This window comes from Bos grunniens, chromosome 21 (genome assembly GCF_055505025.1).
Source record: "Bos grunniens cultivar Pamir isolate PY7600 chromosome 21, Bosgru_T2T1.0, whole genome shotgun sequence".
NCBI lineage: Eukaryota > Metazoa > Chordata > Mammalia > Artiodactyla > Bovidae > Bos > Bos grunniens.
The window spans coordinates 23,830,522-23,974,700 of NC_141185.1; the positions used below are offsets into that span (position 1 = coordinate 23,830,522).

The window sequence follows — 144,179 nt, forward strand, 5'->3', positions numbered from 1 at the left end:
GAAGGAAACGGCAACCCACTCCAGTATTCTTGCCTAGAAAATCCCATGGACAGAGGAGCTTGGTGCAGGCTACTGTCCATGGGGTCACAAAGAGTCGGGCACAACTGAGCGACTTCACTTCATTTCACTTCACTTAGGTCATGAGGGTGGAGCCCTCATGAATAGGATTAGTGCCCTTATGAGTAACCAGAGAACCTATTTCCTCTCTCTCTGCCATGTGAGATTTTGCTAAGAAGATGGCCATCTGCAGACCAGGAAGCAGACTTCACCAGACACCAGGTCTGTCAGCACTTTGATGTTGGATGCTGCAGGCTCCAGAACTGAGGCTGAGAAGCAATTATTTAAGCCACCCAGTCTATGGTGTGTTGGTTATAGAACCCTGAACTAAGACAGCTGCTGAGTGGGAGTCCTAGGGTCAGCAGATCCAAGATCCCCAGGGTTCACAGCCATTGAGACAAAGTTGCTGCCAATACCAAATTTGGGCTACATAGTGAAAGAAAAGTGAAGTCGCTCAGTCGTGTCCGACTCTTTGCGACCCCATAGACTGTAGCTTACCAGGCTTCTCTGTCCCTGGGATTTTCCAGGCAATAGTACTGGAGTGGATTGCCATTTCCTTCTCCAGGGCATCTTCCCAACCCAGGGCTCGAACCCGGGTCTCCTGCATTGTAGACAGATGCTTTGCTGTCTGAGCCACCAGGGAAGTCCTAAATCCTTATGGCTACATAAGCAGTCCCTAAACATATATTATTTGTCTGGCTGCAGAAATTGAAAGAAAAGCAGTAGAGGAAGGCCAAATATGAAGAATAATGACAGCTGCCATTGTTGGCCATCACTATGCACCAGGCAGTGTGCTGAGTGCTTTACGCACATTCAGTTAATCCGCCCAGTTCTATTTCTAAATTAGAAGTAGAGAAACTAAGGCTCAGAGAACTTAAATAACCTGCCCAAGGTTTCACAGCTGTAAACTAATCTCTGTATATATAGTGTTAAAAAGATATCATCCCTGGGACTTCCCTGATAGTCCAGTGGTTAAGAATCCACCTGCCAATGCACAGGACACAGATTCAGTCCCTGGTTTGGGAAGTAAGATCACACATGCCACAGGGCAACTAAGTCTGTGCACCCTAGATCCGTGCTCCACAATAAGAGAGTTGCCCCTGTTTACCCCAACTAGAGAAATTCTGCATGTAGCAACCAAGACCCAGCATGGTCAATAATTTAAATAAACAAATTAAAAAAAAGAAGATATCAAAAACCTCATTGAGTAAAGAACCCCAGAAAATCATTACTACTTACTCATTTTGGAATTCACTAGTTGTATACAATTGAAACTAGTATTATCATCAATGAGGTATTTGTTTTCTTCATATGTGCCTGTGCTGTTCCAAATTGCTAAGTCTCTTCCCCCAGAGTATAAAAATGCACATTAGAGCTTTAACCCGTAACAAAGGGAAGTATGTCATATTACAACTTAGTTTAAACTAACCCCTGAAGTGCTGCGATTTGTCCATGTTGGATCAAAGGTTCTTCCCAAGCAGTCCGATTTTATGAATTTTACTGAGCTCTGTTAAATAGCATCCCATTAGCATCATCATGAATGAGGAGCGAGGGGTGGGCTCGGCACAAAAGCATGACCTCTTATTAGTTGCTATTCTGATACTTTATTTGTCAGCACTGATTCAATGGCAGGCAGAGAAGGCTCATAGGAGATTATGTAGAAAGACTGTGCTACACTTTTCAGCCTTTCTCAAACCATCAGGGTAAAGAATTGACTGCTACTTACATCCATAATTATATGTGGCAGTTTGGCTCTGTAATTAAATTCAAAATAAATCACATGCAGCAATTTGTTAAATTTAAATAATGTTACAAAAAAATAAAAAGATGAGTGAATGAAATGAGCTTCTGAACTTAGGGATATGATTTGAGGAAAGACTGTCATTCAAACTAGCAGGGTTTGTGGCTGCAAAAATAAACTCAGTGACACTTAACTATGCTGAATCTAGGATGTGATGAGGCCATTAAAATCTCTGCCATTGGACTGGGTTACAAAGGAGACAACTGCAATAAACCCTTATGCATAGGAAATTCAAAATAAGTAATGTTCATAAACTGGTTTCAGTTTATTTTCCAAATGATTGAGAATTATGCATAATATTTATTAAAATCTAGTAAGATTTTTCCCAGTCCTTTAGAAGAGGCTGAGGTACAAAAAAAGAGATTTATCCAAATCAGTATCAGAACTAGGATAAATTAAAATAACTATGTCTAACAATAACAGCACTACATGCTTGCTGAATTTTTTTTTTTATTAGAAAGCACTTTCGTATACATTAAATAGGTACATATATCCCGAGAGAGTCCAGAAAAAGATTTGGTTTATGGTCCCTTTAAGCTCCTCACTGCTAGGGGAGACAGACAGGGTGGGACAGGGTAAATGGGTTGACCTAGGGCTAGACTGGAGAAGGCAATGGCAGTCCACTCCAGTGTTCTTGCCTGGAGAATCCCAGGGACGGGGGAGCCTGGTGGGCTGCCGTCTATGGGGTCGCACAGAGTCGGACACGACTGAAGCGACTTAGCAGCAGCAGCAGCAGCAACAGCAGGGCTAGATTAGCCCAACAGAGGTGATGGACAGTAGAACAAAGGTTGATAAGGGGATTTTCCCTGGTGTCCTCATAGAAGGAACTTCAAGGCCTGGAACCTAGACATTAGGCGTGGATGGTGTAGCTGAGTTATCACTCTTTGCGATAGAACATAGTATGCTAGTGGCTAGAGATATAAAGGTCCACGCTTCTCTAGTTGGGTGGAATACCTGACTCTGGGCAGGCTGACAAGAGGTATTAAGCTTTAGTGTGCCTCCCAGAGATGCGAGGGAGACAGTGGAAAACAACATCTATCTACTTGCATCTCTATCCCATGCATAAACTTCGTACGCTTATTGATTGCTTTAGGAGTAAAGTAGTAAGCAACTTTGAACCAAGTCTAAATTACTGTTCTTGCCCATCCTTGAACTTGAACCAGATTTTGGGGGTCTGTCAAATGCAGTGTAGTCAGGCTTCCATGACCAAAACCAGTTCTCCAATAATCTGAATTATGAGTTAGGCAGTCTGTTCTAAGGTTTTACTTAGAATATAAGGAAATAATTCTCCAACTTGGTGAGGGAACAATCCACCAAACATAGGCAGCTTCTGCAGTCAGACTTTTAAAAAATTAACAGTTTTATCTAGGAAAAGTTGATAATATTTAATTTACATATTTTTTGTTACAAAAGGGCTGATTCTAATTTTCCTGAACCGAAAGCAGCCTGTTCTATGGTAGATATCTACTGTATCGTATCTGCCATATTCTCTCCCTTAGACCAAGTAACTCAGTCCAGCTAACACTCATGATAAGAAGGTATACAAGGGAAAGAATATCAGAAGGCGGAGATCACTGGAGACCACCTTATAGGCTGCCTACCACAATCCAACCTCACTAATAATCAAACACACAGTAACAAAGTACCATTTACATTGTTTTTAATTATTAAAGTTTTGAAATGATAACATCTAGCAATTGCCAAGATATGATAAAACATGCTTTGTTAGGAGCAAACATGAATTGATACAATGTTTTGGAAAGCAATCTATATATATGCATTGCTGCTGCTAAGTGGCTTCAGTTGTGTCCGACTCTGTGCAACCCCATAGATGGCAGCCCACCATGCATTCAGTTCAGTTCAGTCGCTCAGTCGTGTCCGACTCTTTGCGACCCCATGAACCGCAGCACGCCAGGCCTCCCTGTCTATCACCAACTCCCGGAGTTCACTCAGACTCACATCCATCGACTCAGTGATCCCATCCAGCCATCTCATCCTCTGTGGTCCCCTTCTCCTCCTGCCCCCAGTCCCTCCCAGCATCAGAGTCTTTTCCAATGAGTCAACTCTTTGCATGAGGTGGCCAAAGTCCTAGAGTTTCAGCTTTAGCATCAGTCCTTCCAAAGAAATCCCAGGGCTGATCTCCTTCAGAATGGACTGGTTGGATCTCCTTGCAGTCCAAGGGACTCTCAAGAGTCTTCTCCAACACCACAGTTCAAAAGCATCAATTCTTCTGTGCTCGGCTTTCTTCACAGTCCAACTCTCACATCCATACATGACCACAGGAAAAACCATAGCCTTAACTAGACGGACCTTTGTTGGCAAAGTAATGTCTCTGCTTTTCAATATGCTATCTAGGTTGGTCATAACTTTCCTTCCAAGGAGTAAGCCTCTTTTAATTTCATGGCTGCAGTCACCATCTGCAGTGATTTTGGAGCCCAAAAAATAAAGTCTGACACTGTTTACCAATCTATTTCCCATGAAGTGATGGGACTAGATGCCATGATCTTCGTTTTCTGAATGTTGAGTTTTAAGCCAACTTTTTTACTCTAGTCTTTCACCTTCGTCAAGAGGCTTTTTAGTTCCTCTTCACTTTCTGCCATAAAGGTGGTGTCATCTGCACATCTGAGGTGATTGATACTTCTCCTGGCAATCTTGATTCCAGCTTGTGCTTCTTCCAGCCCAGGGTTTCTCATGATGTACTCTGCATAGAAGTTAAATAAGTAGGGTGACAATATACAGCCTTGACGTACTCTTTTTCCTATTTGGAACCAGTCTGTTGTTCCATGTCCAGTTCTAACTGTTGCTTCTTGATCTGCATACAAATTTCTCAAGAGGCAGGTCAGGTGGTCTGGTATTCCCATCTCTTTCAGAATTTTCCACAGTTGATTGTGATCCACACAGTCAAAGGCTTTGGCATAGTCAATAAAGCAGAAATAGATGTTTTTCTGGAACTCTCTTGCTTTTTCGATGATCCAGCAGATGTTGGCAATTTGGTCTCTGGTTCCTCTGCCTTTTCTAAAACCAGCTTGAACAACTGGAAGTTCATGGTTCAGGTATTGCTGAAGCCTGGCTTGGAGAATTTTGAGCATTACTTTACTAGCGTGTGAGATGAGTGCAATTGTGGACTCATGCATTAGGATCCACTAAAATACTAAAATCCTTTGAAGTTAGTAATCCTGCTCCTAAGAATCTATCCTAAGGGAAAAATTATAAAAAACAAAAAACAAAATCTATAGGCTTGGATGTGATTATTACAGCACTTTTTATAATAGTAAAAAATTGAAGGGAATGGTAGAATAATATCCAGAAAAGAATGACTACAAAGATGTTTACTTACTTAACAGGATATTGTATAGTCATTTTTTTTTAATATCATGAAATAACACTGTGAAATGCTTATGATTTAATGTAAATTGAAAAGATAAAGATATATAATTTTTTGTAAATTATATGTACTATCAAGTAAAATAATTTGTAAGAATAAAAGACTAAGAAATTTACTCTGAAATGCTATTAATAATTGAATTTGAATAATGGACTTTTAGATAATTTTTATTGTCTATTAACTAATTTTAACCTTTTTTATTGTAATTATTAAAATAAATATGTGGGAATTTATACATACACACACACACACACATATATATATATAGCTGTGATTATGCAGGTCAGGAAGCAACAGTTAGAACTGGACATGGAACAACAGACTGGTTCCAAATAGGAAAAGGAGTATGTCAAGGCTGTATAATGTCACCCTGCTTATTTAACTTATATGCAGAGTACATCATGAGAAACACTGGACTGGAAGAAACACAAGCTGGAATCAAGATTGCTGGGAGAAATATTAATAACCTCAGATATGCAGATGACAACACCCTTATGGCAGAAAGTGAAGAGGAAGTAAAAAGCCTCTTGATGAAAGTGAAAGAGGAGAGTGAAAATTGGCTTAAAACTCAACATTCAGAAAATGAAGATCATGGCATCTGGTCCCATTACTTCATGGCAAATAGATGGGGAAACAGTGGAAACAGTGTCAGACTTTATTTTTTTGGGCTCCAAAATCACTGCAGATGGTGATTGCAACCATGAAATTAAAAGACACTTACTCGTTGGAAGGAAAGTTATGATCAACCTAGACAGGATATTGAAAAGCAAAGACATTACTTTGCCAACAAAGGTCCGTCTAGTCAAGGCTATGGTTTTTCCAGTGGTTATGTATAGATGTGAGAGTTGGACTGTGAAGAAAGCTGAGCGCAGAAGAATTGATGCTTTTGAGCTGTGGTGTTGGAGAAGACTCTTGAGAGTCCCTTGGATTGCAAGGAGATCCAACCAGTCCATCCTAAAGGAGATCAGTCCTGGGTGTTCATTGGAAGGACTGATGTTGAAGCTGAAACTCCAATACTTTGGCCACCTCATGTGAAGAGTTGACTCATTGCAAAAGACCCTGATGCTGGGAAGGATTGGGAGCAGGAGGAGAAGGGGATGACAGAGGATGAGATGGCTGGATGGCATCACCGACTCGATGGACATGAGTTTGGGTAGACTCTGGGAGTTGGTGATGGACAGGGGGGCCTGGCATGCTGCGATTCATGGGGTCGCAAAGAGTTGGGCATGACTGAGTGACTGAACTGAACTGAACTGATAGCTGTGATTATAGGAAACTAAACCCCTCAGAAAAATTGTGGACTTTGGCTGAATTATATTTTCTGTTAATTTCAGTATCAAACCTATTTCACTCAATTATGTACCTTAAAAATATCGCCATATATCTATACATACTTATATAGTGCTTTAGTAATTTTCAAACCATTTTACCACTGCTCTTTACTTTTATTGCCACTATATTCTTTTATTATTCTTCCTACTGCAAAGATTAGAAACTGAGGTTTGAACAGTTGCTGGTGAAGTTATAGAGGAAATGGGACTCTTACATGCTGATGATAGGAATCCAAGATGGTACAGACACTGGAAAACAACTTGGCAATTTCTGACAGAGTTAAACATAAACCTATCATATGACAAAGTGGCAGACTTTATTTTTTTTGGCTCCAAAATCACTGCAGATGGTGATTGCAACCATGAAATTAAAAGACACTTACTCGTTGGAAGGAAAGTTATGACCAACCTAGATAGCATATTCAAAAGCAGAGACATTACTTTGCCAACAAAGGTCCGTCTAGTCAAGGCTATGGTTTTTCCAGTGATCATGTATGGATGTGAGAGTTGGACTGTGAAGAAAGCTGAGCACAGAAGAATTGATGCTTTTGAACTGTGGTGTTGGAGAAGACTCTTGAGAGTCCCTTGGACTGCAAGGAAATCCAACCAGTCCATCCTAAAGGAGATCAGTCCTGAATGTTCATTGGAAGGACTGATGTTGAAGCTGAAACTCCAATACTTTGGCGACCTGTGGGAAGAGCTGACTCAGATGCTGGGAAAGATTGAAGGCAGGAGAAGGGGATGACAGAGGATGAGATGGTTGGATGGCATCACTGACTCAATGGTCACGAGTTTGGGTAAACTCCGGGAGCTGGTGATGGACAAGGCCTGGCGTGCTGCAGTCCATGGGGTCACAAAGAGTTGGACACAACTAAGCAAATGAACTGAACTGATCATATGACCCAGCTTGCAATCTCATGCCTAGAAATCTACCTAAGAGAAATGAACACCAGTGTTCATAAACAAAAAATCTACTTGCATGCATTTAGTAGCTTTAATCCTAATTACAAAGACAAAAGCCCCCAAACTGAAAACAACTCACATGCTCTTCATCTAGTGAATGAATAAACAAATTATGATACATCCATATAAATGGATTACTCCTCAACAATAAAAAGGACCTACTGATACATGCAACAAAACTGATGAATTTAAGACACCCTGTGCTAAATAAATGAAACCACATTCAAAAGGCTGTATATTATATGATTTCATTTATATGGAATTCTGGAAAAGGTAAAGTTATAGGGACAGAAAACAGATACTTGGTTGCCAGGGGCTTAGGAGTGACAAGGGTTGACTATAAAAGAGCAGCATTGGGGAATTTTTGAGATGATGAAACTGTACTGCATCTTGGTTCTAATGGTGGTTACAAGACTATATGTAACTTTGGTAAAAATTATAGACCTGTGTGCTAAAAAGAGTGGGTTTTACTCTACGTGACAAGATTAAGTGACTTTCCCAAGGTCTTTAGACTAGTCTGCATTGTTTTCCATATCGAGTAGTTCTGTCTCTACCTCTTTCTACCTTAGACTCTGTAAAGATATTTCAGGCACCAACAAGCCAGTTCAATTCAGTTCGGATACATTTTGTTGAGTCATGGTTCCCACATGACTAGAGGAAAGAATGACCCTGAACAACAATGGTTTAGTGGGTTTAGAGTGCCTGGAGGAATTGATTTGGAGGTCGTTTAAATGGTGTCTTCTCCCTCTCAAGGATCTCTTAACGGAAGACAATAGGCCCTAGCTGCTGCTGCGTTAGGATTTCTCCTGTAAGGAAGAAAAGGAAAACTAACTTTTTAATGAATTCTAACTATGGTACCTGAAGAAATACAAGAATAAGAAATTTTACATATATTGTCTCATTTTCTCATCACAACAGTTTTCCAAACCAAGATATTATTATTCCCATTTTATACACAAGAAAACTGAGGCTCAAAGTGATTAAAAATCCACTGAGAATGAACTCAAAACCCTCTGTACTTAACTGGATCCCAACTTATTTGAACACAGTTGACTCATAGACTTATTATTACCTTTTCTTTCCCGTTGTAGAGTCACAGGAATTTTCTATACCCTGAATATGAAGCTACATCTATTTTGAAGGAGGAAGTAAGTGTCTTTTTCTAATTTGCGCAGAAGTGCTTATGGGGTTGCAAGAGTCGGACATGACTAAAATGCGCATGCCACCTCGCTGTATGGGCAAGTAGTGGATCTGGAGTATTTTCTTGGTGCTGATTGCCCTCACATGTAAGTGATCATGGTGCCTCTCTCTATAAACCACCCTCATCTCCTACTTTCCTTCTAGCTTCATGGATGAGAATTTCAGCTGGTGTATCTGGGAGACAGATTCTCTGGAGTCTGGGGAGGCAGAATGAGTAAGCCAGGAGGGAAGAAGCAAAGGATAAAAAACTTAAGGAAATGATAAGGGTAAGGGCAATGAAATAAAACAATGAACCACCAGGAAACTCTCATTGTTTGTCTTATGCATTCATTGTGTTAAAATTTCAGAGTTTGATTCCCATGGTTAATCAATTTGGTGAATTAACATCCAGGCCACAGTTATCCTCTCTAACCTATTTTATCCCCATTTTTATTCCTGGAGAAAAGTAGGAGTCAAATTGATGATAAACTTTGTGACTGAATGTTTTTGTCTGCCATGTGAAGATCTGAGTTGCTTTTAGCTACAGTCTTCCAGGCAACTCTACCAGGGTTCCATCAGTCTCTATTATTGACCTGCCCCCGATGGGGTAGAACTGGACCTGAATGAAATAAGAGCAATGTTTAAGTTGAGGTTCTATCCCAAAGCCTGGAAGAAAGAATGTCTGTGGTAGTATTAGTGTGTGTGTTTGTGCTCCATAGCTCAGTTGTGTCCGACTCTTTGTGACCCCACAGACTGTAGCCCACCAGGCTTCTCTGTTTGTGGAATTTTACAGGCAAGAATATTGGAGTGGGTTGCCATGCCCTTCTCCAGGGGGTTTTCTTGACCCAGGGATCGAACCCGTGTTCTTACGTCTCCTGCATTGGCAGGCAGATTCTTTACCACTGTGCCACCTGGGAAGCCTATAATAATTAATGTTGTTCACCAAATATTTCCACACCTCTTGAAATATGTTAGGAATGTCCATCCTCCCCTCTGTGGTTTGGTTTGGTCTGGTCACGTGTCTAGTCCTGGCTTATGAATTGTGAGCTGAAATTAATTGTGGCACTTCTTGACCCAGTATTGAATTGTCCTCTGGCAAGGAGATGGGCCGTATCAGAGACAAGCCTGCTTACAGCCTGGATCCCTGAGTGATGACCTTGAGCAGAGCCCCCTGATGATCATGAGGGGCAAGCTGTTTTAAGCCACTGAGATATGGGGCTTTCTTGTTAACCAGTGCATAATCTATTTTGAGTGATATAATTCTTTTATGGTTTTGTATAATATTTTCAGTTTTTGATGCTTTTGCAAGTTAAGAATTAATAATTGATGACCTATATTCTGATTAAACAAGGAATGTTCTCACAGAGTTACATACCACTATGATACAAAATTTCATAAAACAAAAATATGGCACCGTGTTTGAAACTTTCTAAAAATAAACTGTCAAGAATTAACTTGATAAAATATTATTAAAGTAGGAAGACAATGAAATTGTTTATCCATCAGATTAAGAAACCATCAGATTAATTAAGCTTTTATATGTCTCTAAGGAAATGGCAATCCACTCCAGCACTCTTGCCTGGAAAATCCCATGGATGGAGGAGCCTGATAGGCTACAGTCCATGGGGTTGCAAAGAGTCAGACAGGACTGAGCGACTTCACTTTCACTTTCAATACAATGTTCCTTTAAGAAAAAATTATGTTCCTTAAAAAAAAAAGAAAGAAAACAATATTCCTTTAAGAAAAAGAAATTTGGGGTTACAAAAAAACCTTTTATATTGACTAAAACAAGTTTTCTTAACTTTATTAATCTTGATATTAACTATCACTGTATCACTTATAATCTGTTTGGTGTGTTGGAGACATTCTAAAAATGAAAACAGATAAATTAAAATTTTTATTTATTTATTTTAATTGGAGGATAATTACAATATTGTGGTGGGTTTTGCCATACATCAGCATGAATCGGCCATGGGTGTACATGTGTCCCCTCCATCCTGAGCCCTCGTCCCACCTCCCTCCTCACCCTGTCCCTCCAGGTTGCCACAGAGCACTGGCTCTGGGTGCCCTGCTTCATGAGTCAAACTCGCCCTGATTATCTGTTTTACATATGGTAATATTTATGTAATACCATATTCACATATGGTAATATTTCAATGCTATTCTCTCAGATTATCCCACCCTCTCCTTCCCCTACTGAGTCCAAAAATCTGCTCTTTACGTCTGTTTCCTTTGCTGCCCTGCACACAGGATTGTCAGTACCATCTTTCTAGATTCCATGTATGTGCATCAATATATGGTATGTGTCTTTCTCTTTCTGACTGACTTCACTCAGTATAATAGGCTCTAGGTTCATCCACCTCATTAGAACTGACTCAAACGTGTTCTTTTTTATACCTGAGTAATATTCCATTGTGTATATGTACCACAACTTCCTTAATCCATTCATCTACTGGTGGACATCTAGGTTGCCTCCATATCCTAGCTATTGTAAATAGTACTGCAATGAACATTGGGATACATGTATCTTTTTCAATTCTGGTTTCCTTAGGGTCGTGGGATTGCTGAGCTGTATGGTGGTTTTATTCCTAGTTTTTTAAGGAATCTCCACACTGTTCTCCATAGTGGTTGTATCAGTTTGCATTCCCACCAACAGTGTAAGCGGGTTCCCTTTTCTCCACACTCTCTCCAGCATTGATTGTTCGTAGACACTTTGATGATGGCCATTCTGACTGGTGTGAGATGATACCTCATTGTAGTTTTGATTTGCATTTCTCTGGTAATGAATGATGTTGAGCATCTTTCCATGTGTTTATTAGACATCACAGATAGATTCTTAAATGTACAAAAGAAAAGCAAAATATTAAAATAATTAGAGCTGTGAGATTCTGTTTCCATCTTTTAAAAATAAGACTAGGTTTTTAGGGAAGATATATTCACAGTGAGACTTCTTTTTAATTTTCTTTAACTTTAAATCTTGCCAGCATGTACAGTACTACTTTGAAGCTGTTCATCATTCTTAAAGAATACATTTTTATTTTTTACCTTATACGTCCTTAAGTAAACTAGGGTATGTATGTTTCTCTTAGACAACAAGAATATCCTGATGTTCACATTAAAAGACCCCACGGAGAAAGTCCTTAAACATTTACTCATATTCTCAGAGCTGCGTAGATCCTGCTTTTCACAGACTTGCTGTATTTCATTGATTCTAAGATACTTCTTAAAATTTTTATTTTAACATTTACTATTTTCCACTAAATTGTTGGAACTATCATTCTGATATTTAATATTTTATATCTTGGATTAACATAATTTTTATTTCCTTAAAGGCAACTTAATTCTTCTACCTAAATACTTCTAGAATTTTTATGTTTTATATTTAGCAAATATTTGTATTGTCTTCTCTTATTATTTATTTTTGGCTGCACTGCGTCTTTGTTGCTGTTCATGGGCTTTGTCTAGTTGTCACGAGGAGGGCTACTTTTGGTTGCAGTATTCAGGCTTCCTCTTGTGGTGGCTTCTCCTGTTGCAGAGCACAGGCACCAGCGCATGCAGGCTTCAGTAGCTGTGGCCCAAAGGCTCATTAGCTGGGGCTCACAGGGCCTAAAGCTCATGGGCTCAGTAGCTGTGGTGCATGGACTTTGTTGTTCCACGGCATGTGGAATCTTCCCGGACCAGGGATCGAAACCGTGTCCCTTGCATTGGCAGGCAGGTTCTTATCCACTGTGCCACCAAGGAAGTCCAATATTTAGCAAATATTTAATATTTAGCAAAACACTCCAAAATATAGTAGCTTAAAGATGCAATGAATTATTATTTGTCATGATCCACGGGGCAGGTAGACAGTTTCTTTGCTGGTTTCTTGTGGCATTGTTGCACAACTGCAATCAACTGGTTGGTCAGCTGGACTGAAAGATGCACAATGACCTTACTGGGGTATCTAGCAGTTGGTCCTGGCTGTAAGCTGTGGAGTCTCAGTTTTCTTCCATGCGGCCTCTTATTCTCCTATTAGATTAGACTGAATTATTTTCATAGCTGGGTTTCCTCTTAAGGACTAGGGTCCAGAACTCACAAAGCATCACTTCCATCATGTTCTGTTGGTCATTATAAGACACACCCAGATTGAAAGGGGAGGGAAATTGTTGAGACAATTGAAGAAATATGAATATGGTCTGGATATTAGATGTACTCCAGTTCAATTCAGTTGTTCAGTTGTGTCCGACTCTTTGCGACCCCATGAATCGCAGCACGCCAGGCCTCCCCGTCCATCACCAACTCCCAGAGTTCACTCAGACTCACGTCCATCCCATCCAGCCATCTCATCCTCTGTCGTCCCCTTCTCCTCCTGCCCCCAATCCATCCCAGCATCAGAGTCTTTTCCAATGAGTCAACTCTTCACATGAGGTGGTCAAAGTACTGGAGTTTCAGCTTTAGCATCATTCCTTCCAAAGAAATCCCAGGGCTGATCTCCTTCAGAATGGACTGGTTGGATCTCCTTGCAGTCCAAGGGACTCTCAGGAGTCTTCTCCAACACCACAGTTCAAAAGCATCAATTCTTCTGCGCTCAGCTTTCTTCACAGTCCAACTCTCACATCCATACATGACCTCTGGAAAAACCATAGCCTTGACTAGATGGACCTTTGTTGGCAAAGTAATATCTCTGCTTTTCAATGTGCTATCTAGGTAGGTCATAACTTTTCTTCCAAGGAGTAAGCGTCTTTTAATTTCATGGCTGCAATCACCATCTGCAGTGATTTTGTAGTATTAATCTTATTAAATGTGATGATGGAATTGTGGTCACCTTTTTTAAACAAAGAAGAAGAAAAGAGTATCAGATATACTCACTCAAGTAGGAGACTTCCCATTAAAATTAATGCAAAGCGGAAGGCAATGGAATAACATCTTTTAAATGCTGAGAGGAAAGAAATTGTTTCATTAAATTGTATGCATTAAATATGTACAGTTTTTTTGTAGTGATAATTATAGTGCAATAAAGTAGTTTAGAAAGAGATTATCAACCTGTAATTCGATATAAAAAATATTCTTCAAAAAAAAAAAGCAAAATAAAACATTTTCAAACCAATTAAAAAAAATGACAGACTCCATTGCCAGTAGACTTACACTCCAAGGAATGTTAAAACAAGTTCTTCACACTGAAGGAAAATAATACCAGATGGAAAATAGGATCTACACGAGAGTAGAGACTGCTATAGATGGTAATGATAAGAGTATATATAAAAGATAATTTCCCTGGTTTAAAATGTTATTTTTAAATAATAGACTATTTATTTATAATATATAGAAGTAAAATGTATGACAATAGCAGAAATAGCATAAAGAAAAATTGAATTATATTATTGCTAGTTCTTTACATTATGTATGACATAATATTTGAAAGTAAACTATGGTAAGTTAAGTTAAACATGCATTATAAATGATTATTTATAAGTTATAAACTTTAGGGAAACCATTTATAAAGAATTAAAGTAGATGAAACAATGTGATTTTAAAATGAAATACTTAAAAATACTCAACTACCGAAAGAAGGCTAAAAAAAGGGGGAAAAAAAGAACATAGAATAGAGAGAACGAATATTAGATTAATAGCAGTCTTGTAAAATTAAACCAAGTATGTTAAAAACTTACTTCAAATAGATATGGTCTAAACATCCCTGGTGGCTCAGTTGGTAAAGAATCTGCCTACCATTCAGGAGGCTTGGGTTCAATCCCTGGGTCAGGAAGATGCCCTGGAGAAGGAAATGGCAACCCACTCCAGTATTCCTGCCTGAAAAATCCCATGGACAGAGGAATCTGGCAGGCTATCGTCATGAAGTTGCGAGAGTGAGACATGACTTAGAGACTAAACAAGAAGACAACACCCCCATAAGAAGGCAGAAGTCATCAGGCCAGATGAAGAAGCAAGATCTAACTACATGCTATCTATAAGAAAAAGGTTTATATAAATCACAAATAGATCAGAGGTAAAAAAAATAAAAATGGGGCTCTGCCTCTTGTCATGGCAAAGTAGTTTCTATTTAACCAATCTTCCGCAGATAGCTATAAATTCTAGACAAAATATAAAAACAACTACCTAAGCATCCCAGAGAGTAACAAAAGCAGGCAGAATCTAGAAGGGAGCCAACATTTGGAAGAAGAGAACATCATTGGAGGAGTTTCAGACTTTTATGTTTTTTTTTCTTAAAGAGAGGCCACAGTGGAGAATAAAGCTCAGAAGCCCACAGAGCTTTTGCAAGGAATCATTCACGGTGAATGAAATCCAACATTACCATGTAGAAAAAAGAAAATGAGACTCATACACAAAAGATAAGCAGTGGATACTAACCCTAGGATGACCCAAATGTTGAAATTAGCAGACAAAAATTTTAAAGCAACTTTTATAACTATGCTCAGGGATGTATGCTTATAATGTATGAATATGCTTGTAATAAATGAGTATGCCTGTAACAAATGAACAAGTAGAAACTTCAAATAAGAGCCAAACAGCAAGGCAGCAGCTTGAGCACATGGTAAGGTTGTGGGGCTTATGGACAAAGTGAGCTGGAAAGCCCAGGAGCAGAGGGAGTCCAGGCCAAGTGTTAAGTTTAGCTCCTGATGCTTATTGTTAGAATCAATAATTTGCAATTGCAGGTTCACCTGATGCAGTCCTGTCCTCTTCATCCAATTTCTTAAGACTCCTCTCTGCTGTGAACCTCTCAAAAACATTAATATCCTAAGATCTAATTATTAAACCTTATGGGATAAATTGAGTCATTATTACAGAAATGTCAAGTTAACGCTGCTGCTGTTTCAAGGTCGAACAGTGGGTCTCTTTTCCACTAAAAGGTGTGATGATAACTAGAATACCAGGACTGTGCTTCTAAGGCCTGTGCCTTTAACTCTTACGTATAGTCACACTGATTGTGACAAGAGAAGGATCTATGAGCTTGGCTATAAAATGTCTGAGATTATTTTCTTCGGCTACAGGCACCAGTATGATAATGTTCAATAGTTGACCAACCCAATGCCTAGTGAAGTTAAGCAACTTATGTTGGATATTTTGCAGCCTCAGCAGCTTGGAAAATGCCGACTAAATAGGTATCAAATTGATTTCGTCTTTGAATAGAACTTTCCCTGGGTTCTCTGACCAAGCATTGCATGCCCTGCAAAAAACACTGAATGGTATCATTGCACCTAAGCATTTACCATAGCAACCAATCTGCCAGATATGATCATGTATGAGAGGAACTTCTTTCTCCTTCTTGAAGACATGTTGGAAAATAGCAGCTTAGCTGAAGAACAGAGGGACCATCATGGAGTTATTAATGGCTATACTCATTGTGTTGAAAGAAATCTTCAGCCTGACTTCCAAGACAAAAGGTAAATCTAGACAAACTAGTAAAAGAAGCATTTTGCTGATTTCAAAACTATGAGATTCAACTAAAGGATATCAGAAAAAAAGATGATATGATTTCCTTTTACAGCACTCTCCCTAATCCCCTGGAACAATGAGGAAGATATTATAAGCTATTTAACAAAGTGAAAATCTTTCGGTCATGTCCGACTCTGCAATCGCATGGACTGTAGCCATCCAGGCTCCTCTGTCCATGGGATTTCCCAGGCAAGAATACCAGAGTGGGTTGCCATTTCCTTCTCCAGGGGACCTTCCCAATCCAGGGATTGAACCCAGGTCTCCTGCATTGCAGGCAGATTCTTTACCATCTGAACCAGGCTTCCCAGGTTCTGCTGGAGGGAGAAGTCAAGCCAAACAATAGTGACCTGTGTTTGGTTAGCTAGTGAGATGGGTAGAAGAAACTCTGTTGAGACAGTTTGTCAAGAAGTATGTTATTTTGTTGAAACTTAATCAAGGCATCTGTAAATTAATGGACTGATTATGCTGGTAAGGTGTTTGCCACTCTGTTGTCAGAGTGGTTGGACCTCTTGAATGCTATATCCAATCTAATGGTAAGAAACAACATTATTCAAGAGGAAACATTTTGATAGTCATGCCAGAAGCAATAATAATCTTCACTGAATGACAGAAAAAAATTTAAAATGAAAAGTTCACTGCTGCTTGTTTCAAGATATAATAGAGCATGAAAACAAATCTTTGTGTTATTTGCTCACTTATTGTCTCACAGGTCACTGATGCTCTGCTTTAAAAAAAAAAAAAAGATCTTTTTGTCTCTGCTTTTCAGATTGTATAATTTCTATTGATCTGTTTTCAAGTTCTTTGTCCCTTTCTTCTTCTGTCTCCAATCTTCTCTTCAGCTCATCCAGTGACTATTTTTCTCATTACATATATTGTAGCTCTTTAGTTTCAGGATTTACATTTGACTTATAAAATAGCTTTCATTTCCCTAAAGTTCCCTGTTTTGTTTAGTTATTATTAAAATATTTTAATTTGTCTTTGAATATATACATATGTATTATTATATATATTTACCTTTTTAAATGTACTTTTCTGCAAACTCCAACATCTTGGTCATATAGAATTCTATCAACTGCTTTCTCTTTTGCCTTGAAAACTATCTTCTATGTCTTCACATACCTAGTAGTTTTCTATTACAATCTGGCTATTATGAATAATACATCTTAGAGTTTCTTTGTCTTTCTGCTAATCTTCCTTGAAGAGTATTAGTTTTTGTTCTACCAGGAAGTTAAGTTACTAGCTGATCCCCTCGAACTTGTTGAGGATTGGTTTACACTTTATAGGCATATTTATTTGCCCCTTTCTTTACAAAGATGGAGAAGCTCTATACAGTTAGCAAAAATAAGACCTGGAGCTGACTGTGGCTCAGATCATGAACTCCTTATTGCCAAATTCAGACTGAAATTGAAGAAAGTAGGGAAAACAACTAGACCATTCAGGTATGACCTAAATCAAATACAGTGGAGGTGACAAATAGATTCAAGGGATTAGATCTGATAGACAGAGTACCTGAAGAACTATGGACAGAGATTCTTGACATTGTACAGGAGGCAGTGATCAAGACCATCCCCAAGAAAAAGAAATACAAAAAGGCAAAATGGTTGTCTGAGAAGGCCTTACAAATAGCTGAGAAAAGAAGAGAAGCAAAAGGCAAAGGAGAAAAGGAGAGATATATCCATCTGAATGCAGAGTTCCAAAGAATAGCAAGGAGAGATAAGAAAGCCTTCCTAAGTCATCCATGCAAAGAAATAGAGGAAAACAATAGAATGGGAAAGACGAGAGATCTTTTCAAGATAATTAGAGATACCAAGGGAACATTTCATGCAAAGATGGGCACAATCAAAGACAGAAACAGAAGCAGAAGGTATTAAGAAGATGTGGCAAGAATACACAGAACTATACAAAAAAGATCTTCATGACCCAGATAACTACGATGGTGTGCTCACTCACCTAGAGCCAGACATCCTGGAATGCAACGTCAAGTGGGCCTTAGGAAGCATCACTATGAACAAAGCTAGTGGAGGTGATAGAATTCCAATTGAGCTATTTCAAATCCTAAAAGATGATGCTGTGAAAGTGCTGCACTCAATATGCCAGCAAATTTGGAAAACTCAGCAGTGGCCATAGGACTGGAAAAGGTCAGTTTTCATTCCAATCCCAAAGAAGGGCAAATGCCAAAGAATGTTCAAACTACTGCACAATTGCACTCATCTCACATGCTAGTAAAGTAATACTCAAAATTCTCCAAGCCAGGCTTCAACAGTACGTGAACCACGAACTTCCAGATGTTCAAGCTGGATTTAGAAAAGGCAGAGGAACCAGAGATCTAATTGCCAACATCCATTGGATCATAGAAAAAGCAAGAGAATTCCAGAAAAAGATCTACTCCTGCTTATTGATTATGCCAAAGCCTTTGACTGTGTAGATCACAACAAACTGGAAAATTCTGAAAGAGATGGGAATACCAGACCACCTGACCTGCCTCCTGAGAAATCTGTACACAGGTCAAGAAGCAACAGTTAGAATCCAACATGGAACAGACTGGTTCCAAATTGGGAAAGGAGTACATCAAGGCTGTATATTGTCACCCTGCTTATTTAACTTCTATGCAGAGTACATCATGAGAAACACTGGACTGGATGAAGCACAAGCTGGAATCAAGATTACTGGGAGAAATATCAGTAACCTCAGATATGCAGCCGACACCACACTTATGGCAGAAAGTGAAGAGGAACTGAAGAGCCTCTTGATGAAAGTGAAAGAGGAGAGTGAAAAAGTTGGCTTAAAACTCAACATTCAAAAAACTAAGATCATGGCATCGAGTCCCATCACTTCATGGCAAATAGATGGGGAAACAATGGAAACAGTGACAGACTTTATTTTTCTGGGCTCAAAAATCACTGCAGATGGTGACTGCAGCCATGAAATTAAAAGACGCTTGCTCCTTGGAAGAAAAGCTATGACCAACCTAGTGAAGTGAAGTGAAGTTGCTCAGTCATGTCCGACTCTGTGATCCTGTGGACTGTAGCCTACCAGGCTCCTCTGTCCATGGAATTTTCCAAGCAAGAGTACTGGAGTAGGTTGCCACTTCCTTCTCCAGGGGATCTTCTCCACCCAAGGATCGAACACAGGTCTCCTGCATTGTAAGCAGACGCTTTACCATCTGAGCCACTTGCATATTAAAAAGCAGAGACATTACTTTGCCAACAAAGGTCTGTCTAGGCAAAACTATGGTTTTTCCAGTAGTCATGTATGGATGTGAGAGTTGGACTATAAAGAAAGCTGAGTGCTGAAGAATTGATACTTTTGAACTGTGATGTTGGAGAAGACTCTTGAAAGTCTCTTAGACTGCAAGGAGATCCAACAAGTCTATGCTAAAGGAAATCAGTCCTGAATATTCATTGGAAAGATTGATGCTGAAGTTCTAATACTTTGGCCACTTGATGTGAAGAACTGACTCATTGTAAAAGACCCTGATGCTAGGAAATATTGAAGGTGGGAGAAGAAGGGGACAACAGAGGGTGAGATGGTTGGATGGCATCACTGACTCGATGGACAAGAGTTTGAGTAAGCTCTGGGAGTTGGTGAAGGACAGGGAAGCCTGGTGTGCTGCAGTCCATGGGGTCGCAAAGAGCTGAACACAACTGAGTGACTGAACACTACCTTGGTGTGTGCATGTGTGTTAAGTCACATCAGTTGTATCCGACTCTTTGCAACCCCATGGACTGTAGCCTGCTAGGCTCCTCTGTCCATGGGATTTCCTAGGCAAGAATTCTGGAGTGGGTTTCCATTTCCTTCTCCAAGGAATCTTCTCAACCCAGAAATCAAACCCACATCTCTTATGTCTCCTGGATTGGCAGGCATGTTCTTTACCAGTAGCGCCACCTGGGAAGGCCAATCTTTTAGTCCTGTGACATTGCCTTTTTTTCCAAGGCAAACTTTCCTTTGATAGAAAGCCCGAGGTGTCCACTGAATCTATTTAACTTGCTGAGAACAAACCTCCAAACTCTTCTGCTTTTTTTTTTTTCTTTCTGCTTTTACATTCTTTCCAGGTACTGTTTTCTGCTCAGCTCCTAGTAAACTCTCCCATGCATCAGCATTTTGAGAATTGGGTTGTGATTTGAATAGCATTTAAATGCAAATTATGGTCTTTCCTCTCCATACCCCAAATCCTCGCAAGGTTCCCTTGTCCTGGAATTTCTCTAACATAATTTTTTAGATGTTTTTGCAGCCTCTAACTTCATCCTCTAATACCTCAATCTGAAAACACTGGGCTTTTCAGCTCTGTGTGTGATCTGAGTGCTGCTGCTGCTGCTAAATCGCTCCAGTCGTGTCCGACTCTGTGCGATGCCATAGACGGCAGCCCACCAGGCTTCCCCATCCCTGGGATTCTCCAGGCAAGAACACTGGAGTGGGTTGCCATTTCTTTCTCCAATGCATGAAAGTGAAAAGTGAAAGTGAAGTCGCTCAGTCGTGTCTGACTCTTAGCGACCCCATGGACTGCAGCCCACCAGGCCCCTCCGTCCATGGGATTTTCCAGGCAAGAGTACTGGAGTGGGTTGCCATTGCCTTCTCCGATGTGATCTGAGTAGTGCTCAGTAAAATAGACTGGTAAACTTGATTTTCATGCAGTGAGTGGTTCCATTAAGGACTAGAACCTCCTTCAGTTTCTGCCTGCTTTTGATCACTTTCCAGTCCCTTCAAATGTAATTACGTGTGTGTATTTGTGTGCGTGTGTGCGCGTGCGCGCACACTGTCAAGAGTTTATTATTGTTATCTGAGACTTGGTCTGATATAAGCTACTTTCCATTACCAGAATCAGAACTCCTATTTGAGAATATACACTTAAACAAGTTTTAAGATGATTCTTTTATACTGTAACATTTGGGAGCTGCTGTCTTAGATAAACTTCTGTGTTTAACTTATCCTTTAAAAAGTCATCTTCACTGCCAAAAAGAATTTAAACTCCTTAGGTACATTAGTCACACTCGTTTAATGGTGAAAGTAAAGTCCTACAAACATAACTGTGTTCTTCCCTGCAATGTGTTTCTTGTTACTACATTTTCCCAAAGGGACTGGAACCTGTTTGTTAAAAATCAGAGCATGGTAGGAGAGTGGGAAGAATACAGTGTGGTCCTTGGTTGTTAGGTTTTAAATGTGATAATGCCTATGGTGCATGCACGAAGTCATTTCAGTTGTGTCTGACTCTTTGCGACCCTATGGACTGTAGCAAGCCAGGCTCCTCTGTCCATGGGATTCTCTAGGCAAGAATACTAGAGTGGGCTGCCATGACTTCTTCCAGGGGATCTTCCTGACCCAGGGATTGATCCCATGTAATGCCTATGGTACAGGTCCAATAATATCAAAATTGCCCTAGAAAATCTTATAAAATGGTGACAAAAATTTGTGTATGTAACTTGATACAATAATTTTTATGCACATTAAAGTTTGAGAACTACTGAGCTAGACAAAAAGGGTAATTGGAAAAAATTCTCTAAGCAAAGAGTAGACATTCAAATTATCCTGCTATCAAAATAACTACAAAATTAGGAGATATAAATGGAGGGGCAGGTAGAGAATTCTTAAAACTCCCGGTTTGTCTAGGGTGTGACTTCTCTTGTGTTTTAGTCTGTGAAGTGAAGTGAAAATTGCTCACCGTGTCCAATCTTTGTGACCCTTTAGAATTCTCCAGGCCAGAATACTGGAGTGGGTAGCCTTTCCCTTCTCCAGGGTATCTTCTGAACCCAGGGATCAAACCCAGGTTTCCCACACTGCAGGTAGATTCTTTACCAGCTGAGTCACAAGGGAAGCCCAAGAATACTGGAGTGGGTAGCCTTTCCCTTCTCCAGTGGATCTTCCCAACCCAGGAATCAAACTGGGGTCTCCTGCACTGCAGGTGTATTCTTTACCAACTGAGCTATCAGGGAAGCCCTTTAGGCTGTGACATACTGGCAACCAAAACTTAGCTCTGTTACTTACCAGCTATATAATCTTCAGCAATTCGCTTAACCTTTCTGAAACTTGGTTTCCTCATCTATAAAAGCTGGGAACCATTCTCTTGGAATATGAATGCCAAATTGCCTGGAACATTTCTTAGGATATTTCAGAAGAGAGGGTCCAGGACTTTCAATTTATCTGAGAGTATTCCGCAAGCTTTGTTCTCAAAAGACCCAGGCAAGCTCATTTCTGATTGGTTTAGATTCAATCTATATTCTCCCAAAACTTCTTAAAAATAATTTTATTTAGTTATTTCTTTTTGGCTGCTCTGGGTCTTCGTTGCTGCACGCGGGTTTTCTCTAGTTGCAGCAAGCAGGGGCTGCTTTCCGATTGTGGTGCTTGGGCTTCTCGTTGCAGTGGCGCCGCTGGTTTTAGAGCACAGGCTCTAGGGCATGAGAACTTGAGCAGCTGTGGGCTCAGCAGTTGTGGCTCCCGGGCCCCAGAGCACAGGCTCAATAGCTGTGGCACGTGGGCTTAGTTGCTCCACTGCATTTGGGATCTTCCCAGACCAGGGATCAAACCTGTGTCTCCTGCATTGGCAGGTGGACTTTTCACCACTGAACCACCAGGGAAGCCCCAATGCTTTGTTTTTAAAGGGAGCAACTTAAACACATGGTAACTTTTTGAAAACTTAGAGTTTCCTGCTCAGTTTCCCAAAAGAATGCAACTTGATGGATAATTTATAAGAGACTTGGGCAACAGAAGAATAACCATGATCATGACAATTACTCGTGGAAAAGGCTTAAAATAATGATTATAGAATGTCTAGCTCTGATATATACCACCTGCTATTCTGGAAAAAATCAGGGGCAGGTCTATAATTTCCATATAGGATACAGTGAGAGAGGACAATCCTGTGTGCCTTCAGGCAGGTGGGAGGCAGGGCCATGGAACTACACATACACATGGTAAAAAGATAAACTTGCCATAGCAAAAGTTGGAAGGAGTTTTTAGAGATTGTTGGGAAATAGGTTAGGCCCTGCCAAGGCTTCTCACTTTGTGCTTTCCTTGGAAACAATGGCAGCCAGAAAATTGTGGAGCAACATCTTTAAAATATGGCAAGAAAAAAATACTGCACACCTATAATTCTATGCCCAATGAAAATATCTTTGGAAAATGGAGATTAAAATAAAGAGATTTTCAGATATGCAGAAGCTGAAAGAATTTATCACCATCAGACCTGAGCTACAAAATATGTTTAAATTATTCAAGCAGAAGGAAAATAATACCAGGTGGAAGTATGGATCTACTGAAGAGTACCCGAAGTAGTAACTATGTGTGAAATAGCAAAGTCTTTTTCCCTTAGTATTTAAATCTCATTAAAAGATAATGGACTGTGTAAAACAAAGGCAATAAACATTTACTATGGAGATGATGATATTCTTAGAAGTAAAGCATATGATGACAATAGCATAAAGGCTAGAAAGCGAAGGGCTGGAAGTATGCATTTGTGAGGTTCTTATACTACACATAAAGTGGTATATCATTGGAAAATAAACTGCAGTAAGTTAAATGTTAAATCAGCTACTGAAATAACACAACAAAAATTATAGCTAAGAAAGCCAAAAGAAGGAGATAAAACGGAATCATAGAGAATGCTCATTTAGTCCAAAAGAAGACCAAAAGAGGGAAAGGGGAACAAAGGAGCAGTCTCAGATAAAATACAAACGGTAAGATGGTCAATTTAGCCCCAACAATAGCGATAATCACATTAAATGCAATTGCTCTAAATACTGCAATTAAAGGCAAAAATCGTGGCGTTGGACTAAAAGGAAGACTCAACTATATGCTGCTTACAAGAAACCACAAAACTATAAAGGCTAAAAGTAAAAGAAGGAAAATAGATGTATGATGCTAAGACTAATCAAAGTAAAGCCATAGTAATATCAGAAAAAGAAGAGATCAGAACACGGAATAATACCAGAGATTTAAAACGTTCAATTCATAAGGGTAAAATGTCGAATTCAAGAGGACACAACAATCCAAAATCCAAAATTTTTTGAACCTAATAACACAGCTTCAAAATGAAGCAAGAGCTGATAGACCTGTAAGGAGAAACCCCCCAATTTTATAGTTGAAGATTTCAATACTGCTGTCTTAATAATTGATAGAACAAGAAGCTGCAGTAACAGTAAGAACACAGAAGATTTAAATAATACCATGAAGCACATTGACCTAATTGACTTTTATAGAACACTCCACTCACCTTTAACAGAGTAAACATTCTTTTCAAATGTACTCAGAGATTTGCCAAGAGAAGTCATATTCTGAGCCATTAAACATCTCAATAAAAACAATTCGAGTCACACAAAGGAAGTACACTACTTTGATCACAGTCAAATCAAGAGTACACAGAATCACAGCAGATCACAGGAGAAATCAGCAAGAGCAAGATTGCTGGGAAATCCTTAAATGTTTGGACATTAAAGAACATTAATCTATGTAACCCAAGAGTCAAAGAAGGGTTCAAAACAGAAATTAGAAAATATTTTAACTGATTTGAATAATGAAAGAAGAAACACAGCCTATCAAAATGTATAGGATACAGCTAAAGCAGTGCTTATAAAGGAAATTTGTACTACTAAATGCCCATTTAGAAAAGAAGCTCTCTATACTGGGCTGAATTGTGACTTCCAAAAAGATAATGTTCACATCCTAGTCTCAAGAACTTGTGAGCATTACCTTATTTGGAAAAAGAATCTTTGCAGATATAATTAAGGATCTTGAGATGCTGCTGCTACTGCTAAGTCACATCAGTCGTGTCCGACTCTTGTGCGATCCCATAGACGGCAGCCCACAGGATATCATTATTTGGGTAGGTTCTGAATGCCATTATAAGCATCTTTATAACAGAGGAGCAAAGAGAAGCACATTCAGAGGAGAAGTCCATCTGAAACAGAGACAAAGATCAAAGTAATATATTCAGAAGCCAAGGAATGCCAGCAGTCATCAGGAGTTTGAAGAGGCAAGGAACGGGATCTACCCTAGAAACCCTAGAAAGAACACAAACCTGCGAACCCCTTGATTTCAGACTTCTGGTCTGCAGCACTGTGAGAGTAAAAATTTTTATTCTTTTAAGCCTCCAAGTTTGTGGTAATTTTTTTACAGCAACAAGAGGAAACTAATATAGTCTCAAATTAGTGACCTCATTTTCCATGTTAAGAAACTGGAAGCACACTGTTAGCAGAATAAAAGAAAGAAGAGAACAAATCATTGAAATGGGAAACACAAAATCAATATAAGGAAATCAATGAACCCAAGAGTAGAGTCTTTGAGGAGATCAGTAAAATTGATAGACTCCTCAAAAAAGAGAGATGGAGGGAAGACACAAGTTACCAATAACAATAAAAGAGGAGATGACATAACTATAAACCCCACAGATATTAAAAGGATAATAAGGAAATAGCTTATATGAATAATTTTACTTAAGAAACTTATATGAAATGGATACATTCACTGAAAGACACAAACTGCCAAACAAAGATCATTCAAGAAGAAATAGGTAATTTGCATATCTGTTTTTATAATACACATATATAATCTTCCCACAAAGGAAGTTTCAGGCCAGATGACATCACTGGTGATGTCTACCAAACATTCAAGCATTTGAGGATGACATACAAGTTCTTCACAAATTCTTCCGGAAAACTGAAGATGAAGGAGTATTTTTCAACTTGTTCTGTTTAGCCAGCCTCTGAAATTAAAAATAGACAAAAGCATTACAAGGAAACTATAGATTAACATGCTCATGAACATAGATACAAAAGTTCTTAAGTAACATTTAGCAAATTAAATACAGCAACGTATAAAATGGGTTAACAAATGATGACCAAGTAGAATTTATCATAGAAAGGCAAGATTGGGTTAACATTCAGAGATCAATTAATGTAATGCAACAGATTAACAGACCAAAAGTGAAAAGTCAATGGTCTTATCTCAAGAGATACAGTAAAAGCACTGGACAAAATCCAGCATCCTTTCCTGACATAAACTCTCCAGCAAACAAGAACAGAAAAGAACTCCTTTAAACTGTTGAATGGCACCTACCTACAGCCTATGGCTAACATCATGCTCATTGATGAAAGATGTCATTTTGACATCTCACCCAGCTATTCCACTCCTACCTATTTACCTGAGACAAATGAAAACATCATGTATAACATAAATGTTCATAGTATCTTTTTTGTAATAGCCCCAAATTGGAAATAACCCAGATGTCCATCCATAGGTGAATAGATAAAGCACATTTGGTATATCCATATGATTATTACTCAGCAATGGTAACAACAATAACAATAATAATAAACTAACCTACAGATGCATATAGCAACATTGATGAATCTCAAAATAATTACACAAAGTGAAAAAAGCCAGATAAGAGAGACTGCATACTGTTTGGTTCCATTTATATGTAATTCTAGAGAATGATAACTAACCTGTAGGGACCGAAAGCCACTAGTCAGCTTGCCTAGTCATCAATATGAGAACAGGGAGGAGTAAAAGAGAAGGCTTACTCTAAGAGTCATGAGAAACTTTGAGGGTGTTATACATGTTTATTATCTTGTCATCATGGTTCCATCGGTGTGCACATACATCAAGACATCTAATTTTACACTGTATACATGTGCAGTTTATTGTTATACCTCATAAAACCATATAAAATGACTAAGACTGTGAAAAGTTTAGAGAGAGTAGAATGTGAAGGGGCAGGTAGTAGGCAGAAAGGAAGTAGTCTGGAGAGAGAGGCTGGCCTCTGTCCTGTGGACAGGTGTATGGCGTAGACTGTGGTGCAGTGCCATGCTAAGTCACCAGCTCTTTGTGACTGTACAGACTATAGCCCACCAGGCTCTTCTGTCCATGGGATTCTCCAGTCAAGAATGCTGGAGTGGGTGACTGTGCCCTCCTCCAGGGGATCCTCCCAACCCAGGGATCGAACCCATACCTCATGACTCCTGCACTGGCAGGTTGGTTCGTTACCACTAGCACTACCTGGGGAGCCCATGAGTAGACCAGAGAGAACTTAAACAGATTAGAGAGCTTAATGGTAGAGACAAGAGCTAAGTGATTCGGCAGTAGATGATGAACCCTGTTGAGGAAGGCAGTGAAAGGAGAGGAGAACTGGTAATGAAGAAGTGGGGCTGGATCTGAGAGACGCTTCTGATATGGAATTGATATAGCTTTATGACCCATTGGATAAGGGAGAGGAAAAGGTACATATTCGGATATCTGGCTTGGAAGCTGCTTTAGACTGAATTTTGTTCCCCTAAATTCACATGTTGAAACACTGACCTTCGATGTGACTACATCTAGAGATAGGGTATTTAGGAGGTAATTGGCAGTGGCAACCCACTCCAGTACTCTTGCCTGGAAAATTCCATGGACGGAGGAGTCTGGTGGGCTGCAGTCCATGGGGTCGCTAAGAGTCAGACATGACTGAGCGACTTCACTTTCACTTTTCACTTTCGCGCATTGGAAAAGGAAATGCAACCCACTCCAGTGTTCTTGCCTGGAGAATCCCAGGGATGGGGGAGCCTGGTGGGCTGCCATCTATGGGGTCGCACAGAGTCGGACACGACTAAAGTGACTTAGCAGCAGCAGCAGCATGTTAACTAAGGTGGGGCCCTGACCCCATAGAACTATAGCCTTCTAAGATGAGGAATAAATAGAAATTTCTCTCCATCATGTGAGGACCTGGTGAGAAGGAACTGGATGCAAGCCAGGAAGAGTCTTCCCCTGAAACTGAACTCTGCAGAACCTTGATCTTGAACTTTCCAGCTTCTAGAACTGTGAGGAAATTAATTTCTGTTGTTGAAGCCAGTCAGTCTATGGTATTTGTTATGGCAGCCCAAGAAGACTAACACAAGCTTTTAGGGGGTTGTGAGCCCGAGGGGGGGAGCGGTGCAGATATGTTCATACTGGTCACCTAAATCAAGAACACAGAAGGTGAAGCAAGTTGGCGCAGTTATGAGTTCAGACTGGGATATGTATTCACATGAGGACATAAACCATTTAAGATATAGGCCTGAAGCTCTGGAGAGAGATTGGCTAGAGGTACATATTAAGGATGGGCTTCTCAGGTGGAGCTAGTGGTAAAGAATACACCTGTCAATGCAGGAGACATAAGAGACATGGGCTCGATCCCTGGATTGGGAAGATCCTCTGGAGGAGGGTACAGCAACCCACTCTGGTATTGTTGCCTGGAGAATCCCATGGACTGGTGGGCTACAGTCCATAGGGTTACAAAGAGTCGGACATGACTGAAGCAACTTAGCACATGCTAAGTCACTGCTAAGTCACTTCAGTTGTGTCCGACTCTGTGCGACCCCATAGACGGCAGCCCACCAGGCTTCCCTGTCCCTGGGATTCTCCAGGCAAGAACACTGGAGTGGGTTGCCATTTCCTTCTCCAATGCATGAAAGTGAAAAGTGAAAGTGAAGTCGCTCAGTCGTGTCCGACCCTCAGCGACCCCATGGACTGCAGCCTTCCAGGCTCCTCCATCCATGGGATTTTCCAGGCAAGAGTACTGGAGTGGGGTGCCACTGCCTTCTCTGAACTTAGCACATAGCAGGCACGTATTTAGGAACCATCAGCAATCGGTGGCAGTTGCAACCATAGAGATGGGTATACAGTAGGAGCAGAAAGGCCAACAAGGGAGAGGAAATGGCCAGACAGAGGAGTATAACAAGGACTGAGTGGTGACTCTAAAGCCAATGAGATAATTTTGAAAAGAGTTAACACTAACAAATGCTACAGCACACAGGACATATTTCTGGGGGCATGTTAAGTGTCTGGCATGACCCTTTTAAAATCAAGGACCCTACAGTCTAGCTGAAAAAGAGAACAAAAATGCATATGAAACAATTAGGGAATCATTCAACTAGGGTAAATTGTCTTAGTGTAACAGAGAAGTCCAATAAAGGTTCGTCCATTTATTCTACAAACATGTTGAGCTCCTACTGTGTGTCTGACTTTAGCTTTTGGATGAGGCAGTTGGGCTTTTTATTAATAAAAAGAAGGGCATGACTGAGTTACAGAGGTGTGAATAATGATACCCTGGATAAATGGAAAAAACGAAAGCAGAGTAATTTAGGTACACAGGGAGTGATGGAGAGGATCCAGTCTTGACAAGAGTCCAAGGAGAGGAGAATAATAGGGGAGAAAGCCTGGCTGGCTGAGTTGGTGTCAGATATTAGAAAGCTGGGGAGGGGAAGTGCCCACCCTAGTATAGCTTGTCTCAGAAGGATTCTTGCTCCAGTATTTTTTAGGCACTAAGCCCCTGGTGCCTAAGCACCTGTTGCTGCACACTAAGCTGCAACAGCCAGTAGGGCCACTGCTTTCTACAGGTTTCAGACATGCAGAAACTTAAAGCCTCTTCACTGGCCACCAAATATGTATCCAACTGCTGTCGTGCATGGAGGGGGAGTTTTCATAACGAGCTTCCCAGGCAAAACTTAATAAGAAGAGGGCTTTTTGTATCAAAGTGCCTTCCATGGTTCTTTGAAATAGTGGGTGCATTGAGACTGGGTGATCCCAAGAGTCGTTTTTAACCTATATTGCAACGGCTTTGGCAACCAGACATGTGGTCAGATAGATAATACAGTGGATAGTTAGGTAGACAAATTCGTGGCGGACCAACCACTATCAGTCTCTGGACACGACCAGTCAGTCTTGTTGGGCGGAACTATCCACAGTAACAAAGCATCCACAGTAACAAAGCGTCCCCAGGCCAGCCCTAAGGATACAGTTCCTCCGATGGACGGAAGAGGGCGCTGCGGATCGTCTCGGTCTGCTACTGTCAGAGACAGACCTAGAGTCCTGGGCGCGAAGGGGAAGACCGCGTGGTCAGGTCCCAGAAAAACCCAGGGCTGCGGACGTCTCCCCAAGAGCGCCTGGGGTTGGTGCTTCGGCTCCCCGAAACTGCCTGAGCCAAGTGTTGGGGGCGGGGAAATGGTGGGAGGTTGGAGAGGAGAAAGGACCAGAGGAAGGAATCCCAGCGCTGCTGGTGACTCCGCGGGAAACGCGAATGCTCAAAGCCAAAGGGAAAACACCGCTGGGGCTGCGGTTTGGTTGGGAGACAGAAGGTGGAAAATGCTGCGGGTTTCGGCCTTCTAAAGCTGAATGCGGCTGCATACGGGGTCTGGGGGCGAATCAGCGGTGCCGCCATGAGGATCCTTCCCGAATCTTTCTGGTCTCAGCAGCAACTGCAAAACTTTGCTTCGAGCTGCCCGCGCCCCAGAGCGATTCCGCTAGTGTCCCTCTCCCTACTAAGGGAAGCTTAATAGGGGACTTCCCGTGTCGGTCCAGAGTGTGGTGGGATCACCACCATCCTCTCTCTCTGCCTGTTCAGAGGCCTTTAAAGAGTAACGAAGAAATGGGAAGAAACGGAAGCCGCTTCGATGTGGAGCTCAGGCTCGCTCCTGAGTCTACTCCTGCGCGCCCTGCATCGGCTTTGCGGAGTCTCCGAGCAGCTGCAGGCCCGCGCCCCCCACATCCCACCCACAGCATCTCGATTTTCCTCCTTTCAAAGGGTACTGCTAGCGCTGGGTACCACCCCCCCCATCCCCCACCCCCTCCACCTCTGCTTTCTAAAGTGAAAGTGAAGTCGCTCAGTCATGTCCGACTCTTAGTGACCCCATGGACTGCAGCCCACCAGGCTCCTCCGTCCATGGGATTTTCCAGGCAAGAGTACTGGAGTGGGGTGCCATTGCTTTGTAAACCAGACCCCAAATTCTCTCCTTACCCCAGACTCCTTCCCGCCAGGGGGCGCCCCCGGAGTTAGTGGCGAGGTCAGGGGCTCTGACATAAATTGAATCTAGGCTTGAATTGTGTGACAGGAACATAAGACGGTTTCAAGACCACTGGTGTCGACTTCAGGAGGGCCAGATCTGACAGGAGAGGTTTCTCTGACACCAAAGACCTGAGGGTGGAAGTCTCCTTTTCTCCTGGCAGGTGCAGGCCTTCACGGGCGCAAACCCGCCTCCCATTCCCACCCCAGAAGGCCGAGTGGTATGCAGGGAAGGGCTGCACAGGAACCTCGCCAGGACGTCCTAGGGTTATCCACCTCCTCTGTCCTCACGACCTGCCCAAAGGCCACTGTTGAAGAGAGCCTTCCCTAAAAGAAGGCTACCCTCAGAGACCCTAGATGGTCAAGGCGAGATGGAAAGCAATAGAGAAATCTCCAGATTTCTTCCTCACCCGGAGTCTGCGAAATCCTCCTGCGGAAAGCCGCCGGACTGCCGCGCCGTGGGGCTTTGCGCAGATTCTCCAGAGGTTCTCGATTGTAGTGCCTGGGGAAACGGGGCAGAGGGGCCCTATGAGATCCTTCAGGGAAAGGAAGACGCACCCCCCCCCCCCACCCGCCTCAAGGGGCTCCTGATCCTCTCTCGGTTCCTTGCACCTCCGAGTTGGAGACCAGCGACCCCCAGCGCTCGGCTGCCTTCCTACTTTCTGCTCCCTGGGCGGGGTTGCCTCGACGGCACCCGGGAACCCAGCTCAGCCTGACTCGGGAGTCTGCGCCTGGCTAAGGAAGACTCGCCCGCCTCGGGTCTGGGCTCGGGAGCAGACGAGGGGTCGAGAGCTTCATGCCAAGAGACTGTTTCTAGAAACCCAAGACTCAGAACCAGAAGTAATAACTCCTTCCGTGTGCCAGCGAGTTTTACAGTTTACAAACTCACGTGCATGCCTAGCACAACCCGAGAGCTACATTGGACAGGTTATGACCATTTTTGCAGCTCAGGAACCAGGTGCTAAAATGCTTTATTTCCTTAATTGAACATTTTTTGAGGCACTGAACGACTGGAGGATAAATAAAGCAAGGACTTGCCCTGGGGGGGGGGGGGTGGGGAGCTGAAAACAACACCCTAGCTTATTTTGGCCCTGAGGGTAAAGGCTCCAGACGTCCACAAGAGCCATACCACATGGCTGAAAAGTGGCAAAACGGGCTAAAACCAGGACTTCTGAGTTTATATTCCAGAGCTTTGCCCACGCCCCTGAGCGCTTCAAGATCGAGAAATGGTGCAGACACACGCACATAAACCTTCCTTACAACTCTATCTCGGTGGAAGCCGGAAGTAACATTTGTCACAAAGTAACTACATATTATTTGAGGGATTTGTTAATTTGTAAACTCTTGTAGGTAGGAACCGCATCTAGCTGATTTAAGGCTGGATTTTCCAACGTAGCAGGGAATCTGGGACAGAGCCCACACTCAATAAATTTATTTGTTGAATGAATCACAAATTGCAGTAACTCGGGGCAAAATAATCCGGAATAAGCCCGACCAGGAAAGAGGGTCTCTCCCTGCCCTAGGGAAGCCGGAAGGACCATGAAGGGAATTAGAAAACTGGGGGAGGGGAGAAGATAGGCTTTCCTATTTCATCACCCCCAACCTGGTGAGAGCTATAGAGCCGGTGTTAGCCTTCTGTATGAGCCCTCTGTCCTAAGTTCTCAAAGAAGTGGTGCAAGAGTGAAAGAAGGGCGTTTCTCTTCGGCCAGGCGGCTGGTGAGCAAAGACCGATGGCAATTTCGCGAGTCCCCGGCCCGGCCTGGGCCTGCACCCCCAGGGCTCCTAGATACCGGTCTGAGCCGCAGGCAGCAAAGCAGAACGTGGTGGAGATTGAGGCGGATACCGGCGGCCGCCCCAGGGAAAACTCCTTGAGAAAGGCCTGAGATCCGCTTGCTCTAAGCCTGCCCCACCGCCCCACCTTGGCTGAAAGATAAGGGAAGATGAGCGGGCCCTACATGGTGAACTCGGGTTCCCAAATATCCCCTAAAGAAACTGCTGGCGTAACTGCGATCCGCCCTGTTTAAGATAAGTCGGGGGAGTGGGGAGGCCGACTAAAAGAGAACCCTCTGGTCAGAAAGAGGCACTGGGGCCAGGTGAGGGACTCTCAAGGCTTTCACTTGGACCAGCCCGGAGATAAGGATATCCGCCTTTTCCCCACAAGACGGCTTATTCTTGGCAGCGAAGCGCCTCTGGGGAAAGGTGCGGAGGTAGGGGTGTGTGTGTGTGTGTGTGTGTGTAGGGGTGTGTGTGTGTGTGTGTATGTGTGTGTCTGTGTGTAGGGGCAGAAGAAGCAGGTTCCTCAAGATGCTGCGATGGCCCAGGCCAAGTCGAGACAAGAACTGGTGCCAGCCCGCAGCAGCACAATCTCGGCTGCGGCAGAGAGGGGGCGGGGAACAGGGACCCTTACCCTCCACTCCCTCCCTCGAGCTCCCGCTTCCGCTCTGTGCCCAAACCCAACGCTAGCCAGCTACCTAAGTGGATCCGAGTCCTTTCCCTACGGTAAGCTTGGGGTGGGGGCGGGGAGCTGTCAGCCACGTGCCTGCTTCGGAGCTGAAAGCTGCGAGGGGACGAAGGCCGAGGAGGCATGGCTCAAGGACTGCGGAAGATTCACCCAGCTAGTACTTTCATGTGCCCTGTCTTACTTGGATCTTTAAAAAAAACCTGGTGAAGAATGACCTCCATTTCTAAATGGCATTGAAACAGGAGAGACTACAACGTGTACACCTAGTGTTTCTTACATTTAGTAATAATATAAAACAGTGGAGAGGGAGGAGAGAAGACTCGAGACTCAGAAGCCCTTCCCACCTTGGCATGAAGACCCTAGTTGAGGCGCAGGCCCAGGGCTGGCGGCTGGCCTGCATACAAGACCTATATTCAGTTTTGTCTGCTGTCTACAGTGTTGTCTTCTGTCCTTTCACTTGGACCCAGCGTCATCCTCTTCCCTCCTTGCTCCCTGGACTTAGGCATCACTTTGACCAAGGTGTCCTCGATGGGAGTCTGAGTCCTTCTTGAGAGCGCCCCCCTGAGAAGTCTCCTGGTGGGAAGGGCAATGAGCCGATCTGGCACCCGTCTTTCGAAGCATAACTGAAGAGTGCTGTCTCGACCCTCAATCTCCTGCTTGCCTGCCCCAAAGCGGCCAAGGGGGCTGGGAAACATGGCCCTGTGTGGTAGGCAGGAGAGGGGGTGCCCTGAGCTTTCTCTCCCCTCTTAATGAATAAGGTGGCGAGGAAACTGAATGTTAGCATGTAAGTTGGCTTTGTATTGAGGGAGTGCAGTTCTAAAGGGGAGGATTGAAATCTTGAAATAAAAAGCCAATAAACAAGTTTCCTTAGTACAATTGCTATTAATGGAAAAGGCATCTAACCTGCTGAATTAAATCATTCAAAGGCGCTTTTTCATCATCAGGAGCTACTCTACAAGGAAGGAAAAGAAAATATGAAAACAAAAACCCAAATCGAGAAGCCTCCTTAACCGGCCCCCGCGGTGTCTTGGCTGCCCCTGCCCGACCGGGGAGCGCTCCGCCCTCCCAACCCCTAGCGCGGAGAAGGAGGCTGAAACAGCCAAAGAGAAAAGAAAACAGAATAAAAACAAAACGTTTAAAATCCAAGAGGAAAAGTCGGAGCGGGTCTCAGGATCTGCACGGCGGAGGGCTCGGCTCCGTGGTCCACTCTGCTGGAGGCCGGGGCCTGGCCGGAGCCGCGCGGCGGATGCCTCCGGCCGCCAGCCCGCTCGGAAAGCGCAGCCTACAGCTCCTCCTCTCCAGGCGCCCAAGGACCCTCAAGGCGCGGGGCTCACACTTGAAGCCTGGGAACGCGCAGACAGGAAACCCACTTCCTCCTAAGCAGTTTCTTGCTAGCCGGCTGAGAGGCGCCAATTGAAACAGAATGATCCTCATCTACTAATATCCAGCGTGGCCACAAAGCGACTGGCCATTTACGCCGCCACTTTAAACAAAGATATTTGGTTATTCCCGGGAAGCAAGTGCACTTTTGCATGGCTGAGCTCCGGGTGGAGGCAAGCCTCAGCCCAGCCTCCCGCCAGCGGGGCTGCTCACGCCGGGGGATTCGCCCCCTCCCGGCCGGCTAGTCCAGCCGGGGTTCAGGCTCAGTCCCACCCGGCAACAGGCGAGCCGGTTCTCACGCCGCTCCCTGCCCGAGGCCTCCCTGAAGCACTGAGTGGGAAAAACAGTGTGACCCCGGGCTGGGGTGCTGGGCTGTGATGTCCTCGGAAAGTCACCTCCCGTCCCAGACCTCCCCGTGTCTGGACGATGGGCGAGGGTCGGGGACACCAGGTTTGTTCGAGGTGGAGCAACTTCAGCGATGTCCCTTCGCATGAATTCCCGCAGGTTCTCAGCTCGGGCGGCCAGCGGTGGGTCCTTGCCTTAGCTGGGGGTGGGGGTGGGGAAGCATAGCCGTGTGGGGGTTGGGGGGCGGGGTGGGCATGAGGCCGAAGGCCCTGGGCCTCTGAGAAGACCCTGAGCTGGGGGGAAGGGGGTGGCGCGGGGATCTGGGACAGCCTGTCGCCGGCAGCCGATCCCCTCTTGCTCAGCGCCCCCTCCACCCGCTGGGATTCTCTCTCGGGTAGTGGGGAAAGGGGGCGGGGAGCAGAGGTGTCCTTCTGACGGCGGCAGAAGAGGCAGACAGACTGACAGACAAGCAGACCAACAGTGCGGCCCCGGGGTGCGGCCCCTGACTCCCGAGCTCCTTTGGCGGCGACTGGGGCTCGGCGCCGCGAAGCCAGATGTGGTCCGGAGGCAGTGGGAAGGCGCGGGGCTGGGAGGCCGCGGCGGGAGGGAGGAGCGGCCCCGGCAGGCTCAGGTGAAACCCCTACCCCGTCCTCGGCCCACTCCCTGTCCCCGCCCCGGGAGCCCCGACCGAATGGGAAAGTGGTTCACTTTGTAACTCCGCAAGTTGGTTGCAAAGCAGCATTCACCTTCCTTCCTCCCCAGCAGCCCTCCTCCTCCTCGGCTACTCCCCATCCCACCTCTTGCCCTCCCCTCTCTCGGTTCCCTCCTCCTTTTCCTCCCCCCCTCCGCACCCCCCCTCCCGCGCGCCAGCGTACCCCACAAAAATGAGGGTAGGGGGTCCGGGGGAGAAATGCTTTGGGTCGCGTCTCTGCCTCTCTCTCTCTCTCTCTGTCTCTCTCTCCCTCTTTGAGACCTAAAAATCCTAACAAGTGAAACTTAAAGGTGTTTACCTTGTCATCAGCATGTAAGCTAATTATCTCGGGCAAGATGTAGGCTTCTATTGTCTTGTTGCTTTAGCGCTTACGCCCCGCCTCTGGTGGCTGCCTAAAACCTGGCGCCGGGCTAAAACAAACGCGAGGCAGCCCCCGAGCCTCCACTCAAGCCAATTAAGGCGGACTCGGTCCACTCGGTTACGTGTACATCCAACAAGATCGGCGTTAAGGTAACACCAGAATATTTGGCAAAGGGAGAAAAAAAAAAAAAAGCAGCGAGGCTTCGCCTTCCCCCTCTCCCTTTTTTTTCCTCCTCTTCCTTCCTCCTCCAGCCGCCGCCGAATCATGTCGATGAGTCCAAAGCACACGACTCCGTTCTCAGTGTCTGACATCTTGAGTCCCCTGGAGGAAAGCTACAAGAAAGTGGGCATGGAGGGCGGCGGCCTCGGGGCTCCGCTGGCGGCTTACAGGCAGGGCCAGGCGGCACCGCCGGCCGCGGCCATGCAGCAGCACGCCGTGGGGCACCACGGCGCAGTCACCGCCGCCTACCACATGACGGCGGCGGCGGTGCCCCAGCTCTCGCACTCCGCCGTGGGGGGCTACTGCAACGGCAACCTGGGCAACATGAGCGAGCTGCCGCCGTACCAGGACACCATGCGGAACAGCGCCTCGGGCCCCGGATGGTACGGCGCCAACCCAGACCCGCGCTTCCCCGCCAGTAAGTGAGGCCGCCCCACCGCGGGGCCGCGGGTTGAGCGCAGGAGGCGCGGGGAAGACCCGCCGGGAAGGCGCGGCGCCTGCCGGCTGCGCGCTGGGCATCAGGGGTGGGCGGCCGGGCAGTGGCGCCAGGGAGTCGGGTGTAGGAGCTGGGGAGTCTGCCCTGGTTGAGCTGAGGGGTCCAAGAAGAGGGACTCGGTAGCCCTGGAGTCCTGAGGGCAGGAGCTGGTATTTGGCGTTTGCCAGATGCGGCCAATTGTCCGCTCTGGTCCGGCGCGGGAGAGCGCGGAGGCAGGCGTCCCCCCAGCGAAGAGAACCGGGATGAGCAGAACTCGGAGGGGCGCGGCCTGGCCGGGAGGGAGGGTGCCCTGCTGGGACGAGCTCAGGCCCCGGGCCTGGCCCACTCTCCAGGCTAGACAGGTGGGAGGGCGCGCGGCTCCAGACGGGTTTCTAAATGGGCCGAGCCAGTGCCCTCACCGGGCTGACAGGAGACAGCGGCCAAGGCACAATGAGTCTGGGGTCTCAAGCTTTCGAAAGTGAACACCTCCCTCTCCCAAGCTCCCAAAGCTGGGTGTCTACCGTTAGACCCCGGCTCCTGATCTGAGCCCAATTTGCTGCCGGCTAACCCCACGAATCCGGAGGGATGGGCAGGAAAGGAACAGGGAAGGCTTTATCCACTCTGCTTTTATGGGTAAAGCACTGAGACTGAGGGAGGTAGCCGGGGATGAGGCGGGGAGGTCTCAGTAACCCCCCTCGACGGCGCGGCCTCGAGGCAGGCGCCGGCGATCGCCGCGGCTGGGCCTCTCAGGGTGGAGACGACCGAGGTGAGAAGGGCGCCGTCGGGGCGGGCCGGGCTGGCCCAAGGGCGCTGGCGGCAGAGGTGGTCTGGCCCGGCCCGGCCCCTGCCGACGCTGTGCGTTTGTCGCTTACAGTCTCCCGCTTCATGGGCCCGGCGAGCGGCATGAACATGAGCGGCATGGGCGGCCTGGGCTCTCTGGGGGACGTGAGCAAGAATATGGCCCCGCTGCCAAGCGCACCGCGCCGGAAGCGCCGGGTGCTCTTCTCCCAGGCGCAGGTGTATGAGCTGGAGCGACGCTTCAAGCAACAGAAGTACCTGTCCGCGCCGGAGCGCGAGCACCTGGCCAGCATGATCCACCTGACACCCACGCAGGTTAAGATCTGGTTCCAGAACCACCGCTACAAGATGAAGCGCCAAGCCAAGGACAAGGCGGCACAGCAGCAACTGCAGCAGGACAGCGGCGGCGGCGGCGGGGGCGCAGGGTGCCAGCAGCAGCAGCAGCAAGCGCAGCAGCAGTCCCCGCGCCGCGTGGCCGTGCCGGTCCTGGTGAAAGACGGCAAACCTTGCCAGGCGGGCGCCCCCGCGCCGGGCGCCGCCAGCCTGCAAGGCCACGCGCAGCAGCAGGCGCAGCAGCAGGCGCAGGCCGCTCAAGCGGCCGCGGCAGCTATCTCAGTGGGCAGCGGTGGCCCCGGCCTTGGTGCCCACCCGGGCCACCAGCCGGGCAGCGCGGGCCAGTCTCCGGACCTGGCGCACCACGCCGCCAGCCCCGCGGCGCTGCAGGGCCAGGTCTCCAGCCTGCCCCACCTGAACTCCTCGGGCTCGGACTACGGCACCATGTCCTGCTCCACCTTGCTATACGGTCGGACCTGGTGAGAGGACGCCGGGCCGGGCCTAGCCCAGCGCTCTGCCTCATCGCTTCCCACTCCTGCCCGGTCACACACCACCAACCACCCGCTACACCCTGCGCTTCGACTTTTCTTAAGAACCTGTCCCGTTGAGACCAAGGGGAAAAAAACACAAAGACCAAACTGCTGGACGTCTTTCTTTTCCTTTTTTTTTCTAAAATGTGCAGGATTTTTTTTTTTTTTTAAAGAAAATAAAACAACCAAGAGAATCCAGTTCTTCTTAGGAGTCTTTAAACAGAGAAGGACATAACAAGAACCGCTTTGGGGGTGTCTTTGGGGGTGATTCAAATGGGTTTCCCACGCTCGGGCGGAGAGGGCTCTACGCTGACATGGCTCTGGACGCTTAAGATCGAAATCTTCACTCTGGGTACACCGTGCCAGCAAAGTGGACTCGCTTGTAAATACCGGGATTTCTTTGAAGGGGCGACAGGGGGGCTGGGGAAAGGAAAAGACAGAACCCGATTGCCACTGACACAAAGGAAATGCCCCCTCTTGCCCCCCTGGCCACCCAGGCTCAGCTGAGACCGGCCCTGGTTAAAATCGTTTTATGTTTGATGTGAACTTGTAGTTGTAAAACGCTGTCAAAAGTTGGACTAAACACTTAGTTTTTAGTAATCTGTACATTTTGTTGTAAAAAGCAAAAACAAAAAAAACCAGTCCCTGTCCCGGTCCCCAGCCCATCATATTTTTTATGGGCCAAGACAAATCTGTGTATATTATTTGGCAGTTTGGTATTTGCAGCGTCAGTCTTTTTCTGTTGTAACTTATGTAGATATCTGGCTTAAATATAGTTCCTGAGAGGCTTCTAATAAATTATACAAATTAAAAGGATTCTTTTTCTGATTAAAAACCCCATCTTTTGTTTGGTTTTAATTTGGCTTTAAATGGCATTTTTTGGTGGTAGGGGAGTGGCTCAGCATTGGCCTGACAGGATTCGAATTGTGTCGGGGCTCAAAGGATCCTGAACCAGCGAAGGAGGCTGAGACCAGAGTCTTTGCCCCACGGGAAGAGAGCGTTTTGTTCTGCTTCTGAATTAAGTAGAACCAAACCTTGAGCAGTCTTGGGACTCGGCAATAGAGAGTAGAAAAGCTAAACTACTTCTAACAGGAGGAAAAAGAAAGAAAGACACCAAAGGACTAGTTTTCAAAGCCAGACTTCTGTGTCTTAAAACCGCAGAAGTATCTACTGTTGTCTTATACAGCTGAGCCAACGTTTTAAAACAGTCGGCCTTGGACATTCCATTTTTAAAGAACCCTGAATAAACAATTATTTTTATAGATGGATCGTCCCTGTAGATTTCAACATTAATTCTTTATTTCTAATCCTTGGCAGAGCCTCCTTGGGACTAGGATGTGGTGGGAGACTGTTTTTGAGAAAGTGGGGAAGTCGTGGGTTTCGTCTCTGCTCTGAAGCAGTTATTCCCCCGCACAGGCTGCGCAGCCGTTTCCCATGGCTTCCTGGGCCCGGGAAGGTGTCTTACTGGGCTGCTGGCCTTGGGAACACCCCTGGCAGGGCTTTCTGCTCTTTGTTCCAAGATTTTCATCTCTGGGCTCCTGGCTTCCTAAATCTTTGTAGTAAGGAATCTTTCTCCTGTCCCCAACTCTCCACCTCTCCCCCATCGCATCCCACCTCAACATCCACCCCTGGGAGAAAAAAAAAATCTTTGACCTCTCTTCCTACCCCTAATTTCTCAGTCTCTTTGGTACCCTGATATAGTTGTTGGGGAACTCTTAGTTGCTCTGGGGAGGGGAGGAAGAAAGAGAGGTGCAGACAGAAGTCATAGTCCCTAGGTAATCTGTTGCTCCTTCTGTGTCATCTCTGATGAACCTACAGGAAAAGTGGCCGAGTGCACTGTGGACAGGGCCCCTCCCAGCACTTTTCTCTAGGCCTGAAAGTGTTTGAGTCAGGGGGATTGATTCGTATTTGGCATGTACTCATTTATCACCTAGAATTTCAACTTTGTTTTTCCTGTCTCGCCTGCCTGCCTCTACCTTTTCTTCCTCTTCTTTTCAGCTCATTCTGACTCCATCTCTGTCTTCCTGGATCGCCACCCTCAAGCCCCAGGAACTTGTAAGGAAAATGGGGGTGGGGGGTGGGGGTGGATATAGGTGCTTGCCGGCACCAGCAGTCCCCTCTGTTGACTTTCTGGGGACTTTTTTTCCCATGGTGCCCTAACTGTGGACGAGGCCGGCTTCCTGTCTCCTGTCTGGCTGCTGAGATACTGTTTTCAGTATCTAGAAGAGACTCAGAGATTTCAAGAGGGTGACTGGTTGGATCTAGAGGGTGTGCTGGTTGGGAGAATCCTCAGCAGGCCTCACATTTTGGAAAACAAAGGAAAATTTGGAAAGGCTGAACACTTGTGTTGGAATGGGCAGCAGTGGCCCCCGGGGCAGTTTGTGAAGGTGGTTAAATCACTTGGCTCAGGCCCAGCCGGGCAGGGGAGATGTTACAGCTAAGGTCTGAATTCTGTGGGGTGGGAGCTAACGCACGACTTGGCCCCACACCCAGTACACTAGCGTGGAAGGGGCGCGGCCAAGGGGGGCTGCCCCACCCCACCCTACTCGCTGCTGAGCAGGCCACTGAGAGTCACAATTCTAGTGAGCTATGCCACCCTCAGTCTGATCACCCTTGCCCTGGATGGAGTTACTACCAAATATGTTCTTTCCCCTCCCCGCCCCCCGCCGTCTAGAGCTGACTTAATTTGGAAGTCTGTTTACTGGTCCCGGGAAAAAGGCGAACGGAGCCGTGTCTGCAGACGGGACCGAGACGAACAGGGCCCTGGCCGCTTCTCTCTGTCGGTCACGCGGGGTCCACTCACTCCGTTCCTGGCCGCGAGACTGCTGTAGCTGCAGGAAGCGGCCCTGGAAGGCAATCTGAAGCGTCTCGATAGGGAAAGGGGTGAGCGCTGGGTGCAGTAAAACACCAAATACTGGAGATACACTTTATCCTCACACCCTGTCAGCCTCTGCGATCTTTTGTCCTCTTCAGTCATGGACCTCCCCTAAGTCTCCAGCATCTCTGGCCCCGGGAGCTTCTGGTCTCCGCTAAGAAGAACTCAGCTTTCTGAGGCTGTCCCTAATGGGGAAACTTCCCCACGCGTGGGGGCCGCACAGTTGGCCCCCAGATCCGGGAGAAGCTGAGCGCCGCCAGCTAAGCACCCCATCCATCCCGAGGTCCCGACTGCTGCTGCGGGAAATGGGGGAGATTTTGCAGACGGCATCCCACAACCCCCTTCCTCCTGTTCCCCACCCCCAACCCCGCCATGTAAACACGAGGACTTTCTCGAGAGTCTTGGAGAGCTGCTCTAGAGGCTTCAGGGCCTGAAACCCCAGGCTTGGCTTGTTTGATGTTTAGCATCCCAAAGCGACTGCCCCACCCCCGCCCCAGCCTGGGAGCCCGGAGTTGTGGGTCGGAGAGGCAGGAAAGCAACCCTCTCAGCTGGCCTGGCCGGGCTTAGGGGCGGCGTGAAGACTGGGACAGAGATGCTCTGAACAGGAAAGAAGGGGGGAGCACAGCCTGCCGCCACCCCCCAACAGGGACACAAGCGGGTACAGCTGGAGTCCTCCAGGCCCAGAAGGCGGGAGGGGGCAGGGAATGCGTCAGCAGACCGGACACAGGCTCTGGGACCGGGGCCGGCTCGGTGGGAAGTAACTCGAGGGCCCAGGAGTGAAATCAGAGCCAGGCCGGAGCCGACTCCGCGAGAAACGCTCCCTAACTCCTGGAGGCGGGGGAGGCCCCGCGCGCTCCAGTTCCAAAGGCCTTGCCGGAGGCAGCTCTTCCCACTGCTTAAGGGCTTGGCCTTCCAAGGGATTTGAAATCCTCCCGGGGCGGGGACAGGCCTAGGGCTGGCACTGAGGTGTCCGATTTTGAGACGCCAGGGAAGAAGTCTCAGACGTTAGAGGCCGCACACTCTCAGAGCGCGCTTGCGGGCGTCTGGGCGCGGATGAGGGGCCTTCTCCAGTCGCGAGTGCACAAAAGGTAGCGCCGAGTCTCTTCTGAGGCGACCCGAGCTAAGAGGAAAGGAGAGCGGGGTTTTCTGACTTCCAACTCATTAGGGACCAGGTAAGGTCAATGCTTTCTCTATTATGGCTGTATCTTAAAAGCGGGTCAATTTAAGATAAGGAGCGGGGGAGAATCCAGGATCTGTGTGAACCATGCTGATAAAGACTGACCCCTTTCCTGAACTAAAAGCAAGCCAGGCAGACATTCATTTTCTATAAACAAGAAGAGTTGTGAGAAGCTGCCTTGAATTCTGATCTGATGCCACCAGTCTCTCTAGACATCGCTCTCCCCTCCCCCCAATGATTGGTGTGTGTGTTGGGGGGTGGCAGGGCAAGCCAAGTGATAGAGGATATTATTTGCTGAGAACTAGAAAGCCTGTTGAGAAATGTGAATCTGAGATGATGTGGCTCTTGGGCATGGTTTGCCAGCTGGTTTGTTTCAAATGCTGCTGTCTTTCAGAATGGATGGAAAGCGACAGCCTCAAGTATTGGGAGGGATGAGACTGAATGTGTTCCTTGAGCAGTTCCCTGTTAGAAAATACTGGATACCACCTCCTTCTGGGCCTCCCTGCCTTCTGACTGATGTGCCTGTGGTTGTGCAAATGTATTCTTGTGACTTCAGGCCACCCTCTGTGGGCCTCAGTTTGGGGCTTCCGCCTCAACTTGGAGCACGGAAAGTTTTCTGGTGTCTCTTTGGCAGGTAGCTTCAGGAAAATGTCCTATTCACCAATCACCCTCTGTGGCAAGCCTGTCTGTCCAAGTCGCTGAAGGAACCGGGTGTGGATGGGAGGAGAGGACAGAATGTGTTTACTGAAGGGGAGGACCAGGGTCTGAATGTCATCTCTCCTCCAAGTAGTTGTGTTTCTGAACTTTCCTCGATGATTCTCAAAGAAACAGAGGAGGAGCCAGACTCAGCAACTTGACCGCACAGCTTCTGCCTCCTCTGAAGCCACAGTTGGAGTGGCTGGATGCATTTCTTTCTGACAGTGACCTAATGCCCTACTTGGAGGGCATCTAGACACAGCCCCAGGTTTCTCATTTGATAATGTTTGCCATTAGGTCTCTGCTTCCTAAACGTGTATCATCTTTGTTATTAGTTGAGTTGTAACAAAGTTTTGGAAAGGGTGAGATTTAAATGGACTTTCTTGTTTTATTTCTCTTTTAGTTATTTGCAGGGACATTTCTGCTTGAAATGGAAACTAACATTAAAAAAAAGTCACAGGCAGTAATAGACTTTGTTGAAGAGAGTTCTTTTATCCAATACAATATTTACATCTGACTGTCCATTTGTACGTAGGCTGCATAAGACAACCTGTCTGAAAAAAGAAGACACCTATGTATGTATTATAGATACATATGTACATGTGTATGTATCTTATATATCTATTTTATAGGATCTTCAAAAAGAAAAAATTAGCGTAGGATTTTCTTAGTAGGAGATCTTATAGAACTCATTAGATGTAAGAAAGTTGAATGTGTTTACTATCTCAAGGAAGAGGTCACATGAAACTGAGTTTTCCTTAAGAAAATCAAGTAAACAAAAACCCTTGTTAGTTTTTTCCCCACTTTAAATTGGAATATTAATTTATTTTCTTGTCACAGAACTAATTATTTTGGGGGAAAATATTAAAATTTGTCCTTAAAGAAAATGAACTTGTTGCCTGAGACACACAGCTGTAGATGAAACTTCTTGAAGCAATCTACAACAAAAATTGTTGTCATGTGCTTCACCGACATTATCCATAGTAGAAATTGTTAGTATGAACACCGTTGCTAGCTAACAAAAACAGATGGAAACGTTGCTGCCCCTAGTTTGCTGCCTCTAGCAGATCCCCCTCTTCTGGCCTTCACAGAGCGCTGGAAATGAGAGGGCAGGTCTGAATCTGACAACGGAAAGACAAACTTTCCCTCCTCCTGTCCCCCGTTTTGTACATCTTGTACATTTCTGGTAGTCCAGTCTTTGATTGCTACATGGAATTGTCAGTAACACCTGGCTCTCGGTGAAGTGTTAAACTTTACATTTCTAGGGTTTAGGGTGGTTACTGATGATGTCATTTCTACGAAAGATGTCAGGACCTGAGAAGCGTCCTTGGATACCCTTTTCTGTGGAAGAGTCGCCCAGAACGGCTCAGCCTCCACTTTACCTAGCACCAGTGTTGTTGTGTGAAGGTGTCCAAAGCTCTAGGAAAACGAGTTTATTTGGTCTGTGTGCTACCGATTTACCTGATCTGGGCACACACAAGGCTAGGTGTGTGTGCACGAGCACAGATGTAAAACTGGGAATTACAGTAATGATGTGAAGAGGACTAAGAGCTAGTTCCCGTAAGTTGATTCCTCTACCCCAGGAGACCAAGGCAATGGTTTAACAAATCTGGCTATAGCTGTGTATAGAGAGAACTTCCAAGTTGGGGTTCCCTGAGGTACCCCCAAAGCACCAGGTTTCTAAACAGACTTTTTTTTTCAGAGGATGCTGAAGCCTAGAGGGTTAAACCTCTCCCCCTCTGGGGCACTCTGGTGCCTTTAGGTCTGCAAGGCACTGTTTTCTGGGTGGAGTCTAAAGGAGGGTGGGTGGTTCTGGGGAGTGACTGGCTTCTTCCTTCCCATGAGAGTGTGCTTCAGAAAGAATTGTAACTCTTGCACCACAGGTGTGCACAGAGCATACATCTGTGCCTCTGACCAGGGCAAATAGAAACTGTAGCCAGTTCCTTACTACTCACCAAGCTGCAATAGTCAGTGAAATGTTGATTACTGCTCCCTGGTAGGACTATTGAGGCTGAGGCCAGGGTGTAGTACATTTTGGGAGAGCTGTAGTGTATCATACACTACAGCTTTACCCACTACAATGGGCAAAACTCTGATATCTGACTGCAAATCAAACAAGAGAACCTTTGCAAATACTTAACAAAAGCCAACTCACCCGCAGCCATCATCTAGCACAGGATAGGGAAGGGGTGTAAAGAGAAAATCATTGACATCGATGGTCCCATACAAGGACCACCATGCATCCCTAACAGTTGACATTAACCTTCCTGTATGAACTGTTTTCTATCAACTATAATGTCATGCCAACCTAAAATTAGTTGTTGAAAATTCTCAGCATGGCTGAGTACTTAGATTCTGTTGGTTGGGTGTGTGTGGAAGCTGGGGCTTTGTGTGTTTGTGGTTTTGTTCACTGGTAAGACAAGAGAGGAAGGAGAGGAGACTGAAGGGGAGAGGAGAGGAACAACTGTGCCCAGTGGAAGTGTGTGAGATTCTGTTGGTGTTTGTGACAGCTGAGTCGCCCTGGTTAGAGCTGGTCTTTAGATGGAAGTGTTGGGGCAGGGTGGATGAGTGTGTGGTGTGTCTTGGTATATCTGGTGTTTAGGGGATGATGCTTTTAGTAAGCAGGGCTAAGGAGCAGAATAGGAGATAGTGTGTGTACCATGTCTTTGAGTTGGGCCAGTGACACAAGGGCAACATAATTATCCAGCTTAAACGTGCTCAAACGGCAAAAAGTTGCAAAATAGATCGACCTTCCTGAGAAGAGAGGGAGCCGGTTACAGAGGTCTGCAGCCATCATCCTTTTTTCAATACATTTTAAACAAGAGGATCTAGTGAGTGATTCCGATTCAATACACATAATCAGTTTGCAAGTCTTATTTCCATTTGAAAACAGGGCCATTTGCAATCATAAGAGCCGGACACGCTGAAAGATTCAGAGCGCTTTCTGAGCGGATGATGGGTGACAAAATCTGCAGGCAAGCACTAAATATTTTCTTCTAGTCTCAGACCTTATGCGTCAGCCTTTAGTCCCAATGTATTTTAATCGAATATTCCTGTTGAATATATAGCTTAATTGCTTAGAATATCGAGATTCCATGATGGGGGCGGGGCAGGGAGCCGGCAGGAAAGGTGAGAAAAACCACGTTAGTGCTTTTCCCAAGTGATGGTTAACAATCATTTAGTGAAGAGTACACGGGTAAAAGATTTGATGAAAAATTCAAACTTGTTTTTAAAGGAAGGGCTGCCTGAAGAGGTTGTCGGGGGCTAAGATTCTCGGGTTGGAGCCACGAAGTCCTTCCCGAGCGCGGCGGGGGCGGTGAGCTGCCACCAAAACCCAGGGGCAGGCTCGGCGGCCTCCCAGTCTCACCGCCGGAGACCCGAGCCCCCCCATCCCGACCCAGCGGTTTCGTATTGGTTGTCAGCGGTCTCAGCTAGAAGGGTGGGCACTTAAAATCTCAAGCTGTTTTATGGTCTCTCGTTGTATGAAGTTTTGGTTTCCAGGATCATTTGAAGCAGCAGTCCGCAAACCGCACCCCCACCCCCCGCCCCTTTCCGCCGGCGGCCTCAGCTCTCCCCACCCCCCAGGTCTCCCCTCCAACCCCGGTTGCAAAGCAGCACCCCGCCCACTGCGGCCTCCCCAACCCCCAACGCCCAGCCCAAAGCCCCAGTTTCTCCTCCCACCCAGCCTCGCCCCCACCCCCAAGCCTGTGTGACTCTCCACCCGGTTCCTAGCTGGAGACCGGAGCGCCGCCTGCCCACCCGGCCCCCAACCCCTTCTGGAAAGCTCCCCAAGAAGTCTGGTGTGCGGCTGAGAAGAAATTTTCCGTGTATTTTGACCCCAGGTTATATAGTGAATGTATTAGCTTCACTGGGTTACGACGAAGATCCAAACCCTAACCTGAAGGGATTTTTAAAACGATCTCACCGTACAACCTTTTTCTGAACAAGTGAAATCAAACAAAACCAGCGAACTGCTGCTTTTTCCCTGATGAGTGTTCCTAAGGAAAAGAGATTCCGTCGTCTCTGCCCAGATACCAACATCTAACGAACTTTCTATTAGGCTGAAACTCGGTCTAATAATAGCATGTTTAATGTCGATTCCATTTTTATGTTGCAAGGAGATAATTTATTAACCTCCTCAACATAGTGCCTCTTAGGCAGGCTTTGTGTTTTTAGATGTCCTTGCAAAGCATTTTCGCCTCTGGGAAAATCTCAGGAGAACCCATATAAGGAGGTGTGTGTGTGGCGGGCGGGGGGGTGGGGGCGGGGGTGTGGTGGAGATTCTGTACAGCTCCTGCTGGCTTGCTCAATTTTCTGCAAAACTCATCCTAAAAGCCTGGGTGTTCTCTTTATGCTGTGCTGTGCTTAGCTGCTCAGTCGTGTCCGATTCTTTGCGACCCCACGGACTGTAGCCCACCAGGCTCCTCTGTCCACAGGGGTTCTCCAGGCAAGAATACTGGAGTGTGTTGCCGTGTCCTCCTCCAGGGGAGATGTTCTCTTTAACAGATGTCAAATTATAGGGGCCACACAGATCTAAAGACATCCCACATACACATACCAGCTGTAAACTCTGTAGGTTCCTCCCTACCCTGCCATCTCTCTAGGACTCATTCTGTGGATAAGCAAGAGTGGTCTTCAGGCACAGGTTCACCCTGAGCCAAGGGGTAGGGGGCAGGACAGGCCTCCGACAACAGGGAGCCTCCACACTCCCTATTCTGCAAACCAGAAGGATGGAACTCATACAACTGACAGGAGAGGAGGGTGGGGCTGGACTAGTAGGACTCAGTCTGCTAGGTGTAGGGGAATAGCTCCCTGGAGGAGGGTATGGTAACCCACTCCGGTATTCTTGCCTGGAGAATCCCCATGGACAGAGGAGCCTGGCGGGCTACAGTCCATGGGGTCACAAAGAGTCGACATGACTTGAGTGACTAAGCACAGCACAGGGGAGTAGCTCATCCACCTGAGGGCCTTGGCTGGGTGGTCAGAAGGGAAGCACAGGAATGGCCCTCCGAAGAATCAGAGAGCCAGAGCAGACTCCTGGCCAGAAGTTTCAGCCACCAGACAGCCCCATAGAGATACGCTGACTACAGACCATTTCTAGGAGCCCTGTTCTATGAGTGATAATTCCTTCCCAGCCTCCTGGACCTCCCTGGGGACCAAGCATATGTTTAGAACTGCTGGCCCATCTTCAGCAGCAATCCTAGTCAGGGGGGAGAAACTTCAGCCTGCCTACTCAGGAAGTTCTGTCCCTGACTCGCAAGGCTGATGTGGGAGACTCTCCTTAGGACCCAAAGATCACCTGCGGAAACATTATATTCTTGTATTTATAGCCCAAAGTGACTTCAATATCTACTTTTCCCTTGTTTCCTTATCCTCCTCGTTTTCTGTTTTTTCATTTCAGTGCCTACATTTTCCTTGCTTACTTGCCCAATTCCAGCCTCATAGATGAAGTTTTACTTCGTAGGCAATCCGGTATCATTTTCCTAATGTCAGTACTAAAAGGAAAAGCAGATAAAGTGGATGTGCTAAGTCATAAAGAATGAAAGCCAGCAAGACCCATATGGGAGGCCAGTTGTGGGGTAAGGACACCAGAGAACCGCCAAGGTCAGCCTATCAGAGGACTAGCGAGAAAAATGAGGAAAGCAAAGAGAAGCAGCAAGCGCCTAGAAATTCAATTAATGTCAGTAGATGGGAAGGAAGGAATACAGCCCCCACCTATGGCATACGTACGCCTAGCCTGGGCAGGCATTGAATGGGCTGAGGAGGGAACAGGTCTGTGTATGGTGTTCCGTCTTTGAGCTGAGGGGTGAATCTAGCAACCCTTTCCTTCCCTGCAGGCATACCTTACGAATGGAGACTTTATTCCAGAGCCAATTAAAGGGCTACGGAGCGGAGGGCCTAGGGACTGGAGTTCGCCTCCCTACTTCAGCCTGGCCAGCTCCGGGCTGTGAGCCCCGGGGAGGAGCAAATTCCGAGAGATCTGATGGGGGGCGGGGGGGGGGTTGCGGGGAAGGGTGGTGGCAGAGGGCGGACCCGCCCGGTGAGGAAATAGTGGCTTCTGGAAACTTCCGTGGAAACATACAAAAATCTTTTCCTTCGCACAAGTGCCCCAGCCCTCCTCCCTGCAGGTGGAGAAGGGACTTGCGAAAAATTGCTTGTCGATGCTTGTCGACCCTGACTGTTGGACAGCGCCCCCTCTCGTCGCTGTCCTTTCGGCGCAGCCTCGAAGGATGCGCCACGCGGAGGGAGTCCCAGCCACCTGGGAGGACCGCAGGGCGGTTCTGCTGTGACTCGGATCCCAGGCCGCCCCGCAACCCTTGCCTTCGGGTTCCGGACCGCTTCCTCTGGTGGAAGGCGGATCCGCATGGGGACGGCCGGTTCCCCGTGACTCCGGAGGACGCGCTGCGGGCAGAACCACTTCTGTGCAGGAGAGCGCTCCCCAGGCTCTATCTTGGCGCGCCTAGGCTCTACCCGCTCGCAGCCCGGGAAGGGGCCAGGGCTGGCCGGGTCGCCGGGGTCTCTGCCCCGCGGGGAAGAGAAGGGAATCCCCCCAACCCTCAGTGACCGACCCAGCATCCCGTCCTCCCCTCGCCCAGCCGGCTTTCGGGCTTCTCCCAGGGCCCTGGATTCCCCGGGGCCCTCCCTTTTTTAAGGGTCTCGCGCACAGTGTGATACATTTGAGCTGAAATATATTAACTCTTTTAACACATCAGCATGATGACACTGTTCGTGAGGACCTCATGTGTTCGGTGACCGCAGAAGGGCACATTTAAGATGCTTCCTGGCCTGTAAGGCACCAGGCCCCTCCGTCCCTTCCCTCCCCCAGCCCTCGAGAGGGACAGAGGAGAGGGACCCAGGCCGAGCGCGGCCGCCCAGTCTTCCCGCGATCGGCGGCCACCACTCGGCCCCAGCGGCCGGAGGCGTGGCGCATCCCGGGCCCCGGCCCCACTGCGGCTCCGCCGTCGGGTTTTTTTCTGCGAATGAAGAGGCATCGCATGCGAGCAAAGGCCGGCCAGCCGGCTCCAGACTCCCAGGTCCTCCCTCCTGGACCTGCGCGCTCTCCCTCTCTCCTCCGTTAATATTCTTCGATAATTTCGGAGGCAAAAACGTCCAACTTTGGGTGGGGACAGGGATTTGTTTCATCTCCTAAAATTCAGAAACGGAGTCTTCAAAAGTCTTAATGCGTATGTGTTTATTATTATTTTTTCTTCTAGCATTCAAATGAATGCGAAGCCACGGATCGAATCCCGTCACTCATTTGGGGTTAGCTTCTACCGATATTTCACACGGAAAACAAAACTGGGTCCCTCTTATTTGTACTCGTCCTTAACCTTTGCAGCAACTGCTGTAGATGCGGCTCTGTCCATTCTCTAATAGATTTTACCAGGGGCTGGTGACAGAGAACTGATTTCTTTTCTATTAGGGTTTAGCACATCTTTGTTGAAGGCCTGTAGAATGACCAGGGATTAGATTTGCATCTCTTAGACGCCCTGTGTGGTCTTTGTGCGAAGCTTGTAACTGTTAAAAATGACTTGTTAGGAAGCGTGTGGGCTCTCATCGCTCTCCTTTTGACAGAATGATTGTGAAATTCAGATTGGCCCTGTAGGATTTAGCCCGCAGATTCCACCTGAACCCTAAGCAATTAGACCCTAATCTCACTGCAATCATATTTGAGTTAGGATTTGTTGCACTTTGTTTACTTCAATTAAAAGCAGTGGAATAATTTTTTTGTTGTTGTTGTTCTTCAGCTTTTAAAGTGAAATCTCCAGGCGAAGAACCCCAGGACTTCTTAGGATCGGTTTTGGTAGTGATGGGAGATTTCTTTTCGGCAAGGTTTCCTCCTAGTCCTCCCACCCGCCCCTCCCCCCATGTAAAAAACTCTTCTTTCTTCCCCTGTGGCCATGCTAATGCCCGGAGCTTCTTCTCAGGGCTGAATTCAGGTCGCCTGGGAAGAACCGCGTGGAGATGACTCCCTGATTCCAGGGGCGCCCAAACTCTTGGGGCGTCCCCAAGTCCCCGACTGGGCTCTTCCATTCCGCTGGAGCGCGGGGCTTTCCCACCCGCGCCGGTTGGCCTGCTGGTCCCCGCGCGAGCTCCGGGCAGCATGCGCGGGTCGGGTCTGGGGTCTGGCGTCCGGCGTCCGGCTTCCCGAGGTGGAGCCGATGCTTCTAAGGCGCCTGGCGCGACTGCCAGGCGGCGCGGCTACTGCAACCGCCGCGTGGTGCAGAGCGGCTTCTTCACCTCCTCTCCCCCGGGATCCACTGGGGCCCCTCAGCGCCTGGACGTGGGAGAGGGACTGTGGTCTCTTCCGCGACCCGGCTTCCTCCGCCCTCGTACCGGCCCGGCAGGCGTGGGGCCTCGCTGCCTGGCTCCGGCCAGCGTCCAAGCCCGGAGCGCCCCGGGCGGCCTCCAGCCTCTCTCCGGCGGGCTCAGTCCAGAACGCGAGGCTCCGGGCATCCCCTGCCGGGCCGGCAGGATCTCAGCGATTCTCAGGGCATTTCACCCCGCTGCGGTTCCCAGGGTCGCCTGCGGTTACTATCTGTCAGATCAGGTCACCTTAGTAGTAGTTCTTGATCTGTGGTGAGTTTACCGCCTGCATTTATTTATCCGTTGCGACTTCGTCACTCAGATTATCTCATCTGGGAGGCATATACAGTGACTTCGGTTTATCGGGATTTTTGTTTTGATTCACGACCATATATTTGCTCCCAGTGAGTCTGATTCAGTTCCCTAATTGACTGCTTCACTCATGCACCCTGGAGCCGGCCAACGTAGGATATAAACAGGAGGAATTTTCTGGTACCTAGACCTCAATGCCATATATCTGCAAAGGGAGCAGGGAGATACCACTTTTGAAACTTTCCAATAAACTTTTTAATGGCAAGTGCTGTCATTTTCACTTGTTGCAGACAAAAAAAATTTTTTTTTTTCTTTAATGTTCTTTGTATTTGATTCCAGTAATGAAGGAAAGCCAGCCTACAGCCTGGCTCTGCTTTTGTAAATAAAACATTTTAAATGAGGAAAAAGTACTTTGCTGAGAGTACTACATAAATGTGAGCAGTGATAGCTAGTTTAAACAAGTAGTTTTCTCTTCTGGTATTTTCTGAGGTGAGTCTATTTTAAACAGTCTCATCTCTTTGGATAATTCTTATAGCCAATTATTCTTAACTTTAGTAAGAATTCTTAAGGGTTCAAAGGAATAAAGGAGATTCTGTCTTGCCTTTGGATGGGGGGAGGTGGGAATGTGGTCTTGGGGTGGGGAGGGAGGGGGAGCCAGACTGTGATAATCTCTTTGAGATCTACCAGAAGTCTTGATCTATTGATTGAGGATCCCTGCTTTAAATGAGACCTGTGTGCAGTTTAGTGCAGTTTTTCATTTGTGAATAGGGACTGTATCAAAATCCTAGTGTGACCATGACAATTGGGTAATCACACACTAGGCATCTTTGCTAATGGAGAGATTCTGTAAATATGTTTCTAGTGAATACACAGCTAACAGTCACAGTGGAAGGGTCAGGTGCCACAAATCATAGATTATTCTGCCAAGGGTTGCCAGCCATCTGAGGTTTGGAAGGACATTAACTGCCTTTGCATTCTCAGAATACTCTCCTCAGTTTGTGATTTCACTTACTTGACCCTACTTCTGTTATTAAAAAGCTGGCAGGCTCAATCAAGGGCAAGCAGGTTGGCTACCTACCCTTCTGGCAGCTCTCCAATATTCCCATTTAGCTGCCAGGAGACAAGGAGAGGAGTGAATCAGTCATGTAATCCCTTAGTAGCTAGAAGGAACTGGGAGAACTTTAGTGGCAGCAGGCAGGTCCATTTCTAAATTCTTCATATATATAATAAATTCCTCTGGGAAAATTCACTTGTAGGAAAGTCAGGGAGGGGAATATTAAGAAGTGACTTAGGTACAGGAACTCTTAAGCAGTTTCCTTGGAAAGTAAGTTGTAAGTGCATTCTTTGATAGCTTCAGTTTTGAAAATTGCCACAGACAGAAATAGGATTTTCGTTACTAACAGGGAGCAATGATCAGGAAAAGTGCCCCTTATCAGATAGTATAGGGGAAATAAATCAAGAGCTTTTAATAAAATTTTGAGAATTATCACTTCCTGTCCATAGAACGAACCTCTGGCTTTTCACATTCGTTTTACCAGAGAAATTGTTGCTAATTTGATAAGATCTAAGTACTCAACTTTCAGAGCAAAGTGAAATTGAAAGATATAAAAATATTTTCTTGCTTTCTTAAATTGAAACAAGCAGGTATTTGGCATATAGGATAATTGCAAAAGCAAAATACATCTCTCTCCTTCTTTCCTTGATGATGTAAAATCTAGGAATATAGCATGAAAGAGTCAAAAGGGTGAAACAAAACTTTCTAGGTTCCCTTTGTCTGCAGGATAGGCCCTTTTCTCATACTTTTACATTGGAAATGACTCTGGGATCTATAACTATCATGATTGACAATAAAAGCCATCACTTTTACTGGTGAATACCATGACCAATCTAGTGGGTCTCCTGGAGAAGGGAATGGCAACCCACTCTAGTATTCTTGCCTAGAGAATTCCATGGACAGAGGAGCCTGGCGGGCTACAGTCAATGGGGTCACACAGAGTTGAACACGACTGAGTGACTTAACACCGTGACAAGTACACTGACTTCATCAATGAAGTCTTCTCCAGGAGATTTACTTATGTGAGAGGACTTGTAGCACTTCTTGAATAGGAATGAAAAGTACAATTCACTGAACTATGAATGTTCAAGATGGCTGGAAAAGTGTAGTTTGGAAGAATATTCTGTTTCTAATATGTCAGGAAATCTTTAGCTGTGAGATATTAAGAAAAACTAATTTTTTTTCAAAATTAGACTGTCATTATATTAGTGTATTCTTAAAGAATGGAGATAGACATTACTCATCTACATTACCAAAGGGGAAAAATATTTAAAAACCAGATGACAGCTTGGTGCCTTATAATTTAAACAATACTGAATGGTGAATAATCTTCCAAGTTCATTTAAGCAGGGATAGGGAGAGAATCTCTATAAAAGTGAATAAAAAAGATCTTATTGTACAGATATGCCTAATCCCCCATTTTATTAGCTTATAATGCAAATCATTACTTGCTTTTGCTACTAAGAGCCATTTTAATGTAATGGATTCATTTCAGAAACCCTCAAGGAAACCAAAGCCTATGTCCATTTATGGGTTTATGAGGAACTTTCAACTGGTCCCAACCAAGTTGGAGACATAGATATATTTTTCTTGCTTTCTAAGTTAAAAGTTGGAATTTATGCGAATGAGTATTTTCCATATTGACTAACACTTCTTGCCAGAGAAGTTTTTCTTCCAAGAGAACAGATAGCAAGTGGACAAAAGGAAATTTTAAGCTTATGTGATGTGATAACAGTCACAATTCACATTCTTGAATTTAGAGCTGTAGAGCGAAAGCAAAAGTAAAGTCATTCAGTTGTGTCCCACTCTTTGTGACCCCATGGATGGTAACCTAACAGGTTTCTCCATCCATTGGATTCTCCAGGCAAGAATACTGTAGAGGGTTGCCATTTCCTTCTCCAGGGTATCTTCCCAACCCAGAGATCGAAACTTGGTCTCTCACGTTGCGGGCAGACTCTACCAGCTGAGCCACCAGGAAAGTCAAAACAACCATATTCTTTTATTTCATTTTGTATATCTGCTGTTAGTCAACACCTGTGTACATAATAGTTATTCTGGCACATAATAGTTATTGAATAATAATAGTTATTCAATAAGTTTGCTAAATGAATAAATTTATGAAACTATATCCCTGGTTATAATTTTTTCCTGATATATGTAAATGTAAAAATAAAGGACTATTATTAACATTTTTATTTCCTTTTTATAAATGTGAACAGAAAATTGTTAAAATTCTATGTGGGTTTGATTCAGATTGACAGAAAAGTGTCCCCATTCTATGCCAGCAAGAGAGAAATCTCTGACTCACATTTCTCTGCCTATTCACAAGAAAACTGTTTTAGGTAATGCTGTAATGTTTAAAACAAACACCACCCCCAAAGCTTAGATGTAACACAAGATGAACCCTAAAAATTAATGACTTGGAAAATCCACAGAGTTAATCTCTTTTTTACATTCCAGCCTTAAACTTTCTATGGCACACCCGCCATTCAAGACTTTTACAATTCTAAAGAGTAGTCATCTTCTGAAGTGGTGAGGAGACCAGAAGGTCACAAATCCTATCATTCGTTAAAGGGTGGGGGTGGGAACTGGCCAGTGTGGTCTCACCTACCAGAAAATAATCAAGAACTCACTTTGGTTGTTAATATTAATGCCACAGTTCAGTTCAGTTCAGTTCAGTCACTCAGTTGTGTCCGACTCCTTGCGACCCCATGAATCGCAGCATGCCAGGCCTCCCTGTCCATCACCAGCTCCCGGAGTTCACCCAGACTCACGTCCATCGAGTCAGTGATGCCATCCAGCCATCTCATCCTCTGTGGTCCCCTTCTCCTCCTGCCCCCAATCCCTCCCAGCATCAGTGTCTTTTCCACTGAGTCAACTCTTTGCATGAGGTGGCCAAAGTACTGGAGTTTCAGTTTTAGCATCATTCCTTCCAAAGAAATCCCAGGGCTGATCTCCTTCAGAATGGAGAGGGCTGCTCTAAGGAAGGTGGTCAAAGACCAGGAGAAATCTGTTATGCAGGCACAATGGCTACTGTTTACTGTGTTCCCAATTTCTAGTCCTTAGTGAGCACCCCTCACGTTTGAGTAGTGACTGTAGCTCTGGGGCAGAATGGAACCCTGGAGTGAAGTCAGTGGGGGCAATAATCAAAACATTGGAAGTAGGTTCAGGGTTGGGATGCCCTGTGCCTTTTATTGGCCCAAACAGCTTCTACTGGAGTCACTCTTCGTTGATTTGGAGTCTGCTCAAGATGTTATACATGTTAAGGGAAGACCATACTGGCACATCCTTCTCTATTTTGAATATGAAGCCTTTTATCAATGAGTGTGAGGGTATTATTTCAAGTGCAAAATATGTGCTTATGTACCAAGGACGTCCCCCACTTCAGCTGAGCAGGCTTGGAGAGGACATTAGTATCTGGACAGCATTTTCTCAGCAAGATGAGGAAGACTGGAAGGAGTTAAACAGTAATAGAACCCTGAATAAGCGGACTCTCAGATTTAAATTCCATTTGTTTCAGACTAAAAATCCTCTTTTAAAGCACTCACTTGGCATGAAGATACTGATATCACTTCCAGTTTTTATCCAAATGAGCATTTTCAGTTTTAGGGGGTGACGGAAAATCCTTCAACTTGTGTTTCTAATAAGAAAAGGAGCCATAAAAGGAACTGTCATTTACCAACTCTTCTATGCCATATCTCGAATATTGGTGACCCACGGTTTACCCAAGAGTTCTCCTCTTGATTCACAGTTAGATAGGAGTTGGTATTTTGTCACCACCTTCATGCCAAAAGTAGCTTTCTATGGTGAGAGGGTGATTATAAAATTGTGCTTAAAACAAACAGTGGATAGAAACCAAAAACAGAGGTTGACGCAAATATCCTGTTTTCAGTGTACATCCAGTTTAGACCTTGTATAGAAGAACTAGGTGATTAGTGACAAGAAAAAAATATGGTGGTTTGTTTATTGATTTTTTTCATTCAGTCAGTGAATACTCACTGAGGGCTTACACCAGGCAAAGTACGGCATGGAGAAAAAGCTATGTCTCTGACCTCAAAAACAATGTGTTTGGGGTAACAGTCATGTATTTAGACAGAGTTCAATGTGATGAGTGGAGTAATGTGAGGTCTGTGCAAAAATGCAGTAGAATCCCATGGGAAGAGGCATCTATGTTCAGCAGGAGGAGAAAAAGTAAGACTTGGGCTCACTCTTGAGAAAGAGCAGAGTTTATCAGGCATTGCAGGTGGAAGATACAGCCTGTGCAAAGGCTTGGGGGCAGTGAAGAGCATGTTGTGTTTAGGGAGTCATACCTAGTTTGTATTCCTGAAGCAGAAAGTGTAAGGAGAGTGTCAGGAGTAAAACTGAAGGCATGGTTCTGGCTAAACATTTTGAAGACCCTTGAATGCTAAACTAAGTAATGTAGATTTATCTTGTAGCACACGGAAAGCCATAGAAAAAATTCAGTCATAATGAGTTGTGCATTTTAGAAAGACCATCTTGTCAGTAGACTGGACAATGGATTGGAAGTGGGGACAAATTAGTGACAATGAGACCATATGATAATTGTTTTTACCTGCCTGCTTGGTGTAAGAGTGCTAACGAGAACTACCTTTCATTAAATAGATAGAAATCCTCAAATCCTGGAAAGAATAAAGGCATAAAGATAGCTTCCAAAGAGGCACCTTTGAAAGAAAAATAACTGTTGACACTGGGTAAAGATGGTTGGTTAATTTTGTATGCACTGCATATTCCTTTTAGGGTCAAGGATGCATTGCTCATTGTTTTACTTGGTTGTGTGATTGACATCCACCTGAGCTGCCATTCCTGTTACTGTGCTGAAAGGCTCTATGGTATTATAGACATTGTGCTGCCAATTGTGTCTCCAGTTGTGTTTCCTAGCCTCTGTAGGACCTTGGGGGAGTCACTTTCTTCTCTTAGAGTCTCAGTTTTCTCAGTCATAAAGTGAGGGCACAGTGTAAGTTATTTGTAATGCTACTGAGTTTATATTGTTCTATGACTTGTGACTTTGTTCACACTTATTAACCTCTCCTGCTGTTTATTTCTTCATCTGAATGATTTTTCACAATTTTAAAAGGAACAGAAATATTTGGAAGATAATCCCAGATGTGTTATTTAGGGCAAAATTCTGTTTTTATTTTACTGCATTTAACACAGCTTTCCTCCTAGAAATATCAGGATATTGCTAGCCATTTTGAAACTGTGGACTTTCTGCTCAAATGAATCGCATCTTATCCTCATGTGAACAAAAACATGACTAATCACTTTCAATGTCCACTAGGTTAAGGTAATAATTTAGCTCGATTTTTAGGTTGTGGATTTTCCTTTCCAAAATGATTCTCAGGTCAGATAACTGTATATTCTCAGAAAACTAATGTATGGATAAACCTGTGGCCCTTAAATATTATGAAAATGCACTGCTTCTAGTAATACTTTCCTTATTTTAAATTCTGCATTTCCTTGGAAGCTTCCAGTTATTTAATGATCTTTTTCTTCCCCCACTTAAGGGCCTGTTTACATTAGTAATATATCTTCCAGGGCTCCGGGAGTTCATAGGGTTTATCCCTACCAAACAGCTCAGCACTGTTACTGTGCTCCAGAGACATGCAGGGGGCCCAGGACAAATCAAAATGTTTTTAAATGTATGACATGTGTGAAGTTGATGAAAATTCATGACACTCTCTGTCAGGGCTGCTTGAGCTTAAATCATCAGAGAAAGGTGAGTGTAAAGAATTTTGTTTAATACTTTTAGTTCTGGAATCCTTCCCATTTCTTGCTCACGCTCCCATGTTTTAGTTCTGTTCTATTTAGTAGACTGATTACAAAAATAAAAAAATTAAAAATTAGCAGCATGCTCTAAATTGCTTTTCAGAATTTCCTGCTTAAACCATCACTCAGATGTATAACTTTTAAAGAGGAATTGAAATGTGGTTTGAGAATGTAATCACGTACTATAGAACATGCAAAATACATGTGAAAGACCACACGAGTGGTGTTAATTTAACTGATTATACTTTCTGCTTTCGAAATATTTTCAAATTTATCTTTTAAAATTGAAAAGAAAATATTGCAAGAAAAATTTAACAGATTTAAAAAAAAAAGCCAAAAATGCTTTGGATATTGAGATCAGCTGTTTTTAAGTAAAAATCCATTCAAAGCAAAATAAAAGGCATTGTGTAGTGTGTGCCGGCTAAAACTGAGAACACAAGAGCACTGCAGTTAATTAGAACCAATCAACAGAATGCTTTGCAACATTTCTTACATCAGTGCACCATCTGATCTTCATAATACAAATTTCCCACAGCCTTGATGCAAAAAGGACTAGAAATAAATATTTGAGTCATTAAAATATATGATGTATTTCAGTTGCTCTTTTCAATGAGTATTTTTTATTGCTATGAAAATAAGATTTGAAAATTCCCAAATGTTGACCTGTGTTTTAGGAGGATAATCTTAGTTACTTTTTTTTTTTTAAGCTGGGGGCGTTTGATTTTATATGTGTTTAAACATGAGGAAAAATATTGATTTTGAAAATAACATTTAAAACATGAATTTGAGTTTTTATATGATTTATGTATGATTACTGTACTTGTGAAACGTGACCGGGATTCTCCTGGACTGTTGAGTCATTATTTTATGAATGATTAATTACAAATAATGAAGTACTACATTATGGCTATTTTTATATTAACAGAATGCTGAACTAAGTTAACTGCATTAACATTTATATCATACTATGTCTTAAAAGAATATGCAGTAGTTAACACTGTTATACTTCTACAGTTTACTCAATGCTTGATTCTACTTAGAAGTTTTACTTTTCTTTCATTTATTATACATCAGGAATTGTTCTGCTAGGGCACGAATATTGCTTTTGCTATATTTTCATGAAGTTCATGGTTTGTTCATTATAAACAACATGTGTTTCCCTTTTCTTTTCCCTGTGCGTCCTATGTTTGATTTTACTTTATAATTTTATTTTTTGGGTGTGTGTCCGGCTCTTCGTTGTCTTTTTGCATTAAAGGTAGAACTCCCTCGGGGCCACTGAGGTGCTTCAAAACATTGGTAAGATGGCTTGTTAAAAATGTTTAACTGGAGTCAGAAATATATACGTCTTGACAATGGTGTATAAGTTTTTCTCCCTTATTAAAGGTAATTTGTAAATGTCTAGCAGGTGCCCCTTTTAGAGGCAAAAATAGCTCTGAAACTGGTGCTATTAATAAGAGAATTGTCTTCCAAAGGAGCGGATGATCCCTTCTCCTATGTTTATAAAGTCCAACTCGCTGTCAGCAGTAATTTACTCCTCAGACTGCAGTCATCTCTTGCAGAAAGGAGACATGCTTTAGAAGGATACAGTCCGAGTTTGACTGTTTTTTGGTTTTTGTTTGATTTGTTTCAGTCTCTATACTTTCTCCTATCACATCACACAAGATTTTTTTTTCTCTCTGTTCCCCCCAAAAAGCTTTTTGCTGAATATTTTCTTTCTTGAGCATTCATTATCTATTTCTGTAGAAAGAAAAAAAATAGTTTCAAAGAATTATCTTCTCTTTAAAACTAAATGTTTTTCTTTGTGCTCTTCTTGGTACAGATTTGATCGACCAAGGGTATCTCTTAGCTGAGTTCTCTCCAGGAAATTTACTCTTTCTACTGCTTTACAGAGACAGATAGCTTTGATGAGAAATACTTTAGAATGCTTATCTTACAAGTACAAGAAAAGACTATGTTAGGATGTAAATTTTTTTCTGACTATAGAGCCTATTCAATGCATAGCAATATTTGTGTTTACATTTTAAAAATCTGATCTATTTGCTTGTCAGCTTTGGAGCATTCGCTGCAAATGTTCACTGCTCCATGAAAAGCAGTTTCAATAAATAACAGCCTGAAATGGGCTCCGTTGCAGTTAATTTGATTTATAGGAATTAGAATAATAATACTCTAAAACGCATATTAAAATAACTCTGCTTATCTCTAACATTGTTATTTCTTAAAGCAAACAATTTAGATAGAAACGTCATTTGATAAAAATAATTGGTTCACGTAAAATGGGACTCACATTCTTTTGCCAGACTCAGCAGCTACTCTTCAGTGGTACTTCATTAGACGCGATTCTCATTCATCTTGAAGTCTTAAGAAAAGAGCCACCTTCTTTATTTTTAAAAATTATTTTTTTAAAAGTAAACAAATGCAGGGAAGATGGAATAAAATTTCTAACAGAATTTACTTACTGTTATTCAATTCTTTAAACATTTTCCTAGGGGACAGGAATGTCATATGTTTAGTTTCAGGACAAAGGCACCTTTTTAAATGACGAGCTTTAAGAAAATCTATAAAGAAGTTTGTTTAATAGAAAGTAGGCTAACTAAACTTTTGGTTATAAAAATTATCTACATTACAAAATTAGAAAATAACTAATATCTAATGAACTTTAGAACTAATGTAAGGTTAATCTTTAATAAAGAGTATCCTTAAAAAAAAAATAAAAGCAGTTACAAGCAACTTCTAGAATTCATTTTGGGTAACATGTCCAGAGACACATTGTTTTATTGTTTTTCTTTGGTTTTCTATGGTAAAGCTGATTAAAGTTGGGAGTTAAGAAAATCTATATAACTTGAGAATGTTTTCAGGTAGTGGTTTTATGCAGGGCTAGTGTTATGCAGTTTAAAACCAAAACCTTAGAGTCATATAACATTAATTAACTCATTTATTAATTGTGGATTATTATTACTGCTATTATTATTTTGCCTGAGAAATGACCAAACTATATACAAGCCAGGAATTAATTCAGGTTCTTGGCAATGGTTTAAAGTTTCTTTAATAGATTAGAAATTAATTAAAAGCCCCTTGTATGTGATTCATTAATATTCATATTTATATTTTGAGACTCAAATGAATTTAAAAATTGAAGATCGTTAAATGATTTTAGCTACATGTTGTGTTATGGCAAAAATATATATTGTAAGGTTTTTCATTTAAGAGAGTATTTACATTTATGTTGCTTTTTAATAGAAAGTTGCTAAATGTAAAAACATTTGTTAATATGTTTTATTTGTTAATGAAAATGATTTCATAGACATTAATAAATCTTCACTTTCTTGACTACTTTCTAACATTTTAAATTTATTTTAGAATACAGATATTTATTTTTAAAGGGATAAGTAAATATATTTAGAATTCTCATTCACTTCAGTGAAAGAGAGTTTAAAATCTCCAACAGGATAGTGAACTTTTTACTGGGATTCAGTTTGACTGTCTTGTATATGATTTGACAGAAGTAGCTAGTGAAATCTAACCAAAACCAGAAATCAACTGAGAGTATAGTCAAGAAGGAAAAAGGAAGACTTGGAGGAAATGATATTTTCCCATCAGTGGATAGGCATGCATACATTAAAGGCATAAAAGCCAGCAGGCGGAGAAACAAAAGCTGTATACTGAGGATTCTGCAAGTCTGAATTAACCACATGGAAAAAAAAAATGAAATCATTCTGCTTAAACTTGTTCACTAATAAAAGGAGAATCGCTTTTGTTAAATATGCTTGGTGTGATTATCAAGCAAAATTTTTTTCTCCCAGACATCTATGAATAAAACATGTGTTTGAGCACTAGGTAAACAAACAATAAATGGATGAGTTCAGTTGCAACATAATAACATTTTATTTAGAAAACATATATAATCATATTTGTATTGGCAATCCAAATTTAATGACTTCTTTCAGTAAAATTAAAGTGCCTCACAAATAACATCTTATACATAAGGACTGCTTATTCTTTGCCCATCTTTTTTCTATTTTTCCAAAGAAACAGATTTTGAAGGTCTCTGCTGAACCCTGTATAGACCAGATGAAGTGTGATTTCTCAGGAAAAAATGTTCTTTTGAATCATCTTAATTTTAGGTTACAGATGCTGTAAAAATAAATTTTAGAATACATTTCTAGGGCTGAGAGAGAAAATGTTCTCAAGTCTAATGTGGCTTGGGCTGCTTTGAACAAGGCTCTGTGTGTAGCTGAACCACAGCCTTTGGCTTATTAGCCGTTTCATTAACACAACATCTTCTGTAAACTATGAATGAGAAGAAACCATTTACAATAAGGAAAGCAAACAACAGAATGAATTTCCTCTGTTGGTGTTTTATAAGACTGTTAAACAGAAAATGGAGGGAAGAACTCTCTTTAGACGATATCACTTAATTAAGTAAAGCATCCTAATCAGAGTCCCCTCCAATTGTAATGACTGTAGGGAGTCAAGTACATTTCTGTCTATATTAGAGTATCTAACTGCAATGATTTATTGATATTTATTTTAGAAGTACAACACAAAAGCAATAAAACAGGAGAAGCAGGGAGAAGGGAGCTATTGCTTACTGCAGTTACAATCAGAGCACTTCAGCAGAATTCCTGATTTTCTTGTGGGAGGTTTTCCTTTCTAAAATAAGAGCACATTTTTAGATGAGAATGTTCTTTTCCCGCATTTGACTTCTATTCCAAATATTCACTGTGACGTTTCTTTGTCCACTGGGTGAATCATTGATTCACTTTCTTCTCTGCAAGAATCACTGCAAATGAGTGGATGAGCACCTGCTGTTTTCTGCAGTGACATTCCTGGATTGCATTCTACACTGATTTTAGACTTAAAATACAGCTTCTCTGTATGAGAGAGATTTGAGGCAGGAGAGTCAATACACTGGATAGTCAGACAGACATTGGCTGCCCTCCAAGCTGCACACAGCATAAACCTGTTTATCTGCCGCATTTCACAAATCTCAAAAACACATGAATAATCAGGCAAGCAACTGGATAAGTGATTCACACTAGGGAATCTAACCAATATTCTGATGAGAGGGTCCTATGATGCTAAGACATTGGGGCAAATAGACTTATATTGTAGAAGTTGCACATAATAAACTTGATTAGTGGTTCAAAGGAAAAAACTGTATATTAAAACAGGTGTATATGGAATATACAGATATCCCAACTCTGTGGATTTTGGTTGGATATTTATGTGCAAGTTATCTAGATAATTGAGTTCAAAAATATACTTTCAGCCATACCTTTCTAATAATTTGAGCAATGTGCCTTTGGACAACTTAATATTAGTTATCGAGATAATTTATTTCTAGATTCCTTGATCTAAATATTGGAGGCCAGTGCCTTAAAACTCCAAAATACAATAACATATATTTAAAATTAAATTACCAAACATGCTTAGAACCTACTTTGTGGAAGTAAACATTTCTCAAATAGTTACACTTATTTTTATAATTGAAGATTATTTGCTTGGTTGGGTTGGGAAGGCCCCTTGGAGTAGGAAATGGCAACCCACTCTAGTATTTCTTGCCCGGAAAATCCCATGGACAGAGGAGCCTCGCAGGCTATAGTCTATGGGGTTGCAAAGAGTCAGACATGACTGAGTAACTGAGGACACATACAAAATTGCTTGGTAATAAGTGAATTAGGCAAGCAAAGTTACAGTTATTGATATATTTACTGTTTTATTTACTTCTCTTAATTTCTATTATTCCTTCCTGAGTTCTTTCAACCTCTCTCTTGCTTTTCTTTTTTTTTTAATCTCAAAGGTTATTATTGTGCTTTAGCATTCAGTTGTAAAATGAACGTTCTCAAAAGTTTTGATGGTGGTGGTTTAGTCGCTAAGTTGTTTCCAACCCTTGTGATCCCATGGACTGTAACTTGCCAGGCTCCTCTGTTCATGGGATTCTCCAGGCAAGAATACTAGAGTGGGTTGCCATTTCCTTCTCCAGGGGATTTTCCCAACTCAGGAATCAAAGCCAGGTTTCATGCATCGCAGGCAGATACTTTACCAACTGAGCTACGAGGGAAGATTTGGGGCTAGTTTTGGGGCTAACCTGAAAAGTGTGCTTTGGTTCTAAAGATCTATTAAGATTTTTTATGAATTTCAGGCTTGCATTACTTCCATAAACTAGATGTGGTTATAATTACAGCAAGATGAATTGTCTGTTTGCTTGGTTTGCCTGTCTTATTTAGCTTCTAATATAGACCTACCATGTTAGTACCAAGAGAAGTAGGTACATTTGCAAACACAAAATACTATTCCAGAGAAAAGAAGAATCATATAAAGCATTTAAATTAATGTTGTGTACCCTACAACTTCCTTTTTCTGTATTGCAGAGACAAAGACTAATTGATAAAACTTTTGACACTGGAAAACTTGGTTAGATTAGTAACCAAAGATGTCATCATCTTAGCAACAGAAAATCTTGGAAAAGGTAGGTTACCTGGAAATTGATATTCCAAATGAAATGTTGCTACTTTCAAGCTTGATTAAAGCCTTGCCCCAAGGGAACCTATATTTGGATCTATTGTCAGTTGTACTGTCAATTTTTTTCTTGCTTTGACATTTTCTCTTTTTCTTGTTTCATCTCAGGTTTTCTTTCTTCAGGATCAGACACAGATTGAATGGCTCCACTGATCAGGATTTGAAAAACCAAATCGCAGAACCTACTGCTTGGTGTATGTCTGCCTTGAGCAGTCTCTTCTTTAGCAACAGGACACTTGCATAATATGGGAGCATCTTTTCTTCTTCACTTCTCCCTGATTTTGTAAAATATGATCAATTTTTTTCATAGTTTTTAAAGTTAACTTCATGGGAAATCTCATTGTAAACACAATGCAAAAGCTAAAATGCATCCCTTGAAAGAGGAGTGTAGGTAAGTGTCAGTTCTAAGTTTGGGGGTGATCGAGTTATATTAAAATTATTGCTAATCTCATCAACAATCTGAAAGCTCAACACCTGGATTTTTGAAACCACAGGAAATTTCACTAACCTCTCTGTGTGACTTGGATTTTGAGTGTACATCCATAAAGTTGTAGTTGTGTCTGTGAGCCTCAACTGAGATCAACCATAGCTTTTCCCTCAGCCACACAGAACTCTTTAGGAGGATTTTTAAAGTGGTCATTATTCACTATGACCAAAATTTCAAAAATGGTTGCTAAACCCCATAAAATGCTATGGGGTATGCTATATACCATAGCAACCTAAGAAATAATAGATTGGTTGTGAGAGAACTTTTTACTTATAAAAACAATACAAACAGGATATAAAGTTTTAAAATGTTCCCCTCTTTCCCCCTTGCCCCCTCATACTCAATCCCATTCCCTGGTATGCTCAGTTGTGTCCGACTCTTTTGCAACCCCATGAAATGTAGCCCACCAGGCTCCTCTCTATGCTCATGGGATTTTCCAGGCAAGAATACTGGAGTGAGTTGCCATTTCCTAATCCAGTGTGTCTTCCTGACCCAGGGATTGGACCCATATCTTTTATGTCTCCTGCATTAGCAGGTGGATTCTTTACCACTAGTGCCACCTGGGAAGCCCCATTCCCTGGTGAATAACTGTTAATAATAGTTTTATATATATACACACACACACACACACACACACACACACACATATATATATATATATATATATTGGCTTTGCTGCATGCCTTGCAGGATCTTAGCTCCTTGACGGGGGATTGAACTCAGCCCTTGCAGTGAAAGCGCTGAGTCCTAACCACTGGACCTCCAAGAAACTCCCTCTCATATATTCACAGACACTTTAAAACAATAATTTTATTCATTTGTTTATGGCTGTACTGGGTCTTTGTTGCTGCTTGGGCTTTTTTCTGTTGTGGAGAGCAGGGACTACTCTCCAGCTGTGGTGCATGGGCTTCTCATTGCCGTGGCTTCTCTTGTTGCGGAGCTCAGACTCCAGGGCAAGTGGGGTTCAGCAGTTGCACCATGTGGGTTCAGTAGTTGTGGTTCCCGGGCTGTAGAGCACAGGCTCAATTGTTGCAGCTCATGGGCTCAGTTGCTCTGCAGCATGTGGGAATCTCAGTTCCCTGACCAGGGATCGAACCCGTGTCTCCTGCATTGGCAGGCAGACTCTTTATTACTGAGCCACCAGGGAGGCCTCTGACAGACATTTTTTTATTCACAAGCAAGTGTATCTTCTTTTAAATCTCAAGTAACATCATACAATATATTTACTCTTCTGAACTTCCTTTTATTCACTTAGCAATGTATTTTGGCTGTATGTTGCCCTATACATGGGTCTACCCCATTCTCCTAGAAGTTGCACAGGGTGTCAGATAATATGATATTATGGATCTAATGTACACATATCAGTGCATATTTAAAATGTTTTCTTTTAGGCTTTTTCAAATAATAGTTTAGCAAACATATGTGTATTTTGTGAATTTTTATAAATTTTGGTAGAATTAATTGCTTGAAGTAAAAGTGCTAGATAAAAACACATTTACAATTTTTGAATGATATTGTCACATTATTGATACAACCAAAGATGGCCTTTCAATTTACTTTCACTCACTGTTGAGAGGCAGGTATTTTGACAAGGGCTGAGGGGAGTTCTGTGTGTGGCACACTCGCCTGCCATCCTGTCTCTTCAAGCGTGGCTTTTCTACATAGTTCAGTGGCAGCTGCAATGGTACGTGAAGGCCTAATGGAGAAAGAGAACATTCCTGTGGGCTGTGTGCTGGGGCAGCAGCGATGGCTGGCCAGGGGCAGTCCTGGGATGGTGAGGGAATGAGCTGGGAGGTGCAGCTGCCATCATTAGGACCAGGTCTGAGCTTTCACCACAAGTTGCTGGCAGGCTCCTGACAAATGTGGGGGTGGGTCACAGAGTAGGATCAGGAGTCATTCACACAGGCTATCATGAGAGTGGAGATGGAGGAGAAGAAGAATCATATCAAACACACACACATGCCGTAACACAACTTCTCTTTTTGTTCAGATTCTTTCTTAAGTAATTTTTATTGGAGTATAGTTGCTTTATCTGTTCAGCCAGTTGTGTACTTAACCTTTTTGTTTTTTTGCATCTTGGGCCGGGCTTTTAAGTTAGGGCTGGTCTCAGTCACTCCTGACTGGTCTTCAGCAGGCAGGGGTCCTCCAGAAATCGTCTCCATTTACTATTCAGCTTCTCTGTGTTCAAATAGCCCAGAACACTTATGTGACATGTCCCAGTCACTGGATTTGAAGACACATCCTCATCCTTGAAACTCCTACTCCTTAGTCAGTATTTTCATCTGGCCTGGTATCTTGTAAGTCCCATTTTTATCCTTAAATAGAAACTTGGAAGTGCCTCTTAATTTACACCCTAGATTTCAGCCTTTTAAGTTGAGGGTTCCTTTAATGTTCTTAAGGATATAGTTACATGAGGAAGTTTAGTTTGTATTTTGCATTAACATGCTAGGTACTATGTAGGGGCTGTGGATACAAAGACCAATGAAACACAGCTCATGCCTTCCAAAAGCTCATAAAATAGTGAAGAGAGCGCAAACTGAAGTACAGGCTACTCTTTGTTAAGTAAGATGGAGGTATTTAATAAACGTTCTATGAAGTCCCACTTCTGGAAATGTATCCTACAGATATATCTGTATGTATATGAAAGCACATAGACGAGTTGTTCACTGAAGCATTGTTTGTGATGGTAAGAGTTAAGGAACATTTTGAGTGTCTGTTGACAAGGACGCTTTACGGGGTTTTAATAAATGCTCACTATCTATTAATAGGAAATGATCTCCAGGGTGTATTTCTCTATGGAAGAAGCAAGCTGAAGAATATGTATAGCATGTGTTGCCTTTTGTATATGAAGTATAGGAAAATTAGATAGGAAAATATAGGAGAATTAATAATGTCTGCTTGAATATGCATAAAAATATTTAAAGACCCCCCCAAAGAAACAAATGCACATGCTTACCTCTAGGGGGCATCAGGAATTAGTAGGGTGGATGGGAAAAAGTGGTGAAGCACAGCTTCTCAATGCATGCCTTTTTATGTCATTTTAACTTTTGTACAATGGGAATGTATTGTCTATTCAAAATTATATTAAGTGTATTTGTATTATAAAATTCCCCCTCTCAAAGCTCTGCATTCTCTGGAGGTACATGGGAGTACTTAGCTACATTGATTTGGGTTTAAGATTATTACATGGGACCGGACAAGGAGACCCTGAACAATAGAAAGTAGCCTTTTTAGAGACCATTGACTTTTTCTTACCATATTGTTAGACCCACTATCTCAAGGAAATTATATTCAGCAGAGCTAGGAGGAAGAACTCTACAAAGTTCTCAGCAATGAAATTTCTTATAAACATGGAACATATGTAAGACATGGAGTAGATTTCATTCTTTGAACTTCCTACAGGCCAGGCTGTTCAGAGTGGCCATCTCAGGTTTCCCGTGATGACTTTGTAGGAAAGATATAATTTGCCCATTCCTTGAGTTGACCTGCTGAAGTCATGAAATTGAGCCCTGTGAACATTTTCTTCTTGAATTTTTAAATACAGGTCTTATGCTGAGTTACAAAGAAGAGAGATTACTTGCCTTGCCACAGAAATGCTACGTTTCTTTGACAAGCATGTGCTCCCTGAATTTCCCAGAATACCACATTAAGATGATTTGGGGAAAAGCAGCGGGATAGAATTAGATCTTGAGAATTCTTTGGTCATTTCTGTGAACTGAGATTATGAGGTTATAAAAAAATGAGGTAGAGAATAAATAGCTTGCGAGGAAAAAAGTGTTGACGGTAATTTCATGATTATAAAAGACGGTGGTAGGAGATGGTTGAAGAATGATACAATCATCACACAAACCATCCAGGGACAGAAAAGACTGCTGGTGGAGGAAGGAGATTTTACTTCCTTGTACGTGTCTGCCCTGAATTTCCTCACTATGATATCAATGACGGCTACTATGACAGCTGCCACTCTTCCTGCCCTTTTTGGCTCATTTCAGCCATTTTTGTCTGTAAGATGACACCCAAGTGATAAGCCCTGAGCACCCAGGGAGCTAGTGGCAAGTGGCTGGAAACATGGGGGTGGGTGAGCGTGAGAGCAGGTGACTCAGCACCTTCAATTCACCAGTTTATTTCAATGCCCCTCTACCCACCCCGTGTCATTTAATCTCTCAATTGGTCTCAAATCAGTCCCGTGTTAAAATCCTGATGACTTGGGAACAAGGCTTCCAGAGATGACAAAGTGGCCTTATAACTTATTCAGCCTAAACCTAGTATCAGGTTCTTTTCCAAGTACTAGTTAGTCACTCTCTTTATGTGATTACCACGCAAACATGAGCATGTTAAGTGAGCTATTGCCAGCGATCAGGGCCACTTGTTAACATAGCATCAGTAAGAGCAACTCAGGTGAGAAACAACTCTGATGATAGGTATTTAGCCCAAATGTACATCAGTTGCAACTCCTTAAATGTATTCTTTTACCAGCTAATTGAAATACTTTATCAGTGAAAGTCTTGACACAACAGTTACACAAACACACATCTAAGAACATGGGGAAATTAAATAAGACTTACAATATACACTTTAACAAAATGATGGCTTAATTTATACTCCCTTTGTAATTTTAACTAAATATTGTGGCGAGTATTTCTTACTTTAACTCCTAAGTATATGGGCATTTATTTCACACAATATAAAAATACTTCAGGAGGCTGTGATTAACGCCATGGTATTCAGGCACAGTTTATAGAGACTTTCAGTCAAAGACAAAAGGTCCAAGTGGATGATAAAACACATGAAATAGACATGTATATATACAACCAAGGACTTAATTCAGATGTCTCATGTCAGCTGAGCTCCAGTTATTGGCTTATCAGGAACGTCTCCAAACAAGCATGTTCTGTACCTGGCTCAAGGCTGCCTTGGGGACCAGCCCCTGGGTAGGGTGGCTAGATAAATACAGGGTGCCCAGTTACATTTAATTTCATGTAAACACTGAATAATTTTTAGTATAAATATGCCCCAAACATTACATGCAACATGCTTAGGCAGACATATGCTGTAGCTCTTATGTGCTTACTCTTCAGGCAAGATGCCTCACACGTTTGAAACCCCGAAATCCAGACTTTCCCTCTAGCACCATAGTCTGCTTTTTTTATTGTGTATTGCCTTACCCTCTATTGCCTAAGCTTGCCTCTTCCTAAGGACTTCCCTGATGGCTCAGAAGCTAAAGAATCTGCCTCCAATACAGGAAACCTGGGTTCAATCCCTGGGTCGGGAAGATCCCCTGGCGAAGGGAATGTCAACCTGCTTCAGTATTCTTGCCTGGAGAATTCCATGGATAGGGGAGCCTGGCAGGCTACAGTCTGTGGGGTCACAAAGAGTCAGACGTGACTGTATTAGCCTCTTCCCAAAAGAACATTTTGTTCATACTGCTTGTTTTCAAAGAACTTTTTAAATGTTAGTGATTGGATAGAGACAAATGTTGCTTTCCCATCAGTTGTAATACAGAGAAAACTCTCTAAAACCTACTTTCTCTCTCTCTGCCAATTTTGAGTTTTCAAAGGCATGTCCTTAAGGTTTAGCACTAGATTTAAAAGGGTGGACAGATATGAAATAAGATAGGAGGGTTTTTTTTTTTTTTCTGACAAAGCTTATATGCCTGGGTTGGTTTCTAGGGATTGTGGTAAAGGCAGTTTCTCAAAGGTTTAATTTAAAATTTTTAGGTCAAGCCAAAGGCCACCACTGGTAACATAAACAACATGTTATGGTGAACAGCATGTTATGGTAAGGAAATGAACAGCTGCTGCTGCTGCTGCTGCTAAGTCGCTTCAGTCATGTCCGACTCTGTGCAACCCTATTAGATGGCAGCCCATCAGGCCTCACCGGCCCTGGGATTCTCCAGGCAAGAACACTGGAGTGGGTTGCCATTTCCTTTTCCAATGCATGAAAGTGAAAAGTGAAAGTGAAGTCGCTCAGTCATGTCTGACTCTTAGCGACCCCATGGACTGCAGCTTACCAGGCTCCTCCATCCATGGGATTTTCCAGGCAAGAGTACTGGAGTGGGGTGCCATTGCCTTCTCCGAAATGAACAGCAGTATGGTAGAATAAAGAACAACAAATGTAGAGCTGTCAGATTTGAGGTTGAGGGCTTGCTCTGTAATTGAAGCAGCTGTGTACTTTAAGCAAGTCCTTCGGCCTCCATGAACCTCAGTTTCTTCCTGAGTAACAAAGAGGGCTTAGTGGGGCAAGTATGGAGAGGGATACTTGTATAGAAATGATGTGTAAACTTCAAGTTCAATCTAGACGTTTGCAGTGATGATGATGATGAAGATGATGGCCAAGACATAAAGAGATGTTACAGGAGGTCGTTTGTTAAAGAGATATTTCATTTTTTTAGACTTAAAAATATTTATTTATGTTTTTATTTTTGGCTGCTGGTCTTTGTTGCTTTTGGGGGGGGTTTTCTCTAGTTGTGGCAAGTGAGGAGCTGCTCTTTGTTGTGGTGCTCAGGCTTCTCATTGTGGTGGCTTCTCTGTTGTAAAGCACAGACTCTGGGCACTTGGGCTTCAGTAGCTATAGCCACGGGTTCAGTAGTTGTGGCTCTCGGGCCCTAGGGCACAGGCTCAGTAGTTGTCGCGCACTGGCTTAGTTGGTCTGCGGCACGTGAAATCTTCCCGGACTAGGGATGGAACCTGCGTCCCTTGCATTGGCAGGCAGATTCTTATCCACTGCACCACCAGGAAAGTCCTAAAGAGATTTTAATTCAGACCCTAAAAATTTTAATACCTACTTGGTTCACAAGATTATTATACACAAGAATATTGTTCGTATATGAGTTAAGAAAGAAACAAACCCAATTCCATATGCCTTTAAAAGAAAGCTTACTAAAAGCTTTTGTGTATAAGAATAAAATTTTTAAAAATTGAAGTGTAGTTGCTTTACAATATTATATTAGGTTCAGATGTATAGCATAGTGATTCAGTCTTAAAACAGATTATACTCCATTAAAATTTAAAAGCTACACTTTTCTGTGCTATACAGTATATCCTTATTGCTCATCTGTTTTGTACATGGTAGTTTGTATAGTTTGTATCTCTTAATCCCATACCTCTATTTTGTCCCTCCCGGCTTCCTCTCCTCTGTGGTAACTGTTAGTTTTCTATATCTGTGAGTCTGATTCTGTTCTGCATTTATTATACATTCATTTGTAGTATTTTTTAGATTTCACATGTAAATGATATCATACAGTATTTGTCTTTAACTAACTCATTTCAGTAAGGTCCATCCATGTTGTTGCAAATGGCAGAATTTCATTCTTTTTTATGGCTGAGTAATATTCTATGACAGACATACACACCACATCTTCTTTATCCATTCATTTGTTGAGGGGCATTTGGGTTGCTTCCATGTCTTGGTTATTGCACATAGTGCTGCTATGAATATTGGGGCGCATGTATTTTTTTCAAACTAGAGTTTTCATTTTTTCCAGATAGATACCCAGAAGTGGATTTGCTGGATCATATGGAAAATCCCATAGACGGAGGAGCCTGGTAGGCTGCAGTCCATGGGGTCGCTAAGAGTCAGACATGACTGAGCGACTTCACTTTCACTTTTCACTTTCCTGCATTGGAGAAGGAAATGGCAACCCACGCCAGTGTTCTTGCCTGGAGAATCCCAGGGATCGGGGAGCCTGGTGGGCTGCTGTCTATGGGGTCGTACAGAGTCGGACATGACTGAAGTGACTTAGCAGCAGTAGCAGCGTGGTAGTTCTATTTTTACTCTTTTGAGGAACCTTTGTACTGTTTTTCCGTAGTAGTTGTACTAATTTACATCTCCACCAACAATGTTAGGAGGGTTCCCTTTTCTCCTCATCCTCTCTAACATTTGTTATTTGTAGATTTTTTTGATGACAGCTATTCTCACAGGTGTGAGATTATATCTTATTTTTGTTTTGATTTGCATTTCTCTAATAATTAGCAATGTTGAGCATCTTTTCATGTGCCTGTTGGCCATCTGTATGTCTTTGGGAAAATGTCTATTCAGGTCTCCTGCCCATTTAAAAATTTTTTTAAAATATTGAGCTGTATGCTGCTACTGCTAAGTCACTTCAGTCGTGTTCGACTCTGTGTGACCCCATAGACGGCAGCCCACCAGGCTCCCCCGTCCCTGGGATTCTCCAGGCAAGAACAGTGAAGTGGGTTGCCATTTCCTTCTCCAATGCATGAAAGTGAAAAGTGAAAGTGAAGTCACTCAGTCGTGTCCGACCCTCATCGACCCCATGGACTACAGCCCACTAGGCTCCTCCATCCATGGGATTTTCCAGGCAAGAGTCCTGGAGTGGGGTGCCATTGCCTTCTGTTTGTATATTTTGGTTGTCAACCTCTTGTCAGTCATATCATTTGCAAATGTTTTCTCTCATTCTGTAGGTTGTCTTTTTGTTCTGTTGATGGTTCCCTTTTTGCTGTGCAAAAGCTTTTAGGTTTAATTAGATCCCATTTGTTTATTTTTACTTTTGTTCTCTTTGACTGAGGAGATATAGCCAAAAAATATTGCTCTGACTTATGTCAAAGAGTGTTCTACCTATGTTCTCATCTAGGAGTTTTATGGTTTCAGGTCTCATATTTAGGTCTATATATCCACTTTTCATTTATTTTTGTATATAGTGAAAATATGATTTTTACAGTATAATTTACTTAGGATTACATTGAAGAAATGGAAAATAGAGTGATATTCTGAGAAGCATTTTGTTTAAATCCTTTTATTTTGGGTCAATAGTCACTCAACAACCAATCTATTTATTTTGTACAAGCCTCAGATACATTATTATTGTTGTTACTATTTAACATTATAGCTTGGAGTTTTTGATGCACAGAGAAAGCTTTCATGAGGTATTGAGTCTATCCATTTGCTCAGTGATAAAGCAGAGGATGCAAAAGAGGAAAATTGTACCAGAGGTCCTCTGATTCTTTTTTTAGCATTTCCATCCTATGCTCAAGGAAGGTGAAGGTTTTGGGAGGACTGAGCCCTCAGAGCTCTGAGTACCAACTCTGATTGGAGGATATTTATCCTTGTTTAATTTTGCTTCATTTATTACTCTATAACCAATACCAGTCCATCTTAGAGGAGATCAGTCCTGGGTGTTCATTGGAAGGACTGATGCTGAGGCTGAAACTCCAATACTTTGGCCACCTCATGTGAAGAGCTGACTCATTGGAAAAGACCCTGATGCTGGGAGGGATTGGGGGCAGGAGGAGAAGGTGACAACAGAGGATGAGATGGCTGGATGGCATCATCGACTCGCTGCACATGAGTTTGGGTAAACTCAGGGAGTTGCTGATGGACAGGGAGGCCTGGCGAGCTGTGATTCATAGGGTCACAAAGAGTCAGACACAACTGAGAGACTGAACTGAACTGACTGAAAAACATGAAATTGCAAACTAAAAGTTACTTTTTGCCACCAAATGAGCAAAAGTTAGAAAGCATGTTAACATGCAGTTGTGAAACGGTAGAAAATTGCTTACTCTCTTATGCAACTGAAGAAGTGAGTAATATTATAATAATAAAATACTCCAAACATATAATAATTTTGAGGAGAGGTGATCAAATTTGGAAAACTCAGCAGTGGCCACAGAACTGGAAAAGGTCAGTTTTCATTCCAAGCCCAAAGAAAGGCAATGCCAAAGAATTCTCAAACTACTGCACAATTGCACTCATCTCACACGAAGTATTCTTGCCTGCAGAATCCCACGGACAGAGGAGCATGGTGATGGACAGGGAGGCCTGGCGTGCCGCGATTTATGGGGTTGCAAAGAGTCGGACATGACTGAGCGACTGAACTGAACCAAACCAATATATATGTGTTATAGGAAACTAGAGAATATGGATAAGCAAAAAGAAGACAAGTTTCCCTAACTCTGCCCTCCAGTGTACAGTAGGTGTGGTTGTACCTGTAAGATGCTGCTGTATTCAACAGAACCAAAAAGCACAACGGTGGCGTCTTCCACAAGCATTGTAACCAAGCACATGCGAGATACAACCCAAGACATGTGCATGCGTGTGTGTGTGTTTGTGCGTGTGTGTGTATGTGTAATAGGATGGCAAGCTCTAGAGAAGGCTCCATTTCGGTCATCTTACCTACCTTGCTTTTCTCTAAAACCAGTCCTAAAACTTGTTATTAATACTAAAGTGATAAAATGATGGCTACTTCCTGGCATTTGACTAACATACTCCTGGACTAAAAGCCTTCCTCTGGTTCTCTCTGATTCTTTGATTGGGCTTAGGCAACTCTGTCTCCCCCTCCAGAATTTCTGGGCTAATCGTTCTATTTATCTTGTAGGGTTGTTGGAGGATTAAATGAGGTAATACTTTGAAAGGGTTTAGAATAGCACTGGGCAGGCGCATGATGAGCCCTCCTCAGTATCAACTCTAGAGTGGCTGCTGTCTAAATTCACCTCCCCAAGAGGCCCCATTTTCTGCTCAGTGTGCTATGAGAGACTTAGGCTTAAATTGTGACTCACCATTTACTAGCTATATGTCCTTGGATAAATTAACTTCTTGGTGATGTGAATTAGCCCCACAAATATAGAGCACATTGTGTGCCAGATTTTGCCAGGCACTGCAGACCCATGGAGAACAGCTTGAACATAAGAAGGTTATTAACCTGAGCTTGGGTAAATGGATATAAGCTGAGATCTAAAGGTTTGAAACAGTCTAACCAGAAAGCTAGGAGATGGTGTTTCAAGTCCCACAAATAGCCAGAGAGAGGAGGGTACATACAGGAGAGCAGGAAGTATCAATGGGCCGTGGTGTGCAAAAGGGGTGTGTTGAAAACTAACTTGAAGAGGATCTTGCAAGCCGCATTAAGAAGTTTAGACTTTATTTTAGGGAAAGTAGCAATCTTTCCCTATTGGAGAAGGAAATGGCACCCCACTCCAGTGTTCTTGCTTGGAGAATCCCAGGGATGGGGGAGCCTGGTGGGCTGCCGTCTATGGGGTTGCACAGAGTCGGACACGACTAAAGCGACTTAGCAGTAGCAGCAGCAATCTATAGAAAAAGTCTTAAAGGAAAGACTGACATAATTAGACTTGCACATCAGAAACATCCCTTGGACTGTATTTCAAAGGATAGATTAGAGACAGTGGTGGGGCCGTGGGGGAATGGGCATACAAGTGAGTGACGGTAGGTTATCAATTGAATGTAGTGCCACAGTGGGCAAGGAGAGTGCCTCATGGGTGAGGGAGAGAGGAAAGACTGGTTAAAGCTCAGAAAATTCTTTGGCCGTCCAGCGGTTAGGACTCCATGCTTTCAGTGCAGGGGGCCTGGGTTCCATTCCTGGTTGGGGAACGAGGATCCCACAAGCTGAGCAGTACTGACCAAAAAAAAAAAAGTCATAAAAGCTCAAAAGTTTCTGGATTTGGTGGTGGTCCCATTTACCAACACAGACATGAAACTAGGGTAGTTTTGGGGGGAAGATGAGTTCAGTTTGGAACATACTGAATTTGAAGTTGGAAGAAGCTGGGAGCGCCCACTGAATAGCTAGACATGTGACCCTAAAGCTGAATCAGCACGCAGTAGGTGTTTAAAGCCTTAGTTCCCTTTATCTAGCGCCTGTTTCCTCACTGCTCACCCTCAAACCATTTCTCTGCTATCACCTCCTCTCTATCTCTTTTTTTATTTTTAAGGCATTTTGGTATATTTCTTTCCAATATTTTTGTGCTTTTGGAAAAATATAGTTGAAAACATACTGTATATATTCTTTTCACTTGCTATTTTAATGTTACTATTTTAACTATGATTTTTAATAACTGCTAGATAGTTCCTCTTTACAGATATACCAAACTTCACTTGGGCCATTTTTCCATTGTTAGGCATCTAGGTGCTCCTGTGTTTACAAACAAATCCTTGTTCCTGTTGCTGATTATTTCCCTACACCAGGCTTCTAGAAGTGAGACTACAACGTTAAACATTTTCAGAGGAATAAGAAAGCTAGTTTCATATTAAGGATTGAAAGTGATACGGCTGTTTTTTCACCAGCACAGTACTAACTTTTCAAGTCCCACTGATGTTATCACCAAAGTGGGGGGCTTTGTGACTCATTCATCTTTTATATTTTGTAAGTAGCATCCTCTTCCTTATATTTAAAATACTAACCATCTATTTGTTTGTAATGTCTCACACTGTTCGGTTGTTTGCTGTTGTTCAGTTGCTACGTCACGTCTGACTCTTTGCAACCTCATGGATTGTGGCATGCCAGTCTTCCTGGTTCTTCACTATCTCCCAGAGTTTTCTCCAATTCATGTCCATTGATTCAGTGACGCTATCTAATCATCTCATCTTCTGCCACCCTCTTCTCCTTCTGCCTTCAAACTTTCCTAGCATCAGGGTCTTTTCCAATGAGTCGGCTCTTCTCAACAGGTAGTCAAAGTATTGAGCTTCAGCTTCAGTATCAGTCCTTCCAATGAATATTCAAGGTTGATTTCCTTTAGGATTGATTGATTTAATCTCTTTGCTGTCCAAGGGACTCTCAAGAGTCTTCTCTAGAATCATAGTTTGAAAGCATCAATTCTTTGGCACTCAGCCTTCTTTATGGTCCAGCTCACATCTGTACGTGACTACTGGAAAAACCATAGCTTTGACTAGATGGACCTTTGTTGGCAAAATGATGTTTCTGCTTTTGAATACACTGTCTAGGTTTGTCATCGTTTTCCTTCTAAGGAACAAGCATCTTTTAATTTCATGACTGCAGTCATGATCCACAGTGATTTTGGAGCCCAGGAAAAGAAAACCTGTCACTGCTTCCACTTTTTCCCTTTCTATTTGCCATGAAGTGATGGGACCAGAGGCCATGATCTTAGTTTTTTTTTTAGTGTTGCGTTTCAAACCAGCTTTCTCACTCTTCTCTTTCACTCTTATCAAGAGGCTCTTTAGTTCCACTTCACTTTCTGCCATTAGAGTGGTATCACTTCCATATCTGAAGTTGTTGATATTTCTCTCAGCAATCTTGATTCCAGCTTGTGATTGACCCAGTCTGGCATTGTGCATGATGTACTCTGCAAGTGAGTTAAATAAACAGGGAGACAATATACAGCCTTGATGTACTCCTTTCCCAATTTGGAACCAGTCCAAATTGTTCCATGGCTGGTTCTAACTGTTGCTTTTTGACCCACATACAGGTTTCTCAGCAGACAGACTAAGGTGGTCCGGTATTCCCATCTCTTTAGGAATTTTCCACAGTTTGTTGTGACCCACACAGTCAAAGGCTTTCACATAGTCACCATTCAGAGAATTATAGATTTGATCCCTATATTCTAAAAGTTTATGGTCTAAGAGAGAAATACCAATGCAGGCATGCATGCTTAAGATTTACCAAAACTGTTAAAACTACAACATGCATGGACTCCAATGAGTTTAGGGCAATCGCATTTAAAGGATCAGGACCGAATTAACATTTATTACATAAACTGAAGGGAGAAGAGATCAGTGGGGACCAGCTGGGACACCCAGTGTTCACCTGGACCAAACGTGTAGCCTGCTCATGCCTTCTAAAAGTCTCTATTATAACCTACTTCCGCCTCTCTTCCAGTTCATAATACCAAGTGGCTGCCCTCAGAAATGCACTGTAATCCCCTTCTTGGTCCTTTAACTTCTTCCCCCGTTTCCCTCTTGACCCACCTTTCCCATGTCACTTTCCCATCTCCCAGCCTCAGGTCTCAGACTAATCCTGCCCTTTATCATCAGGGGTGATGAGTGGCACTACCGGATCTCCTGTCTCCCTGGAGTTGTGTTTGGAAAGCACAGGCCCTGACTGTGGCTATCCGCCCTCCCAGACACCATCTGCTGCCTGTCTGTCATCATCACCGCAGGTACTGTGTTCATGGGACCAGACCTTCACTTACCACCCTCCACTGCAGGTATCCTATGATGGTCCGCCTCCTTGACATGAGAGAGCCCATTCTTGGTTCTAGGAACAAATCCTTGCTGGTCTGCCTCATTCCTGCCAGAGAGAAAGATAACACTGATAGTAACAAAAAACATTTAGTGAGTGTTTGAAGCGATGGTGCTCAGACATTCAGTCCTGTCCGACTCTTTTGATCCCATGGACAGAGAAGCCTGCCATGAACTGAAGCCTGCCAGGTTTCTCTGTCCATGGGATTCTGCTGGCAGGAATACTAGAGTAGGTTGCCATTTCCTCCTCCAGGGGATCTCCCAAACCCAGGGCACTTCCTGCATTGGCAGGTGGATCTTTACCTCTAGCGCCCCTGGGAAGCTCCAGTGAATGCTTGCTACTGCTAAGTCACTTCAGTCGTGTCCGACTCTGTGCAACCCCATAGACAGTAGCCCACCAGGCTCCGCTGTCCCTGGGATTCTCCAGGCAAGAACACTGGAGTGGGTTGCCATTTCTTTCTCCATTGCATGAAAGTGAAAAGTGAAAGTGAAGTCACTCAGTCGTGTCCAACCCTCAGCGACCCCATGGACTGCAGCCTACCAGGCTCCTCCATCCATGGGATTTTCCAGGCAAGAGTACTGGAGTGGGGTGCCATTGCCTTCTTCGAGTGAGTGCTTACTATTATTCATTTAATGGTTTTGGCCCTTCCATTCTTGGCCATGACAGGAGACAGGCTATAACTTACTCCTGAAGGGATCTGATGACACATGTGGATGAACATATTAGCATATTATCACAGGCATGAAAGCTAATACTCCATCTACCCAGAACAGGCCCAGGGAGAGGGAAAAGCAAGACCCCTCCCTGTCTCACTGTCTGTGCCAAGTCCAGAGATGGTGCTTGCCTACTGCTTCCAGTGACCCGTCACAGATAAGGCGGTCATCAGAAGCCGAGGTGTTGCTAATAAGACTATTCACTGAAAGAAAGGCACTGGCTTCATTTTTGGGCAGATTCTCTTCCCGTGGAACAGTGAACCCTTTTACCTAGTCTTCCTGCTCTTCCTGAGTCTAATCTATATCTGTTTTTACTGTGTTTCAGCTACGAGTATAGTAGAAGTAAATTAGAAAGAACTTTTTTCTCCTCTATATTGGCTTCATGTTAATATGAACCTATGGTCTGAAAAGGAGTTTTCTGATTATCTGGGTATGCAGTCATCCTTACCACTGACTAATAAGAGGTAATTATCATCAAATACTCCTCCACTGAGGGGGAGCTATAAGTTGTGGCAGGTGTTTGGTGAATAATACTAATGCAATTTATTTTACAGTTTACTATCTCAGAATGATCAGCTAGTAAAACACAAATTATGGATTGGTACTTAACATTTTTTTGTTTGTCCATCCATATTAGATTTAAACTTTTTTAAACTTTGTTTTTTTAGTTATATTCCTGTGCATGAATTACATAATCATGAATACACTGTGCTATGCTAACTACCACACAGGTACTCTCTCAGTGCTTGAAGTAACCTCACGAGCCTGTGTGTGTGTGTGTGTGTGCCTAGTCACTCAGTCATGTCTGACTCTTTGCAACCCCATGGACTGTAGCCCACCAGACTCCTCTGTTCATGGGATTCTCCAGGCAAGAACACTGGAGTGGGTTGCCATTCCCTTCTCCAGAGGATCTTCCCAACAAAGGGATTGAACCCAATTCTCCAGCATTGCAGGCTGATTCTTTACTGTCTGAGCCACCAGGGAAGCCCCATAAGACTGATACTGATATTATTCCCATTTTACTGATGAGGAAACTGAGGCTCAGAAATTGAGCTCCAGAATAGTCTGCTGTCTAACACTGTACTATCATGGCATGGTTCATTTTAATATATTTCTTTATTTCACAGGTTCAAGTTTTTCATGACTTAAAACTTACCTCCTGAACATGCCAACTATATTTAGGAAAAGTCTCACTAGGCACACCTCATATATAAAGTAGATGTTTTTTATAATTTCATCATTGCAAAGAACTTTCCTAAAATTCTTCTGTCCTACATTATTACCATTTATCTCATAAATATATTATTAGATTCATCAATGGGAAAGTTTCGCTTTCATGTTAAAATAATGGCAAACTGTAAACTATTTAGAAGGGTAAACAATTATGGCTGGTATGAGCCGTAAATTCTTTGGAATTGGTCAGGAATTAGCATGCTCACATAAACATTAGTTGGACTGTGCTAAATCTTGGATTCTGTCTTTAAATTTGCTGCAAAACGAAAACCTTTCACTTTGTGTCCTAATGTTTCCACTTCTGGTCAGGTATAGGGCAGAATTAGGAAGTAGAGAGATTTAGAAATGCCTTTTCCACCCCCCTCCCCTGCCCACAACTAAAGTCCTATTTAGTTCAATGTTCTGAGGAGCTGAGATGGGATTAAGACCCTACTACAGTGTCTTCTCCTGGAAGAGGACATGGCAACCCACTCCAGTATTCTTTCCTGGAGAATCCCATGGACAGAGGAGCCTGGCAGGCTATAGCCCATAGCGCTGCAGAGTCAGACAGGACTGAAGCGACATAGCACAGTGTCTTCTAATGAGAGCTCTTTCCATTCTGCATTTATCAGTTGTTAATTATTCATACTGCATGATTGAGGATTTTGGAGTCAGAGATTCACCTGCAATATTTGGAATACCAGTGGAGGTCTACATGAACACAGAATTTATACAGCAGCTGGTACTAGTCAAAGCTAATGATGGAATTTCAGTTTAATAAAAAGACCCCCAACCGAGCACACCATCTTGAAAAAAGTATACTTATCAAACAGCTTTCAATCAGTTCAAGAGAGACACCTTAATTGGGAAGAGGAAGATTTGAGAGTAGTTTGTCATTGTGCCAAGTCCGGATCAATAACTTCATGTCTGTGCTTTGGTAGATGTAGCTTTTGCTTTGTTAAGTAACCATATCTACATCCACTTTATTTGGATAAGGAGATCTTTGTTTCATTTCACAGTATTAAATGATACCTTCTTTTAATTCTCTCTGTATCTTCATAATGAACATGAGTAAAATTTAGACTTGTGATTTTAAGGGTCAATGTTTTTATTTGAAAACAAATTTTATATTTTTGTAAAAGGAAAGCAGTGCCTGTGAGATGTGAAAATTTTTCATTTTTGAAAATTTCATTGAAATAAAATTATATGAGTAAAATTAAATTATGGTGGTTTACCTAACAAGGAGAAACCAGCACAAGATTGTAAACCAATTATCCTCCGATTAAAAATAAATTTAAAAAAAGGAGGTATTTGTTCCAACTAGTAGCTTTCAAGCTATTTGTAATGACTCGTCTTAATGGTACCTTAAGGGACACCATGGACCAGCAGGGCAAGTAGAGAGGGCAGAGAGGGTGGTGGAACAGAAGCCCAAGGTGGAGGTGGAAGCAGTTTGAGGGGCAGGGCTCAGGAGTTCCCTTTCTCGCAGCAACCAGGACAGAGCGTTTCTTTCTTTTTTCCTTCCTTCCTCTCTTCTTCCCTCCTTCTCTGTCTTTCCTTTTCTCTCCCTTCCCTTAACACATAGAAATATTGAGTTTATGCAAACAATTTTTCATAAAATAGGGTTCCACTTCTAAAATATAGCTTGCAAATCACTGAACTAGATAATTCTAAGTCTTCTTCCCTCTATGAATTCTTTCCTTCTAGGAATGCTTTGATTACTATTAGGATTTTAAGATCCAGAAACAAAATAGCAAGAGAAGGTGGAACATTTTTTTGGACATACAACAAGTATCTATCTTGCACTAATTGTAGTTCTGCTAGGATACAACAAAAGTTGGCAGAAATGGTATCTTTCTGACCCCCTACAGAGATATGGGACTACTATGAATAGGTCTAGGTTTTTTGGTTTGTTTTGTTTTTTGTTTTGCAAAGCAACTGTGCACAAAAGAACCAAGCTCACTTAGGCACTTAATCTACTAGATGATGTTTGGGGAGAATGATGGAATTATGGTCCAGTTTAAAAAATCAGTTTCATGCATTTAGAGGATCATAAACTATAAAAGTCAAGGGGATACTTTAAGATCACTTTTCTCATATATTCACTCACCAATTAAATCTGAGTTTTTAACCAAATGTGTCAGCTACTATGCTGGGTGTTGGGGTACTAATATAATGTCCCTATCTATGTAGAGATTATATCTTAGTGGAGAAGACCATTGATTAAATAAATAAACCTGTAAGAATATAACTACAAGTTATTATAATCTATTAAGTAAAAGAACAGGCTTCTCTGAGGTCATATGTTAGTGAACACATGAGACACTAGGCTGGAGGGAGAGAAAGTGACTGGCCTCAAGTCACTGAGGAGTGGGCATTAGTCTGTCACATATTCTCTGTCTTACCAGTTTGGTTGTAGAAGCCTAGGCAAATAATCAGGGCCAAGTGATGGAAACCAGAAATCTATGAGTTTCTTTACTGGCATCTTCACTCCTTTGAAATGTTGGGCAACCTTGAGAGACATCAGATACCTGCATTAAGAATGAGAGCTTCCAGTTTTTGAAAATTGCTTTTAAACAATTTTTTAAAATAATTGTTTTAGGGCATCTCTGCTTGCAATATGGTTGACCAGAAGCTGAAAATGGTTTGCAGGAGTAACAAAGTCCACAATTAAAGAAAAACAGTTGTATTAAAATTTCTAGGCCACAACCAGGTTCCCAGCTTCGCTGAGTCTGCTGCTGCTGCTAAGTCGCTCCAGTCGTGTCCAACTGTGTGTGACCCCATAGACGGCAGCCCACCAAGCTCCCCCGTCCCTGGGATTCTCCAGGCAAGAACACTGGAGTGGGTTGCCATTTCCTTCTCCAATGCATGAAAGTGAAAAATGAAAGTGAAGTCTCTCAGTCGTGTCCGACTCCTAGCAACCCCATGGACTGCAGCCCACCAGGCTCCTCCGTCCATGGGATTTTCCAGGCAAGAGTGCTGGAGTGGGGTGCCATTGCCTTCTCCATCGCTGAGTCTACTTTGCTGCAAAACAAGTGGTTTTGTTCCTATGGAAGATCCAGTCCAGATGTCTATCAATTTCTGCTACAAATTTTTGCCTTGGCTTATCAGTTAGAAGAAAATGCAAGTGAAACCATCATTATTAAAATTATGAACAGACTTCCCTGGTGGTCCAGTGGTTAAGAATCTGCCTTGCAACACAGGGCGGGCGGGTGAGGGTTTGATCCCTGGTTGGGGAACTAAGATCCCACATGCCACAGAGCAACTAAGCCCATGTGCCACAACTACTAAACCTGCACACCACAACTCGGGAGATCCTGCTTGATACAACTGAGACCTGACACAGCCAAAAAGAAAAAAAAAAAGAGCCCTTAAATAAAAATGAGCCGTTAATAAACAATGATTAGCTAACAGCAACTGTAATGAGCTTTGGAGACTGAGCTAGGTGAGAACTTTTCTGATTGACTTCCCTCAATCTAAAAGCCTAAATCATAGTCAGTGCCATTAGTTTGGAATGTTTCATTTGTTCTTATACCATCAAATTTGTATTTTTATTATAATTAGAAATTATATGTACATATACATTTGATCCCTGGGTTGGGAAGATCCCCTGGAGCAGCCCATTCCAGTATTCTTGCCTGGAGAATCCCATGGACAAAAGTGAAGTGTTAGTTGCTCAGTCATGTCTGACTCTTTGCAACCCAGGCAAGAATACTGGAGTGGGTTGCCATGCCTTTTTCCAGGGGATCTTCCCAACCCAGGAGTCAAACCCAGGTTCTCCCACTTTGCAGGCAGAATCTTTACCATTTGAGCTAGCGGGGAAGCTCTCCATGGGCAAAGGAGCCTGGCAAAAGAGTTGGACATGACTGAAGTGATTTAGCATGCATGCATACATTATATGTAAATTTCATATTAATGAATGAATGGGATTACAGCACAAATGTTGGGATTTTGTGCAGACTATTTTTTCTTTTTCCTTTTCATACCTCCTTCCTTCTCATCTCTTTTCCTGCTACCCTTACCTGTGACACAACCCTTGCTATCAAACTAGCTTACATCTTTGCATATTTTTAATCTACGATCATGTAATCCTGTGTAAGTATATATAGGGACACAGTAATATGAATATATATATATACATTCCCATGAATGGGCTTCTGGGGGCCTTTCTTTTTTTCTTTTTGAAAAATAGAATCATATTATATACTCCTCTCACTGGGCAATGCTTCCAGAAGATGTCCCCAAGTCAACTGGTATACTTCTATTTCTTCTACTACTTTTATAGTATAGATGGGCACTTATAGTGAATGAACATTTGATGATTTCTTGAGTAGTAGGGTAGAATGAGCTCTGGGTATAAAGAAGATAAAACACTACAATGAAAGGAAAGTGAGGTACAGGCACCTAACCATTTTCTATCTTTTTGATAGAACTGATTAGTGGAGGAAGAGACATTTCTCTTCCATTAAAAACAATTTTTTTTTCAGTATCTCAATAGCAATTTTCATCGTCAAATCAGTTTCAGACCACATATGATACTTAATTCTATCAGCCCCCTCAGAGGGTGAGAATTTCGGAAATACCATTATTCAGAAAATGAACTCAGGAAAACATTTGTAAAATCTCCTGTCATCTCAGAAGAATCTTAATACAACAAGCTACTGAACTGTCATTAAAACCGATGAACTGAACCTCCCATCTTGTTCATTTTGGAAGGGGGAATCTAACACAGAAATTGGGTTGGATAGAGAGGTCTAGGGAGAAGGAAATGGCAACCCACTCCAGTATTCTTGCCTAGAGAATCCTGTGGACAGAGGAGTCTGGTGGGCTGCTGTCCATAGGGTCGCACAGAGTCAGACACAACTGAAGCAACTTAGCATTCCTGCATGCATTGGAGAAGGAAATGGCAACCCACTCCAGTGTTCTTGCCTGGAGAATCCCAGGGACGGGGGAGCCTGGTGGGCTGCCGTCTATGGGGTCTCACAGAGTCGGACACGACTGAAGCGACTTAGCAGCAGCAGCAGCAGCAGCAGAGAGGTCTAGAATTTAGACTGTTCAGTATTTAATTCCTCGGTAGTTGCTCAAGCATTATCATATCCCTTAAAATTCCTCACATGTTAATCACATTCATCAAATGTGTTGGTTTCACTTTCACTAAAGGAGAAGACATCTTCATACCAGTACTACGTTAGAATCTGCTGACTGACCCAGCTTTCAAAGGCAGAATCTCCTAGTAAAAATATCTCTCTTTATATGTACAACCAATAAAACAAAACCAGTGTGTACAATTTAATGTAACCCTACTGAAGACTTCCACAATGCTATCACTATTTTATTAATGTCTTAATTTAATTCAAAGCATTAGAAACAAAAGTGAATATCAGATATTGCTCCAAAGTAGTGACTGTGTCTTCTGAATTATCTGGGACTCAGAGTGGGTTTGAGAGGGGGAGCATCCTTGGATTTTTAATGGACACCTCTTTTCTGTTTGCTCATTTTTTTTAAAGGTCATGAAGAGTTGATTGAGAAAGAAGGGAACACGGAATATCTGGTTTTAGATCATCCCAAACTTGTCTCATCAATAAAATGTCACTTCAGGTCTGCTTATTTGTTGGACAGGATAGAGGTGGAACTTTAAAAAGGCCTGGAATGACCTGTGGATCCACTGGAATGACCTGTGGATTGAAGAGAAACCTTCCCAAATCAGAGATGAGGACTTTTTCACCAGCAGTTTTCAAACACAGACTTGAAGAATAATAAATTAACCTTTAACACTTTGAAACCTTAGAAAATTGCATGATCACTGATAAATCATTAAAATCACTTTTTTCTTCTTTGAACATAATAAAGACCATTTTTCTTAGACTTGTTATATACCTTCAAATGGAATAAATACAATGAATAAACAAGCTACTTTATATTTTCAATCTAGTTATAGGGAAGGAATGTTTTTGGATCCTGGATGTTAGCAGTTTCCTTTAAAAAAATAATACCCAGGAAACCCTCTATAAATGAAAGAAATGTGTATAGTATGCAAATTCAAAGTGTGCTGTCCTCATTTACCCAGTGGAATTCAAAATAAGCCCCAACTTGTGAACATATTAAAACAGATTGAAATGGATATTAGTGGGATTTGTAAGGAGAAGCACTCCAGTCCATCAAACACGCTATGCACAAGAACTTTGATAATGTTGTTTTACTGATAATTACCTGCCGGCTGTCACCTCAACGTGGGATTTCATGCAGGTTCCTATATTTAAACATTACATTCGGAGCCAAGCCTGCAAAGACACTTATACCAATCTGGCCATGTCCATTTTATTTCACAATTATCTGTGAATTTCTTTGTGAAAAGCAATGCATTTAACTCCCTTTTAATTGTGTTTGATCTGTGTGGGCAAGAGACCCATCTATACCGTGTTCCCATTTCCCTGGCCAGAGCAGGTTCTGCCTTCTCTCCCTTGCAGGCACCAGCAGATACCAGAATTACTGGAAAGCAGCACTTCCCAACGACGAGCATGAATATTCATCTGACCTGAAGAAATAGTCACCAGGGCAAAGCAAATACCTTGTATTAACTAAAGGTGTTTTAAACAGGAAGGACCATCTTCTGCGGTCCTCCTGGGCGGCCAGTGCCTGTGGGCCTTCCAGCTCTGCGGAGAACTTCCTTTTCTCTCTACCCCACCCCCACTTTTTTTTTTTCCCCATACTGAACTCCTAATTAAATTTAACAGTTTCAAGAGTTTAAACTGTATACCTTTTTAATTGTGTCCTACTTTGTATTGGCTGATGCACAAGTCTGAAAATGGATATTACAGCTTTTTATGATATACTATCACCCTAATTGGTGCTTCATAGGCCGTGGCTGAATTCTTTTCAATTAAGCGCTAACATACAGTAACTGTTTCTCTCTGCAAATGCTGGAAAGCCATTCACAAGAGAGGACTGGTACTGCACAATTCCGAAGTACCTTAATGTGTCAAAAATGTTTTGTGAAGAAAGCTACACTGTAAATGCAATCACCTACATTGGTGTTCCCATTGTTCACTGGGAGTGAAAGTATTGCTAATTGTCCTGCGTTTTAGCTGGGTTTTTAAAGCATTATGTAGTAAGTACACCGGAGGGTCAATTTGTGAAGTGAAATACTTAGCATGCAAAGCGTAATACAAGATGCTGTGTAATACTTGACCTCTTAGCATAATAAATGTAGCAGTGAAACGCTGTGCATTCAGCATTCACTGAATAGAGCCTTCGCAGTGGAACAAAACCAGAAAATGTTCTCTTCATTCCTTTTTTTTTTTTCACTAAGCGAAAATTATTCTTTATAATGGCCATTGCAGCAATTAGCTGGCATTTGGTAGAATAAATGTGCAGAAATAGCAATTTCTTATTTTAAATGAGATTTTGTATGGAGCCTGCAAATTACTTGAGGTATATGAATAATTGTGCCTTAGCTTTATGCTACAGAATAGGGTGTGGGTGGGTATAAAGATTTCCTATTTGCAGTTAAATGTTTAGACATTTTATTATTTTAATTTCACTCACAGTCTGCCTGGACTGACCCTGCTTTCCCATTGATCATTTCATGTGCGCTTGGAAGCAAGTGTGCAGATGGCGGGAGACTCCCAATTAGTGCACCATGTTTTTTATGAATGTGACATGTAAGTGCAATCAGGTCCCCTCTGGAGGCAATGGTGGTGTTGATACTTTGAGTTTCTAAATCAATACAATTTAATAATCTGCATGGAATGAATGTTTATCAATATTCTCTGTGGTCAAATGCAATTGGAAACTTCATTAAATTTTTATCCAAAGTTTTTCACCTTATTGAAATGCATTCTTCCAGACATTCATGATTCATCTAATTAGCCTTAAATAGGGTATTTTTTTTCTTCTCTCAAAGTGATTCAGTTAATTATGTCCATATATTCATAATTACAAGGTGGATGAGTTTGGTAAAACTGAAATTATGAAATCTGCAGAGAGATTCTAAGAGGTTTAGGACGTAGAATATTAAAAAAGGAATGAGTAAAAGTCAGAGCAGTGAAATGTTTTGTTTTAATCCCCCTTAGCCCACCCCACTCCAACTGCTTTCTTTTGGGGTTTTATGTATTTATTTTTTTCACTTATCATTTGTAATCCAACAACTTGCAAAAATTGATTTGAAGTAAGCTCATCGTGAATAAACATAATAATAAAGCAAACACTACAAGAATACTTGAACAATGTGTCAAGTTATTCTAGAAATTTTTAAGATAATATATAATCATTTAAAGGCTAGCTGTTCAAACAAAGAAGAGTTTCTTTCACCCACTGACCACTTTCCTGAGTTCTCTGACCAGATTTAACTACTTCAGCAGGTCTCTTATATGTTCTCTTTCACGCTTCTAAGTCCTTTCTTCTTATTTCCATCCTTCACTCATTTTATTTGCATATTCTAAGTATTCTATATAATATCTTAAGTTTCAAGAATTTTATTATTTTCCTAGGCACCTTTTCTAGCTCAATAACTTTTTTTGGTCTTTAAAATTATGTTTTGGGATTATTTTTTAGCTAAAGGAAAGAACAGTCTCTCCTAATTTTTATTTTACCTAAGACCTAACCACACACGACTTTTTACTCAGACCATTGAGTGATGCCAAAAATTCCTCTGCCAAATGCTATTATGAAGGCAACTCATTAGCAAATGACCTAGCTCATCTGTGAAATCCAACCTGTGATACTGCAAAATTGGAAATAGCCCCAATTAGTTATTGTTAATCTAATCTGGGTAAATGATGTTCTCACAGAGCAGCAGATACCAGGCCTCTATCACTTTACAAACAAGGCTTGTTTGCTACACTCTCTCACAACAAGCCCCAGGGAGGGTACTGGGTCATTGTATTATTGCCTTTGCCCAAAGGTCATGCTTAAGAACTTTAACAAACGGCATAGCCACTGGCCAGAAAAAATTGCGCCTGATTTCTGTTCTATTTTCACTTTTTTTTTAAACTAATGGAACAAATAACAAGTCACAATTAGAGTTTTACCATTCAAGATGATTTATAGTTGATCCAGGTAATTGACTGCAAGAATTAATCTATTTTAAAATTGTATATATAAAATGAAAGACTGTGAGTTATAACATTTTTCTTTCTAATTATTCCTTCCTGAAATGTTTCTACTGGACTTCCTAAAGAACAATGTAGTGGAGTGGACTAAGGGTAAAGTTTCATTCCTATCTTTGTGGGGTATATGCAAGGGTTATAAAAATAACAGTGTAATATATTGGTATGTTAGAACACAGAAATGTCAGCTGCATTTTCATACTGTGTGCGTGATCAATCGCTAAATTGTGTCTGACTCTTCCCAACCCTGTGGACTGCAGCCTGCCAGGCTCCCGTGTCCATGGGATTTTCCAGGCAAAAATACTGGAGTGGGTTGTCATGTCTTCCTCCAGGGGATTTTCCTGACCCAGGGATCAAATTTGCATCTCCTGCGACTCCCGCCTCAGCAGGCAGATCCTTTAGCTCTGCTCCACATGGGAATTCCAAATGTTCTAGTCATGGTGATCACCTGGGTAATTCTTCCCCCTCCCCCCACAAAACACTTGTTTCAATTTGGTCCACGGCTTCGGAGAGGGCTCCAGGGTGGTTAAAAAGACTGCCTCGTGGCTGCAGAGAGAGGCTTCAAGCAGAAGCCCTGACATCAGAGGGTCTCCGAAGGAAGCTGGGCTTGGAGGCTCCCAGTCCTGCCTAAGGGTGAGACTTTCAAAGAGATACTTGCCCAGCCCAGCCTGGGGACCAGTCAGCCTGTAGAGGTTAGTCACGTGGTCTCCCATCTTCTTGATGAGTTTCACCTGCTCTTCCACGAAGCAGCTTTCCAGAAAGTCGGAGGTGGAGGTCTGGTGGGCTGAACCCAGGCTACACAGATCTGAAAGGGCCTGGTTGAGGTCCTTCTCCCTGAGCATGGCAGCTTCCATAGTGTCCTGGGTTTTAACCCCACTCATTTTGAGATGGCTTTTGCACATCCTGGAAGACTGCGTGGCAGCAGTACTGGTTTTGCATTTTCAAGAGACACTTGGCACCCTGGTGCTTCTCCTCGTCCAGTTCACAGAAACGGTGGTCCCACGCCATCCAGAACCACATCCTCCCGGTGGAAACAGAAGCCTGGAGAGAGGTAGGTATGGGAGACCTGTAGGTGTATATTGACCGTGGCCTCCACCTCGGTGGAATAATTCTGACGACCTGGAAGCTCATGGTGATGGGTAATAAGGAACTACGCTCAGAAAACTGGCTGGTCCCAGTGGCCAAGGATGGTTGATTGGCTGATTCCGAAGGTTACAACTGTTGAAAAGGATGGAGGGTGGCCTGAGGCTGGAGTAAGGGGCGTCCCTGGCGTCTGTTCTGTTCAAATATTGTTGAAACAAGGGACAGAGCTGCAGGACCAAGGAGTGCACTACTGGATAATTCTTTTCATTATCTCATGCCATGATCAACTAACAAAATCTTCACCACATCCTGAGAGGTACACAGGGGGGGCTTTATAGTTAATTAAAAAAAGAAAGAAAAAAAGGATGGCACAAGTTGTGAAAATCTGTTGTATGTTAAACTGTTAGTCTCTGCATCATTGGAGGTTTTATATCATTGCCGTAAAAATCGAATGACAATATTTTCACCTTGAATATTTACCAAAGGATGTGTGTATGCTTAGTCATTCAGTTATGTCTGACTCTTTGCGACCCCGTGGACTATTGTCTGCCTGGCTCCTCTGTCCATGGGATTCTCCAGGCAAGAATGCTGGAGTGGGCAGCCACTCCTTTCTCCAGGGATCCAGGGAATCTTCCTGACCCAGGGATTGAGCCCAGGTCTCCCGCATTGCAGGCAGATTCTTTACCATCTGAGCCATCAGGGAAGTCCTTACCAAGGGATAAACCTCTTTCAAAAACTGAGTAGAATACATATGTAGGGGATGCTTTCTGTTTTAACTGTCTACCTTAATAAAGAAGCTTTCTTGTTTCCCTAGGAAACTCCCAAGTAAACGCCTTGAGTTTCCTTGGGAAACTTCAGTGAAAAGTATCTCATTGTAGTTCACTCAAACTAATAGATGACTCTCTTCTGTATCTGTTCTCCTACCTCCTGACTTCACTGGGCATTCTCTTTGGGGATCTCTTCACTCCCACGTCCGGTTGCCTAATTCCTTTTCCTCGTTCAAGTCCTAGGTTAAATGCTGTCTCCTCCATGAAGCTTTCTCTTGTCCTACTAAGAAGGAATCTGTTCCTCTTCTGAACTGTGAGAGCAAGTTGTTTTTCAGCCTCTCTGTTGTCTTTATATATTTCGTCACCCTGTAGACATCTTGGGAGGATCCAGTCTAAACCAGTTTCGTGCCTTACACATTGTGAGTATACAGTAAATACCTCTTGAGTGAATAAATTTTACCTGCAAGATTTTTGTTATTGATCCATCATTGGTGGTGATTTAATTGCTAAGTTGTGTCTGACTCTTGAGCAACCCCATGGACTGTAACCTGCCAGGCTCCTGTGTTCATGGGATTTCCCAGGCATGAGTACTGGAGTGGGTTGTCATTTCCTTCTCCAGGGGATCTTCCCGACCCAGGGGTAGAACCCAGGTCTCCTGCATTGTAGGCAGCCCTCTGCATTGCAGGCGGATTCTTTATCAACTGAGCCACCAGGAAAACCCGTTATGATGGCAAAGAGCTGTAAACAAAGAGCCCCCAAACTTTCAGGTACACACACAGAAAGTCCCTTGTGCTCTGTTGTGCCTCATTCCTTGAGAAATAACCAGATTCCTACAAGTGCCCCTCTTTCTAGGGCAAGAAGGTTGTGTGTAATATAGGTGACACCATGGGATTTCTCACTTAGTACCCTTGTTTGGTTAAAGATAGATTAAACTCTATAATGTCTATTTGCCATTCAGCTTATCAGGCAGGACTAGTCAGTTTATTTTAAAAATTATGAAAGCTAACTGAAAATGTTTGAGGGTTGTGTGCCAATGTTATAAACATTGGACTTTATAAACATTGTCTCATTTGTTCGTCACAACATGACATGAGGGAGAAGCTATGTCACTGGGAGGGAACTAAGCTGAGCAGCTGGATGGCTTTCCCAAGTTGTATACTATAATTCTGGGAAAGAGCAGGAGGAGGACCAAGGTCTGTTTCAATCCATAATCTGAGCTCTTAATACTTCTTCCTTTTCTCTAGCTTCACAGTTTCCTTTGACTCCTCTCCTAAGTGAACTTCCCATGGAACACTTGAACTCAGTGGGTGTTTGTACACCTTTATGGGAACTGCTTACCCAGAGCAAACCAAACTCTAGGGGCTCTGGGCGATAATGCTATGGATGTCAACCAAAAATAGCTTACCTAGAAATCTCATTTCTACCCAATTTATATACTGTGGGTGGTCTAGGGGGGGCAGTTAGGAAATGAAAGGACGCTGAGAGAAGGCACAGACATTTCTCTTGTGGGGAAGGTGCTGTCCCACAGTAGATCATGGAAATAGTTGATGCAGGGACGTGGGCTCAGGTGTGAAAGAGATGTTCCCCTAGCCCACCTAGGAGCTGTGGCTCTCAGCCTGGGATATGCCAAGATCCAGATGCCCTAAGCCCCAGTGTGTCTGCAAAGCAAATCAGTGCTGATACGTGGAGCCCAGAACAGAGGTCTCAGAGAAGCATTTGGCTTAGTGTTAGGAGAGAAAGACCAGCAATGCCCTTTACCAACCCAAATTTTCCAACATGAAGGCAAGAGAAAAACCAACACTTACTCAAAATAACAGGCAAAAACCCATCTGATAAACCCTGCCACAATATTTTCTTCAAGTTTTACTTATTGAACATTCATACTAGTGGTTCTCAAATTTTAAGATGTAAAATTACCCGTGTGTGTGCTTAGTTGCTCAGTCGTATCCAACTCTTTGAGACCCTTTGGACTGTAGCCCATCATACTCCTCTGTCTGGGATTTTTTTCAGGCAAGAATACTGGAGCAGGGTACCATTTCCTTCTTCATGGTATCTTCCTGAGCCAGGGATTGAACCCACATCTTCTGTGTCTCCTGCATCACAGGCAGATTCTTTACCCGCTGAGCCAACACCTGGAGGGGGTGTGGTTATTAAAATGAATAGACCCAGATCCTTTTCCTGTAAAATATTGATTCTGTGAGTTTGGGGTGAGTTCCTGGGCTCTGCATTTCAGACCACCCCCAGAAGAGAATCTCATGTCCCTCATCAGAGAAGTAAATTCTGAGAAAATAAGCCTGAAAATCAGGAAAGTGCTGCAAGAGTTGATGTTCTGTGGGGTTATTTAGGATGAAGCTAATTAATAAGTCTCTAGGAATGCTTGTCTTTGGAGAATTGGTGATGGCTGACAATGCCTTCAGCTACTGCCAGTAAGTTTCTCGCTCTTCAACAAGAAAAACTTGTTCTAGGGAATCTCTGAGACAGAACCAAGGGTGGGGTGAGGGACACAGAAGCCCTCCCTATGTGGTTGAGAGGGCACACACCTGTGCCCTGGCTGATCTTAGCTGGGCAAGCCTCCCAGACACACTCTGCAGGAGGCAGGTCGAAGGACCCCTTAGCTTCGAGGATGATTATTTTCTGAGGGCTCATCGAATCTGAAGTCTCAAACAGTAGATCATTCATTCAACAGTCACAGGGGCCTCTTCTGGATCCATGCTGTAGCTGTGGGCCTTGCACACACTTTTCTCTCTTCCTGGAAGGCCACTTTCCCCCAGCTTTGCCTGGTTAATTTTCAGCTTCCGGACCTGGCCTCCCTAATGAGGCAGTTCCCCCACAATATGCCTTCCTGATATCATTAACCTGGGAAATAGGATTCCTTGATTCATGCCTGTCTCAGTTGTAAGCTCCATGAAGGCAGGGGCCAGACTGTTTTATTGTTATTTTTTCATTATTTTTAGCTCTGAGTCACTTATAAAAATAATTTGCTGAACTCCAGTTTTTGGAGTTATTGCTATATTTAGCAATGTACTAGTTCAACAGAGTAAGTTATTTTTCTGTTATAAATTATACAGCCAGTTGTATTGGAGAGAATATTTTAAAAGTTTTTGATTTCCGTGAAGGTTTAGTTGATTGGTTTTAATTTTTTAGGGAATTTTAAGGAATTTCAAGCATTTTAAGGAATATTGGATTGTTAAAAGCTCAGGATTATAGAATGGTTTAGCCTTTTAGAGTATATATCAAATATTCAAGAAAGAGTGATTAATAACCAGTAACCAAAACTTAGAGATTAGTGCCCCAAATCTGACATTCATTCCTTTAAGTATTAAATTGCTGAAGAGGAATTTAGAGTAACTGAGTTCACATGAAATGCAGGGATCTTAGACACTAATTGCTAGTCATATAAAATTAAGGTAATATGCCATTTGAAGGATTGGTGAAAGAGTGTAAAAATGTTTAAAGAGGAATCCTAAATGATATTCAGAAAAATGGGGAAACTAAGTCAAGAGAAACAATCTCATCCTATGTGTAATGCTGAAATTTAAAAATTTAATCGCTAGAAACAAAAGTCTACCTTGCCACCAAGCAATTGTAAGTGATAGTAAGAGTGAAAGTCCCTCAGTCTTTGAGACCCTTTGGACTATACAGTCCATGGAATTCTCTAGGCCAGAACACTGGAGTGAGTAGCCTTTCCCTTCTCCAGGGGATCTTCTCCTAGGGATCAAACCCAGGTCTCTCGAATTGCAGGCAAATTCTTTACCAGCTGAGCCACAAGGGAAGCCCAAGAACACTGGAGTGGGTAGCCTATCCCTTCTCCAGAGGATCTTCCCAACCAGCCGGGGTCTCCTGCATTGCAGGTGGATTCTTTACTAACTGAGCTATCAGCGAAGCTCTGGCAATTATAAAAAGATTGTTAATTGTGGTTATATTTGAAAAAAATTAGACAATTATGGAAATTAGAAGTATGCAGGTCAAGAAGCAACAGTTTGAACTGGACATGGAACAGCAGATGGTTCCAAATCAAGAAAGGAGTATGTCAAGGTTGTATATTGTCACCCTGCTTATTTAACTTATATGCAGAGTACATCATGAGAAAGGCTGGACTGGATGAAGCACAAGCTGGAATCAAGATTGCCGGGAGAAATATCAATAACCTCAGACATGCAGATGACACTACCCTTATGGCAGAAAGCAAAGAAGAACTAAAGAGCCTCTTGATGAAAATGAAACAGGAGTGTGAAAAAGTTGGCTTAAAACTCAACATTCAGAAAACTGAGATCATGGCATCTGGTCCCATCACTTCATGGCAAATAGATGGGGAAACAGTGAAAACAGTGGCAGACTTGATTTTTTGGGCCCCAAAATCTCTGCAGATGGTGACTGCAGTCATGAAATTAAAAGATGCTTGCTCCTTGGAAGAAAAGCTATGACCAACCTAGACAGCTTATTAAAAAGCAGAGACATTACTTTGCCAGCAAAGGTCTGTCTAGTCAAAGCTTTGGTTTTTCCAGTGGTCATGTATGGATGTGAGAGTTGGACTATAAAGAAAGCTGAGGGCCGAAGAATTGATGCTTTTGAACTGTGCTGTTAGAGAAGACTCTTGAGGGTTCCTTGGACAGCAAGGAGATCCATCCTAAAGGAAGTCAATCCTGAATATTCACTGGAAGGACTGATGCTGAAGCTGAAACACCAGTACTTTGGCTACCTGATGAGAAGTACTGACTCATTTGAAAAGACCCTGATGCTAGGAAAGATTGAAGACAGGAGGAGAAGGGGACAACAGAGGATGAGATAGTTGGATGGCATCACCGACTCGATGGACATGAGTTTGAGTAAACTTTGGGAGTTGGTGATGGACAGGGAGGCCTGGTGTGCTGCAGTCCATGGGGTCACAAAGAGTCGAACACGACTGAGCTACTGAACTGAAGATTCAATTTTTATTTTCTAGCAAGGGAAAACTAAGGTACTTTTACATGGTTGTAATGCATCAAAAACTCTAAAATAAAAGGGCACATGTGTTCAAAGTTGCATAAATCAAGTCAAGAGGCTTATAAGGAATTGGCAAGATTAAATGAATGGCAGAAATTTAAATTCGATTTACATGTTACCATAAAACTGAAGTTTACAAAAAAGGATTTAAACCTTCGTTAAAATTTCTAAAATGCTAAAATGGTAGGTAAAACTAGAAATGAGCTTGGAAATAATGAAGCAACAGCATCATATACTGAAGCCAGTATTCATCTTAGGAAACTGACAAAAATAATCCTAGAAAGCTAAAGAGTTGACAAAAGTGTAGATGAGTTGAAGAAATCTGTATAAGGCCAAATATTTATTTAAAAAATAACTAAAATTTTGGGTAAAATATGACATTTTATGAATATAAAATTTGTCTATGAGAAGATTAAAGTATCATAGGTTTTGATACGTTATGGTTCTTCAAAATGCTGTTATAAAAAGCCAATAAAAACAGACCAACTATGACTATCCTATAAAAATTGTGTAAGTTGTGTAAATAGTTAAAAGAAACTTGTTTTGATCATTACATTTGGTAAATCTGAAAAATTAGTGATTCAGTGTTTGATCATTTGATGGATTAATTTTGCAGGATTGATTTTTGGCTAATGAGTCAGTTTCTTTTCTACAGTTTCTTTTATTTACCGTTTCCAAAACCTGTTGCAGTGCTTGATATGCAGAAGGTGCTCAATAAACAGTGGGGTGAATGAAGGAACTGGGGGTGGAGGTGGGGGTGGGTAACATAAAGGCAAAGACCATCAGGGTTCTTGGTTTCAGGAAGCTTACCTTCTCTATGGAGTGGTGGTTCAACTCTTTTTCAGTTACTCTTTATATGACTATGGGGTGATTTCATCTTTGTGTCGTACTTGTTCTTCATTCATTGGAGCAGGTTTACCCTACTGTTACATTTGATGTTTAAATGGAAATAGAATTTCATTCCACAGAGAGGTGAAGATCTTTTTTTTTTCTTTTTAATGTTTTTTTTTTTCTTCTGTCCCCTCAACTCGTCTCCTTGTCCATAATTAGAAGTGAAAGGAAATGAGGTAAAGGTAAACCCACCCCAAACTTAACAGAGTCAACAGATGACTCTAGGCCATGTAGACGGAGAGCCCGGCCCCTCGCGCACAGCCGGCGTCATCCCGAGCTTGTGGGGAGCGCTGTACAGTAAGAGCCAGAGGCTTTTCCTGTGCAGTGAGTTGGAATTAAACATGCTAATTTGAGGTCTCTTTCAAGTATTTTGTTTAACTCCATTGGCCTTTAATTCCTTTATATTGCATCATTTAATGTAATGTTATTTATATATGAAGCATGTTATGCTTATTAACCAATGTGCAAAAATCCAAAGTACAGATTTTCTGTAATGGGCTAATTACAGGACTTTAAAGCCACCTACTGAGTTTTGCTGAGCCTCACAACAGGTTCACTGAACTGGATAAATTTATTCAAACGTGTGGAAATGAACCCCATTCTATGTGCAACGGTACTGGGAAAACACACAAATTATACCTCAATACCAGTTTAATGGGTCAAACAGTGAACCTGAATACTGAACTTATCTACATCTTAAACTAGTGGGGAGGCCTGTGGTAAGAAAGGGACGTGCCCATTCAAGGGAGTTTCTCCCTGTTTGTAAACAGTGGTAATAAAACAATAAGCCTGGCAATTAGGAGCCAGTTCTCCACACTCAGGAAACAGAGGTGGGTTGCCTTCCAGTGACCTTTGAAAATACACAACTTTCATAATCCAACCTGAGTGGAATGGAGTGACGAAAGCTCGGCAAACACATCTCAAGCACAGCCCTTTAATCTTTTCTGTGGAGAACGAGAGGCGCCTTTTCTTGTGTCATGGTTTAGGAAGAATTCCGCACAGGGTGTTCAGAGTTAGACACACAAATAAGGTATAAATATGTGGTGGAATTAAACACTCCAAACCAGCTTTTTACCCCTGAGCTTGATCAAACCAACAGGGTAAGCTGATCATGTTAGTATTAATTCTTCATGAATCCATTCTTAAATGAATTTTTTTTTTTTTTTTGCATTTGAGAGTTTCAGAGGACTTTATACTCAAACTTCATAGCACAATAATTAGAATTATTATCCATTATAAGAACATAAAAATTGGTTGGGGGTAGGGTTAGGAGAAGAAAACAGAGGCTAGATGGAGGTTTGAGAACCTTGTCGGGGACAGAGTTGAAAGAAAAGACCCTGCTATGTTGCATTATGACCAATGGAAGTACTGTTTTCCAGTAGGTAAGTAAACACACACACACGTGTATTCTTATATGATCATTTATATCCCTTAGCTGAAGATGGAAATAGCAACCCATTCCAGTGTCCTTGCCAGGAGAATCCCAGGGACGGGGGAGCCTTGTGGGCTACCGTCTGTGGGGTCGCACAGAGTCGGACACGACTGATGTGACTTAGCAGCAGCAGCAGCAGCTGAAGATGGACGTTGCTTTTATGATTTAATAGATTCCAGTAGTAGATCTATTAATTTTGTCATGAAAGGGAAAAGAAGGTCATTTCCAAGCCTGAAAGAGTTCCAGTCTTATCCTCAGGGCACCTTATTGACAACGTACAATCCACCCAGTGGCTGACAGTTGGGTGTTGATAACCTAATTCATGCCCATCTTTTTAGGGAGATGCTGGTACGTCAGCTCTCAAAGCAATGAGCCTGGGTTTTCAGAGCTCTCCCAAAGTGCCATGTATACCAATGAAAAGAGAGTTCTCCAGGAAATGAGGTGTGACGCAGGTCAGCTTCGCCAAGACTCTCGGACCAAGAAATAAGAATTTAAATATGAAATACTAAAATTTAACACATGACTGAAACAAAATAAATGGTGTACCAGTGAAAGCATTTGAGGTAATTAATCAATGCTGTGTTTGTACATATCATTAAATATATTATACTCAGTTTAGATTTGATTTCTATGCTCCTTTTATAAAGAGTTAAAAGAAAATACATTTGAATTCACGCTGATACCGAAAACATGCTCCTAGTTTCTAGTTTTTTTTTGGATTTCAAATCATTTCCATTAACAAACAGCTATTTGCCCTCTAATAAAATATGTCATTATGCTTTATTCACATCGCACAAAAGAATCACTGAAAAATCGCCCCAATGATGGCCAATAATTACACATTTTGCTCCTGTGCTAGCGATGAAGAAATCTGTTCATTGGAGAAAGCAGGTGCTGGGGCATCAAGCTAATAGTCAATGTGAGCCATGGTAATTAGCCACTGAGATTGCTAAAATTAACAATTAGCTAACATGCAATTCTCTTTTTTGCAGGCTGCAGTTTACTTTGTATAATCCTTGCATGTTCTTAGTAATTATTCTGACAGCTTATTATTTTTATTTTTTCTGGTTTGAACACAGCTTTAACATTTGCATTGGGCAACCCAAATGTTCAACAGGCAGGGACGAAACAACTGCTTGACTAGGCATTTTTCTGAGGCCACATTTGGTGGTTTTCTTAACTTTTCCTGGTTGGGGAGGGGAGTGGTTAGGGGTGAGAGCTCTGATTCTTTCACAGCTATTGTCTTCTCCCCTCAGGCCTTCCTCCAGGGCAGCACACACGGCATCCAGAAGCTTTTAGAGGGAAAACTACCCAGTCAGCGGCAATTTAAACTTGAGGGGAATGACTCCAGGGATGAAGTGCCACAGTCAAGCTAGTCAAAACATCTTCTTTTCATTCTTCTTCCCTGGAGCGTGTCTTTGGTTAATACATTCGCTGCCCCCCACATGATACCCTCCATCTCCCCTTTTTGAGGGAGAAAATGTAGCATCCTGTGTGGATTGTTCTTGTCGGGGGCTATCAGTTTAGTCGCTCAGTCGTGTCTGATTATTTGCAACTCCATGGACTGCAGCACTCCAGGCCTCCCTGTCCATCACCAATTCTGGGAGCTTGCTCAAACTCATATCCATCGAGTCGGGTGATGCCATCCAACCATTTCATCCTCTGTCATCCCCTTCTCCTCCTGCCTTCAATCTTTCCCAGCATCAGGGTCTTTTCCAATGAGTCAGTTCTTCTCATCAGGTGGCCAAAGTAGTGAAGTTTCAGCTTCAGCATCAGTCCATTGAATATTCAGGACTGATTTCCTTTAGGATTAACTGGTTTGATCTCCTGTTTGGGGGGCTATACACTGAGGTAGTATTATTGCTGGAGCCTTCCAGTGGAATAAGTCTGATGAAGCCTCAGCCTACATGTGAAAGGAAAAAGAAAAATTAAACAGCAAGGGAGTGATTTGTTTTCAGAAGACTTCTGGGAGGTGAGATGTGATGAAAGCTCTTGTAGCATTTAAGTAAGATAAACTGTGGCAACAACTTCAGCAAACTACTCTTCCAGACTGTGTTAGTTTCCTATTGTTGTTCAGCTGATAAGTCGTGTCTAACTCTTTGCAACCCCACGAACTGCAGCACGCCAGCCTTCCCTGTCCTGCAGTATCTCCCTGAGTTTGCTCAAACCCCTGTCTATTGAGTCAGTGATGCCATCCAACCATCTCATCCTCTGTCGCTCCCTTCTCTTACCCAGCATCAGGGTCTTTTCCAGTGAGTTGGCTTTTCTCATCAGAGGTCTGGAAGGGGTCGCACTGGGCTAGAATCAAGGTGTCACCAGGGCTGTGTTCCTTTCCTCGCCTTTTCCAACTTCTAGAGTCTACCCACACTCCTTGGGTTGTGTCTCTTCAGAGCCACATTTTCTTTCACTGTTCTTCGGTAGTCACATTTCCTTCTGACCATGAGTGGGAAAGAGTCTCTGGTTTAAGGATCTACATTATTACACTGGGCCCACATGGATGAGCCAAGATCATCTCCTCATCATAAATCCGTAACTCAGTCATATCTGCAGCGTTTTTTTTGCCGTGTAAGGTAACCCATCCACAGGGTCAGGGGACATCTTTGGGGGGGGGCATTATTCTGCCTGTCACACAAACCCATGCAAAATATACATACGGTAGTTAAGTTTCTATTTCTCTACAGCTGTGAGTCATTGCACATTTAATGTCAGGGAACTGGATTATTGAGGAGTGGTGGGCGTTGGAGGCCGGGGGCAGTGGATTTCCATGGCTTTCATAGACAATAACTCTGTATGGCCCTTCTGTGCCAGGTGTCTTAACTAACACAGAACCAGCATAGGCCAGGCTTTGTCCTGTCCCTCCCTCCTAGGCTCCTGAGTTTGGAGGGCCTTTTCAGCCTCTTGATAAGAGGGCTGCCTCTTAGAGCACGGGCATGGCCAGGCTAAGAGCTATCATCATGTGTTCTGTGCTTTATTATGGTGTTGGGCTGTAACACGCTGCTTTACTGTGTGAATGAGTGACATGGATTGCTGTCCACAGAAACTCTGAATACTAGGAAGAAACACCACCCACTGTAGCCCTGACTTCTAAAATGCAGTGATGGGAGAGGCAAAGCTCTGGTGGAAGTTCAGGCCATCCAAGATGGCTGTTCTCTTGCTCTCTGTGCATCCCTCCTTTGCCCAGAACCTGCTTCACCTACATCCTGCTCACCTGACTGACCCTTACCTATTTGCCCCTGCCTCAGCTGGTGATTATCCTAGCTTTAGCTCAGAACTCTCCAATGCTTATCAAAGGGTTGGTGAGGGGGGGGTGCAGCTTTCTGGTTTCCACGGTAACTGATGCGCCAATCTGATATCAATTTCCCCAACTGGTAACCTCCCCATGCTGCGAAGAGCGAGGACGGCCACCATGTTCTGCCCACAGCCTGGCCACCAGCAGCACACAGTGGTGGTGGGGTGTCGCTTCAGGACTGCTTCCGACGTATAAGCTCCCCCTAAGTTTTAAACCACTGATATCTCTGTTACTGGTGCCAAGCTTGTTCTTTGGTCTTGGAGCTGGGGAAGGACAGGCCTGATAGACGTTCAGGGTGCAGCCCAACAGGCGGATTTCTGGGAAGTGCTGAGACCTCATCTGTGTAGGGTATGACCCGGTTGTTGGGGCTCAGAAGGGCTTCTGCAGACATGAGGATAAGCCTGGGGAACCGGACCTTGGGGCTGGCTGTGGGCTGCAGAGGCTGAGGAGGGCCAGGCTTTGGAGGAGAGGTCAAGGAGGTGAGCAGTGGCAGAGGCTGGGGCCAGACTTGCGGTGGTGAAACATAGCAACGTGTTGTTTGTTTAAACGGGAGGAAACTGGAATGAGCAGAGTCTGCCCAGAAGAGTGAAGCAGGCAGGAGTCAAACATCCAGAGAACAACCTGCTACTGAGTTGAACTGAGGTGAGATCTCACCCAGTCCCAAATGTTCCTGGTCAGGCAGCAAAAGAGGTGGGGGGTCTGAGATGTGCCTTGGCTTAAGAAAATCTCTCCAAAACAGAAACGCGTTGGATTTTTTGCTTTACGAGATAATTCATCAAATTGGTTGTTGGTATAGTGAGCTCCTCTGGTATACCTGAAACAGAATTCTAACCACAGAAATTGTACTGCGCACTCCCAAAAGCATATCTGTTGCATAAAGTGAGCCTCACACACAAGCCAAGATTCTTGAAAAATAGCAGACCAAGGGAAATTTGGAGCCAGAGCTTAAGAATGTTTTGCTAAAGATTTTAAGGGGTTTGCCTCAACTTGAGAGACTGGCCAAGATATAGAGATGGTATTTTCAGTGGTGTAGCAAGGTCATCAGAATGATAGCAATAAAGCTGGGGAATGTGTTTAAGCAAATATGTGTTCTAATAAGGAGGCATCTCCCCAGAGGACTGTCCTTATTTCACACAAGAACAATTGTAGCTTCCGTAGAGGAGCTACACTGGCTTAGAGCAGGTGTACCACCTTCATTCTCCATGACCCCCACTGTTTTTTACTGCTGGCTTCTTAACAGTATTTAGTATTTAGGTTATTATTATTATTGATTTACAGATGCCAAGCCACACTGTGTTAGAACATAGTTTTAAGTTCCCAGAGGCAGGCCAAGTAGACTTGGGAATAGTACCTAGACTTCCTAGAATCGTACTCTGAAGCTGGTGTCTCTGGGTTGTGTGTGCACAGTATTGGGGTGAGAGTGGAGTGCAGAAGGTGGTTGGGTAGGCAGGGAGGGATATGGCAAGGGAGAGGCTGGTATTTAGAAAACAGTCATATATGCTTCTCAAGGGGCGAGGGCTGTGCAACCCTGGGACTTGGGCATTACAGAAGATTCTTAAAGACAGGCTTCAGTGAATAAAAATTATTGAACCAGATGCTACCTGGTGGCGAGGGATAGCTGAGGAAAGGGGGAACTGTTAAGGGTCACTGTGTTGTTGCTCTTTAGTCACTAAGTCGTGTGTGTCCAACTCTTTGTGACCCCCATGGACGGCAGCAGCCAGGCTCCTCTGTCCTCCACTAACTCACAGAGTTTGCTCAAATTCATGTCCATTGAGTCGGTGGTGCTGTCTAACCATCTCATCCTCTGCCACCCGCTTCTTCTTTTTTTGCCTTCAATCTTTCCCAGCATCAGGGTCTTCTCCAATGAGTTGGCTCTTCACATCAGGTGACCAAAGTATTGGAGTTTCAGCTTCAGCATCAGTCCTTCCAATGAATATTCAGGGATGATTAAAGGAAATGGAAGAACAGGGCACTAAGTAGCCAGGAAGAAGACTACTCCCCTCAATTTAGATAGTTTTTGTAAGTGAGGTAAGCAGTCAAGTTTATGTTTGGTAAAATTACTTATGTGCCTATCTGTCAAGTGCAGCACAGGACAGGAATCATAGTTCCTCAAGTTCTCCAGCATAAGAAACTTTAGACCCAGCCTAGAGCACTTCACCAGAGAAGGAAATGGCAACCCACTCCAGTGTTATTGCCTGGAGAATCCCAGGGACGGGGGAGCCTGGTGGGCTGCCGTCTATGGGGTTGCACAGAGTCAGACACAACTGAAGTGACTTAGCAGCAGCAGAGCACTTCACCGGGGAATGCCATGCCTCACAGATTGTAACCAGAACCACCCCACCTTTGCCCACCACCTGCAAGCGGCTCTGCCATCATCCTTCAGCCTCATTCTCTCACACTTTATACCGGGATGTAGTTCACTATTACATGGAGAGGCATTGGAAGTTGGGTAGGTCACCTTAGGGAAAGATGGCAGTAGAAATGTATTGTAAGTCCATTCAGATCGATGGTATCCACTTCAGGACAAAATATCAGGTAGAAAGAATAATAGCATGGAAGAGGATGTAGGGGTGTGGTGTGTGTCTGTATTTTCTAGGGACCCTCAGAAAATGTTTGCTCTTGGTTCTTTTTCATTCGGTGTTGTTCCCAGTGTTTATCGACACTTAGCTTCCTCCTCTTTCATTCAGTACATAGTTTGGTAAGTTTGCATTTGCCCCTTGTTTCAACCCAGGGTGACAGAACAATGTTTTGTCTATGGGTTCCATTTTTCCAATGCACTCTTTGCTGCTGTCTTTTCTTCCTCCCAATTACTGATCTTAGATCAAGATATCCAGCATTTTGTCATATGCTTAGTAATGTTCTGCACATCTTGAGGTTACCTGGGTAAGGAGGTCATTGGGTTCTTATCTGACCCATGGCTTATCAGTCTGTGACTAATGGGCTGTTTCTTATAGACTGCCCAAATCCTGAAGATATGTTGCCTGCACAATAAAGCCATGTGAGAGGCGACATCACTGCAAAACTTTACCACTATGGAAACAGGAAATACCACTTATATTAGATCAGGGAAAAAAGAACCTAGCATCAAAAATTTAGGCTTGGGTTCACTAAGTCCATATGTCCTAATCCTAATTTAGGTACTATCTGGGCAGTGTTGATCGCAGGCTAAACACTGCAATAGCTCAGTGAGATGCAGAGTCCAGTCATACAATAAAATACTATTGATTTTATGTCTCTCAATAAAACATTAAGCAGTCCAGTATTTTATTGAGACTTCTAAATGTGGAAATCTAATTTTAAATCTTACCCATTAAATGTCTCTACACTAGTGTTTTGGATGATCTAATGAGTGGCCCCATTTATAGGCCATAAGGTTATAATCTGAATTTTTGAACTGTAAAGAAAGTACCAGTATGCTGACTAACTAATGAGCTTTTTAATGATGGGAAATAGATAAAGCTTAAAATGCGGAATGCTTATCAAGGACCTCAGACAATAGCAAAGTGGAGCAATTTAGAAGTACTTACCAGTGCTACTGCTGTGACAGTGAGAAGTGAACTATTTTCTTTCATTTTAAAGCACTGCTTTTCATACATGGGAGTAATTTCTATATTTTCTTAACTAAAATTAAATGTCCTGATATAATCCCCTTTTCAATAGAGTTCAAAATACAAATAACCTATTGATGACACTTGTGATCAAGTGAAAGAAAATGCCTTTAAAAGCAGGGAAATATCTGAGTATCAGCATGGGATGATGGCTGAGACTTCACTCAGGGAAGGTCTTCCTTGGAGCAGCTTTAAACACAGGCGTGCTGCCTGGCGAGGCTGGCGGGCCCTGGGTGGGCTGACCCAGCATCACCACCACAGGTGACTTACAGCAAGTGTGCACTTCCACAGAGAGTGTCTGAGGTTTGCCTGTGACTGCCTTTGCCCTTGTATTCCGCAGCATAAAAGGAATTAATATGATAACACGTCCTTTTGCAGAGGCTCTATCTCAGGACTCCAGAACATGGCACCCGGACATCTCTGGGATATGGGACCAGCCTAGGAAAGGTGAACCATTTCAGAGCACCTGGGTCCACAGGCTGCTCTTGGAGTCTGAATGTGCACCCTCCTCGATTTAAAAACTCCAAGTCCAGGGACTCCCTGGTGGTCCAGTGGCTAAGACTCCTGGTTCCCAAGGCAGGGGAACCGGTTCGATCCCTGGTCAGGGAACTAGATTCCACCTGCCACGTTAGGCAACTAAGACCCAGTGCAGCCAAATAAATAAATAAATCCCCAAAAATCATAATGAGATGGATCCACCAATTAAAAAGAAAGTCTAAATTTCCATGCTGCTGTTTAGTCACTAAGTCTTTTACAACTCCATGGACTGTAGCCCGCCAGGCTCCTCTGTCCATGGAATTCTCCAGGCAAGAATACTGGAGTGGGTGGTCTGCCTTTCCTTCTCCAGGGCATCTTCCCAACCCAGGAATGAAACCTGTGTCTCCTGTATTGCAGGTGGATCCTTGACCACTGAGTCACAGGGGAAGCCCCCAGAATTCCCATGACCAGAGAGTAAAGGAAAGTCTGGGTTATGCTGTCCTGATGGGACTCTGTGTGTTGTTGCTGCCATTGCTGTTGTTAATAAGAAACTAGACTGAGCCTGTCTTTTCCTTCTCAGGAAGTGCGATTTCTAGCTGGCTCATTTAATGACTCTCTATTGGACAATGGAAAGGCCCCCAGAGAGTGGGGCTTTCATGGTATTTGACACATGACACAAACCTGCTGGCCCAGACAGTGTCAATCCTCTATAGGAAACAGGAGAAGTGGAAGGAGCAATGAGGTTGCAAATCCCAGGGTATTAATTGCTAGAGGTAGTGGGGTCTGGTGGCAAGCATGAGGTCTTTGGTGTGTCAGCCCTGAGTTTGAATCCCAGATCTACAGCTGCCTACAAGTTGCTTGACCTCCAAGAGCCGTGGTTCCTTTATGTCTTATGAGCATGAAGACCAAGCCCAAGCCATGTTGGTTTTGTTTGTTGATTTCAAAAGATAAGACAGGAAGATGTCACTGAGTAAGGTCCTGCCAGAAGCCACCTGACACTGGATTCTCAGCCAGGATAACTCTGCACTGCCTCCTGTCTCATCTCACTCCTCCTCCTCACTAACTTCCTCTATTAGCTTTTTTTTTTTTCCCCCCAATTATCTTTTGGCCATGCCATGGGACTTGCAGGATCTTAATTCTCTGACCAGGGCTTGAAAGTGTCCAGTCCTAACCACTGAACTGCCAGAGAATTTCCTCCTTCTCTTTATTCCCCTTTCAATCCTGAAAATCCTCTTTGATTTGAAAACAAATCACCCAAAACTTGCCACTGTTTATTTTAAGATTATTTGACCAGTAAAATGAAAGTTCTCTCCCATCATTCAATTATAATCTACACTTGGATTTACTTGCCTGTTGTTATTCAGTCACTAACTCGTGTCTGACTCTTTGTGACCCCATGAATTACAGCACTGCAGGCTTCCTTGTCCTTCCCTATCTCCTGGAGTTTGCTCAAACTCATGTCCATTGAGTCGATGATGCCATCTAGCCATCTCATCCTTTGTCACCCCCTTCTCCTTTTCCTCTCAGTCTTTCCCAGCATTGATGACCAAAGTATTGGAGCTTCAGCATCAGTCCTTCTAATGAATATTCAGGGTTGATTTCCTTTACGACTGACTGGTTTGATCTTGCAGTCCAATGGACTCTCGAGAGTCTTCTCCAGCACCACAGTTCAAAAGCATCAATTCTTCAGCGCTCAGCTTTCTTTATGGTCCAACTCTCACATCCATACACGACTACTGGAGAAACCATAGCTTTGACTATATAAAACTTTGTTGGCAAAGTGATGTCTCTGTTTTTAAATATGCTGGTCTAGGTTTGTCATAGCTTTTCTTCCAAGGAGCAAGCATCTTTTAATTTCATGGCTGCAGTCACCATCCACAGTAATTTTGGAGCCCAAGAAAATAAAATCTGTCACTGTTTACATTTTTCCTTACTTGCCTTAGGCAAAACCTTAATTCAGGATTCCCAGCTAGAACACAGAACAATCAGCTACATCTGAATTTCAGATAAGAAATAAATTTGCAGTCTAAGTGTGTTCTGCATAATATTGGTATTTTTATTTGCTAAATCTGTCAACCCTAGTTAACTCAATGTGCGCTAAGTTCTCCATGATAATATCTTGACTTTGTTACTTTCGCATCTTACCAATCCCCAGATTGTATTTCTCAAACTGTATCTTATAAATTTGCGTGTCTATAATTAGACTCGTATAATGCAGAGAGGCGCGGTTTGCATGTTTATTCTGCTTTGCTTTTTGCCGGCTCTTCTCTTTCCATGTGTCTCTGCTGTATGGCCTAGACATGAGTTTTGTAGGAGCGGGGTACAGGGGTGGAGCCAAAATCAAGGAAGACATGGAGGGCATCTGTACTCCATGAAATTCCATGAAGTTATACATGTGGTGGGGTCAGATCCTAGCACCACAAATTGGGCCCATTTCTCCTCTTTTTCCTGTCCCCACAGCTACAAGGGCAGGCTGCTGGGCACCTAATGGAGCATTAAAAGAGGCCATTCCTGCAGGAGGCAGGGCTCCTGTGGGTTTGTGTATAGAATACAGGAATCCGTTAATTTGGATGAGAAAAAATGAATCTTTATTTTTATTACCCCTTTCAATTATAGATACAAGCAACAAAAATAATGACTATCAGTACCTGTGATTGTGTTACCAATGGAAATCACAGGATTTTAAAAATAACACACTAAATTATTATCGATATTCAAAACTTCAGTATTCATTATGACTAAAAAATTATAGGAGTTGCTACTTTTGTGCATAGACCTTATTATTAATATTTAAAGCAGTAAGTTCATTAACATTAAATCATCATAGAATTGCTTGTATACAAATTTGCTTTTTAAATCTTTTGATAACTTTATTTCAGTATAATAGATTTTCTTTGTAATCCTGAGTGTTTTATTTTATGCATGTAAAAGCATTCTGAGAAGAGATCTACAGGTTTCATCAGTTTGCCAGAGGATTCTATGGCACACACAAAAGAAAAAGTTATGAATTTGGACTAGAGGAAGATCTGAGCTCATGTAGATATAATTTACTTTCCCAAATCAATGGTCTCCAGAGCAAGATAGGCAGAACTCTCCTCACTTTGTCTTCTCAATGCTTGCTTCCAACTGAAGACAAACTTGTTATGAATTCCAAGTTGCTTTTAATATTCCTCTTAACCTGAATTTTGGTTGGTTAGAATTGTTTCAAGGAAGTGTGATTTCTGGAGGAGAAGTGTGAAGTCTTGAGGAACACCCAGGAGAGTATAAATGGTAAAAGAAAAAGAGTCAAGACCAGAGCCCAAGTTTGCCTTCACTTCTTGGCTCCATTTTCAAACCCTTTGCGGTTAGGATCACTGTAAAAGCCAATAGGGCACAAAAACTATATTACATAGAAGTGTTGTTGTTTAGTCATGTCCCATGGACTGTAGCCCACCAGGCTCCTCTGTCCATGGGATTCTCCAGGCAAGAATACTGGAGTGGGTTGCCATTTCCTTCTTCAACATAAAAATACTAAGTGTATAAGTATGTTGGGTCAGATAGCAAAATTGTGTTTATTTGATATGTTAGATGCAATCCCTGGGCATTAGCTCCTGTGAATTCTGCTCCCCTCTCCCACCTTGTTGGTGAGCTTGGGAGCTCAGGAAAAGATGGGCTCTGGCTTAGGAAGGAGGTAACCAGTGCAGAGAAAAGGGAACTTTTTACTGCGCACACTCCTTTGTTATTTGTGAGCTTCCAAGGGCTCTGGGAAGGTTGTAAGGAGGCAAGGGGCCTAAAGATGGGGGATTGCATGCTGGAAAACAGGTGCCTTGCTGGGTGGGAAGTGGGGGTGTCTGATCCTGGCTTGGAGGGGCTGTGGTGGTGGGGCCGGGCAGAGGGGGGACTCGAATGAATGAATGCCTGAGGGTTGAACTGGGAGAATAAAGCCATGAAGGAACCGGTCTCATTAAAGAATCCATTTCCCATTTTCAGCAGTTTGCTACATTAACAAGCTGAGCCGTGAAAGGATTAGATCCGCTAAGTGAGAGCCTGCTCTGTGCACCATTGCTAAACACATTTCAGAAAGCAGTGGATTTGCCTTAAATGAGTATCTGCTGGAGGAGCAAAGCCCTAGGAAAACAAAGGGGCGCGCCAGGGTAAGCTAATAATTCCCGCTGTGCTTTAAGGGCAATGAAATGACTGCAGCCCTGAGAACTTTTTCTCCCTCCCCTGCAGTTGGTATAAACATAAGAGCCATTTTGATGATCATATCGACACCTCGGCAGCAAGTGCTTTCCAGGTGCCAACAAAATGTCACTCTGCAAAGGGTTAAATGAACCCAAAGGCCTCAGCCTCAAATATTCTCCTCCTGCGCCCATTTAGTGAGCCCACCTATTAGAGAAAACAATGGGCATAGATTCATATCCTGTCTCCAAATAATCGAATGATACAAGAACAAATCTACCACCAGCTGCTTCGTCCCCTGCTCTGCTTTGACTGGGAGGGGAAAGCCAAGTTGCCAGCCGGGTCTAGCCTGACTCAGGCCCTAACTTGTGAGTCCTGCTATTCTAACCCTTTCTCTTGATCTGCTTTTCAGCCTGTCTCGGAGCACACAGCTCAGAGCAGCAGGGAAGTCGCTTAGCAAAGGGCCACCCACTTGCCTATTATTCCTCTCTCGCCTGTGACATGACACAAGAACAAAGTAGACATTAACCGCTACATTAAACCCAGAAAGAAAGTAATCAGTAACCTGTTATTCCCTTAATAAAGGGAAACACATGCAGTGTGAAATCCAGAAGACTAATCAATAGCCGCAGACAATGCAATGTGCCAAACAAATTGCAAATCAATTAGAATCCTTGTTTTCTTTGAAATGGTTCACTATATCTAAAGCAATTACTCCTTCATTAGACCTAATTTAACAGCATGACTGCCCTGGCTACAACTGGCAGCGTCTGGCTATCAAATGGAAGAATGGCAGCTTATTTCTGTCTGTCTAGCACCAATCAAAAAAAAAAAAAAATTTGAATTCCTTTATATGAGAGAAACTTTTAATGAATGGGTGGATATTTGTCTTAATCAAAATATCAGTACCCAAATGACGATACCTCCCTCCAAGGAAAATTAAAAGAGAAAAGAACCACAAGAATTACTGAATAAGAATCTGTGATTAAAAAATGTTTTTCTTCTTATTCTACTAAGCCTCATGTAAAGACGACATTTAAGTAGGTAAAGTCTTTTTAGCTTTTCAACCTAACACATCTCTTGATACCAGTTTGAGGACATTTGAGCAGAGAAGCCTCCTGAAACCTTCCAGAATTCGGAATACTCTTGTAAAATGATCGCTCAAAAAAGTTCTAGTTCACTTTATTTGTAAAGCTATTTAAAAAACAGCTTTATTGTGATATGATTTACATACAATAAAATTCACCCACTTAAAATGTACATTTGATGAATTCTGACACATGTGTACAGTCATATAACCACCGCCTCAATCAAGATATATAATATTTCTATCACCCCGATAAGTTCCCATGTCTCCTTTAGCAGAAGGTTCCTGCCCTTCATCCCTGGCCCCAGGCAACGTAGGTCTGCTTTCTGTCAGCCCATTTCATTTTTAGGAACAGGTTCCCATCCTGTGGAGGATATGGGACTAGAAAAATAACGGAAATAAGGTTTTTCTGCTGTTACAGGGGGAAATGATTTTATATGACTGGAACAGCAAGTAACAATCTCTCAGAACTGAAGAATAAGATGACAACTTTTGGGAAAGTAGATATGCTTAAGGAGATCAAACCATTTCAGAAGCCAAGGTAAAAATTCCTAAATGAACTGAAAAAATCTTAATAGTCCCAACTCGCATTATTAAATCATTAAACCTCAGAGGCTGATCACAGCTCCAAGAATTATCTTTTAATTTTCTGTTTCTGAATTATTTTCTAGCTATAAAATCAATCCATTTTGATTATATGAAATCCCAGTCTTACAGAATTACAAAAAGTAGGAAGGAAGGTCCTTGTGTTTCCATTCTTCCTAATAATTTTCAAAAGGCTGTTCTTTATAGCATTGTGGTAATAGTAAAACTTGGAAGCTGTGGGAGTTTGAGCATTAAATTAAGTCACACATGTTCCTGCTTCCCTTCATCCTTCCTTTGCTTCCCTCATAACAGCTTTCACTACCGCCTCCCCTCCTCCTAACCCTTCCTCTTCACCTCACATCAAATGGCTTTTCATTCTCTGCATCCTTTGCCTTTCTTCTTTTATTTTTTTTTTTCTTCAAAGTTCAGGCAGGAAAATTCTTGTCCTAAGAGCACCCATGTCTTTTGCAAGCCACCCAACCCATTTCCCATCTCCAGCTCCTCAAAAGAAAATAGTCTGTCAAAGCCTTCACATTCTGAACGTCAATTTGTGCTACCCCACAGCACACCCCATCTTGCCCCCTTTAACCTTTCACTATTAACACTGTCACTCAGTCAGATTATTTTTTGTTTCTATTGGGTAGACTAACACTCATAATTTACCCTAGTCAATCAATCAATTAATCAACGAGCATTCACTGAAGGCCCGCTTCCCAGCAAAACCCGATTGCCTGGTTCTGAGAGTGGATGGATTTATAAGTCTCCTGAGAAAGCATTTGTGATGGTGGGGGATGGGTTGAGGAAGTTATGAAGTTGAATCACCGTCTAAAGGTGACTTCTTTGGCGCGCAGGCTAAGCAAAAGCTGAGGCGAAAGTAAGCAAGAAAGAGGACATTTCTCCTTTTCAACTCTCTGCACAGGCCTTAGAGTGGAAAAGGCTTTGTCATGGACACTGCAGCCACTCCAGCCCCAGGGCTTGGCTGAAAATGGAGTGGCCTCAGGGAGGAAGATGCTATAACTATCTGAAGAGTATTTTTAATTATTTAGATTAAATCTTCCTTAAGCCAGGGCTGTTCATGCTCTCCAAATTTGCAACTCTTCACGTGTAGCACCACCACCCTAACTGCAACCCCCAACCCCACCCAACCTTCCCAGCCATCCCACCCCCTGCCCAAGTTGTGCCAAAGCTTCGAGACAATTGTCAGCTGACCAGTAGATGAACACTTAGGCCAGGCGCATGGGGTTTCAGTTGGTGGTAGTTAAGGAAGAGAGAAGGCTTGGTCTCTGACCAACAAGTTTGTGTGTGCGTGCTGAGTTGCTTCAGTCATATCCAATTCTTTGTGACCCTGTGGACTGTAGCCCATGAGGCTCCTCTGTCCATGGGATTCTCCAGGCAAGAATACTGGAGTGGGTTGCCATGGTCACTTCCAGGGGGTTTTCCGACCCAGGGATCGAACCCGAGTCTCTTAAGTCTCCTGAGTTGGCAGGTGGTTTCTTTACTACTAGCGCCACCTGGGAAGCCCAACAAGATGGTGACCACCACATAATTAGATACTGAATACATCAACGTGGCTCTTCTAAGGAGAGAAATGGCAACTTTTAGCCTTTGTGAGGCAGAGAGACAAGGATCTTTTGGGTTTTCAGTTTCCTAAGACGGAGAAGGCAATGGCAACCCACCCCAGTACTCTTGCCTGGAAAATCCCATGGACGAAGGAGCCTGGTAGGCTGCAGTCCATGAGGTCGCTAAGAGTCGGACACAACTGAGCGACTTCACTTTCACTTCTCACTTTCATGCATTGGAGAAGGAAATGGCAACCCACTCCAGTGTTCTTGCCTGGAGAATCCCAGGGACGGGTGAGCCTGGTGGGCTGCCGTCTATGGGGTCACACAGAGTCAGACACAACTGAAGCGACTTAGCAGCAGCAGCAGCAGCAGCAAGACAGATAAAAATAGATTATAAAAGTTCCCAATAGAGTCTTCACAGAAAAGCTTTCACTCATAATTTTTTATCCTGCCGTATTCACTGGTTAAGTCACTGCTGGCAATTTGTGAATTGATAACAGTTATTTAAATGCTTTTTTGCAAACCAGTGTCCAACCAACCTGATGGCTCTGTTTCATAGGCTTTACATCATTCCTGCCCATGGCATGGAGACTGATTCTTGCCAGGGCACAGATAAAAGCCATAACGGAATGGTGACAGAACAAATGAAGCCCGTCCTTCAAAGCAAGTACAGCTCTTTGTTTGTTCTGCTATAGAAAAAGTGAATAGACGGGTCTTTTGCAAACTTTCAGGGTACCAACTTTTTATCTCCTTCTCCCACTCTGGGGAATAATCATTGCATTGAATCTTTTTCCTTGAATCTCTTATTGACCATTAATAGGAGAATTTTATCCACCATGGATGAATGTTAAATAATAGTTTTTTTTTATATATATGTATAAATGCGAACCTCCTCTTTACCCGCCTCTGGTGACTCGGCGTCTTGCACCAGCATGGTATCATTCAGCTTCAGTTGCTATAGCATTTTCAAGAACCTCTCTGTTCTTGTCATAAATTATCTTTAAGTGAAAAAAGCTCAAAGGAGGTCTGCAGCAAACTGTATCAAATAATGAATTTGTAAGCGGTGGAAGAAAACACTTATCTTACTCATGCTCTTCTCCCATCGATTGTTCAGTGACCCTTCTTTGGGATACTGATGAGCATAACCCTGAAAAATGTTTGTGTTGTCTTTCTTTAACTGGCAGCCTGCGGGCTGCATGATCTAATAAATATTGGCAGGGCCAAATGAAATAATATAGAAGAGCTTCTCTTCTTTAAAGTCCACAGACCAAGAGACTCTTGTCACTTGTTAATATCTCCATCAAACACTGAAGTGTTAACATATGTGATACGACCACGCAATCAAGTAAGGACCGATTTGTTGACTAATTAAACCAACACAACAAGCTCTTTAGCACCTACAAGTGACAAGTTTAGAGCAGGCAAGTGGAAACTCTCAATTGAGCCCCCTTTTATGAGACCATCATGCCAAATTCAATTCTGACTGAGTAGTATTTGAATGTACTTGACTTCCACCATGTGCTGACATGCTTACAATAATTCATCATGGGTGACAATAGGCCAATATTAGAGATTTATGATATATACAAAACAGTTACAAATGAAATATAGCCCTAACATGGGTCTGCTTGCTTTACCCACTGCCTATTGATATTATAATTAATGGTCAATTACTTAGGGAAAAGAAAACGGAAAATAGTCATTACTGGTTGCAGTCATCATCAGATTTTTTTGGGGGGAGGGGGTGAATTCTGGAGGTAAATGAAACCATTTTCACAGTGATTGCTTCAAAATAATAAATGGACATGGATGCTTGCTGTTCTTGGCTCATTTTAGCAAAGAGAATGAGCTGATAATACAATTTTAAAGAAACCTGAGTGTAAATGAAGCCTGAGAAACAGAAAAGCATCCCAAGGTGTATTTTTGTGCAAGTAGCTAACACATACATGTTACATCTGTATACATATATGCACCTCCCCCCACCTACCACCCAGAGGCTTTATATTCAGTTTTCTTGCTTGTAAATTGAAGCAGTCCCACTAAGTTATTTCTAATATCATTCTGAGCCCCAAAATTTCTTGGCCTCTGATTGATCTCTCTGTATTCAGTTTAGAGAAAGGAGAGGCAGCACACTTCCTGTTGGTTTAGGCCTTCTTCCTCTTTCCGTCCTCTGTATGCTCACTTTTTTGACCTTTATGTGCATGTATCCAGATTTTCTGTACCCAGCCCCAGACTTCTGACTGACCCTGTCCTTGCCACCTGGACAATTCCACTTGTGGATAATCGAGACTTGAATGTATCTATAACATATACACCTACAGATATGAATCATGTATTCCAACCCCTTTTTGCCTATAGACATATTAGTACACAAGTCACAGTAGTAGTAGGCCCCCTAGGGCTGTTGAATTAACAGGGAAAACCAACTTGGGACCAATTACAGGTGCTAAAACAGCCCAGGTTCTATGCATCCCAGAGCTGCAGATCAGTAACCTGTATCCCAGATGTTAAACGTCTTCTTGTGTCCCAAATGCCTGACTGGGAACAAGAATCAGCATCTGGTAAGATACCAAATAGGTTCTCATCAAACTTTGAAGTTAACCTCCAGATCGTAAGTGGCCACATCTTGCCCATCAAAATGGCTGTCTGATAATTCCCTCATCTTGTGATGAAATGACTGATACTGTGCCACCTCCTGTCTCCCATCCCCCTTGAAGGCACAATCTTATTTTCCCCTTAATCTCTGGCTGGATTTTGTTCATTTTGAGTAGACGGTATAGTCACATAACTCAAAAATAAATATTAAATAAAAGTGTATTCCTTGAAAAGACTTGATCATCGCTTCATCTCTGTCCACCCTGTTCCCCATCTTCCTTTTTGATCAATTCTTTGATTAGTTTCTTTAGAGAAGTATAAGCAAATATATATCTAATTTTGTTTTTTCCTCCCTTTTTTAACCAAAATGAAGGCTAAGAAGTCCCACAGCCCACCGTCTGAAAGCTGTAGAAGCAAAAATGCTGGTGGTATAACTCAGTTGAAGGCTAAAGACCTGAGAAGCAGGGTGCTGCTGTTACAAGTCCTAGTCTGAAAGCCTCAGAACCAGGAGCACGGATGTGTAACACCTGAGAGCAGGAAAAGACAGTTGTTCCAGCTCACTAAAGGAGAGAGAATTTGTCTTTCCATTCTACTTGGGTTCCCAATGGATTGGATGATGCCTACCTGCATTGGTAAGAGAGATCTTTACTTAAACACCTTCACAGATACACTCAGAACTAGTGTTTTACCAATAATCTGGGCATTTCTTAGCCCAGGCAGGCTGACACATACAATTTGCTATCAAAGAGATACTGTAACTTCTTGATGCCTGTATTCCCAAACTGGGATACATTTACCACCGGTCTTCAAGGACATATACATAAAGATATTTATTTTAATGGCTATAAATTTATTTTGTATCAGAAAAATTAATGATCAATATATTAAACATGAATATTGTTTCTTAGGATGAGTCTTAGATATGAAGCAGTAACTAATTTGGTTTAAAGTCCTTTTAAAGAGAACCATAAAGTAAATAATGAACAAACAATGTGTAGATATGGCCAGAAATATGGTATACAAAAGTTCAAGATTTGGGAAATGTTGCTCCATACAATATATGTATTTCTAAAAAGTACAACGTGTTTTCAAATTAAATTGCTTTAAAACTTTTAGAAAAAGTCACCAATTTAAAAAAAACCTAAAAGAAGTCTTTTCATAACGTGAATCATCACCATAGTATAATCATTCTTTACTGTAAAGATCTCAAAATTTCATGTTTTGGTTTCAAGTTGCTTTAAGAGAAAGACATATGTATTCAAGTTGAGAACCCTGATACAGTATTGGAGAGATAGTTAATGAGTTTCTGTATGTAAACATGGGAAGCACATGGCAATTCCTTTTTCAAAAACTATGCACATTTAAAAATAGTGTATGCAGTTGGGAGAACTTTGGGTTTATATGTTGATGAGATATTTCAAAGAAAATTTTAGCATGTTTGAAAATATGGTGATTCTCTTTAGTAAATACAGAAATCAAAAAGTTCAGCATAAGAACAGAGTACTAGATTTTTTTATATGTACAGACACGTACACTTTGATTTTTGCTTTCAGTTGCAAATTACTGGGAGTAGAAATCTTTATGCTAAAAAAACTGAGAGCTTAGATTTTTTAAAAAATCCATTAATTTTAGTTTCTTTCAAGGTCCAGAGGATTTTTTACAGACTGCTTTAGAGATCAGATGGTCTCTAAAGAAATCAATCCAATTTCAATCGAAGAGCTATGTTGTGTTGGGATTTTTCATATAATCCAACTGCTAAATGATATCAGGGCTACTTTGATTTAAAAGAAGAAATACAGATAACTCACTGTTGTCAAGACTTCTACATTCTGATGAGATCAGCTGACCAAAATCCTTCCCTAAAGAGAAGGAATGCATTTCCATGATCAAGGGGAATCAACATTAATGAAATAACATCTGTATTGATATATTGATAGAATTTTATTTATTTGATAATATCAAACATATTGCTAATGCTCTAAGTAAAAGCCACAAGAGTGAGGATGAAGCATATGAAACATTTCTGCATTGTTCCTGAAACGCAGCTGAGCTCCTCAGGCCTACAGGTACTTCTTCAGCCTGTTGCCCAGAGGACCTCATGACTATACTCTCCAGATTTAGCAGATGGGAAGAGAACAGGATTGTGAATAAGGAGGGCCATCAGTAAGTCTAAATCTAAGAATGTGCTTCTATTGCAAAGGGAAAGGGAAGTAAATTTTTACTTTATTTTTATTGAAGTACAATTGATTTACAATACTGTGTTAGTTTCAGGTATACAGTGAAGTGATTCAGTTATGCATATAAATATATGTAATTATATTCTTTTCTATTATGGGTTGTTCCAAGATACTGACTATAGTTTTCGGTACTATACAGTAAATCCTTGCTGTTTATCTATTTTGTATAAGGTAGTGTGTATCTGTTAATCCCATACTTTCAATTCATCCTTCCCTACCTTCCCCTTTGCTGCTAAGTCACTTCAGTTGTTTCCAACTCTGTGCGACCCCAGAGACAGCAGCCCACCAGGCTCCCCCAGCCCTGGGATTCTCCAGGCAAGAACACTGGAGCTGGTTGCCATTTCCTTCTCCAATGCATGAAAGTGAAAAGTGAAAGTGAAGTCGCTCAGTTGTGTCCGACTCTTAGCGACCTCATGGACTGCAGCCTACCAGGCTCCTCCGTCCATGGGATTTTCCAGGCAAAAGTACTGGAGTGGGGTGCCATTGCCTTCTCCAACCTTCCCCTTTAGTAACTGTGTATTTGTTTTCCAAGTCTGTGAGTTTGTTTCTGTTTTGTAAATAAGTTCATTTGGCTCAGCGGGTAGAGAACCCACCTGCTGCAGGAGACAGGAGATGTGGGTTCAGTCCTTCAGTTGGAAAGATTCTCTGGAGGAGGAAAATGGCAACCCACTCAGTATTCTTGCCTGAAAAAAGTCTCATGGACAGAGGAGCCTGGCAGGCTACAGTGCAAAGGGCTCAAAGAGTCAGACGTGACTAAGTGACTAAGCACAAGTACTATTTTTTAGATTCCACTTATAAGTGATATAATATTCGTCTTTCTTTGTCTGATTTACTTCACTTTGTATGATAATCTCTAGGTCTACCCATGTTGCTGCAAATGGCATTACTTCATTATTTTTTATGGCTGAGTAATATTCCATTGTGTATATGTACTGCGTCTTTATCCATTACTCTGCTGATGGACACTTAGGTTGCTTCCATGGCTGGGCTGTTGTAAATAGTGCTGCTATGAATATTAGTGTGCATGTAACTTTCCTTTTTTTCAACTTTTTATTTTATATTGGAGTATAGTTGATTAACAATGTTGTGATAGTTTCAGATGTACAGCACAGTGATTCAGTTATACATATCCATGTATCCATTCTATTTCAAATTCTTTTCCCATTTGGGTTGTTATTAATCCACAGTATTGACCTTCCCTGTGTTATATAGCAGGTCTTTGTTAGTTACCCATTTTATTTTTTTAAGTTAAAAAATGTGTTTATTTTTGGCTGTGCTGGGTCTTTGTTGCTGTGTGCGGGCTTTCTGTAGTGGTGGTAAGCAGGGAGCTGGGACTACACTTTAGTTGCGGTGGGCAGTCTTCTCACTGTGGTGGCTTCTCTTGTAGCACATGGGCTCTAGGGTGTATGGACTTCAGTAGTTGAGGCACGTGGACTCAGGAGTTGCAGCTCACAGGCTCTGGAACGTGGGCTCAGTAGTGTGTGGCACGTGGGTTTAGTTGCCCCACGGCATGTAGAATCTTCTCGGACCAGGGATTGAACAAGTGTCCCCTGTATTAGCAGGCAGATTCTTAACCACTGGACCACCAGCAAAGTCTGGTTATCCCTTTTAAATATAGAAGTGTGTACATGTCAATCCCACACTCCTTAACAATCCATTTCCCCCTGGTAACCATACATTTGTTCTTTAAGTTTGAGTCTGTATCTGTTTCATAAATAAGTTCATTTGTATAATTTCTTTTTAGATTTGGCAGTGTAAGTGATATCATATGATGCTTCCCTTTCTCTGGCTAACTTCACTCAGTATGGCAGTCTCTGGGTCCATCCGTGTTGCAAACAGCATTACTTCATTATTTTTAATGGCTGGGTAATATTCCACTGAGAAATCATGAGAAACGCTGGGCTGGAAGAAGCACAAGCTGGAATCAAGATTGCCGGGAGAAATGTCAATAATCTCAGATATGCAAATGACACCACCCTTATGGCAGAAAGTGAAGAGGAACTAAAAAGCCTCTTGATGGAAGTGAAAGAGGAGAGTGAAAAAGTTGGCTTAAAACTCAACATTCAGAGAACGAAGATCACGGCATCCGGTCCCACCACTTCATGGGAAATGGATGGGGAAACAGTGGAAACAGTGCAGACTTTATTTTTTTGGGCTCCAAAATCACTGGAGATGGTGACTGCAGCCATGAAATTAAAAGATGCTTACTCCTTAGAAGGAAAGTTATGACCAACCTAGATAGCATATTCAAAAGCAGAGACATTACTTTGCCAACAAATGTCCGTCTAGTCAAGGCTATGGTTTTTCCAGTGGTCATGTATGGATGTGAGAGTTGGACTGTGAAGAAAGCTGAGTGCCGAAGAATTAATGGTTTTGAACTGTGGTGTTGGAGAAGACTCTTGAGAATCCCTTGGACTACAAGGAGATCCAACCAGTCCATTCTAAAGGAGATCAGTCCTGGATGTTCTTTGGAAGGACTGATGCTAAAGCTGAAACTCCAATACTTTGGCCACCTCATGCAAAGAGTTGACTCATTGGAAAAGACCCTGATGCTGGGAGGGATTGCAGGCAGGAGGGGAAGGGGACGACAGAGGATGAGATGGCTGGATGGCATCACCAACTCGATGGACATGAGTTTGGGTGAACTCCGGGAGTTGGTGATGGACAGGGAGGCCTCGCATGCTGTGATTCATGGGGTCGCAAAGAGTCAGACATGACTGAGCGACTGAATTGAACTGAATATTCCACTGAGGGGCTTCCCTGGTGGCTCAATGGTAAAGAATCCACCTGCCAGTGCAGGAGATACAGGTTTGATCTCTGGGTCAGGAAGATCCCCTGGAGAAGGAAATGGCAAGCCACTCCAGTATTTTTGCCAGGAAAATCTCATGGTCAGAGGAGCCTGACAGGATACAGTCTGTGGGGTTGCAAAAGAGTTGGATATGACTTAGCGACTAAACAACAATGACAAATATCCCATTGTATACATGTACCACGTCTTCTTTAGCCATTCCTCTGTCAATGGACATTTAGGTTGCTTCCATGTCTTGGCTATTGTAAAACAGTGCTGCAGTGAATATTGGAGTGCCTGTATCCTTTTGGTCCATGTTTTATTCTGGATATATACCTGAGAGTGGGACTGCTGGGTCATATTGTAACTCTTTTTAAGTTTTTAAAAATCATACTGTTTTCCACAGTGGCTGTAACAGTTTATATTCCTACCAATAGTGTAGGACTGTTCCTTTTCTCCACACCCTCTACAGCATCTATTACTTTTAAATGATGGCTACTCTGACCCATGTTACATGGTACTGCATTGTAGTTTTGATTTGCATTTCTCTAATAATTAGTGTGCTGCAGTTCATGGGGTTGCAAAGAGTCAGACATGACTTAGTGACTGAACAACAACAAAAATTAGCAATGTTGAGCATTTTCATGTGCCTCCTGGACATCTGGATGTCTTCTTTGGAGAAATGTCTGTTTAAATCTTCTGCCCTTTTGATTGGATTGTTTGGTTTTTTATTGTTGAGTTGTATGAGCTGTTTGTATATTTTGGAAATTAATCCCTTGTCGGTTTCATCATTTGCAAATATCTTCTCCCAGTCTGTAAGTTATCTTTTTGTTTTGTTGGTAGTTTCCTTTGCTGTGCAAAAGCTTGTAAGTTTGATTAGGTTCTACTTTTTATTTTTGCTTTTATTTCTATTGCCTTGGGAGATTGACCTAAGAAAACATTGGTATGATTTATGTCAGAGAATATTTTACCTATGATCTCTCTAGGAGTTTTATGGTGCCATGTCTTATATTTAAGTCTTAAAGCCATTTCCAGTTTATTTTGGTATATGGTGTGGAGTGTTCTAACTTCACTGATTTACGTTCAGCTGTCCAGCTTTCCCAACACCATTTGCTGAAGTGACTGTCTTTTCTCCATTATATATTCTTGCCTCCTTTGTCAGAGATTAATTGAGCATATGTGGGTGGATTTATCTCTGTGGAATTTATCTATATGTCTGATTTTGTGTCAGTGCTGCTGGTGCTGCTGCTAAGTCACTGCAGTCGTGTCCGACTCTGTGGGACCCCGTAGACGGCAGCCCACCAGGCTCCCCTGTCCCTGGGATTCTCCAGGCAAGGACACTGGAGTGGGTTGCCATTTCCCTCTCCAATGCATGAAAGTGAAAAGTGAAAGTGAAGTCGCTCAGTCGTGTCAGTACTACACTGTTTTAATTACTGTAGTTTTGTAAAATTGTATGAAGCCTGAGAGGGTTATACCTCCAGCTTTGTTCTTTTTCCTCAGGATTTCTTTGGCGATTTTAGGTCTTTTATGGTCATATAACTTTCAGGATTATGTGCTCTAATTCTGTAAAAAAAAGTTATGGATAATTTGATAGAGATTGCATCAAGTCTGTGGATTGCTTTGGGTAGTATGGCCATTTTAACTTTAATTCTTCCAATTCAAAAGCATGGGATGTAAGTGAATTCTTGTTATTGAAAGTCCTCCCAAATAAAAGTTTTGAAGGGTTCTAATCTAGATGCAGCTGAATATTTTTATTGATACTTTGTTACACTGGTTTATAAGATATAAGATCAGAAGGAAAAGATTTCTATTTCCCAAGTTGCTCATTTATAATTTCCATTAACAATTCTTTTTCTCCTTCATCACTGTCAGCCCTTCCTTACCCACTCTAATGTTTTGAATTAGTGGCTTTGAAAAAGACACTTTCTAGATGGCTTTTAATAATGCCCATGATTTGTAATTTTGAAAATGTTTAGATCAGGTTACAAATTAGATTTCTTGGAACCCCAGTCCTTGATGTTTGTTAATTGGTGTTCCAAATGACCAAAAGACATCCCTCAAACCCCAAACAGAAAGAATAGTTCAAGGAAACTCTTGGAAGGATCTCAGGCTGCCTTTTGTGAAAACCCATCTTGTCTGATGAGCCAAAATTAGGATGTCAGGTCTAAAAAGTAACTTTGCCGTAGTTATGTATCCTTTGATTCTGTGTCAAGCAGTAAAAGTCATACAAACAACACATACTAATTATATAAAATATAAAATGTAGATGTACTTTAAGAATACAGACCTTATCTTTCACCACACTGAAATAACCTAATAGATTTTTTTTCTTGCTTCTTCCTATTTTTGGATAAGCACGTATGTGTATATATACATACACACATATATTTAAAAAAGTAATCATGTCATGTCTGTGGTTTTACAATTTAAATTTGTTCACTTGGTAAATGGTTTACAATATCATTTTAATGGCTATATAATATTCCATCTACAGATGTTCCGTAATGTATCAACTAATCTCTGATTGTTGAATGTTTATGACCCTTGTAAGTTTCATTTGCTTGAAAAATAATTCCAGATTAATGACTCTAAGAAATAGGTTATAGAAAAGTTCAAAATTCAAAATTGAGAAAATTTTCTTCTCCCTCATTTTTTGCCCTGTGATGCCAAAACCGTATGTCAACTAAAAAAATCAAAATATAGGATATTATTGTTTATAACTTGTGCCAAATACAGGTTCAAAAAGAGTTACAAGACCTAGGTCTTTCATTATTACTTTTAAACTAAAAGCAATTCATCTTCACCCTGCCTATGTACCAAACAGCATTTTGTAAGTGTTAGCATAATTTGCACTTCAATATTGTTTCATCAGTAATCAGCGGTTATAAGGGTTGCACAGTAATATTATAAGATTAATAATTTACAGTGTGAAAAAGCAATGAAGTTAAGAAAGTATAGTTAAGTCCTGTTTGTTCATAGATATCTCGTAATTGTGGTGGCCACACCATCCCTGTCTTTGTGAAATGGTCTCTGTGCAGAGACTGCCTGGCCTCTAGGTTTGATAAAGAGCCAAGTATCCCAACCACATCCTAGAAATGCTGATGATGCCAGTGACAGTCAAGCCAAGTTGCCTATTAATATGATCTAACCAAGATTATCAGAGAAGGCAATGGCACCCCACTGCAGTACTCTTGCCTGGAAAATCCCATGGATGGAGGAGCCTGGTAGGCTGCAGTCCGTGGGGTCACTAAGAGTTGGACACGACTGAGTGACTTAACTTTCACTTTTCCCTTCATGCATTGGAGAAGGAAATGACAACGCATTCCATTGTTCTTGCCTGGAGAATCCCAGGGACGGCGGAGCCTGGTGGGCTGCCGTCTATGGGGTCGCACAGAGTCGGACACGACTGAAGTGACTTAGCAGCAGCAGCAGCGCAGCAGCAACCAAGATTATCTATCCTCAGGAAGAGGGTAATTCTAAGCAAAAGCAAAGAAACTTAATGTTTTAGTTTAACTTTCTGAAACAGTGAATATGGTTCACAGGTTGAAACTAGTCCCCCTTTCCTGTCCTCTTTTACTTCTGCTATGGATGGTAAGAAATTCTGGGTTCCAGTTTGGAAGAACTCACTGCTACCCCAGCCCACTGTTGGGCATTCTGGATCTTTCACAAACTGGCTCCAAACTATCTTCTGGGCTATTTCTCACTTTTCTCCCTTCTCCTCCTGACCCTTTAGTCTATTCAAAACTCAGCAGTTAGAGTGAGCCTCTTCTAGTCTGTAAGTAAAGTGATGTCACTCCTCTGCTCAACTGTCCCCAACCCCAGTGGACCCTCCTTTGACTCAGAGTAAAAGTCAGAGGCCTTCAAAGCTCTCTCCAAGGGCCAGCTGCCCATGATCACTTTGAGCTCACCTACTCCATGCCCTCAATCCTGCTCATCCCACTTTAGCCACGTGGGACCCCTTTCTTCTGCTTCCTGAGTTTCCTCCTCCTGCCACTTCAGGGTTTTTATGCTTATTTCCTCTGTTTGAATGTTCTTCCCACACACACACGTGGCTTGTTCCCTCTGGTCTTTACATAAATATCATCTTTTCAGTGCAGCCTTGTCTGGCAACCTATAATAGATTAAAAATATGGCCAAGATGGTGGTACATCACGATATTGTGGCACCACCATGATGTGGTACAAGCCTAGAGGAGGGCTTCAGACATGGCTGGATCCAGGGGCCCAAAGGACATCTGTGAAACTGTCACTCTCCCTCTGTTTCTTGGACACTCTATCCAGATATTATCCATGGATTAATACCTCCAGAGAACAGAGTCTCTCCTGACAACAGCTCCAGACAACTCCTGGCATTGTGTCCAGTGACCATTCCTGAACTGATTGCTGGACAAGGGGCACAGTTACCCTCCTTCTGGCCAGGCTCACATTGTGGGTCTTTCCCCTTTGGATAGAGTTGGGAGCAGGGTCAACCCATCATCATATGGGATGGGAAAGGAGAGATCTTTTGCCAGGACAGCAAAGAACCATGTCCACTTACATTCTATTAGTAGCACTGTGTATCTAACTGTGGACAAACCCTCCCCGGTAGTAGAAAAGACACGGATGCTATTGATTTCTTTTCTTCCCCTTATGAAGAAGGACCAGTAACAAAGGAGGAGACATTTCATGTTGGATGGAGCAGCAGACAGAATGAATGCCAAGCTTTTTGATTGTCTTGCTTAGTTCCAACTGGTTTTCTACATGGCAGCTTTAGAATTTAGAGATGGGAGTGAGAGGAGTCCATAGTGTGGACTAATTCATGCTAAATAAACCTCCACAGCAACACCCACAACCTGAAATACAAGTGTTTCAGAAAACCCTGCCTTGAGGAGAGAGTTGAAGGGGGTGGGGAGAAGAGACTACATTTTATAGGGGAAAAAAAATAACCATGTTTAACAAAGATTTTGAGAACGAGGTAAAATGAGAGTATACAATGTCCATTATAGGGCAGAACTAAGATGAGAGAAAGGAATCAATATGCCTCAACAATACCTAAGAGATGTTTTTCATCTGAGAAATGATCTTAGGACCACTTTTGCTATTTTGAAATCCAGCCCAAGCACTTGTGAGATGACCTTTTATATATTGCATTTTGAGAGAACTATATATAGTTGGATACAATATCTTGACCTAAAGGGGAAAAATGAAGTAGAGAGAAAAATAGTGTTTCTGGGTATTCAACCAGAAAGCAGTACATGGCAGAAGAGAGAGTGCAGAGGCTGTACACTTGGCCCAGTAGAGCGTGCTGGCTGAAATGTCATTATCTGAAGGATTCTAGACATCTGCATTATTTTGCATGAGACTCCATCAGCAAGTGACTTAAGAGAGCGGGGAGGAAAAGCATTGTTTTTTTCTTTTCTTAAAAGCATCTTGTCCCAATTCTTGGCTTCACCTGCTTTGGGGTTGGGGGCGGGCAGTGATGGGAGGAGGTGCTCCTGAGGAGAAAAGGTCACTGATTTCCAAAAGGTTAGAGATGCTTTTTTTTTTTTCTTCCAAAGAATACCATTTCAGCTTGATATTATTTTAGTATTTACCACTCTGTATTGTCTTAGACCTCATCTTGGCAAAGGGCTCCTAAACAACTGCCACTTTTAGCATTGCTGCCAAAAGGCGCCTTTTCACAATAAAGCATGCTGTGCTTTGGCAGGAAATCAATAAAGTGAAAATCTGTTCTCATCATCCATACATTTACCATCACAATCAACAATCAAAGGCAAGACCTGGGTTCTTTATCCACAGGCTCCAGCCTCCCAATTTTCTGCTATGAAAGGCAGCATAAATTAGAACCCTCGGTTCCTGTTAGCTGGGCTTAATGGGTATGATTTATGAACCATTAAATGAGGTTATGTAAATTGATCCTCAGCAGAATGCTAGCGCCCAGGTGACAGGTGCAGTGCGCTCGTCCACAAGGGTTCTGCACAAATCAGATTTCAGTGACATTCAGTTTGAGGAAAGAGAAATATGTTGTCAACAAGGAAGTGATTTAAATAGTGCCCTGGGTTTGTCAGCAATTATGCCTTTCTCCTTAATTGCTGAAAACTATATAAATTCTAATAGGAAATAAATTAGTAATTTACCAGTTAATGACAAGGGATATAAAGGAGAAGGGCTTATATTTTAAAAGCCATATTACCAGTGAGGCCATACACTTGGGTGATTTCACTCATGCCGTTCAAGTTGAAGAGATGCTCTAAAGCAAGAGTATAAACTTTGACACACGACAACTAAAATTACACTCATTGGCAACAGAAAAGAAAACTGGATTTACATAGAAAATGCCCTTGTGGAATTGCTTCATGTGTTCCATAGAAATGGAGATGTTACCCGGGTTTCTATTTGTCATCACCATTAACACCCTATGTGGCAAACAAATACTCTTTTTTAATCAGGCTGCAAAAAAATTTGCTTTATCTTTCAAAAACTTTTTTGGAAACCTGGCATCTGATCACTCGAGTCAGAAACACGCAGGGCTTTTAGCTTGACTGCCTCATTCAGAAAATACATAGCAAGAATGTTTCCTGCTATACTCTGTGTGGTGAAAGGAACAGGCTTTGTGAGTAAAGATGATGCCTTCACTTTGAGTCTCCAAATTAAAATGCCCAGTTAATGCTTGGGGCTAGTGCACTGGGATGACCCAGAGGGATGGTATGGGGAGGGAGGAGGGTTCAGGATGGGGAACACATGTATACCTGTGGCGGATTCATTTTGATATTTGGCAAAACTAATACAATTATGTGAAGTTTAAAGATAAAATAAAATTAAAATAAAATAAAATAAAATAAAATTCCCAGTTAAAAAAAAAACCAGCAACAACAACAAAAAACCTGGGGGAGTGTATGCAAATTAATTTCACTAGTTTTAAAAATGAAAAAAAAAAATCTCAAATCCATTCCTCCCCTTTGGCTTGCTGGCCCTAATCAAGAATGTGGTGGCCTTTTGAGAAAGGCTTCTCCTGGGAAAGAGAGTTTAGTATCACCCCTGGCTTTTATCTGAAGCTGGTATTGTGCCTGTTTCCATGAGGCTGACCCCGTAAGAGGACACATATGGATGTGATAGAAATTCTCCCTGGTCCCTGGTCGAGCCTATTAGAGAGCTCAACAGGGGGTCTCCACCATTCTTTTTAGTAGTCATTTCTGCCTCACAAGTGCAGTTGTTTATGGACAGGGGAGCTGATTTGCACCACTGTGGTGCTATATGAAAGAGTACGACAGGGCAGAGGTCAGATGTTTAAAGAGTTGTTGCTGTGGGCCCCTGAGAGAGGCTCTTCTTGCAGAGGAAAAAACCAAGATGTCATTTGTGAACTTAGAAAAGAGCCTGAAAGGCCACAAGTGAAGAATTACATGACTGCTGATATCCATAGATGACTTCAGTGCTGGTGGGTAACAAATATTTCGTAGGTAGAGAAGGTTTATAAAAAGTAGCTTTATAACTGGTGTGGGAAAAAAATGCTTGGGGACTCATGCAGCAGTAAGGGTCCACCAGCTGTTTCACTTACTAGCAACATGATTTAGAAAGCATATGGCTGTGAGCAAGTTATTTTACCTTCTGGATATCAGTCCTGTCTCATAGGATACTATCGTGGAGATTAGATAATGCATGAAAGTGTAACATATATATGTGTGTGTGTGTGTATATGTGTGTTTATATACATATATATATATTTATATGAAATAGCCCAAATTTTATGTATATATAAAGAGGGAGAGCTCAGTTTCTCACTCTAGAACCTTGAGATACCTGTCCCTAGGTATCTCTTTCCATGTAAACACACCCTTTAATGCCAGATCTTCATGGTCCAATTACCTAAATGGACCAAACCCCTCCCATATATCTCTACTCTGGTCCTCCCTTGCATCCTATCCTGCCCAGAAATGTTATGTTGATTAAGAGCATGATTCTGAGTCATGTTTCTGGGATTTAATACTAACTTCCCTATGTGTTAGTTTTGTGAGACCTTGAACAACTTATCTTACCCATCTGTGCCTTAGATTCCTTCCGTAAAACGGGGATAAAATATAGGACCTCCTGCATGGGGTTGTTCTTGAGATTGAATGAGTTAACGTAAGTGATGTGCCAAGTATAGCATGTGACGAATAGTAAGTGCTGGGTATTGTTATTATGACAGCGCCTTCTACCTCTTGTCTCTTTATTCAAATATTCAATTGCTTGCCTGAACGAGGGCACTAACATATACTGAGCCCAGGTCATACACCAGGCACTTACTGTACATGGCCAAGATCTAAAATGTGCACTTTATCCCGACTTGGTAAGTGAAGTGGAAGCTCAGTGCAGTTAAGTAATCTGCCAAGAGTACAGGGCGAATAAGTGTAGAGCCAACCTTCAGACCCAGGTATGTCTGACCCCCAGTTCATGCTCTTTCATTGTGCATCACAGGCCCAGGACAAAACATTCACAGGCGTGGAAAAGAAATGGACCTCCGAGTAGGACTTCACCTTGGTGTGGTGGAAAGAACACTTGGCTCCAGCTCCGACACTCTGAATTTGTTTCCTCACCTATAAAAATGGGCTTTCCTGGTGGCTCAAACAGTAAAGAATCTGCCTGCACTGCAGGGGATCTGGGTTCAATCCCTGGGTTGGGAGATCCCCTGGAGAAGGGAATGGCAACCCACTCCAGTATTCTTGCTTAGAGAATCCCATGAACAGAGGAGCCTGGTGGGCTCCAGTCCATGGGGTCACAAAGAATCAGACACAACTGAGCGATTAACACTGGAAACACCTATAAAGTCAGAGGTACTAGATTGGAGGCTTCCAAACTATGCCCCCCAAGCCCTTGGGTTTGTTCAAGATTGTTCAGGGCCCACTACAGAGGACAATTTTAGCAGCAAAACCCAAAGTCACCCTCCTCACCCCCACCATGAGATGCTCATCCCATCTAAATAGAGTAACGCTGGGACTCTGGATGAGGTGTTTATAATATCAAGATCAAAGCATCAACTCTAATATTCTGAGTGTCTTTTTCAAATTCAAGAGAGTGAAAATATGACCCCAATCTATACTGAAATAATTTTCTATTCAGTAAACATTTCTCTGGTTCTATTACATGCAAGATACCACATTAGAGGTTGAATAAGCAACCCCACCTTCCCTCCAAAATTGTCTTGTAAGAACTCTTTGCTCTATACTGAGTGCTCTCTCAAGATGCATTTCTTTCAAGAATTGTGTTTTCAATTCACTTAAAAGTCAGAATGTGAAATGTTTCCCTAAAGCGCTTCACCTTTGGACTTTAGACCTTCATTTCCTTGAAGAATATTTTTATCCCTTCTCTTTCTCCATGTTTTATCAGTGTACTTTATCTTATGAACACAACTCTGTGTCCAAAAAGAGCCTAACTCTTTGGTACTTTTTCAATAGAAAAAATACTCAAGTGAGCAACTACTGCCCTTTGGGTGGCAGACTGCAAGCTTTGCCAATGTTTTCCCTGTTGGCAGTCTGGGCACCAGCCCTTACAGGTCTTGTGCCCTTTCTTGTCCAAAAAGTTTATTCTAGGACAAGGCGTCACTTGCTAATTAAATTAGCTTCCCTCTTTGTGTTTTTATTCAATGGCGATTACACAAGGAATTCAGGGGCTCTTCTGTGACTTCGTTCCTAGGAGGCAACTTCTTCCCCACAGGCTCTAGAAACAATTCCCTTCTCCCTTTCTTATTTGTTGGAAGAGATCAATGAGGAATGTGACTCTTAGCAAATACTGCTGGGTGGAGGACAGAAAGCAAATGAAGGATTGGCTTTAAAATGAGGGCAGCAAGGAAAAGAGCTTCCAGATATTCCACAGGGTGGTGAGGGAGGGCTCTTCTTCACTTAGTTGTTGTTCAGTCGCTCAGTCGTGTCTGACTCTTTGCGACCCCAGGGAATGCAGCACACCACGCTTCCCTGTCCTTCACGGTCTCCCGGAGCTTGCTCAAGCTCTTGTCCACTGAGTCAGTGATGCCATCCGACCATCTCATCCTCTGTCACCCGCTTCTTCTCCTGCCTTCAATCTTTCCCAGCATCAGAGAGCAAAGTACTGGGGCTTCAGCATCAGTCCTTCCAGTGAATATTCGAAGTTGGTTTCCTTTAGGATTGACTGGTTTGATCTCCTTGCAGTCCATGGGACTCTCAAGAGTCTTCTCCAGCACCACAGTTTGAAAGCATCAGTTCTTTGATGCTCAGGCTTCTTTATGGTCGAGCGCTCACATCCATACATGACTACTGGCAAAACCATAGCTTTGACTGTCTGGACTTTTGTCAGCAAAGTGATGTCTCTGTTTTTTAATATGCTGTTTGTCATAGCTTTTCTTCCAAGGAGTAAGTATCTTTAAATTTCATAGCTACGGTCACTATCTGCAGTGATTTTGGAGCCCAAGAAAATAAAGTCTGTCCCTGTTTCCATTGTTTCCCCGTCTATCTGCCATGAAGTGATGGGACTGGATGCCATGATCTTAGTTTTTTGAATGTTGAGTTTTAAGCCAGCTTTTCACTCTCTTCTTTCACTTTCATCAAGAGGCTGTTTAGTTCCTCTTCACTTTCTGCCATAAGTGTGGTGTTATCTGCATTTCTGAGGTTTTTGATATTTCTTATGGCAATCTTGATTCCAGCTTGAGCATCATCCAGCCTGGCATTTCACATTAGGTTCTCTGCATACAGGGCCTCCCTAGTGGCTCAGACAGTAAGGAATCCACCGGGAGAACCTGGGTTCAATCCCTGGCTTGGGAAGATCCCTTGGAGAAGGGAAAGGCTACCCACTCCAGTATTCTGGCCTGGAGAATTCCATGGGCTGTATAGTCCATGGGGTTGCAAAGAATTGGACATGACTGGGCGACTTTCACTTTCACTTTTCATTCTGCATATAAGTTAAATGAGCAGGGTGACATATACAGCTTTGACGTACTCCTTTCCCAGTTTGGAACCAGTCCATTGTTCCATGTCTGGTTCTAACTGTTGCTCCTTGACCTGTTTACAGGTTTCTTAGGAGGCAGGTAAGGTGGTCTGGTATTCCCACTTCTTTGAGAATTTTCCACAGTTTGTTGTGATCACACAGTCAAAGGCTTTAGCATAGTCAATGAAGCAGAAGTAGATGTTTTTCTGGAATTTCCTTGCTTTTTCTATGATCCAACGATGTTGGCAATTTGATCTCTGGTTCCTGTGCCTTTTCTAAATCCAGCTTGTACATCTGAAAGTTCTCAGTTCACATACTGTGGAAGCCTAGCTTGAAGGATTTTGAGCATTACCTTACTAGCCTGTGAAATGAGTACAATTGTGCAGTAGTTTGAGCATTCTTTGGCATTGCCCTTCTTTGGGACTGGAATGAAAACTGACCTTTTCCAGTCCTGTGGCCACTGTTGAGTTTTCCAATTGCTGACATATTGAGTGCAGCACTTTAACATAATCTTTTAGGATTTGAAATAGCTTAGCTAGAATTCCATCACCTCCACTAGCTTTGTTTGTAGTAATACTTCCTAAGGCCCACTTGACTTCACACTCCAGGATGTCTGGCTCTATGTGAGTGATCATACCATCGTGGTTGTCCAGGTCATTAGAACTTTTTTGTATAGTTCTTCTGTGTATTCCTGCCCATCGTCTTAATATCTTCTGCTTCTGTTAGGTCCATACCATTTCTGTCCTTTATGGTGCCCATCATTGCATAAAATCTTCCCTTGGTATCTCTAATTTTCTTGAAGAAATCTTTAGTCTCTCCCATTCTATTGCTTTCCTCTATTTCTTTGCATTGTTCACTTAAGAAGGCTTTCTCCTCTCTCCTTGCTATTCTTTGGAATTCTGCATTCAGATGGGTATATCTTTCCTTTTCTCCTTTGCCTTTCACTTCTCTTCTTTTCTCAGCTATTTGTACGGCCTCCTCAGACAAACATTTTGGCTTTTTGAGTTTCTTTTTCTTGGGGTTGATCTTGATCCCTGCCTCCTGTACCATGTCACAAGCTTCTGTCCATAGTTCTTCGGCACTCATCTATCAGATCTAATCCCTTGAATCTATTTGTCACTTCCACTGTATAATCATAAGGGATTTGATTTAGGTCATACCTGAATGGCCTAGTGATTTTCTCTATTTTCTTCCATTTCAGCCTGAATTTTGCAATAAGGAGCCACAGTCAGCTCCAAGTCTTGTTTTTTGCTGACTGCATCTTCACTTAGGAAAACTGCTTTTTAAGACACCATGGTAGTTGGGAAAGTATGATATAATCTAATAGGACTAGATTTAAGAAAACCCTGGAGACTGATCTTATTATTAATGGGAGGATTTAGAGATTCTGACACCCTGATAACCCCAGAATATCTGTGACCACCTCTGTCTGTGAAAAACAAAAAATTGGGTAAACTTGACAGGCTACCACAGAAGGTGTGTGTGTCTATGTGTGTGCCCACACTCACGTGTGTTTTGTGTGAGGGTATTTCAGCTTCACAATCTAAACCAGTGGCTCACAACGGGAGTATCTGGGGAAGCTAAGAAAAAAGTGATATAGGCAAATGTTGGCTCCATCCTTTGAGATTCAGATTCTGGTATAAGCCGTGCATCCTTCCTTTTTGAAAAGCTTCCCAGGAGATTATGATGCCCAGTCAGGCTGAGAATCACTAGTCTAAGCAAAACCAGGCACTGAATGCCCTCATCATAATATCCTTGGCTTTTGTGGCTTTTGTGGCCTGCTAAGTGTCAATGAGCCGTGTGCCACACCATAGGGACAAGGTGTCCAACTGGTTGATTGCATATACAGAATATAGTTGTCACTTTCTTGGGTCTGTAAATTCTCTCTTCAGGGTTTATTCCTGAAATAATACTCAGTTCAGTTCAGTTCAGTCACTCAGTCGTGTCAGACTCTTTGCGACCCCATGAATCGCAGCATGATAGGCCTCCCTGTCCATCACCAACTCCCGGAGTTCACTCAGACTCACGTCCATCGAGTCAGTGATGCCATCCAGCCATCTCATCCTCTGTCATCCCCTTCTCCTCCTGCCCCCAATCTCTCCCAGCATCAGAGTCTTTTCCAATGAGTCAACTCTTTGCATGAGGTGGCCAAAGTACTGGAGTTTCAGCTTTAGCATCATTCCTTCCAAAGAAATCCCAGGGCTGATCTCCTTCAGAATGGACTGGTTGGATCTCCTTGCAGTCCAAGGGATTCTCAAGAGTCTTCTCCAACACCACAGTTCAAAAGCATCAATTCTTCAGTGCTCAGCTTTCTTCACAGTCCAACTCTCACATCCATACATGACTACTGGAAAAACCATAGCCTTGACTAGACGGACCTTTGTTGGCAAAGTAATGTCTCTGCTTTTCAATATGCTATCTAGGTTGGTCATAACTTTTCTTCCAAGGAGTAAGTGTCTTTTAATTTCATGGCTGCAGTCACCATCTGCAGTGATTTTGGAGCCCAGAAAAATAAAAGTCTGACACTGTTTCCACTGTTTCCCCATCTATTTCCCATGAAGTGATGGGACCAGATGCCATGATCTTCGTTTTCTGAATGTTGAGCTTTAAGCCAACTTTTTCACTCTCCACTTTCACTTTCATCAAGAGGCTTTTGAGTTCCTCTTCACTTTCTGCCATAAGGGTGGTGTCATCTGCCTATCTGAGGTTATTGATATTTCTCCTGGCAATCTTGATTCCAGCTTGTGCTTCTTCCAGCCCAGCCTTTCTCATGATGTACTCTGCATATAAGTTAAATAAACAGGGTGACAATGTACAGCCTTGACGTACTCCTTTTCCTATTTGGAACCAGTCTGTTGTTCCATGTCCAGTTCTAACTGTTGCTTCCTGACCTGCATACAGGTTTCTCAAGAGGCAGGTCAGGTGGTCTGGGATTCCCATCTCTTTCAGAATTTTCCACAGTTTGTTGTTATCCACACAGTCAAAGGCTTTGGCATAGTCAGTAAAGCAGAAATAGATGTTTTTCTGGAACTCTCTTGCTTTTTCAATGATCCAGCGGATGTTGGCAATTTGATCTCTGCTTCCTTTGCCTTTTCTAAAACCAGCTTGAACATCTGGAAGTTCATGGTTCACGTATTGGTGAAGCCTGGCTTGGAGAATTTTGAGCATTACTTTACTAGTGTGTGAGATGAGTTCAGTTGTGCGGTAGTTTGACCAAAATACTGCCAACACCAGCAAAGGTAGAACTCTGTCTTAATTCATGCCTGTAATCTCTTTGTGAGGTCATTTATGCCCTCTGGATAACTCAAGCCCTCTAATAATATTTAATCTGACCTAGTGAAAGTGAAGTCACTCAGTTGTGTCCGACTCTTTGTGACCCCATGGACTGTAGCCTACTAGGCTCTGAGGAGCCTCTCAGTCCATGGAATTTTCCAGGCAAGAGTACTGGAGTGAGTTGCCATTTCCTTCTCCAGGGGATCTTCCCAAACCAGGGATCAAACCCGGGTCTCCCACACTGCAGGCAAATGCTTTACTGTCTGAGCCACCAGGGAAGCCTTCAGATTCCTAAGCCAGATACCTTAGGAATCTGATCTAAGGGATAGATAACACCGAGAGGCCACAATTTCAGTGATTTTTGTTGTTGGTGTTGTTTGTTTTATTGTGAACTATATCTTGAGACAAAAGCTTAATAGACTGCATCAATCTTTTTTTTTTTTTTTAACTTGAAATGTTGACACCTAATGTAATAGACCAGGAAGCTTAACACTGTACTTTAGTCCCAAATCAGCAAACTGGCCTTAGGATCAGATAGCAGTGCTCTGGAGCTACAGATATGGCCTGTAAACTGGTGCCCCCTCACCTCAGCCCCATATACACATAGTCTCTCCTATGTGACTCACTGGACACAGTCTTTAGAATGGTCTTCTTTAAACCCCTTTGCATCATGTCACTTTTCTCTCAGGAACTTCCAGGGACTTCCTGCTGTCAATCATTTTAAATCAAAATTCATCTAAGCAGGTCTGCCTTCTAACTCCACGGTGACCTCCATTTTTATTGCTTCTCAGCATAGACCTCTCTCCCTCTTCACCAGGCCAAGAAGAGCTACAGAACTCTTATTTATGCTTGATGCTGGGTGATACTCACTCTGCCTAGACCCTTCCTGCTTCTGGCTTCAGCTTGTATGTCTGTGGTCAGCAGGGCTGGAGCTTTATTTCTAGGGCCCATTTTGATTCCACCCCAGAAGCAGTTGCTCTGTGCCATGGCAGGGTGAACCCCCACCCCCACCTTTCCTCTATTTCATGCTGGCAGTGTCCCTTTTGGCCCCAAGAAGTCCCCTGCCCCCATCTGAGTCCTCTTCCACAGCATGGCTCAGGACTGACACCTTCAAGGGAACTTTCTTGTGATTCGCTTCATTTTGTATTTGCGTGTATGGACTAGCCTGCTTGCACTGTTGGCACTGACTTTGTGCTCAGTTGCTCATCGTGCCCAGTTGTTTGCAGCCCCATGGACTGTAGCCCGCCAGGCTCCTCTGCCCATGAAAATTTCCAGGCAAGAATACTAGAGTGGGGGCCCATTTCCTCCCCCAGGGGAATCTTCCCAACTCAGGGATCCAACCCACATCTCTTGCATCTCCTGCATTGCTAGGTGGATTCTTTACCACTAGTGCCACCTGGGAGGCCCCTTGCATTGACTTTACATGGTCCTAGATTGTGGTCTCTGCTGTATTCCACATCACTGCTGCTGCTGCTAAGTCGCTTCAGTCGTGTCCGACTCTGTGCGACCCCATAGATGGCAGCCCACCAGGCTCCCCCATCCCTGGGGTTCTCCAGGCAAGAACACTGGAGTGGGTTGCCATTTCCCTCTCCAGTGCATGAAAGTGAAAAGGGAAAGTGAAGTCGCTCAGTCATTTCCGACTCTTAGCAACCCCATGGTCTGCAGCCTTCCAGGCTCCTCCGTCCATGGGATTTTCCAGGCAAGAGTACTGGAGTGGGGTGCCATTGCCTTCTCTGTCCACATCACTAGCTGGATTGTTAACTCCTACAGAGCAAGCATTTTGCCTTCGGCTATTTCTATATCCCTCTTAGGTGTGGTGAACATAAGCCATAATAACTGGTGTTCTTTGTGATGACTGTGGCCTGCAGGCTCTGTCTAGAGTGAGCTCTTGGATGCTTGTGGTCAGCTTTTGGATGCCCCCACCCCCGCCCCACCCTGGGCTGTGAGAATATAGGAGCACTGTACCCCTCTGAGGTGAAACAGAGGAAGGCAGGGCACACCAGCCAGATGCAGGCTGTGGTGGGAAAGCTTCCAGTGGTACAGATTAAGCTGATCCCTGCACAGGCCTCACTGCAGCGGAGCCTGCCCCCTCCCCTCCCCCACTTCCTTGTAGCCTCTTCCTGTTGCTTAGCCAGATCCACTTCCCATACCTGGAAGCAGAAGGAGAGAGGAGATTGTTTTCTGCTACCCACAGCAACATTCATACAAATTGAGCCTCATTAGACTTGGTGGCTGAACTCATTTGACTTGCCACAACCCTGAATTCAACAGGACTCAGGACTCTCTGATTTGGCAATGGCTTCAGGGCAGCTTTCTGAAGTATCAGACTTCTGGATAAACCTCAGCCCCAAGTCTGTCTTGGTTGGCTTGAGTACTCTGTTCACATCAGCCACAATTTGAATCCTCTCTACTGCCTTCCCTGAAGAAGTAGACTGCTTCCCATTCCAGCCCTTCATGTTGGTCCTGAGGGGCTTTAGGGTCTTAGTAATGATGAAAAGTGAAAGTGTTAGTCACTCAGTTGTGTCTGACTCTTTGAGACCCTATGGACTATAGCCTGCTACACTCCTCTGTCCATAGAATTATCCAGGTAAGAATATGGGAGTGGGTGGCCATTCCCTTCTCCAGGGGATCTTCCTGACCCAGGGATCGAACCTGGGTCTCCTGCACTGAAGGCAGATTCTGTACCATCTGAGCCACTAGGGAAGCCCTTAGTAATGATAACACCACCTTTCTCCCAGGAAACAGCTTAGGCTGCTACTTAAAAGTGTTTCAAAGTCAACAGACCTTGATACTACTGTATAAAGTCAGCACATGGTCCCCTTATTTTACAAAAGGGAAAGGGAGGCAGGTAGTCATCAGGACACTTGCTGGGGCCAGAGGGGAGAATCACTATATGCTTTTTCTCTCTTGTACCTTCTACATCTTTGTCTTAATTTTAAAACCAAGATATTCTATGAAACCATCTCAAACCAATATTAAAATGCCCCTCTAGGTGCACTCAGCTTGTCAAATGTTATTAAAAATAAGAAAAGTATATGCTCTATTTTTATGATTTGTTAAAAAAAAAAAAAAAGTCCTCTAGTCAGTCATTTCTGATTCAATCAGGTGAACTGGGAGGCTGTGAATTTTTAAGGGAAGTGTCAACAGCTTTCAAAAGGGTGCAGAAATCTTTGATCTGAACATCTATCAGCCTTGTCATTCCGTTTCCATTAACTCCACTAATTCACCCTCCTGATTCCCCCGTTTTTATTAAAGGGGTAGGTTGACCACTATTAAGGTAAAAAGTTAAGATGTGGAGAGAACTTTGGGGAAACTGCCTGTATGCTGAACAAGTTAGATAAGGCTTCCTTAGACTGGGGTTTAAACCCTCACACTGAACCAAACTGCAATCCAGGACAGTTCCTCTGAGCCTGGCTGCTGCCTCAGGGTTCTTAATGTTGTTGGGGAAGGGAGTACGAGGGGTGGGCAACATCTTTCACTTCTCCTTTCCTTCGCTGAAGAATAAATCTATTGTTACTTGCTCTTGCCTTATCCTCATGTTGCTACTTAATACTACTCACATCAGTCAGTGTTCTTGAACACACTGGTAATAAATACCCTGAGGCCATTTTCCACTGCATCTAGGGTACTGCTTCCTGATTCCCTGGCCGTGAGGATCCCATCTTCCCAGATCTCTCTCTCTCACACGCACATGGACTCCCACACACCCACCTTTCCGCCTACCTACCTGTCTGCTGGACTTTAACCCAACAGACTATCCTGACCATGGCTCCAACACATGAGAAACAGATCAGGATAATCACCCTGCTCATTTCAGATGTAATGTTTGCACTTTTTCAGGTAACTGGGGAGAATGCTACGATGTGCCCTTTAAATGAGTCTCTTTTTTATATTTAAACAAATTTTTATTTTATATTGGGGAACGACAGAGGATGAGATGGCTGGATGGCATCACTGACTCGATGGACGTGAGTCTGAGTGAACTCCGGGAGTTGGTAATGGACGGGGAGGCCTGGCATGCTGCGATTCATGGGGTCGCAAAGAGTCGGACACGACTGAGCGACTGATCTGATCTGATCTGATAGTTGATTTACAATGTTATGTTAGTTTCAGGTATATAACAAAGTGATTCAATTATACGTACACATATATCTATTCTTTTTCAGATTCTTTTCCCATATAGGTTATTACAGAGTATTGAGTATCCTTCCCTATGCTATACAGTAGGGTTTTAAAAAAAATATTTTTGTTTTGTTTTCCTTATTTGTTTTTATGGAAATTAATTCCTATTGTACGGCATTGTGATTTGGTTATTCATATATATACATCCTTTTTTAATATTCTTTTCCATAATGGTTTATCATAGGATGTATTTTTTAATTGGAGGATAATTGCTTTACAATGTTGTGTTAGTTTCTGCTGTACAACGACATGAATCAGCTATCAGTATACACATATCCCCTCCCTCATGAGCCTCCTTCCCACGCACCCCAATCCCACTGCTCCCGGTTGTCACAGAGCATCTAACTGAGCTCCTTGGGTTATGCAGCAGCTTCCCAGTAGCTAGCTATTTTACACAGGGTAGTATATACATATATGTCAGTGCTATTCTCAGTTCATCCCGCCTTCTTCCCCCGCTGTGTCTGCAAGTCTGTTCTCTACATCTGTGTCTGTATTCCTGCCCTGCAAATAGTTTCATCAGTACCGTAAAATGAGTTTCTTTGTAAGAGAAAGCAACAACTACCACAAACTTACCTGGAAGGTACAGACAAAAAATGAAGATAAGTCATTTAAAATGCTTGTCCTCTGTGGAGGTGGCTTAGGTTGAGAAAAAAAGGTTTCATGGAATAAGAAAAAAATCCCTTTCCACCTAGTGGCTTCCTAGGATATTGCCATTATGGTACCTTTAACCCTATGGCCGCAATTGTGAGCCTTGGTGGGTTAGGAAAGGTAGCCTGTGCAGCACAGAGACGTCTGCTCTGCAGAGCACAATACCCCCATGTCAGGAATCGTGAGCGCTGGGCACACCAGCCGGATGTGTTGGGAGAATTAAATTATTTAACTGACAGAATCACATTTCTTTTACCCTTACCAGGGAATGTCATTCTGGTGACTGAGACTATTATCAGTGTTAAATTCATCAACCATATTTACTAAATATAGAAGAATTGAAAAGAATATTTACTTCTAATGACCCAAATGCTGATAGTAGTATCAGCTAGGGTCTACTTTTAGGAACATAGGAACAAAATTAGGGGGAAAATGTGAATAAATTCTAGTTATTTTCTTAAGTGAGGGTACATGGTACACATAATGTGGAAATAATAGCAAATCTTCCTAAGAAACATATACAAATTGCATTCTGCCCGACAACAGTGAAACTGAAGACGTTGAAAACTGTGATCATTCACTCCCAGCTTCATCTTATTCTTCTACCCTTGTTACTTACCCCTTTACTTTTACTTCCTTATTTATTTTACTTTTGATCTCATGGTGTATGTATGCCTATATCACCTCAAGTTCTTAAAACAAGTAAAATGTACATAAAATAAATAGAGCTCATACTGTTAATGACTTGGAAGGAGTGTGAGAAACTTGATATTTCAGTAGGAATATCTCTTACAAGCCACCTCTGGAATTTACCACTGAAGAGGTTTCCCACCAGAGTGAAGGGAAGCAGTCTTCTCAGATCATGTGAGTTACCTAAGACAGCTGCTATATCATACTTTTTTTCTCCCCTTTATATTCCATATAGTAAAATATCAAATGTGAGGCATCTGTTGACAATAAATCATTAACTTGTATTCACATCACTCCATGGCATTTCTTCTTAGAACTATAAACATCTGTTATTATTTTAAGGTTGGGTCTCAAGGAATCTAAATCCAAAATGTGATGATAAAAAGCAAGTGATAATGGTTTTTGGAAGTATAGCAGTCCCTTATTTGACAGATTGCTGAACTTAAATGATAAGCTTCAGTTACAAAATAGTAGAAAATGAGGTTTAAGATTTAAGTAACATCAATGGAGAAGGCATTGGCAACCCACTCCAGTACTCTTGCCTGGAAAATCCCATGGACCGAGGAGCCTGGTGGGCTGTGGTCCATGGGGTTGCTAGGAGTCGGGCATGACTGAGCAACTTCACTTTCACTTTTTGCTTTCCTGCATTGGAGAAGGAAATGGCAACCCACTCCAGTGTTCTTGCCTGGAGAATCCCAGGGATGGAGGAGCCTGATGGGCTTCCGTCTGTGGGGTTGCACAGAGTCAGACACCACTGAAGCGACTTAGCAGCAGCAGCATACTGTCTTCTTGGAGAAAGAAATGGCAAACCACTCCAGTATTCTTGCCAGGAGAATTCCAGGGACGGCGGAGCCTGGTGGGCTGCCATCTATGGGGTCGCATAGAGTCAGACATGACTAAAGTGACTTAGCAGCAGCAGCAGAGAGTACAACTGAGTAAGATTTTAGAATAACGCTCATGAATATATAATATCTAAAAATATCTTCTGTGACATTACTTGCAAGACCTGGGTAAAGGAAATTATAATAGCCATGTGTATACACATATGAGCTTCTCTGTTGGCTCAAATGGTAAAGAATCTGCCTGCAGTGCGGGAGACCCAGGTTCGATCCCTGGGTTGGGAGATCTCCTGGAGAAAGTAAGGGCTACCCACTCCAGTATTCCTGCTGCTGCTGCTGCTGCTAAGTCGCTTCAGTCATGTCCAGCTCTGTGCGACCCCATAGATGGCAGCCCACCAGGCTCCTCCGCCCCAGGGATTCTCCAGGCAAGAGTACTGGAGTGAGTTGCTATTGCCTTCTCCAATGCATGAAAGTGAAAAGTAAAGTTTCTGGGGCTTCCCTAATGCCTCAGATGGCAAAGAATCTATATAGCAGTTATCAATTTACAAGATAATTTTCTAAATTTATTGTCTATTTTGATTATTGTATCTTCTTTGTGAAGTAGGTTTTATAGATCTTATTTTAAAATTGGGAAAACTGGACTCATAGAGGCCAAATGACTTGCTCAAGGTCATACAGTCAATCATTGAGAAGGACCTCAGGCAGGGCAGATACTAAAATTCCCATTATATAAATGAGAAAAAAAAACTCTCCGGAAACACTTGCCTGAGACTATGAGGATTGTGATCAGTGGAAGCTGAACGAAGAAACAGACTTTGCCTTTGGCCTGCATTTCTCTTTTGGTCAGTGCCTTGCAGAAAAACCAGACCTATGACAGTTGGGTTTGGGAAGGTCTTTGGAGGCAGATCAGAGACAAGCATCACCCCTGCCCTAGGAGTAACTCTGTTGCTCAGTTCTCCTAGTACCCTGCTTTCCCTCTGTGCTTCTTCTCAGGGTTTCCCAGTATCATTGTCAGTGCTGCCAGGACTGGTGGGATGATGGTGGAGAGGAGCCCAGGCCGTGTGCTCCCAGTGTGACTCTGCTGCGTTCCCCAGGCCCCTCATGGTCCACACAGACTTGACTGTGACCTCCTCCTGTTTTCATCTCTCCCTATGATCTTTCAGTGATGGCAGCTCCTGACAATACAAAACAGCTCATTCTATTTGTTTTTCTTACTAGAAATGACAGAGAGAGAGAATCTAATAAGCATGGTTCATCTTTTTATTATTATTGAAGTAGAATTAATTTACAATGTTATGTTAGTTTCTGGTGTACAGAAAAATGATTCATGTCCAAAGGGGAGAAATGTAGAATAATTCCCACCTAAG

General features: G+C 42.8%; 1 protein-coding gene and 3 long non-coding RNA genes across 12 annotated transcripts; 3 read left to right on the forward strand and 1 right to left on the reverse strand.

The window, feature by feature from the left end:
- Nucleotides 1–10,833: 10,833 nt before the first annotated feature.
- On the reverse strand, nucleotides 10,834–36,205 carry LOC147349235 (uncharacterized). Of its 3 annotated transcripts, XR_015150327.1 has the most exons (3): nucleotides 36,126–36,205; nucleotides 25,766–25,838; nucleotides 10,834–13,520 (listed from the first exon to the last, which is right to left on the reverse strand). It is a non-coding gene; the product is annotated as an uncharacterized LOC147349235 (long non-coding RNA). The 3 variants fall into 3 exon arrangements; XR_015150325.1 differs by lacking the exon at nucleotides 10,834–13,520 and having other exon boundaries at nucleotides 25,548–25,838; XR_015150326.1 differs by lacking the exons at nucleotides 10,834–13,520; nucleotides 36,126–36,205 and adding an exon at nucleotides 31,340–31,425 and having other exon boundaries at nucleotides 25,548–25,838.
- On the forward strand, nucleotides 33,276–39,378 carry NKX2-1 (NK2 homeobox 1). 2 transcript variants are annotated; one of them, XM_086365221.1, is made up of 3 exons: nucleotides 33,276–35,746; nucleotides 36,440–36,825; nucleotides 37,757–39,378. In XM_086365221.1, exons 1-3 carry the CDS (start codon nucleotides 35,670–35,672, stop codon nucleotides 38,494–38,496), a joined length of 1,203 nt encoding a protein of 400 aa, XP_086221347.1. In that variant the 5' UTR covers nucleotides 33,276–35,669; the 3' UTR covers nucleotides 38,497–39,378. The 2 variants fall into 2 exon arrangements, with proteins under 2 accessions (XP_086221347.1, XP_086221346.1); XM_086365220.1 differs by lacking the exon at nucleotides 33,276–35,746 and having other exon boundaries at nucleotides 35,748–36,825.
- A 2,504-nt stretch (nucleotides 39,379–41,882) lies between these two features.
- Nucleotides 41,883–88,997, forward strand: LOC147349237 (uncharacterized). Of its 6 annotated transcripts, none has more exons than XR_015150328.1 (8): nucleotides 41,883–42,590; nucleotides 58,521–58,701; nucleotides 60,007–60,047; nucleotides 65,123–65,220; nucleotides 65,379–65,661; nucleotides 79,489–79,613; nucleotides 80,735–80,873; nucleotides 87,126–88,997. It is a non-coding gene; the product is annotated as an uncharacterized LOC147349237 (long non-coding RNA). The 6 variants fall into 6 exon arrangements; XR_015150331.1 differs by having other exon boundaries at nucleotides 65,379–65,464; XR_015150332.1 differs by lacking the exon at nucleotides 80,735–80,873.
- A 1,493-nt stretch (nucleotides 88,998–90,490) lies between these two features.
- On the forward strand, nucleotides 90,491–118,151 carry LOC147349238 (uncharacterized). Its single transcript, XR_015149721.1, has 4 exons — nucleotides 90,491–91,776; nucleotides 111,225–111,388; nucleotides 112,925–113,044; nucleotides 117,619–118,151. It is a non-coding gene; the product is annotated as an uncharacterized LOC147349238 (long non-coding RNA).
- The last annotated feature ends 26,028 nt before the right edge of the window (nucleotides 118,152–144,179 follow it).

Coding starts and splice junctions, on each gene's coding strand:
- NKX2-1 (XM_086365221.1), top strand. CDS start 35,670: ATGTGGTCCGGAGGCAGTGGGAAGGCGCGGGGCTGGGAGGCCGCGGCG. Junction 35,747..36,439: donor AGCGGCCCCGGCAGGCTCAG/GTGAAACCCCTA, acceptor TTCCTCCTCCAG/CCGCCGCCGAATCATGTCGA. Junction 36,826..37,756: donor AGACCCGCGCTTCCCCGCCA/GTAAGTGAGGCC, acceptor TGTCGCTTACAG/TCTCCCGCTTCATGGGCCCG.